This window comes from Blennius ocellaris, assembly GCF_963422515.1.
Source record: "Blennius ocellaris genome assembly, chromosome: 11".
Lineage (NCBI taxonomy): Eukaryota > Metazoa > Chordata > Actinopteri > Blenniiformes > Blenniidae > Blennius > Blennius ocellaris.
In genome coordinates this window covers 17,097,320-17,241,498 of record NC_137660.1, presented here as the reverse complement: position 1 = coordinate 17,241,498, position 144,179 = coordinate 17,097,320, and the positions used below count along the sequence as shown (strand labels likewise).

At 40.5% G+C, this 144,179-nt stretch overlaps 3 protein-coding genes across 3 annotated transcripts in view; all 3 read left to right on the top strand.

Annotated features, from left to right (window-relative positions):
- The window catches only part of pclob (piccolo presynaptic cytomatrix protein b), a gene marked incomplete at both ends in the record, with an annotated part of 50,905 nt that extends 1,299 nt beyond the window's left edge, over positions 1–49,606 (top strand). Inside the window, 30 exons of the mRNA XM_080504719.1 lie at positions 9,348–10,523; positions 11,392–12,450; positions 20,958–21,827; positions 22,584–25,010; positions 25,938–26,540; positions 27,639–29,295; positions 30,340–31,907; positions 32,110–32,375; positions 32,717–33,539; positions 33,908–34,946; positions 36,826–36,894; positions 37,264–37,290; positions 38,641–38,729; positions 38,846–38,921; positions 39,032–39,157; positions 40,053–40,161; positions 40,362–40,429; positions 40,528–40,769; positions 41,922–41,966; positions 42,081–42,211; positions 43,163–43,189; positions 43,631–43,724; positions 44,794–44,865; positions 45,103–45,403; positions 45,769–45,963; positions 47,697–47,838; positions 47,931–47,989; positions 48,922–49,059; positions 49,151–49,296; positions 49,463–49,606. Coding sequence (XP_080360845.1) covers positions 9,348–10,523; positions 11,392–12,450; positions 20,958–21,827; positions 22,584–25,010; positions 25,938–26,540; positions 27,639–29,295; positions 30,340–31,907; positions 32,110–32,375; positions 32,717–33,539; positions 33,908–34,946; positions 36,826–36,894; positions 37,264–37,290; positions 38,641–38,729; positions 38,846–38,921; positions 39,032–39,157; positions 40,053–40,161; positions 40,362–40,429; positions 40,528–40,769; positions 41,922–41,966; positions 42,081–42,211; positions 43,163–43,189; positions 43,631–43,724; positions 44,794–44,865; positions 45,103–45,403; positions 45,769–45,963; positions 47,697–47,838; positions 47,931–47,989; positions 48,922–49,059; positions 49,151–49,296; positions 49,463–49,606 — 13,788 coding nt within the window. The remainder of the gene's footprint in view (positions 1–9,347; positions 10,524–11,391; positions 12,451–20,957; positions 21,828–22,583; positions 25,011–25,937; positions 26,541–27,638; positions 29,296–30,339; positions 31,908–32,109; positions 32,376–32,716; positions 33,540–33,907; positions 34,947–36,825; positions 36,895–37,263; positions 37,291–38,640; positions 38,730–38,845; positions 38,922–39,031; positions 39,158–40,052; positions 40,162–40,361; positions 40,430–40,527; positions 40,770–41,921; positions 41,967–42,080; positions 42,212–43,162; positions 43,190–43,630; positions 43,725–44,793; positions 44,866–45,102; positions 45,404–45,768; positions 45,964–47,696; positions 47,839–47,930; positions 47,990–48,921; positions 49,060–49,150; positions 49,297–49,462) is intronic.
- A 7,162-nt stretch (positions 49,607–56,768) lies between these two features.
- LOC308136374 (voltage-dependent calcium channel subunit alpha-2/delta-1) lies at positions 56,769–128,349 on the top strand. Its single transcript, XM_080504711.1, has 39 exons — positions 56,769–56,874; positions 63,297–63,378; positions 63,568–63,684; positions 81,494–81,553; positions 82,297–82,332; positions 83,266–83,395; positions 89,472–89,603; positions 93,935–94,004; positions 94,845–94,895; positions 95,124–95,223; positions 99,711–99,869; positions 100,349–100,453; positions 101,648–101,726; positions 102,172–102,221; positions 102,323–102,412; positions 102,520–102,594; positions 102,681–102,761; positions 103,084–103,158; positions 108,669–108,740; positions 109,037–109,108; positions 109,444–109,505; positions 110,010–110,086; positions 112,578–112,638; positions 112,732–112,823; positions 113,787–113,868; positions 114,440–114,502; positions 115,088–115,191; positions 116,728–116,817; positions 116,905–116,972; positions 117,086–117,124; positions 117,236–117,307; positions 120,165–120,317; positions 120,587–120,639; positions 121,080–121,135; positions 121,269–121,398; positions 122,765–122,877; positions 123,961–124,043; positions 124,373–124,452; positions 126,273–128,349. Exons 1-39 carry the CDS (start codon positions 56,786–56,788, stop codon positions 126,307–126,309), a joined length of 3,240 nt encoding a protein of 1,079 aa, XP_080360837.1. The 5' UTR covers positions 56,769–56,785; the 3' UTR covers positions 126,310–128,349.
- A 10,491-nt stretch (positions 128,350–138,840) lies between these two features.
- hgfb (hepatocyte growth factor b) overlaps positions 138,841–144,179 on the top strand; it is a 17,512-nt gene continuing 12,173 nt past the window's right edge. Inside the window, exons 1-5 of the mRNA XM_080505452.1 lie at positions 138,841–138,979; positions 140,652–140,811; positions 141,121–141,233; positions 141,764–141,878; positions 143,766–143,914. Coding sequence (XP_080361578.1) covers positions 138,931–138,979; positions 140,652–140,811; positions 141,121–141,233; positions 141,764–141,878; positions 143,766–143,914 — 586 coding nt within the window. The 5' untranslated portion in view covers positions 138,841–138,930. The remainder of the gene's footprint in view (positions 138,980–140,651; positions 140,812–141,120; positions 141,234–141,763; positions 141,879–143,765; positions 143,915–144,179) is intronic.

Here is a 144,179-nt window from a genome sequence, read left to right as displayed (position 1 = left end):
AAAACCTCTGCTCCTCAAAACCAAACACCAACTCCTGTTGGACCCATCAAAAAGGAAATAGAAGCAAAATATTCTCCTCAGAACATGCAACCTACATCGGGGAAAGTTCCAGCCAAGGAGGATGTTGCTAAAGGACATGAAAGTAAAAAACAAGGCAGTCCAGCACCCGTTCAAAAAATGACCCCTGAGACACAGAGGACATCAGCATCTCAAAAACCAAACCAGGCTAGTCAAGCGGGACGGAAGCAAAGCAGCACCACCCCAGCTCCCCAGCAGGAGTCGGGAGGGTTTTTTGGCTTTGGCGGTACAAAAACTGAAGCTGCAAAGCCAGAGGATTCACCGGCTGGGAAGATGTTTGGTTTTGGGTCCTCCATTTTTAGCTCTGCTTCTACTTTGATTTCATCTGCTGTTCAGGATGAGCCTAAAACAACGCCACCAGTTTCTCCTAAAATACAGCCAACAAAAGACACCAAACCATCTCCAAAACTTTCCAAGCCAGAGCAAGAGAAGAAACAAGAGCGACCGCAGCAGACAAAAGTTCACCCAGCAAGCCCAGCAAAAATGGAGATGTCCCCCCCAACTGTAAAATCCTCCTGTCCCATCTGTAAGGTGGTTCTCAACACGGGCTCAAAGGACCCTCCCAACTACGACACCTGCACTGACTGCAAAAGCATCGTCTGTAATCAGTGTGGCTTCAACCCCATGCCAAATGTCAAAGAGGTAAGGAATATTTTTTTATTTATTAAACATAAGACTTTAATGCATGAAAATTGTAAAGGGGGGGGGGGGGACCACTTAAAAAAATATTGCTTAAGAAAACAAAATACATCGCTGTAGACCCCATAACTTATCTACACAAACTGCCTTTGCTTTCATCGTGATCCTACAGAAACCAATGAGTCTGACTTGTTACATTATTGCATTGGTCTGTCAAAGGTTTTGTCTTTAGACACAGCTATATAGCATGCTGAAGACACTTGTGAATGAGGTTTATTAAAGCTTAGGTTTATCTACTGCAGCTGTTTCAAATTCATTTAAGGTTTAATTTCAACGTTCATTCGTTATTTGGAGAATTAATTTAAGTCGACAATTCTGTTAAGAATTATGTCTGAGAATCCAGTCCAGCTCATGAAGGAGGTGTGTTTAATAAATATTTTCTTTTTCTATTAATGTGAGTGAATAGATAAGATAAACCAAACCGAGATGAGGTCCAAATCACTGCCGCAATTTTGTAATGATGTCAAATTCATTGGCTGTGAGTCATTGAGATGGCAGTACACTGAGGGAACAAACGCACGCACGCACGCACGCACGTACACACGTACACACGCACACACACAGAGAGAGAGTGAGTATGTACCTTACTGAAGGGCTACATGCATTTTGCATACACATGCTGACACTGGTATTCAAATTTAATTTAAACCCCTCATGTTTCACTCAGTATTTCAGGTAACTCAAGTGGAACTTTTTTCAATTATTCTTACTGTGAGACTTAAAAATGAAGACAAACCTCTACTATAATATTTGAATGTAGTAAAGAGTGATTGTTACCTATGCACAAACAATATTGAATGTGTTAATCACTGCATCCCTCTGTTTTTTTTCTATTGAGAAAAGAACATTAACAGCTAACTGGCAGCTTTCATGCGTGGAAATCTGTTTTAAAAAGTTAATTTGTATTTTCTTTGTTTTCCAGGGAAAGGAGTGGCTTTGTCTGAACTGCCAGGTAAAACGAGCTGCTGGAAGTGCTGAGCCACAAAGAGATACTTCTCTGGGTAATCCTTTAAAAAAGCCGATACCAACTCAACCTGCGCCACAAAAAACGTCTGCACCAGGTTCTCCACAGAAGAAAGAATCAACACCAGCAACACATCCCACTAAGGCTGAAACTACAGACCGCCAAAAAGCCGGCACCCCAGCTCCTGGTCACACAACACCTCAGGGGGGCCAGAAGACTGGTCCTCAGAAACAACCGGACCAAAGTGGACAAAAGCAAGACTCAGGAGGCTTCTTTGGCTTTGGTGGCCAGAAAAGTCAAACCGACGCTTCAAAACCTGCCGAGTCAGTGACGGGGAAAATGTTTGGTTTTGGTTCTTCTTTTTTAAGCTCTGCATCCACCTTAATTTCTTCAACTGGTGATGAGCTCAAAATTACTCCACCAGTTTCTCCTAAAATGTCTCCGGCTAAGGATTCCAAATCTCCCTCCATCAAAAAACCTGAGCAAGGCAAGAAACTGGAGCAACCACATCAGGCCCAGGATCCACAATCCGGACAGACGAAAGCAGACAAGCCTCCACCAGAGCCATCAAAGAAAGTTCCAGCCTCGCCAGTTGTTTCCAAGTCAGGCCCGTCTACCTGTCCTCTCTGTAAACTGAAACTCAATTTTGGCTCAAAGGATCCTCCCAACTACAACAAATGTACTGAGTGCAAGCATACTGTTTGCAACCAGTGTGGATTTAATCCCATGCCAAACGTTAAAGAGGTAAGTTAGGTTACTTCGCAATGCAAGTAATTTGTCATGTTAACAATAACAATTCATGACAGTATCAAATTAGGTTCATTGTATCGCAACCACGCAAATAGAAAATTCTTTTTTTTTTCTGTGTGCTTTGTTGCAGGTGCAAGAGTGGTTATGTCTGAACTGTCAGATGCAGAGAGCTCTTGGAGCAGCTGAGCCTCCAGGAACTCCCATGATGAAACTACAAGCGTCACCAAATAAAGCCAATGGACCTGCCAGCACTCTAACGAAAGAAACTTCCCCACGAGAAAAACCTCCAATGAAAAACACCATCCCAACACCTGCTGAATCAAAGACAAAGCAGACCTCTCCATCAGGCTCCCCTCAGAGAAAACCGCAAACATCTCTGCCACCAGAGACGGCAGCAAAGACTGAAGCCACAAAAGGACCTGAAAGTCAAAAACAGGCCAGCCCAGCGACTAGTCAGAAAGTTTCACAGCAAGATCTGAAGACAGCTCCTCAGAAACCACCCAACCAGACAAATCAACAGGGACCTAAAAGAAGCAGTGTTACTTCCACACAAGATGAAGCTGGCGGGTTCTTTGGATTTGGAGGTTCCAAACCTCAACCTGATGTTGCAAAGCCGGCTGAATCACTGGGTGGAAAAATGTTTGGCTTTGGTTCTTCATTATTCAGTTCTGCATCTACTGCAATAAACTCAGCAGTCCAAGGTGAAACAAAAACAACACCACCGGTTTCGCCCAAGATGCCTGCTGCGAACGCAACCAAATCCCAGACTGTTCCAAAAAGTGAGAAGGAGAATACAATGAAGCAAGTTCAAGAACCCAAACCCGCCCCGTTGTCACAAGCCAAAGTAGAAAAAGGGCCCCCTGAGCCTAAGAAAGATGCAGCAAGTGTCTCAACCATTCCCAAGGAAAGTCCGTCAGCCTGTCCACTTTGCAAGACAAAACTCAACTTTGGCTCCAAGGAATCTCCCAACTACAACAATTGCACTGAATGCAAAAACACTGTGTGTAACCAATGTGGATTTAACCCAATGCCAAATGTATCTGAGGTAAATATTGCAAAAACTATTAATTAATCTCTTTATTTAAAAAATATAATAAAATAGGGTAATTATACTTTATCATGAAGATGAATATACATGATCTCAACATCAATAATCTGATATTATTGTATATTACGGTGAATGTTTTGTACTTTCATTCAACATGTTTTCTTTTTACAGGTAAAAGAATGGCTTTGCCTCAACTGTCAAATGCAGAGGGCTCTTAATGCATCTGAACTCACGGCACCGCCAATGAAATCACAAACTGCAGCCAACAAAGTTCCTCCAACTGCTGCCCCTCAGAAATCAACAGCTACTAATCAAGGAGCAGTTTTAAAGACGGAAGTATTGAAAGCTGACGGCCCTCCAAAGACCGAGACTCCAGTGCCTGATACACTTCAAAAGAAGGGGGGCTCCACAACCGGTTCTCCGCTGAAAACACAGTCTACATCAGTAACACCTACAAATAAACCTGCTCGTGAGCCAGAAAATCAAGAAAAAGCTAGCCCAGCTCCTGGTCAGAAGACTCCAAATATCAGTGGGACATCAAGTCCTCAGAAACAAACTGCACAGTCAAGTCAACCTGGGCAGGGCAAGGTCACCTCAAAAACACCGGAGTCTGGAAAACAACCTGGCCCTAAAACAGGGCCTGAAGCATCAAAAACAACGGAGTCCATAGGTGGAAAAATGTTCGGCTTTGGGTCGTCTATTTTCAGCTCAGCATCCACTTTGATATCCGCTGTTCAAGATGATTCGCGCACTACACCACCAGGCTCTCGAAAGATGTCTGCACCACCACAAGTCTCACCCAAAATGACTGCTACATCTAAGATTTCCCCCAAAAGCACACCGACTGCTTCCCCTAAAATGTCGCCTGCAAGACAACTTAAAACACAAACGCCAGGGGAGAATATAAAGGATGAATCCAGTCAGGGCAAAGATAATAAAGCTCAGCCAGAGGTGCCAAAGATAACACCAGTCTCAAAGATGGCTCCAGATGCACGCCAGACCAGTTGTCCAATGTGTAAAGTTGAGCTAAATATCGGCTCCAAGCTGCCTCCTAACTACAACACCTGCACAGAGTGCAAAACCACCGTCTGCAACCAGTGTGGATTCAACCCCATGCCTATTGGAGAGGCGAGTATATGAATGCATCACAGTGGAAAAGTCAATTTTTTTACATGATTTACTTCAAACAGTTACACGTCTGTTACACATAAGAGAACAAATTCAAAGTTTTTCATTTTCATGATAATCAATAATACAGTATCTTAAAAATTCTAAAATAGTTTAAAATAAAATTTTATGTTTTTTCATATTTTTTAGGAGACCATAATGCACAATTTCTTTTTTTTAAATGTTTCAAACCTTTTAGTTTATAGGCTGTGAGTATAAAAAATAAGGCTGTACGGTGAACTGTGACCCTGATCTGGATAAAGCACTATAGAAGATGCATACAGTGTAGAAAAAAATGGTAAAACAATAATAATCCCCCCAAAATTTATAACTTTTGAGTGACAGTTTTTTTTTTTCAAATGCACCTGTTCATATGGCAAATTTGTATGCATTTAGTGCCAGTGCATTTAAGATTTTCATTATCTCACCTCCTGTTCAGCTTTCAGGAAATTTGTATCTGCTTCTTCTGAATGTCTTAATGTTGCATTGTAAATCCATATACTAACATGAGTCTTCTGTTTATTGCTTTTTGTAGGTAAAAGAGTGGCTTTGCCTTAATTGTCAGATGAAAAGAGCAGTGGGAGCCCCTGATCTTCCAGGCCCTCCGACACTGAAATCACAAATATCACCTAAAAAAGTACCCACACCTGCTGCAGTTCAATTGACAGACTCCTCCAAACCGCCTATTTCTCAAGTAAAGGAAAGTCCTGCGGGAGATAAGAAGACATCAGAACTTCCTCAGAGAAAGCAATCTACTGCGTCAGCGAAATCTAACAAATCTGAAACTTCCACTGCTCCACAGAATGAAGCCACCATGACGCCTGTCCAATCAACACCACCAGAAAAACAGAAAGTAGCTCCTGAGAAACTGCCAGTTACTGCAAATCAGCCTGGACGTAAACTGAGTAATGCCACTGCAGCAACACAGCCAGAGTCAGGAGGCTTTTTTGGCTTTGGTGGTAGTAAAACTCAGCCTGATGCTGAAAAAACAACAGAGAAGGTAACTGGAAAAATGTTTGGATTTGGATCTTCCATTTTCAGTTCTGCATCAACTTTGATTACCTCAGCTGTCCAGGACCAACCCAAGACAACTCCACCTGTCTCTCCCAAGCTGTCCCCTGCAAAGGACTCTAAAATACCTGTTAATAAAGCAGAACAAGAAAAGAAATCAGAACAACCACAACAAGCAAAAGATCCACCAATGGTGAAACAAAAAGCAATGGACATCAAGACCACAGCTTCTGGGAAACTGGAGCAGGAAAAGAAAATGGAGTCATCTCAGCTGCCCAAGACACCATCATCAGGACAGGCGAAAGTGGATAAAGCCCCATCGGAGCCTCTGAATGCTTCTCAAATAGCCAAGAAACCAGACCAGTCCACCTGCCCACTCTGTAAGGTCCAACTCAACATAGGGTCTAAAGATCAACCCAACTACAACACATGCACCGAATGCAAAAACACTGTGTGTAACCAGTGTGGATTTAATCCCATGCCAAATGAAACAAAGGTAAGACTAATTGAAATCAAACTTGAAGATGCTCACTTTTCTGAAAGTGTATCATACTGCCTTTGATTAAAATAGATGTAACCGATTCATGTATTCATGTATATTAGATAATAAGGATATTAACATTTTGAAGATGAAGGAAGTTCGTTATTAAGTATTGACTTTTTTTTTCTTTTTTTAGGTGAAGGAGTGGTTGTGTCTTACCTGCCAAATGCAACGTGCTCTAGGAGAAACACAACCTAAAGGAGTCACTTCTGTCACCTCTCAGCCCCCTCCAAAACCTCAAATGAGAGACCCCAGCCCAGCTGAAGCTGGAAAGAAACAACCATCCGCTCCACAGTCACCCCAAAGGAAATTATCTGTAACACCGCAACCAGCTACTTCTGACACTGCTGCTGATCCAGTAGTTAAGAAACAAGTCAGCCCAGTTCCTTCTAAGAAAATGCCACAGTCCCCCCAGAAATCAACACCTCCTGATAAATCACCAGGCCAGACGAGGCAAGCCGAACGTAGGCAAAGTAATGCCGCGACAGTGACACAGAAAGACTCGGAAGGCTTCTTTGGTTTTGTCAGTGGTAAAACTCAGCCTGAAGCGGAAAAACCTGCAGAGTCAGTGACTGGAAAAATGTTTGGCTTTGGTTCCTCCATCTTCAGTTCTGCGTCCACATTAATCACTTCCACTGTCCAGGACCAGCCAAAGACTACTCCACCAGTTTCTCCAAAGTTATCCCCTGCTAAAGAAGTCAAAAACCCTGCTGCACAAGTGAAGACCAAGGCAGAAAAACCACAAGAAATGAAGACACCTCCAATGGGGCAAAGCAACAAGGAAAAAGATCCATCAAAGCCTCATACGGCTGTAGAACCTTCCAATGCCTCCATACGACCTGGTAAATCAACCTGTCCACTCTGTAAGGTTGAAATCAACATGGGGTCCAAGGAGCTGCCGAATTACAACACCTGTACTGAGTGCAAAAACACCGTCTGTAACCAGTGTGGATTCACTCCCATGCCAAATGAGTCTGAGGTGAGTGAGAATCACTAAAATAACACACCACAAAATGCTTTTTTCTTTTTTCTTTATTTGCACAATTACTTATGTTTGAATTGAGAGTTTGGATTCCTTCCATGTTTCATTCAGCAACATGATTTTCTGAGAGGAATAACACTTGAATATTTTTTAAGTCTAAATACGATCATCAAATGTAAAATGCTGTTGACCACAAAGGAATTTTATTTTAAGGATTTTTCACTATGTGAGCTGTTTTAAGCTATTATGTCCACCAATTTGGCTTCAAACGCATAAGAAATTGAAACATCTCCAAATTGTTCAATTTAGAAAATATGTTTGGCGTGATCCCAGGCAACGCATATCACATTTTTTCCAGCAATTGCCTTTAAAAAAAAAAAAGAACGAAAAGAAAAAAAACACTTCCAATCTTATGAATGGGTTATTAGTTAAATATGTGGTTTTTGGTTATCACATACACCTCACCGCATATACATGCATGCATGCAGTACATGCATGCTAACCTATTTCGAGGTTTTTGAACTAATTTCTGCACCATTCTGTAATATTTCCTTTGCTTCTGTAAAGCTCGCTTTTATTAAAATTATTTTTCTCCCTGATGGTTTACAGATGCATGAGCCTAATACGCTATAATGTGGTTCCTTTGCAGATGAAAGAGTGGTTATGTCTGACTTGTCAGATGCAAAGAGCCCTCAAAGCAACTGAATCAATACAGCCTCCTCTGACGAAACCTCAGGCATCTCCCAGCAAAGTGTCCACAACTGTTTCTACTGAAAAAGATGCTACAGCCAACCAAAAGAAAGACACACAAAAAGTTGAAGCTTCACGCAAAACTGAGGATAGCCCTGCACTGGAAGCAATGCAAAAGAAACTGGATGTTAGAGAAGAGACGACTCCTACTCCAAAACTTTCAAAAGACATCCAAGCTACTAATTCAGCTCCAAAAGGAGAGGAGAAAGTTCCTCCCACAGCTCCAAAGGATGTCACAGCTGTCACTGCACCTCCAAGAAAAGAGATGGGCACTGCAGACATGAAAACAGCGCAATCTGCTCCTGCTGTCCCCGACACTACAAAACCTGAAAGTTCAGTCAAACTCGTTTCACAAATGAAAGAGCAGAAAGATGAAAAGGTTGAGAAACCACTTGATCGACTAAGAAAATCTTCTGATGAAGCAAAGCCCCAGCAAGTGCTTCAGAAGATCACAGAGCCAGGTGAAACATCAGTTCCCAAAACTGCTTCACCAGCACCGGAGCAGTCAAATCAAGAATCAGAGGGTTTCTTTGGCTTTGGTAGTCCAAAATCTCAGCGTGCTGCCTCAAAAGCAACTGAAGCTGTGACTGGGAAGGTGTTGGGATTTGGATCTTCTCTCTTCAGCTCAGCTTCCACTTTGATAACATCTGCAGTTCAGGAGCAGTCAACATCGAGCACCCGCAAAATGTCTGCCCCACAAGTCTCTGCAGGAATGTCAGAATTACAGATTTCACCCAAGTCCAGCCCTCCAGTTTCTCTAAAGAATCTCACATCAAGCACTCGTAAAATGTCGGCCCCACAAGTCTCTGGCAAAATGTCAGAATTACAGATTTCTCCAAAGTCCAGTCCTCCTGTTTCTCCAAAGAAGGAACAAGAAAAGGATATAAAACCAGATGCTGATCAAAAACCACAAGTGGAAAATATCACATCTCAGCCTGAGCAGGCCAAAGCTCCCGCACCAGAAGAGACCACAGGAGATAAGCGTCCATTACAACCTGAAAAAGTTGAAGCTTGCCAAGCTGCCCCAAAAGTGGGCGAATCTACTTGTCCACTCTGCAAAGCGGAACTTAACATGGACCCCAAAAGTCTTCCCAACTATAACACTTGCACTGGATGCAAATCAATTGTCTGTAGCAAGTGTGGATTCAGTCCTATGCTCAATTTAACAGAGGTAATTACATAAAAAACAAATCATGTTATATTTCTGTTACAAAGAATTGTAATCTATTTTTTTGGGAGTACCGTATTATCATTCTCAATGAATCTTCAACAAATGAGTATATAATAATTATGTGTTGACATTTGATGATTTACAACCTTTTACATATACATGTTTTGTGTTTTTGTGCCTTTTCAGGTGAAGGAATGGTTGTGTCTCAACTGCCAGATGCAGAGAGCCCTTGGTGCTTCTGAACCTCCAGGTCTTCCTATGATGAAACTACAACCTTCACCAAGCAAAGAGGTCCCTGCAGCCACACAGAAGATAGAAACACCAGTGTCTACTCCTCAACAAGAGACCTCCAAGCAAGACGTGCCCAAAAAGGAGCTTGCGACTGTTGCTACAATGAAGGAAGAAGATTCCCCAGCCCTCAGCACACCATCAAAGAAAATTGCTCCAAAAGATGCTCCTTTGCCTGACAAAACTGTTGCACCCACTGTCACAAAGACTGATGTTTTGCCAGCTTTATCAAAACCATCAACAGAGGCTAAAGCTCAGCCCAGTGTACCTCAGCAACAAGGTCCACAAGTTCGGACTTCTTCTAAGCCAGCTGCTTTGCCAGATAAACAGAAGGAAAAGCCACCTCCACAACAGCCTCTTAAAGCAGAGACCACACCAGTTAAATCTGTAACACCACCCGTTCAGCCTGCAAAACAGGGCTCGGGGGGTTTCTTTGGCTTTGGTGCCCCTAAAACGCCACCTACTGCTGCAAAATCTGCAGAATCTGTAACAGGAAAGATGTTTGGCTTTGGATCATCGTTCCTCAGCTCTGCATCCACTTTGATAACGTCAGCTGTCCAGGATGAAACTAAAACAACACCACCAACTCCACGAAAGCTGTCTGCAGCAGGCAGTGTCTCCCCTAAAACTACACCTCCTGTGTCTCCTAAGATCACCCCTGCAAAGGACACTAGACCACCTGCTGCACAGAAGTCAGAGCCACCTGAACAATCTAAGCCAGCTCTGCCACCAGACAAGGCTCCTCCAAAGCCTCTACAACAACCACCATCTCCAAAAACACAACCTTCGAAGGACACCAAGCCACCTGCCATCCAGAAAACCGAGGAAAATAAGGCAGTGAAGCCCCAACAAGATAAGACCCCATCAACAACTCAAGTGAACAAAGCTCCTGAGCTCAATAAGAAACAAGCAGACACCCAAGCTGCTGTGAAGGCACATCAGACCGTCTGTCCACTCTGTAAAGTCCAACTGAATATGGGCTCTGCAGATCCTGCCAACTACAACACCTGCACAGAATGCAAGGCAACTGTCTGTAACCAGTGTGGATTTAACCCAATGCCAAATGTGTCTGAGGTAAATCGCTATTATCACATGTAATATTTGCTTTCTTTGACTGTTTGCATTTATTTAGAGATTGGTTCATTTTATAGTTGTGAACAAAGATGAATTGTACTCAAGTTCAGTAGTGACCATTTATTAGCTATACATTCATCATCTACCATAGTTATGTGGCAGGAGTTTGACTCTAATGGTGTCAGTTGAAAGATGCCCAGTCAATAAAGCCCTAACACAGGGAGACAAAACAATTCCTACACACATATTCAGAGCAACAATCACTAAAGAGTTTGCTTGTAATTACAAACACATCTAATGTTATTACATTTCGCTCATGAACATTTTCTCAAATATTGTCAACCAATCTTCAAGTCTGAGATCTAAGTTTAGGTTGGCAGAAAAACACCTGGCATTAAATACTGAAGCAGAGATTTAGTTTGCGTGTCTCTAAGCAACTTCAACTCAGTTCACTCAGTTTGTGCCATGTTCTAAGTGTACCTTGTCTTTCACCAAGAGTCAGTCAAGATGCACTTTAGCACTTGTACACTTCCTTTCCCAGTTCAGTCACTAGTTTGGGTATACTGACGAGTGAAAAAAACTTATATAAATGGGACTTAATTGTGTGCAATAATTCTTAAATACAATACCTTTGTCCTTTTTTAGGCAACAAGTTTTCTTTTCCCAACAAATGACATGATCTGCTGGTTTGTTATAGTTTTATTAATGAATAATCTGTGAATAGTCAGAGTATAATCTTTGAAATGGTTCAGTGCACTTTGCACTATGCAAAGCCAGGAATTTAAATCGGCAATATTGCTGTATAAATCATATTTTTGTTTGTCTCTTAAAATAACACGTTGATTTTTTTTCTCTCTTCTTATTTCAGGTGAAAGAATGGCTTTGTCTGAACTGCCAGATGCAGAGAGCACTAGGGGCTGCTGCAGAGCCTGTTGGACCTGCCGTCATGAAACGACAGCCCTCACCAAGCAAGATTTCTACACCTCCAAGCTCTGTACAGGAGAAACCTAAAGAGAGTACAGATGTGCAAAAAGAGGTGACTAAAACAACCCCACCAAAAGAGCAGAGCATTGAAGCCAAGGGGCCAATGCCAACTGTAGTCCGAAAGGTGGAAGCACCAAAGGCAGAGATAGTTTCAGGTGCTGGACAAAGAAAACCGCAGGATGTGGATGGACCGCCACAGCCAGCAAGAAAACCTGCACAAGTACAGGATTCTCAAACTACCAAGAAAGAAGTAAAAGTAGAAGTTCAACAGACGACAAGACCTGTGACCCAGCCTCCCAAACCTGAACCAGCACCATCTCAGCCAGTTAAACAGAAGGAAACTCCACCTCCACAGCAGCCTCCAAAAGCAGGGACTTCTCCAGCTAAATCTGTAACGCCACCCATTCAACCTGCAAAACAGGAGTCAGGGGGTTTCTTTGGCTTTGGTGCCCCGAAAACTCCACCTACTGCTGCAAAGACTGCTGATTCTGTGAAAGGAAAGATGTTTGGCTTTGGATCATCTTTCCTGTCCTCGGCATCCACTTTGATAACTTCTGCTGTTCAGGATGAACCTAAAGCTACACCACCAACTCCACGGAAGTTGTCCACCACAGGCAGTGTCTCTCCTAAGATTACCCCTCCAGTGTCCCCGAAGATGGCACCTGCAAAGGACACCAAACCACCTGTGGCACAGAAATCAGAGCCACCTCAGGCTAAGCCTTCTTCCCTGGCAAAGACAAAAGTGGAGAAAGCTTCGGTACAGCCTCCAAAGTCCACAGAAGCAATTCAGAGTGCTTCTAAATCAGTTCTCTCCACCTGTCCGCTGTGCAAAGTTGAACTCAATGTGGGCTCTAAGGATCCCCCCAACTACAACACCTGTACTGAATGCAAAAACACCGTCTGCAATCTCTGTGGATTTAACCCGATGCCCCATACAGCAGCGGTGAGTATCATAAATATGGTTATTTATGTGTATATTCACCCTGAGTTCCCTGAGTCTCTGTACTTGTCAGTTAAGTTGTCATGAGTTCAGCTAAACGATAATCATTACATGGTGTCGTTGATATTACAAGGGCAAGAGCAACAGCTGTTAGTATTCAGTTCAGCTTCTGGGCAGTGAGATGCGAGTCGTGACTTGAGAATGACAAGCAGATAGAGCAGCAAGTGCACAGGTTACAAAGACACTAACAACCGGAGCATTCTAAAATGTGGCTCACCAGATGATCAATCCATTGTGACAGATTCAGCTCACAATGAAATACGTCAATGTTTAAAGCACCTGTGGTATATTCACAACCCTCATTATGATCGGTTGAGGTTAGTGCTGTACGTTATGTACAACGGGAGAGTTCACAATGAAGCACTGGTTAGCACTTTCACATCATTGTGAGAACACGCTGGAAATGGTGGTGGTCTATTTGTGTGGAGTTTCCATGTCGTCTCTCTGTGTGTTGGTGCCATCTCTGGTAATGCTGGTTTCCTTACTCAGTCCATAAACCTGTGTTTGGGTTGACTTGGTAATCCCATATTGCCTGTAGGTGTGAATGTGAGCGTCTCTCTCCGTTTGCCCTGTAATGAACTAGTGTAAAGGGTGGATGTGTGAAATTTGAAAACAGCTTGTTCGCTCCGCTTGTACATGCCCGGCTCTCATCTCAAAGTAATATTCCAAATTCTGCAGTGAGTTCTCTCACCTAATCCCCACTTCCATCCCCGGCTCTGTGTTTTCTCCAGGTACTCTGATTTCCTCCCACAGTCCATATACAGTAAATGTATATTAGGGGAATTGGTTTTTGTTACTTCAGGATTGCTGTGAATATGTACGATGGTCTGTCTTTGCTCCATGATGGAGTGGCGACTTGTCCAGGGTGTACCCTGCCTTCAATTATTGTCAGCTTGGATCAGCTCCAGGTCCCTCCGTCGATAAGCTGGACAAAGCTGCATACAAGATGAATTGATAATTGCACTTTGAGAGCTGATTCTGTTTGCACATATTATTGAAGCATGACAATGATATTGCGAGCCTCTCTATGAGTTTAGGTATTGTATATCCAAGTACAAAATATTTTATTTAAGCCAACATAATGCTGTGACCATTCTTTCTCTATTATATTTCTAGGTTTTATTTGATGCAAAAACTCTGAAGGTTTGAGACTCAATTCAATACTATTTCTTTTAACAACAAAGCACACCGAAGGCTGGTTATTTTCAATGTCGTTTATTTTTCTTGAAATGAAAGTCAATTGCAAATCTGGTGGACTATGAGATAAAAGTGCTCCGGCACATTGGATATCTGTTTTCAGACTTCAATTTTAAATCGTTAACTTTTAATAACCTACCAAAGGTAGTTTAAGTGTTGACAGACTATTGTTGCCATCTTTGCTCTGGAGAGGCCAGAAGTATTACATAACTACTCATGAGAAGAGTGCTCTCGCAGGCCGGCAGCCCCTGAAAACGTATTAAAGTGATTGAGGGTTGTGCAACAGCATTAGTGTGATGGGATCTGATGCCACGAGAGAGCAGGGAACCTCCAACCCCCGTGAGAGATTTGAGATGGTAAAGCCCTGTGATATGCCAATAAGCAGAGGTGAAACGGATTAAGACCAGGACAACACACTGCAGTACATTAGAACATTAGACATTACATCTGCTGGTTCAAAGAACAGTGGCTCCCTGTAATTCAACAATATCTGAACAATTTTATGTGAACTGCAATGAAGCACAAGTGTCATTTAATCCGACATAGTTTTTAACCTCCATGTGAGGTGCATTAAAATTATCCCTCCATGTCACTGTTTTTTTTTTTTTTTTTTGTGTGTGGTTGTCTGAGAAGCTCACACGCCCCTGTGGCACTTATTTACTGTTCATGCAGAAGATAATTTTTAGACCCCAAATATGATACACGTATTTTCCTCTCCTGCATACCTTAAAGGACAAATCATTTTGTGCTGACAGTTAATTTGTAAAAGAACAAGCCCAAATGCAGACTGCTCACAAACGACAAACCTTATCTCTGTACTGAATGTATGTATTCCATTTTCCTGCATTTAGCGGTTTCTCAGAGATTGATAAGCACACGTGCCGTCCAAATCTCACACCATTATGGAGAGATAAATGAAATAGTTTAGCCTCTTACATAATTGACAGTTTATTTTTGTTGACACCATTGAGGGGGAAGAGCCTGAGGGTAGAGGTTGGATGGGGGAAGGGATAAGCATAAATGATTGCAGATGTGTGTACGACATAAATTCATTCCCCTTAATAGCTCAGGGAACCAGAAATAGCTTGGCCTAAACACATCTGAACAGAATAAGCTGCCATACGTACTGCTGCCCAATGACCTGCTTTAACCAGCGTGGCTGTGATTTCTTGTTCTCTATCTTGAATATGTGCGGCTCTTTTAGGAGGAAGACAGAATTGACTCCTTTTAAAATATGAGAAGGTTTATAAAGGTTGACAAAAGGGAGACCACTTTGGTAAAAGTGAGTGCTCGCAGCAAATCTATCCATTTTCCTCTTGCCTGTTCTGCTTCAGCTGATGCCATCAAAAGCCACAGAGCGACTGTTGTCTGATAAGTAGGGCGCACGTGTGTCATCCATTGCCAGCTAAAGCTTTCTGTGTGACAGTGAGACACCATGAAGGACAATTCATCACATTATTTCTCTTTTTTCATATTTGTATCGAAGGCCATATCTTTTGTTTGAATTTTATTTACATTTTCTTTCTTGTGCAAAGTCCATGTTCTACTTTTCAGCTTGTATTTCTCTCATGTAGAATATTTTTTTAAAGAACAATTTCAACAAAATTGGACAGTTATCTACTACTTTATGAATTTAAAAAAAAAAAAAAAAATGGCCCACAAGAGCCGATCCCTAGAGTCACTAAATCGGCTTGAATGTGTATTTTTGGACTGTGGGAAGAAACTAGAGTACCCAGAGAAAACTCAATCACATACTGGGAGAACATGATAAAACCACACAATAAAGTGTGCACAAAAATCACTTATTGCTAATCAAAATCTTATTTTGTTAGTCAGTGTTTCTGTGCATTTTAACATCCGACTCAACCATAGTTATAAGCACAACCTTTATCTCAGGGGGACTGTGATTTATGGTGAATTCTGAGTGCTGATATGCTTTCACATAGTTTTCAGTATATGTCTTTGGTGTGGTGCCCACCATGTTTAGCGCTTGTGTGTGCGTATAGACTTTTTATATGTATCCCAGGTGAGGTTTTATGAATGATACAACATATGGCCAGATTTGTAAAATGCTCATGTGCAAGGAAATACTACAAAATAGCTAATGACTGCATACGTGAAAATAATTTTTATGCCGTTCTCCTTTTTTAAAATTACTGTCTGATGAAGAAATCACAGGTTAAATAAGATTCCACAAGCACAGTTTGTGCTTTTGTGGAAAACGTTTTTCCCATTGAGGGTTGATTGACAGACAGGCCAGGCTACTACTTTGACATTCAGTCTGGGAAAATGGTGACGTTGCACAGCAAATACTGAAAGGCACAGATGTTTGTTTTTGTTTTTTTAGTTTTTTTTTAAAGTTGCTAAATGAAGGATGCTGTGGATAAATGTAAACATGGGATAGCAAAGGAACTCCATCAAAGGTTTAAGTAGTTGCAATATATTTATCAGCTAACAAAAAACATCTAGATTACATTGTATAATTATACTTTTATATACATACTTAATGTTTATGCAGACATGAACATGAGGGAAGTTGGCAAACACTGACCATCAATACATAAAAACTTCAGAGTACTATAATCACAATCCTCAAGTATCCTAAGTAAAATATTATTTTTTTCCAAACATACTTAAAGTATACTTGCTTTAGTATGAACAGTGAAATTATTGTTTAATTTATCTGTTACCAATGATTTATATAAATAGCTTACAATTTCATTGTCGACAATAAACCTACGTTTTTGTGGCGTTCTGAGCCACTTTTTCCAGGAGCTGCAATGAATTCCCTGAGAAGGAATCGGGTTGTTATTTTAATATATGTCAGGCTTTCTGTCAGCAAGGAACAAACAGAGCCTCCCTTAAGACATTTGGCTCTGTTCCTCCTATTCACTCCCATTTTTATAGCGTATATGCCCTTCTGCTTGTGCCACACCTTCTCACCCTCGTTCTTCAACCGTTCTTGCAGCACTGCATCCTGCCATCAAATACATTTGTGCTCGGTGTCTAACTTAAGAAAAAAACGAAAAGATTAGATTGTATTTTCTTCTGTTTAGAATCAACCATTCTGCTCATTACAAATTAGTTGGTTGAGTTTCTGCATTATCAAAAGGCCGGATTTATGAGAAGTCCTGCACTGTGGGGGCTGTTGAAAGCCAAGTGTATTAGCAAGCGAAAGTGTGTGCCAAAGGAACCTGCCAGCAAATCAATAACAACCTCACCGGTTCCACGAGCAACAGCAGGAGAGCACTGAAGAGAGACCACGGAATATTAGAGTCCACAGCCCAAAAGTCAATTCCCTCAATCAGGCCATCATAAAATATGTATCCCAAAACCACTTGGATTATTGGTGACCTGTTTCTCTGCAGCTGGATATGTGTTTGGGGAAGCCTACACACCTGGTAGTTGAAAACATATAATCCTTTTTTTTTTCTTTTTCTTTTTTACGTTTCAGTAAAATTGTGAGGACGAGATGACGTGTGTATGAGTATCAACAAACTGATTTAAGTAATTCAACGTGTTTTACTCGAGCAGAATATCTTTTTCTGTGAATGAAGTGAACTGTGCATTTCTTCCTGAATCTGAGCAGATCCACTTAGTGTGGTACACCTGTGTCAAGAGCCTAATTTCCTGACTGCTGTCATCGTGAAGGTCTGGTAATCCAGCTCACAGGCTAATCGTGTGGAGCTGCCTCTCCCACTGCTCTCCGCTTGGAGCTCCTGGTCTTTACTCATAAAACAGATTTAATTAGACAAAAGGATGATGGCAGCTTTCCTAAACCCTGCGGCTCTGCATGGCTCTGAAACAGTGTGGCTGCAAGGCAGTGACTGACACTGGAGGAGGATGTGGAAGGATTAGGATTACTTTTTGTTGACTGATGCTGCTTTCCTTTTTTTAATTACTGTCTGATGAAGAAATCACAGGTTAAATGAGTTTTCACAAGCAAGGCTTGTGCTTTTGTGGTCTGAGCATGTTTTAGCTTTGCTGATATGTTTGGCATATGATGCACAGTGCAGAATCGGAGCATTTCATTGCAGTACCATGCATTTTTTATGCACATCTGTTTACACTTTAGTTGATAAGGGTCACTTACATTTCCATGTCTGTGTAATATGACCATTTTGAGAAGGTGGTGGCAATAATTAGATGCCATGAAGGGGAATACTGTCCCCAATCATGCAGCTGCCTGAGGTTTTGGGTTATTTTTTTCTAACAACTATACACGGTTATCTGTTTTTTTGGGGGGTTTTGTTTTGTTTTTGTTTTGTTTAATGGCTCTGTCTGTGGAGCAGGGGTGTCAAAAATCCAACCTGCACCTCCATCAAAAGTGGTGCACAAGTGGGTTCAATACTGTGCATTTTTCAAACAATGTAAATGCCTTTTTCTAAAAGGTTTCACTGTTGAATTAAGATCAGAAGACATAATTCTACCCGTGAGTCTCAGACATGAATAGCAGGTGGCAACACAGGTGGGGAGAACAGTGATGCAGCACTGAAAGCAAACTCCCTTAATGATATCAAAACAGCATGAGCATCAAAACTTTGCCAGGGAGTTTGTGAAAACAAGCACACTGAAGGCTGTAGAGGTCATGCTGCTGAGGATGCAACAGACGTTTACTAACATTTATAGAAGAGATACGGTATGAGATTTATTTCAAATTCAGATTACAACCTGGAAAATCGGTTCAAATTGAGAACATATCAGCTGTAAATGGCTCAGAGTGAAAGTAAGTTTGACACCCCTGCCAATGATATTAGTCTGAGCTTACTCATGTTTTGGTTATGAGAGCTTGGAATTAAACTACAATAAGAAAAAAAAGACTGAAAAATTATTCTTTTGAAACTGATACCCATATACGTGTACATCTTCATAGTTGTAAAGACAGCATTAGTGCATGTAAGCTGCTGCTGATAATCGCATTGTGCTGGGTTTATAAGATGATCAGATAAGCAGGAAGAGCTGGAGTTGGTTATTACTAATTTATCAACTGAATTGCTTAACAATGTGAAATTATTTTGCTGATTAGTATACACAGGAACAAGAGCATGTCCCTTGTTAGCAGTAATTACACCCTGAAAACATGATAAAGAGATTGAGAAAGAGCATTTATTTAGTTGGCTCGTTGATTTTTATGTCTCCTTGTGTTTGTTAGAGCTTCAAGGTTTGCCAGTATTGTCAGTAATATACACCTTTCTTATGGTGCAATAGAAGTCATTGCTTGTGTATTTTTGAGTTAATATTGTATGATATTAAACACTAACACAGTGATGCATTTTGCACTGTGCTGATTAGGTATTGTTGGCTCCTGGTGGGAACAAAAAGGATTATTAGGCTCATGACAGAACCTCTGGTGACTGAAAAAGGGATCAGGCTAACCAGGTGCATCATTATCAGTTTCTCCGTCAGTAGGGCTTGATAGTTTTTTTCATGTTGCAACTGCCCAGAGTTTGTCATTGGATACAAGTAGTCACACTTTCATTTATGCAAAAGAAGTAATCAAACATTATTTGATTCACAGTATTTGTTTAAAAATGGCCAATCAAATTAAAACTTCATGCCACTGGTGTGTGTAAAAACGTGCGTGCCTGAGCCAAACCTGCACACGGGATACTCTGAAGTGCATTAATTGATGTCATTGCATGCAGAATTATTGTTTATTTAGATACATCTCATTTAAAGTGCTTTATTGTCATATATTTTTATGATCATTGTACCAAAACAATTAGTGTTGTCAATTTGCATAGATTTCAAGATAGGGTTTAGGGTGTTTCTCAGTATATGTGTACATTGTCATCTCCCCCTCTGTCCTGTATTGGAGCGTCTCTCCCTGGCTCTGCAGAGGCAGTCGCATTGCTGTGATTTGGTTCGCTAGCCTGCTCGTACAGACACACTGCTTCATCCATAGAGAGTCAGTACTTTTCTTTCCTCTGGCCATTAATGGGGCTTTTATGTTATACAAAATTTCATCAGTGGATTCAATTTTATCTGAATAGTATTTTTCATAAAATGTGATTAGCCCTTTTGCAAGGTAAGCATTTTTATCGCTGTCTTACAAGTAATATAAGGTGTGTTGTAGGAGCAGAGAGCATGTTAAGAGCTGATACTATGAGCTTTCAGTGTATGGAATATAGGTTTAAATGCTTTGGTTTTGGTGTGAGATAGGCTGAGCTAACTGCTGCATTTGTATTACTTTGGTATGACATTAGTCAGCACTTATTGTTAGTCATATCGCTTGGAAGAAGAGAAAGATGTATTTTGCGGTTTACAATTTGACAGTGTTTCATCCACTGTAAAACATAGCATAACTTTGTTACCCTTCTCACAAATCCAGTATCATATTACGCATTTATAGTTCTCAAAACTGGCACTTCATGCCTCTGTTGTTTCAACCTTTCAAATGTGCTTCCATAACATACATAGTATCACTATTTTGTAATATTTAAATATATATGCATGTTTAAGATATGAGATAAAAAGGCGTGTTTATTAATTACGTGATCGATCCCAGATAATCCCACCATGCATTCCTGCATTCCTAGTCCAGCAAATAATGAAATGTTTTTGACAGTGTGGTGTACTGTTTTGGTACTTAGACACATCAATCACATGGAGCCAGTGATTCAGTGCACTATTTTTCCTGTGTCATTTTCATGTTTATTGGTTATAATTCGATGGATAAGAAGAGAGACTAACTGAGTTTCAGTTGGTTGCTAACTCCTGCTAATTTACCTGCATGAATGAAATTGCATAATAAATAAACAATATATCATTTTGATAACCTTGAATTGAACTCTGTGTCTGGTCAGGTCTCGATTTTGTGCTCTTCCTCTTTCCATATTGTGATGGATGTGGTGGTGTGTGGATCATAATATTCAGTGATGATGGGTTTAGAATTAGGTGTTGGGTGTCGTCATCTGTATATTTACAACGTCTTTCGGCCACTTAAGCAATTGTGACTTCAATGTTATGGTTTCAATCAAAAAAAATCAATTAACTTAATCACATTAAATAAATTACTTGGGTATAGATCATATTTGGTTTGATTGCATTTCAGTTGAGCTGGATTGTGAAATAGTCTTGGATGAGTTAGGTTATGTAAGTCAGGCAGCTCGTGGTAAGAATATTTCCCTTTTTTCACATGTGATTTTAAAAATGAAATCTGTAACATATTGATTATAATATCATTATCTCTTTTTTGCTGTAACATAGGTAGATTTTTGTTTTCTAATGTTTGTTTGTTTGTTTGTTTTCAGAAGGAATGGCTATGTTTGAATTGCCAGACTCAAAGAGCATTGTCGGGACAACTTGGAGACGCAGAGAAAATGCCTCAACCTGCATCCTCCGAACCAGAGACACAGGTCGCACCTGCACGCAAAAAGTCAGAGCCCAAAAGTGCTCCAGCAAAAGCCGAGCCCATGGCTGGAGCTTCAAAATCACAGCCTGTGGCTGCAACTGTGGAGGCTGTACCAACAGTTCCTACTTCAAAAGCAAAAGTTGAGTCAGCATCCATCAAGATGGAAGCAGTGGCGACAGCAGTACCGGTTCAAATTGAACCCAAAGTCACCACAGCAAGAGTTTTACCCATGGCAGCAGGAAATCCTTTGGCAGCATCTACAACAGAACCGCTTCCAACCCTGACGCCATCAATGGAACAGCAAGAAACACTGTCAAAGGCTGAAACACCAATAATGTCTGGTGAACCCAAAGAAAAGACAGAAGTAAAGAAAATAATTAGTGTAAAACAACTTCCCATAGCTCCAGACTCTAAACCAGATATTAAACAAGGTGAAGTGGTTGCAAGTGCAGCTTCCTCCTTGTCCACGATGGTGGCAAACGTTGTGCCCATGTCTTCTATTGCTGTAGAGCTTGAAAAGGCTGAAACTGAAATAAAACAAGAGCAGTCTGTTCCAGAGAAGATTACCAAGGATGACAAGTTGGCAAAGCCAACACAGGCTTTGCAGGAAAATCAGTTGCAACCAAAGTCTGACGAACAACAGCTTGTAAAAGAAAAAGAACCTGCCATGGCCATCGATCCCAGGGAACTGACCGCAAAGTCAGTCAAAGAAATGACCAGCATCACCTCAACTCCAGAACCACTGTCTACGACGTGTGTCACAATACAAGTAAGAACAGTTCCTCTATATTGAAATAATTATTGTAATAACATTTTAACATTAATAATTTAGCTATAAAGAAAATTGACATGAATGATAAAGATTACAGAGTTCTATTTGCCAATGTTTTTTGAATAATGTTTGGTTACAAAAGTGGCACATCTTTTTTTATCTAATTATAGGAGCCTATTGTGAAAACAAAAGTTCAACTAAGGGTTGGAACTCAAACTTTTACTTAGATTTAATAACTAACTATGATCTTTGTGTAGCTTAACCATTGCCTTTGTTACGCATAGATTGTATTTAGTGGCTGTTGCCATTTCAGTATTCCCATTTGTCAATGGGTATGGATTATATATCTGCCTTGCTTCAAAACAAAAAAAAGTAACAAGGTATGTGCGTAAATAGGTGCATTGGTAGAACAGGACTAAACACTATGTGAAGAACAAAATGATGTGCCATTCTGATGTCAAACCTCTGCTGCACTGAGTGGGTGGCTGTTATAAAAACAACAACAAATCATACATTAGTTCAGTATCTGTCACACCTAAAAATTAAGAGGGAAATTAACTGGCTCAGGTACTTTTTCAATGATGTTGCTAAATCTCTGTCATGTCACTTATGTCTTTTACAGTGGTGTAACCACTTCTGCTCAGCTTGTATTGACAAGAGATGGTTGAGGGAGGCTTTTCTCAATCATACAATGCAGTATAATGTTTGATTTGGACCTTTTTCATGTTTCTATTCACTTTTTTCTTTTTTTAGGATCAAGATGAAAACAGAGAAGACTTTGAGACAAAAAATAAGGTCTCACTACCTGCTGGGCAGGTTCAGCTCGAAAACAGAGCTGCTGATTCAACTCAGCGTCCCCTTAAACCAGAAGAACCTAATGAAGATCAACCCCAGATTTTGCCAATATTACAGGAACTAAATGATGAGAAATCAAGTGATGCACCCAAAGATGATATAAGTATTAACCCATCTATGCCAGTAAAGACAGACATTAAAATTGACAGGAGGCGCCTAAGTTTCCAAGCAATGGAAGAGAGTAGTGGAAGTGAGATCACACCTTCACCATCACCTAAGGTACAGAGAAGGAGGCTGCAAGTCACCAATGTTTCATCTAGCAGTGAGGACTTGAAAACTGAAAGTGCTGACTCTTCAATGGAAGATGAAGACTTCATTCGTAAACAGATAATGGGTATGGGAGATGAAGAAGAAATGTCTTTATCAGATGATGCAAAAGAGAAGAAGTTGGCAAATGTAGAATCTGTGAAGGAGGTTGAACTGGATAATGCAACAGTAACGGCCAAATCACTGTTGCAAAAAGGCATTGCAGATAATGAAGACAGTGCTGCCAGAAATGTAGCACTCGCAAAGACAGCTACTGTATTAACTCAAAATATTCCTGAAACAATGCCCAAGACTACTTTCAAGAAAGCTATTCCAGTCCTAAGACAACGACAGAGTACGGATGATGATGTGGAAAGCATCACAGAATCCCTGTCAAAGGGTTCATCTAGTGTTCAGGCATCTAGCTTTACTCCAGAGTCTTCTCATACATCAGCGTCGTCTCTTGAGGAGGACAGCGATAGTAGCCCCAGTCACAGGAAAGTTAGTCGGGACAAATTGCACCGTAAAGGTAAGCACAGACAGCCAACTCATTCTCTCCCTACCATCGAAGACTCCTCTGATGAAGAGAAGATGAGGGCTCATGGCCACCCACTGTCTCCTACTGATGGTGCTTCTTCTCCAGAGGGCCTTAGAGAGGTCACAGTAATAAATGAAACACATAGAACATCAGGCTCCGACTATTCTGCTAGTGTAGAATCTGAATCAGAAGCTAAACGAGCTGTACAGAGAGGACGTAAACCTTCACCAACTGTTATACCATACACCTCTCCTGATCCAGCAAAAGAGGATATTGTGATAAAATCCTTAAAGAGTGCAGAAGAAGCATATGAAGAGATTATTCAGAAAACAAAAGCCATTCCAGGAGAAAGTCCTCCTGATATTGAACCACTCTATGGAGGAATGGCAATAGAAGACTACCTTTATGAATCCTTAGTTGAAGAACCTGAAATCAAGCTGAGTGAAACTCAACTGGAGGATCCCAGAAATGATTCTGGCTTTGAATCTGTGAAAAAACTCAGATCTCCAGAAGAGGTTTATGAGGAGATGATGCAGAAAAAGAGAGAATTGATGATGATTGAGCATGAATTTCAGCAGGCCCAGACTGCAATGGATCCGTCATCTTCAGCAGTTTCAATTACTGGTCCTCCATCTGTTTCTGAAACCTGTGTGGTGACCATATCCTTGGAAGACACTGGCCTCACTGGACAAACAGATCTACCTATGATAAGCACTGAAGCTTCTGGTGATATTGCTGTGAAGAAAAAGAAACGGCCAGCCCCTCCACGTCCTTCTGAACCCCCCAAGCGCTCTGAGGGCATGGCTATTCCAAGTACTCCTAGTGGGTCAATAGGTTTTGTTAGGCCTATGATCCCTCAAGATCCTGCACTCAGAAAAGCATTATTTCCAATACCAGATCTTAAAATTACACAGTGTTCCTCTGGAGAAGAAGAAGATGACAGTCTTGCAGATGAGTATGGCATGGGTATGTCCTCAGACATTACCCCAAGTGACGACTCTGAGACTAAGGAAGACCCATCCGCAAGTCCGCCTTTGTCCGAAACCACCGATATGGAGCCCATATGTGTAGTGTGCGAGATTCCAGAGCCAAAACCTATTCCAACACCAATTTCAGCCCCAGAACTTACTACTACTCCTTCCCCTGTATCACCAGTGTCACCTCCAACTTCACCAGCTACACCAGACTCCAGTTTGGCTTCCAATGCAACATCGTCATCATCATTTCAGGCGCAAACACCTCCTTCCTCAGATTCAACTCCAATGTCGACACCAACACCTCCAACTTCATATAAAGGTCAATCAATCCCAGAAGTGTCATTGCCTGCCATACGTTCAGCAGCACCCGTGACTAGTACCATTCCAGTGGCAGTCATAGTTACAATACCAGATGTGGTGTCTGATCCATCCAAAGCTGAAAAGCCTTCAACAGTACCAGTCAAATGTTCTACTATTGAAGACAAAACTCAGCTTCAGAAGGAGCCATCTACTGCTGTACCCGTTTTGGTCCAAATGCCAGACTTAGTTTCATCTCCATCTCAAGTACCTAACATGCCTTCAGCAGTTGTACAGGTCTCATCACCAAGTCCTGTACCTAATGTTGTCTCAGCACAACCTGAAGCCCTTGTGGCAACTTCATCTGTTGTAGGGACCACTTCTGCTTCAGTCAATGTGACTTCTGCTCCTGTTGCTTTGCCATTATGCCCCGGGCCAGTCATTGTCCAGATGCCTGATCTCGTTTCAACTGCAACTCCAATCTCGACACAAACCCCTGTTCAAGGTTCAGCACTTGTAACTACTGCAAAAGTTGTATCCTCAGTTCCTGGACAATCAGCCATCCGGTCAGTGAGTCCTGTCCAAGCACCACTGCAACCTGCGCAAGTATTTACGCCAGCCCAATCATCAACTACTATAGTTAAAAAGAAGGTTCCACCTCCTCCTCCCCCTCGATCTACTTCAGTGTCATTACCTGAGTCAACCCCAGAACCACCACCTGAAAAGCTGAATCAACATACCACTCCAGTTAAAGCCACAGTGGCTGGTCAAACAATGCAGTCTGTAGTTGTGGACATACAACCAAGAATGGAAGACATGCAACCAGATGGTGCATCTGTTCCTCAGGTAGTGACCCAAACCAGACAGGGGCATGTAGTCATCATAGTACCAAGTGTAGAAAAATTATCTCAGTCTGGTCAAACCACTCAAGATAGAGTTAATACAAGATCAGTATCTTACGCTGCTTCACCTCTACAAGGCAGTCAAACAACCACATGCCCAATTGCAGATATACCGAGTGGAGATGTATCATTACCACTGGCAACAGTCTCTTCAGTCCAAGTAGCCTCAGCTCCACCACTTCCACTTAAACCTACAGCAGGAATACAGGCAGTACATGCAGTAGAAATACCTGTTACAGATCCAGCTCCATTCTCTCATTCTACATCACCCAAACCAAAAGTGTATCCAAAGCCGTCAATTCCCAATGCAGTAACAACTTCCACAGAGACAACACCAATTGCTGTTACTACAACTAGTCCATGTCAAATGACCAAGCCTCCCCCTCCGATACCACCTAAACCTATATCAATACCTGCTGGACTAGTGTTCAGCCACAGACCAGGTGAGAGTGTCAAGCCACCACCTCCTCCAGTTGCTCCTAAAGCAGCAACACTGCCCAGGACAAAAGAACCTCCAAAAGCTCTCTCACTTAGTCTGACAAGACCCGTGGAGTATAAGTTGGGCACCACTTCTCCAAAGTCTCCTTTGTCTCCAAGACATGCCAAATGTTTACAAACCTATGTAGTGATAACACTTCCATCAGAGCCTGGTTCACCCACAGAAGCCATAACAGTTCAGGCTCCTATAAGACGAGGTTCTATCCCATCTACAAAGGTGTCAGGAGTACGGACCACACCAATGGAGCAAAAAACACCCACAGAGGCATTTTCAGCACAGGTTACAGTTCGAAGAGCATCCGTTCCCACAGTAAGGCATCCACCTCCAACAGTGATAGCTCCAACTGTGGCAGTAGAGCAAGTGACAACATCTGAGTTTGTTGTGACTAAAGAGCAAGTCAGGAAAGAAAATGTTCAATCTATACTGCCTGTGGCTGATATCTCTCCATTATCATCAAATCAGAAGACTTCTATTCAATTACATACTGTACCTCCTCCAATTAAGAAACCATATGTAGAACAGCAACAATCTGTCACTGAGTCAATACTCCCTCCTCAAGCTGAGATCATTACAGTCACAGTAGACCCACAGGTTGTTATCCAACCACAAATCATCCAAACCCTAGCAAGAGCAGAACTTTTATCAACTGTTCATCCAGAGGGTCCAGCTGAAGCACAAGTTCCCCAGTCTCCAGTGCAAACTCCACCACTGGACTCTGGGGCTCTGACAGAAGTTGTTACTGTACCGCGACATCCCGAAGTAGCTTCAGATCTACAACTCCAAGAGAAAAAACCTGCAGTTCACTCAACTCTTACCTTTCTTCAACTAGAAACAGAAGAAGAAATAATCCAGAAAGACCATGAAATACTTACTGGTGAACCTGCCAAAGAGGCTGTTCCAGTAATACTACCTCTATCGCAAATGACTCCCCAAGTTGCTGTTCAACAGCCAATTCATGTGTTTGAAACAGCAACGCAGTACAAAGAGCAAGAACCATCTACTGATTTGAATAACACTCAAGCTATTTCCGAATTTTCATCACCTCCACAATTTATTCCACCCTCAGAAATCCTTCCTTCAGCAAGGGGGCATCTGTTTTCACATCAACCTCTTCTTTTAACTGAAGTAGTGACCTTTCCTATGACTGATTTAACCACAGATATTACAATTGACACAGATATCGTACCAGAAGTAACAGCAGTGTCTCAAGCCCTACCTGCAGCAGCGGTAGTTACCCCAATGCCTGAAATAGCTAAGATGATGACTCCCTCTGCAGCTGAAGCATCATTGGATGTTCAACAAATGGCAGCAGATGTTCCAGCTACTCCATATATTCAACAAGTCCAGAGAGCAATTCCATTCCCAGCAATGTCATATTCAGTGCCACCTCAGGAAGCCATTCCATTGCAAACTGAATATGAGACACCCTTGCAGATTGTAAAAAAAGATAATGATGGAGGATCATCAATGTCAACTTTTGAAATTCAACCTCAGTCACTGGCGGGAATGCCAGTCATTACAACTGAGGCTACTACCAGTAGAAGGAGAACATCCATATCGTCAATTGTTCAACCACCGTACACAAGTGAGATATCTGCCTACTCTGCTGAGTATGAAATTCCCACACAAGTAGTTACAACTGAAGAATTTTCTACTGCTAGGAGAGAATCTATAACCATGCCACAGTCATTACCGTCAGGGCAGGTACTAACTATGCCTGCTGAACGGGAATTTTCTATAGATGGTTATGGTGTTCAGGCCCCCTATCGAAGAGGATCCATTCCTGCCACTGAACAGCAACCGCCGGTATTGATTTATTCATCTGAATATGATCACCCACTAGAGATAATAACCACTGAGGCATACTCTAGGAGAACTTCAATACCTAGTGTTCAGGACATTCCACATAGTGTATCTGTGGCCCCAGTCACAATCACAAAAATTCAACAAGAGTCTATTGAGAGCCAAGAAATAAGAGGTCCAGAAAAGGTGGTCTCTAGTTTGAGCCACATGTATTCTTCATCAATTTCCACATCAGGCCAGCCTCCCGAAAGCCTGCCAAGTCGGGTCACTCAAGTGGTCACTACTGAGGTCCAGAGAACCACTGTTTCTGTTGTCCATGAAAGACTTCCACAGGTACCTCCTAGTGTAGGAGTCACGATACAACCAGATGTAGCTAAGGTCCAACCTGTGTCCAAACAGAATGGCAAGATTATTTATTCTGGCGATGTTATTGATTTGCGTACTATGAAAGTTGGAATAAAGATGACTGAGCAAGGCATGGACCTGACTCCTCCGGAATCATGTCGACTCTCATTTTCAAGTGACTCCAGTGGACGTCAAATTACAGCAGTGCAGCCTGAGATAGTAAATCTCAGTGCAGAAATCACCCCCGCAACTACATTATCTGTTGTTACGGACAGCATCACAATAGTAACTTGTACTGCCACAATTGCTTCATATAAGAATACTCCAGCAGAGAAGCCACTTGACTTACAAGGCCCTGTCACGTCATCGCCTCTACCTCTAACCACATATAAACCCTTTGAACCATTAGCACAGATTGTGTACAGACCAGTGAATACTCAACCTAAAGTCAATGCTGTGGCATCGATGGCTCAAGACATACCCATAAACCTCTCCTTTGAAGCACTGGTCTCTGCTGAAAGAAAACATCCTGCATCTTCAGTGCCAATCATCATGGGCAACGGAAGTCCTGTTGTTTCCCGAGAGGCCACAGGTGCCATGGATTTGTCCAATTACAGACCAGTCAGAGCTATGGTGGCTTTGTCTGATTCAAGCCCAGGAGTGGTAACTACTGTTGTTGAAGATGATGGGACTCCAGTGGATCTTACAGCTGGAAGGAGGAGTGTGTGCTGTGATGTGATTTACAAGCTACCATTTACAGGAAGCTGCAGAACACAACCTCCAGTTACAACACAGCCTGACAACAGTCTCAGCTACAGAGATGGCCACTATCAAAATGATGATTCTGGAATACATGGAACCAAAGGAATTGATGGTATGAAAGCATCGTTGTCTGACACCAACGTGACTGAAGCAGGCCTATTCTCTCCAAAGAATGACTATGACTACCTCAGCGGGTCTTCAGATGCTGCTATGGACCTCACAGCTGCCAGACTTTCTGCTGGTGAGTATGGCTCTTTATACATATGTATTGAATGTTTTTCTATGCTTTTTGCATGGATTTTGAGTTTGCATTTCAGTGACTTAATAAATCTTAAAATTGGATTTACATAGTTTCTGTGTAACTTCAAGCATATGTTTGAAAAATGACAAATGAAAACATATGTTATTCTTTTATTTTTAAAGTGTGTGTGAAACAATAAAACAATTCTGTGTCCTTACTCTGTCACACTAATAAAAATCTATGTCAAAACATGAATGAATGACAATTGAAAACAACATTCTCAAATGTCAACATTTGACTTACTCAGATGAATGATTAAACTTCTTAGATATAATAATAATAATAATAATAATAATAATAATAATAATAATGCATATACACAGTAAATAACCATATTTAGTGAACATGTATTGCTAATTATTATCACTCGTTGTTGCAATAGTAGATTGCAAGAGCTAGAATTATCCCATTCAGATAATTCTAGGTTTCCCATTATGGATGGCATTTCAGTAGAGTTAATTTAATTTGTATATTTACAGGAATTCAAACAAGCTGCTTTGCCATATCATGCAGCTCAAAACCACAGCCTTGTGAGCATTACAGTCATCCGTAGTTAAAAGAAGCCCCATTTTTAAATAGAAACGATAAAGAATTGGTAAACAGTGGAACGTCACAATTCAGTTCGAAATTGGTCATAGTTTGACATAACCAATTGTTTTATATCATGTATATTCATTTTGACACAGAGTTTTGAATGTACTCCACACAAATTTAGAGCTTATTTGTCATGTTGTTTGATTTCTTTAAATATTAACGTCAAGCTGTTGTTCTCTGTTTTTTCTTCATACAGATGCATGTGTGTGCCTGCGTGTGCTTCCCCAATATTTTGGTTTTGCATCTTGCTAGTCAGAATGACTACAAATATGCATGTGCAGTAGGATTTTTGTTTTTTTAGACTTAAAATGCATGGCCTTCAGCTTATATACAATGCATTCTGTAATATTTTTGAGAAAGTAAAATATATCTTTGGGCTTATTGTCACAGGTAAAGCACTAGACTACAGTAGCAAAGCTGCCGGCCTCTACCCAGTGATGACTTCTACTCCATTCTCCCAAGTTTCTGCAGTAGGGTTTGGTGTAAATAGTGCACTGAGAACCTCAGATGGAATAGTTTATTCCTCTGTGTCTGCCCCTGTTCCCTCCACATATGCAATTACAACTCAACCAGGCTCCATCTTTAGCACTACCATAACGCCAACATCAACCGTCCAGAACCAGTCACTGCCACATCCATATGGCTTCATTCCAACTACAGATCCAGGACAGATAATTCCTTTTGACACTGGACTACCAAAGGAGCTTCTACCAACAGCATTGGCTGATATCATCACTGGATATCCAGACATGTACTCAGATACCACCTTGGAAGCAATTGCAGCCTCACTTGATGCCTTAGCTTCTTCTCCCATTTTTCCTGGTTTAGACAATGCTAAAATGGCTCAGTATCAAATGGAGAGAGAGTTTCTTGAGCTAGAAAAGCTTAAGCAGCTATGTCTTGCTGAGGAGCTGGAGTGGGAAAGGCAGGAAATCCAGCGATATCGTGAACAGGAGCAGATTATGGTTCAAAGGGAGCTTGAAGAACTTCAGGCTCTGAAACAGCAACTTCTCCTTCAGCAAGAAGAAGAGCATCATGCACACATGGTGGCCCAGCAAGAGACCTATGCCCAGCAAAAAGAACAGCTTCAGCAAATCCAACAACTCCAACTGCAACTTCAGCGGCAGCTAGATGAGCATTATGGTAGTTCTGGTACCACAGGGAATCTATTAGAGGCGAAATATGCAGGAGTAGGGGACAGTGGCCAGTACTGGCCTGTTAAAGATGAGTCTGCAATTCCAAGTTTTGGAACACATGCAGAGGAAGGGCAGGGCCACCTTAATCTTGTAAACAAGCTTCAAGCAGATCAGGACTTTGGAAAGAAAATAATTGATAGTGGAGTGCAAACAGATGATGAAGACTCAGCAGAGAAGCAAAATGTGGGAAGGAGAAAGAAAAGTAGGAGAAATACTGATAGTTCAGCTCAGACTGATGATGAAGACCAAGATGAATGGGATGCACCCACAAAAGCTCGAAGGCGGTCTCGAAAGCATAGCAGTGAAGGAAAGCATGGCTCCAAAGTCTCCAGTATTGCTATTCAGACAGTGGCAGAGATATCTGTTCAAACTGATCACTCTGGGACAATCAAACGACCCAATGTACAGATGGACACTAAGGTAGAAATCGTCAAGCATATTTCAGCCCCAGAAAACTCTCAAAGAGGTGGCAGTCTCAGTTGTCAAACGGACTCAGACAGAAGACATACACCCATTGAAATCGGCTACAGTACACACCTCACAGCAGAACTTCCTTCTAAGTCGAAGGTTTTCTACACGGCTGTGTCACCTCTGTCACCTGAGAAGGCACATGGAGGCCAGAGAATGCTGACAGCTGACCCAACCAGGTTTTCCTCGGGCCCGCGGATGTTAAAGCCTGGCCAAAAGTCTCTATCTGATCCGAAATCCCTAAGTCCTTCAACAGAAGACAGGATGGGTGGATACTATGCAGACAGCTATTCTGTAAGTAAAAATAGATGAATATGTAAAAATCATTGACTATATTCGTGATACTGATAAATAATAAAAATGTGCGAGACACTTTGGAAATATGATTATGCTCACTTGACAAACATAATACTGAAGTATATACGGTAAATCTTATTGAGAGGTTTTATTTTTTATTGAGCTACTGTAAAATGTTTGATATTTTTGTATATTTTAGAGCCGAGGTTCTCCATCTGGGACAGGCAAGAAAGTAAAGCGGACGCTTCCAGACCCGCCTCCTGAGGATGACTCTCTGACGGGACGGACAGTCTACAGTACCGGCTCTGCTCGTCGCCGTCTTGCCCGCAGTACAACAATGGCTCGGGCAAAGATTCTGCAAGACATTGACAAGGAACTTGATCTTGTGGAGAGAGAATCTTCTAAACTTCGCAAGAAACAGGCTGAGCTTGATGAGGAAGAAAAGGAAATCGACGCCAAGCTACGGTAATATGCTATACAACCAGCATCCACACAATGCATGGAAAGGGAATTTTTGTTCCTCTGCGATTTTAAAGGATAATCATATAATGTTATTACTCGTTTTATGTCATTTCTTTATTAAATCCAATTCCATTGCATTCCTCCATCTTATGCAACCTGTTACCCTGATAGCTTATGGGCTAAAAGGCTGCCTTGACAACAATCAATGAGACCTCTCCACACACACATAGTAACAGGTACTGCTGTGTGAGAAACAAGATTTTTGTGTGGCTCTTTGGTTGTACTGTTAATAGGACAGTTAGTGCTTGAAATGTGAAGCACTGTATATTTTTGATTTATTCCAGGTATCTGGAAATGGGTATCAACCGTCGTAAGGATGCTTTGCTGAAGGAGAGAGAGAAAAGAGAGAGAGCCTATCTCCAGGGTGTCGCAGAGGAGAGAGACTACATGTCTGATAGTGAAGTTAGCAACATCAGAGAAGCCAGAGGTGACGGCCTTGAGAGACCACGGACGGCTCCCCAGTCAGAGTTTGACCAGTTCATCCCCCCACAAACAGAAGCTGATTCCCAGTATAACACTTTAACTAGTCCTTACTCCCATTATGCTCAGTATGTTCCTCAGACCCAGACAACCAGTCACTATACCCAACAGAACCTGTATCAACAGCAGTCCCTTTATCACCACCAGGCCTCTCCTTATCCAACACTGTCTCTCACTCATGGTCAGACTCAACCCAGTAGCTACCAACATGCTCTGCTCTTGCAGCAAGGAAAACAGCGACAAAACAATCTCTCTGATTTAGAGCCGAAAACCAACTATGAGGTTATACGCAACCAACCTCTGCTGATTGTACCAACCTCCACAGAAAGTGGCTATGGGGTAGCTCATCTGGGGGGCAAATATGGCAGCTTGGATTTGAGGTTAGGACTGGAGGAGAGAAGTATGGCATCAAGTCCAATGTCAAGTATTTCTGCCGACTCATTCTATGCTGACATTGATCACCATAATGCCAGGAACTATGTGCTGATCGAGGACATAGGAGAACTCACCAAGTCATCAACCGGGTTGAGCAACACTGGCTTGAGTTCGGGATTTAACCTGCCTGACAAGGAGTTGTCCAAGGCTGACAGACTACTAAGGGCAGCAGAAGTCAGACGTACAGCTGAGGTAATTACTGTACACTTACATCATCATACTTTGGATTTTTCTCAAGTCTGTACTCCAAACATATATTCATATTTTGAGTGTGATCAGAATGGAGAAAAGCTTTAGCTGTAGCACTGATGCGATAATTGATTTACCAAACATAGAATATTTCACTGATTGGAACAAAGACTCTCGAGACCTAAACTGGGAACACACACACTGATGGCCTTATAAGACAAAAATTACAGGAAAAACATTTCGGTCATTCATCAAATATTCATGAGGTGCAACAGACATGAGACATGTTTGTTTTTCTCTTAGTAAAGATCAATTGCTTAGACATAAACTAACCTAGAGTCTTGTTCTTCTTCTTTGTCTTCGTCTTTAAGGTGGCTGAGTTTTTAGGATCATCTCGGCTTCAGGGTTATAGCAAAGGAGAAGATGACACTATGGAAGAGCCTTACGAATTAAAGCTACTGAAGCAACAAATCAAGCAGGAGTTCAGAAGAGGAGCTGACGGACTAGAACAATTAACAGGACTTGGCTTGCCCCACTATATCCATGGTGATAGCAGTTTACGCCACTTTCCTAAAGGAGAGAAATATAGTATCGGCAGACTCACCCTTGAAAAGCAGGCTGCCAAGCAACTCCCAGCAGCTATGCTCTATCAGAAACAAATGAAGAACAAAAAAGCCCTAATAGATCCTAAAGCTATCACCAAATTTTCCCCAATTCAGGAGAGTAGGGACATTGAGCCCGAATTCGGCAGTTACATGGGATCTGGGGCATCCTCTGTATCAAGTCTGGCAGCAAGGGCAAGGTTGCTTCAGGATGAGATTACATTTGGACTAAGGAAAAACCTGTCTGAGCAGCAAAAATATCTGGGCTCCTCTCTGGGGGCCAACCTTTCTGGGTCCCTTAATCTTGGGCAATCTCTTGGACTGGGATCCACTATCAGGGCTTCAGCTCAGGATGATGGCACCTACCCAAGTGGCAGCCGATCCCGTCCCTCCTCGCGCCCCTCATCAGTCTATGGTTTGGATCTATCTATCAAGCGAGATCTATCCAGTTCCTCACTCAGACTCAAAACAGAGGGAGACGTCCTGGATGCAGCATTTGCCCCTGGAGTGGCGAGAGCAAAGCCCACCAGTTTACCGATTAGCCAAAGCCGGGGCCGTATCCCCATTGTCGCTCAGAACTCCGAGGAAGAAAGCCCCCTAAGTCCAGTGGGGCAGCCTATGGGTATGGCTAGAGCTTCAGCTGGTCCTCTTCCTCCCATTTCTGCTGACTCCAGGGATCAGTTTGGATCCAGCCATTCCTTGCCTGAGGTACAGCAACATATGAGGGAGGAATCTCGGACACGAGGCTATGATCGAGACATTGCATTCATCATGGATGACTTGCAAGGCGCCATGTCAGACAGTGAAGGTAAATGGATCCTGAGACTGCTGCAACAATTTGACTGTGTGGACTTGCTTGTCATGCATGCTAATACTGAGTGGTCTATCTGACTGTACAAGTTCTTCCTCAATTACCACTGTTCCAAATAATAACTGTTGGTTGTTCTATGCTATAGTTCCCTCTGATATGGTAAATGTCACATTAGATGTGTGCATGCTTTTCCTTTCTTTTTCTTTTTTTTACTTTTCCCACTGATACATAATACTCTTGATCTGTGTTTATGTATGTAACTTCTGATTTATGAAGTTTTGTTTCCGTTTGTTTTGTGGTTTCATTTGCATGCTGTTTTATTTTTTTACATTTTCTGTTTATGGTCTCATGCCTATCCTTTCTACTCTTAATCGTAGCGGTCACACATTTATTGAGCAAATATCTTTTGTTCACATCACAGCTGCCTTATTATGTTATTTTTTTCAGAAAGTCTAATCTTATCTGAAAGTGAGCTCACTGTATATCTCACATTTACCGCCAAGCATATTCTAGGTAGAACACAACAGTTGACATTTCACTACCGGAAAAATGTATGTGCAATATTTAGAAAAATAGAGCTATGTAAAAACATATTTTTCAACAATAATATCAAGCCGCACAAAATGTTAAGCTTTGTGTTTTAAATATAGGTGTGTAATATTTAGTATAGTCATTGGACAACAAGAAATATGTTAAAATAGAACAATGTATTGTTTATTCACTGTTTCATATGTTATGTGTCTCATGAACATAAATCATGAAAATCTATATATGATATACATATATAGAAAATACTTGTATGTTCTGGTTAATGGGTGAGTGACCTGTTGCTGTGAATGGGGGTCTATAAACACCTCATGTGAACACACAAATTAATTTCCTTCTATGGAAATGACTCAATGACCATTCCCTTCAGATTTGCACCAATATTAGTCATATGTACAACGTGCCTAATTCTTTGCCTTTGTCCAACATAACCACACAAAATTGCAAAGATGTATAGCACAAGTGCATATTTGCATACACACATGTATTTTCAACGGTTTTGGAGAACAGCTAGCACGAGTGAATTACAAAAACTGTGACCACTCTGCTGACTCTGCAGGTACAGTCAAGTCTTTTGAAATTTGTACTCCCTTTTAACATGTTAGTGAAATACTATAGTTATTAATACTTATCAAATACATGCACAATGATAGAGTTGTAAATATTATCTGGTTATGCAATGAAAACATTACTTTGTTAAAAAAAAGTACTTACACACTTTTAAGAAAAACATTTAACATTGTGATATTGTGTGTCATTTTTTTTTGTGTTGTTTGTGTTATTTAATTTTGTGTTTAAAACTCATTTTGATTTACTGCATGCTGTGTAATAAATTACTTTTCCATTACTGTCCTAATAAAATTAATGTCTTATGTTTATTAGTTCTTGCTGTGGATGTCTCATGTGAGATGTCTGTGTCTCTGATTGCAAATATTGACATGTACTATCTTCATCTCCATAAGTATGGGATTGGTATGTTCTATTAGATTAGCTTTATCTGCTTATGTGGATAATGTTTCTGAAAAGTTCCTTTATATTTAGTTATATTTTAATATTGGGTATCTTAGACAAATATATTGTGGTTTATGTGGAATCACACAAGATAAAACATGCCAGTTTTAACCCTTAACCTTTGTTTAAGAATTGGTGATGAATGGAGGGTTTTAATGCAAAAATATCATCCAGGTCTCCTAATGCATAATAGTGACATGTTGAGCAATCTGAGCTTCATATCTCTACAAATTCAAAGGATCAATAGATTTAGATTCTTGTTTAGAAGGTAATATTTGTCCTACCCCTCCGTAAAAGTGTCCATCTGCCTTGATTACAGCTTTAAGTGAATCCATGCTGGTTTTGAACAGAGATGATGCCAGAATCTTTCATGAAAGTATCAGACACGGTAGAGTATTTTACAGTACTAGTTAAGCCTACTGTCAAGTTTCCTCACATATAACTGTGGCTCAGTCATATAATATATGACAAGGCTTTTTTCTTTTCTTTTCTTTTTTTTTTTTACCCCTAAAGTGCATTTTATGTTGTTTATTTTTTTCTTTTACAATGCTTCTGCTTAAATTTGTAAATTGCTAAACTGGTAATGTCACACATAGAGTAGTTTCAAGCATGCATTTTATGTTGGCAATTGCATTCAGTGCATGTGCTTAAGTCTATAACACAAATATAGTTGTAGAATAGTTCCTGTAGTTTTTGTTAGAGCATTGACCATTTGTTGAACGCCTTTCTGAAAAAAACATATAACTTTGTACCCCAGCTGGAGGCCCAAACTGGAATATAGAAGGTGAGACAGCTTCTCGATTCCCATGTAGCTTTAGCGACTGTATGCCTCCATGCCGCACATCATGGTTCTGAACTTTCCACTTCGCTGATTGATTTTGTAAACATACCAGACTCTGGAATGACCCACCTCTCAGTAGTAAACAATACATGTCATTTAGCAAATCTCTAGTTGTTGACATATCAGTTCCATTCTGGAATGAACCTCATCTTATATGCACTTGATATCATTTATGTGTCATAACCTGTAGTGGCTTCAGTTACACATCATTCAGCAGTGTTTGCACCGTCGTTCTGTAAGCATATCAGACCCATTTCCAGTTTCCATGTTCATGCGTCCGAAAAAAAAAACCCAAAAACGTGTATATTGTCCACACATAGAAATTGTACTGCACACTTCTAAAAGCGATTTATTTTTCATCAGTTCTGTTGTTCAAATCTTGAAATGGAATGTTGGCACTGTTTATTGATAAGGAAAGTACATCAGGAAATGAATACTCGTCATAATAGCTGATTGTTGAGCCAGTCTGTGAAATGCCCATCTATAATGATTTTTAGAAGACAGGCTCCACTAACTGGACTCAATCTTCAATTTGTTCATACCAATTATAGAAAATGACACAAAACATCTGCTATATTTCAGTTGCTATACATAGTTAAAATAAATCCATGAAGATTGGATTCATGGATTACATTACCGTTGTTCTATACTAATACTCACATATTTATTGTTTCATCCTGTACACTAAACAAAATCAGAGTTGTGGATCAATGTTGTAGAAAAGCTCTTTTCGTTTCAACATTCCATTCCAGATATGATAAGTAGGCTCACTGCTTAGTAATGTATTGTGTAATATTGCAGTAAAACAGATAGTGTTTTGCATTAAGGTATTTATTACCACAGTACACAATTTCCCGAGGCTTCTTTCAACAAAAGTGTTTCACAATTCAGCGGCTACGAAAATGTGGATGACAAAAAGCTCTCTTATTCAGAACGGGAGCATTGCACGCTATCAAAAGTATGGCAACGTCTACATGTCAAAATTGTTTAAAAAATGCATTTATCTTTCATTTAAAGTTTGCTGTGATCATTTGATCTCACAGACGTTACGGATGGGATGGGACAGAGCTCATATGGCTGTGTTTCTCCGATCCAGTCAGGACAGATCTGACATCTTCCTGCCTTTTAGTAAATGGGGATGGATGTGCCATTAATTGTTTTGATGCACACTAAAAATATTTCCAAAACTAGGTTGTTGTATTGATCTCTGCCTAAGTGGTCATTATTCTGATTTCAAACTGAGCATTGTCTGTGTGTGTTTGTGGCTGTTAATGACTCTCTCTCCTTGCCCAGCCTACCACCTGAGGAGAGAAGACACAGATTGGTTTGATAAACCAAGAGAAGGACATCCACAGAGCGGAAACATTTTGGACAGAAGACAGGTGCGATCCGGGCTAGCAACAAATAATAACCTCATGGTTTAATTTATGTTTTCCAACTTCTTACAAATGCAATGAAACCATTTTTTAATGCTATTCATTCTTGGAATCATTCTCAGATGAAACTGGTCCCTTATGCCTTCCCTCACACTCACATCAAGCTTAAGCGAGACATAAAGGACAACAGTGTATCAGGTACAAGGCAAACAGAAAACACACTGAGATAACGCACTAAGATTAGGCATACGTCTGAGTCGGTGTCTTTATTCGTCTAATTAGGATATGTGTGTTTATTTTCACCACAGGGAATGGACTTGGGATCCGTGTGGTGGGTGGGAAAGAGATTCCGGGGAGCCGCGGAGAGATCGGAGCTTACATTGCCAAGGTTATCCCTGGTGGTGTTGCAGAACAGACAGGAAAAGTTGTAGAGGGTAAGAGAATAATTAAAAAAAATTCAAGGTTAATCGTATGAGAAATAAGACCTTCAAATTGTAATGCTTGGCAGTGAATGCCTTTGGTGAAACATTTCCCATCTGAATCACACAAATCCAGATGGAGATGTGAGAGGCGGCTGGAGCCTTCTGTGTACTCGTCTGTCATGTCTCATACCCTGACACATCACATACAGCACACAAAAAAACCCTTCCTCTTGACAGCAGTGGGCTGTGTTAGTCATTGGTCTATATTTAGCATTATAGACACAAATACAAGCATAGACAACATCAATTAGCCTCACGAACCTTAAAAACAACAACTACTTGGTTTGACCTTTCATGCTATGAGGCCAGGTTGTCAAACCACTACACCACTATGAAGCCCTCTTTTCACAATATTTTCACTTTAAATAATAGTTAAATGAAAGATTAGACTGGCTGGTTTAATTTAGAGCAAGCGTGTTGTTGTAACTTTGAAAATATGATTATGTTTTACTAAAGGAGAATGGCTGTGGAACATGCCTTCAGGTGCAATATAAAACAAAGTGTAGGAGGATATGGATCATATGGAGCAGAGGGAATATTCTCAATAAGCAACAGCTCATGCAGAAGGATATTGACTTATTAATTCAGGCCTTTGTTGTCACAGCAGCTGTACAGGTGCATTAATAATAAAACATATAACGTGTAGACCAGTTTCCCTTGAGTAAATTCTCATATAGTTTTGTCCACCGGTGGTAACTCCCGGATTGTTGTAGCGTGAGGCAATATTAAGATACAAAGGTATTTTGTGTTTGGAACTGTGTTTTTAATTCTAAAACGTCTTCTTTCAACCAAATCTAATCAACAGTTCCTCTTTTGTCTTTAACTCTGTAAATCTGTCAAACCATAGGAATGCAGGTGTTGGAGTGGAATGGAGTTCCTCTGATGGGGAAGACCTATGAAGAAGTGCAGTGCATCATGGGCCAACCATGTGCAGAGGCGGAGATCTGTGTGAGACTGTGAGTAACATCTGTCAGCATTTATCCCTCCGTCCCACTGAAACTCCTAAATGTTTAGTCGCAATATGGTGACTTTACACCCTGAACACGTCTTCTCCTCCTTCCCTTCCCTTGTATTCATTCCACACCCCTTCATCTGATTACTGCTAAAATACACTCCTTGTTATTCCATTATAAATTTCCTGTATGGATCCAAACAGCGACCTTAATATGCTGTCTGACCCTGAGCACCCACAAGCCCTGGAGCACCATATCCAGCTTAAGGCTGGTATGTACAATGATTTGTTGAGGTCTGCATGCATGCATGTATTTGTGTACGTGTTTCAGGAAAAACATAATGTTCCTTACTGTAATGGTTTGTCTCAGCAGGTGGGCAGCGATCCCCTGGTGTGGATCCTAAACAGCTTGCTGCAGAGCTGCAAAAGGTGTCGCAGCAGCAAGGTCCTGGTATGACGGGGGCAGGAGCTGGAGCTGGAGGTTTGGGGGTGCTTTCTGCATTGGACCGCTCTGCCCTTCTCCACTCAGGCACCGGATCAGCTGCTTCCAGTGGGGTGCCAAGTCCTGGCCAGCCTGCATCTCCTGCCATTAACAAGAAACAGCGGCACAAGGTAGTTATCATGCTCTACTGGCACACTCTACAAAAGCAATGATCCATATGGCTATAAGAAGAGATATAAAAAGGTCTTCGGCTGGCTCATATGTCAGAGGTTAATCTATTGCTAGAAACAATCCAGTGAATTTTGCATGGTTGCACCATATTATCCATCATTAAACAACTTCAGCCTGAAGAATTTAGTGTGATCCATCAGTTACAATGGCTGCTGTGCATTGATTCCTTTTTTCATCACACAATAGGTTGTCTGAATGTTAAATGGATGTCTAAGAAATAGTGATACCTTGCATGACCCAGGTAACTGATGAAAGGCAGTTTATATGTGAGTGTGTCATTATAACAGGCATTACGCGTAGAATTCATAATATAATAATAGTATATTGTATTTCTTTGAACTTCATGGAGCCACAAAACCACAAAAGACATTTTTAATTCACCTTTATGTATTTTGAATGACTGATTAGCCTTCTCAAATGGAATTATGTTTCTGGTGAATTTACTCACACAGTCAGATGGAATAACTGTACAAGGACAAGCAATGTGTTCATGGGTAATTGAGAAGTGGAAAACATGTGAATACTCGCATTTTCCCACTTTAGAAAACGATTTCAAAAGCAGGTCAGATGCCTTTCAACGTGGCAGCAGTTTCAATGAAGTTAACAAACTTGAGTCATTCACAAAAAAAGTTATTCTATATTTATTTAAAATGTATTTTCACTCTTGCCTGCTAGCATATATTACAATTCCCTGTCACCCCTTCTGAAACAGATTTGCTACTTGTACTGCAGAGGCTATAATGATTGCTTGATATGTTGATGGGAAAAAAAGGTCAGCTCTACAGCAGATGTGTGTAAATGCAGTGTGAATAGAAATTGTAGCTCTTGAGCCTAATTTCATATGTGATAACGAGTTTGTTCCTTTTCTGGACTGTGACAGTAGCTAGGAAAGTGACACTTGCTTGTTTGTTATTGTCATGCAATTGCTATAAACTCAAAGGGAAGTTTCCCAAATCCCTAGAAGTTTAAACGCACCACAATCCCAGGTGAAAGACTGAAGCTGGAAATGGGATCTCTGGTCAAAATAAATGTGTCAATTTGGCCTGTCATTTTAGAATCTTCATTAACCACTACCCACTTTCTTTCTTTAGCCGGAAATAATGAGGACACCTCATCTAATCACTGGGGAAATTCAGGTACAAACAATCAACTGAAAGACATTGCATCACGTTTTGAGCCACAGACATTTTAGCCCAGCCCAATAGGGTGTCTTTCACACAACCTACTCTGTACTCTTCATTTCCCCACAGCTCCAGATCAACTACGACAGAAACCTGGGCAACCTCATCGTCCACGTGCTGCAGGCGAGAAATCTTGCTCCAAGGGACAACGACGGCTACTCGGACCCCTTTGTGAAGGTCTACCTCTTACCTGGGAGAGGGTGAGTTCTGACTGTGGTTCGCCAGTCACTTCTGTCTGTCTGTCTGTCTGTCTGTCTGTCTGTCTGTCTGTCTGTCTGTCTGTCTGTCTGCCTGCTTTTGTGTCGGTCTCGTTTTCTCTCCCCCTGTTTGTTTCTGACTTTGTATTGACTGTGTTGTATTGAACTAACTAACAAGTCGAGTTTGTATGAGAGAATAACACAGGACTTGATGATATGAGGCAGTCATGATAACTCAATTCAATAGAGCGACTCCACGTATTGATGGATTTTGACCTTACAGAAAGGTACAAGAGGAGACTCTTTGCCGTACCATATTGTTATTACATTAGCCAATAGCAGACTATCCAAACACATGTACACACTGTCCTCCTATGTCCTCTTCAAAGAGAATATTTTACTATTATCCCAGACATTTCAGACCTATTCCTCTGAACACCGGCTGAGAGATGGCCTTTTCTAAGAGCCTGTGACTGGCAGGAGAAGGATTGATGTAACCTTTATCTGCTCTGTAACAATATCTGTTCTTAGGTAATGACTCCATCAGACCTGTAAATGAGATTACACACACTCTCTAACAGCCTCAATGTACATGGTGCATAGGCTACAAATTTAAGCGCAAGCACTTTTAACCTCCTGCCGTCTCATTCAAAGGATATTTTAAAATACATTTGTCTGACATCAGTAGCAGAGTGCACACCCACATTATCAGGTCAAAATAGTGAGATGTGCATTTATCTATGAGCCAGTAGTCTGTCAGACTTTTTTGGAGTTGCTTAATATCTATTGTTTCGGCAGGGAAACAGTAACACACCCTGCGGAAAATATTGATCAGCTCTCTATCCTTTACTGCCTTTTCTTTAAGCTCTCTGGGCTTCTCTGACTGTTTTTTTGTGTTTTTGCTTTTCTTGTTTGTGATTTCTGCCCTCCTCCTCCTCTTCTGGACTCCCTCAGCCAAGTCATGGTTGTCCAGAATGCAAGGTAGTGTGGTGCTGATCTTTGCTTTTAGTTGGTGTTATGTTTTTCTTTCTGTAAACTGTCCAAAGTGGTTTACCATCCTTTTGTTGTGGCCTTTGTTGTTTGTCCAATTACTTGCTCTATTTCACAGTGTTTAAGAGCACTTATGTCATCACATTTTATCTCTCCATGACTCTGACTTTTAACTCTCCTCAGCTTCTATGTCTAAAGATTTTTTATTTTGTTTTTGTGAAAGCATCTCGGGCAACACAGAAAATAAGAGACGTTTCAATTCTACTTCTGATGGCTTCACCATAGGAGATTGGACATTTTATGTGCACTCATTTAAGCCATTCAACATGGAATATCACAGTTTGATGAATGTTTACCATGGGAAGGAGAAAACAAATGGTTTTGTGGATTTGCTAATGACAAACAAACCTTCTGACTCTCCTCAATTATCAGCGCTGATAACAAGAGAAGAACCAAGTATGCACAGAGGACCTTGAACCCAGAGTGGAACCAGACTGTCATCTACAAGAACATTCATTTAGAACAGGTACAGTGTTCTCACACACACACACACACACACACACACACACACACACACACGCAGACACACACGCATGCACACACACTAACATGTAGGCATTTTGCATCTCTGCTTTTTGGAGATATTGCATTCACTTTTATTTTCTGCAGAGTTACTAGAAACTAATGATTCGCAAAGTGGAACAGACCAGGGGGTGTAGCATTAAGAACAAATTACTCATCAGGATGCGGTTTTCCCAGCATCATTTGCTATCCACAAAATTTCCAAGAAACTATGATAAGATATGTGGTGGGAATGGGAGGGGCAGCTCATCCTTTCACACTTCTAATTCTCATTCTCAAAATGAAAATGGAATAACTAGTTACAGACCTCGTTTCCTGACGCTGACCTTAATCAAACCGTTACCTCAGTCAAACCTACTTTTAACGGAAAAGCATAACACACACATGCTCACAACTGAGAAGTGTGGATGCCTCTCATGCTCTGACTTCACCCCACTAGAATATTTCCGTCCTCATAGCTTGTGCCTGGAGCTCTTTTCGAGTATCCCTGTGCAACCTCTTATGAGCTCTCTAAAGAGGGAAGTGAACTGTTTGATTTCATACAGTTTTCCAGAGAAAAGTGTCAAACTTTGACAGAGAAAGTGCATGTTATTTTCACACATAAAAGTGATAGGTAATCATGTCATGTGTGTGTATCTCTATTGCAATGAGCATGTGTTGGGTTTGTGTGAAATTACACCACCACCATCTAACTGCAGCCCTCAGAATGCTACAGTGGGTATATGTTTCATTCTTCTCCCGCGCAATTCTGCCTATTCCTTTACACGTGCAGGTCGAGTCACAATGCATTTGGTCAAAATTATTAAATATAACCCAGGTTTCTCCTGTCTGAGTTAATTATCCTCAGAGTTGTACTTGTTTTGCTGCAACACATTTCATCCGCTTGAGTTGGCTTCATTACTTTCTGATGTCACATACATGCATGTGCACAAAAACACTCACAAAAGTGGCAAACACAGAAATTCAGAAGACACCGTCATGACCTGTGAATCTTCTTCTCCTGTCCCTCCCAGTTAAAGAAGAAGACACTGGAGGTGACAGTGTGGGACTATGACAGATCCTCTTCCAATGACTTTCTCGGAGAGGTGAGTGACTTTTAACATTTAGCTCATGCACAGTAATTCTGATCTAAAACAGTGCAGGCTTTACATAATCTACAAAGTGTTGAATTATTTTTCAAAATACAGTGTTTACCCACACTGTAAATCAAAACCATATATTAACCTTCATACGATCTCCTGCGCTTCTTGCCTCTTCACCTTGTCGGCCCAGTCAGTTTTGGGTTCTATGTCTTGCAACATTTTATTTTTATTTAATTTCAGGTGCTGATTGACTTGTCAAACACAGCCCAACTGGACAACACTCCCCGCTGGCTGCCTTTAAAGGAGCAGAGTGAAAGCATTGAACATAACAGATCACACCATGGTACCCAAGGCCCACCCGGGTCAGGTCAGGGTCATGGTCAAACACATAGTCTAGGCCAGGACTATATGTCAGTACCGGGTCAGGGGCATGGTTACGGACAGGGTCAAGCATCAGGGCTGGGAGAAGGGAGTCATGGTTCTCCGAAAAACTCTGTAATCAAAAGCCGAAGCCATGGGATCTTCCCTGATCCTGCCAAAGGTAAAGAAAAAATTGCATCTCACACATCCACAGATTGAATAATACCTACAGTATGCATTTGTTTCTTTATATGACTTCTTACCTGAGGCATGACACTGATATGTTCTTGACAGGTTCCCCTAATCATAACTTACTATCATAAACACTCAATGCAAAAAACACTTGAATTATATCTGCAGAGACACCCAGTCATCCCCATAGAAAAGACAACTGTACTTGTTTCAAATTTCGAAGAAACAGGAATGCTTTTGACACAATGAGGACTGATCTTTCCATACACTTAACAAGGTTTTGCTTTTTTCATTTTCTTTCCACCCACAATTTTTTCAACTGCAATTTTAACCTTTAATTTCCTCATCCTCCAGACATGCAAATGTTACCTTTGGAAAAGTCACACAGCAGCCCAGGCAGCTCCAAGTCTTCCTCTGACGGCCAGCTGCGCTCGCATGGCCCCTCCCGAAGCCAAAGCAAGAGCAGCGTCACTCAGGCCCACCTTGAGGATGCTGGGATAGCCATTGCTGCTGCCGAGGCTGCCGTGCAACAGTCCCGCCTGCAACCAAGTAAATCCTGCCCCTACCCGTGATACACTACCTGTGAAATGCCTCCTTTTTTTCCCATGCATGCAGGCTTCATTGAAAATTGTTTGCTGAAAACCTGATTTGCTGTGCATTCACCTTCTTAACATCTGACCTTTGCCTACTGCTCGCCTACTCTTATTTTCCTCTGAGCACAGTGATTTGTATTGATCAATACCAATTCTCAGTATCCTCCACGTTTGATTAACCTAACTAATATAACCACATAACACAATGTGAGTAAAAAAAAAAAAAAGTTAAAACACATACATTTTAAAACTTAAACATGTTTTATGCTTTTAGTAGGGTGTAAGTATGAGATTTTGGTCAAACATTTGGCAAACATACCACAGTTTATTATTATGCACCCTGAAAATTTCCAACTAAACTAACGAATATGTGTTTTTAATTGGTTATAAAGTAAAGAGAGCCAAACCCCTCTGTTTCTACATGGACTGTGCATGTGCCAGTCCCAAGCATATGGTTTCTACAGCACCCAAGTGTGGACTACTTTGACCCCAGTTTAGAAACCAAGCTGGGATGGCAACCTCCTACATGTGTTACGTCTTACTACATCAACCTGGTTTAAACATTGTTCATTAACATTTATGTATAATCCCAGTGCCATGTCTTTCAAATGAAGGATGGTGATTTAGTTCCTTCCTGAGATACGTTAGTCCAATGTCAGTTATTCAAGCATGCAGCTCCCTGGCCAATGTTTCCCTGCCACATAGAACTTTGTGGTGCTGCAGTATTCCTGTGTATGTGCATGTGTGTGTGTCATACGAACGAACCCCGAGAAAATCACGAAACACAAGCACAGACACACACAGGTATGGCACACAGTCTTCCCACCCCACCCAGTCCTTTCCCATCCCTGCTGCCCATAACAAAGGGGATACAAATGTGAGAGTGACCCAGTCAAACCAGGAAACAGAAAGAAAAGTCAACAGGAGGTTCACTCTGCACTCACCGGCCAGTGAGAGTAAAGCGGTCACCTAACCGTGAGAGGAGCTGAAGTGTCAAGGGAAGGTGAGGCAACATAGGAAAAGCATACTCAATAAATATATTACTAAATCTGATCCATCCCACTCCTTCAATACATAAACAGTAAAACTGAAACCTTAATCCTAAAAAAAAAAAAAACACGGTACTATGTAACTAAATATATAGAGAATGAAGTAAAACTACAACATGTACAGTATATATCTGTAATGTATTTGTGGGTGTCTGAGAATGTGAATGTGGATTCATGGTATATCTGTGTTTGCTGGTTATGCCTTAATTTTCTGTGTTTTAAAGACATGACAGATAATCCCTCATACACTTGTATATTATAAGAGTAGAATACAATATGCTATAATGAAGCCCAGAACAACTTAACTAATTCCATAATGAACATCCACACAATCCTACTGGCTCGCATGTACAATATGAATTACATCTATGTGTGAATTAACTGTTGTTAAACACTCTAATGCTACAGTAAATATAAGGACACACAATCATCTGCAGTGCTGCTCTAAGCTGCTGAGTCCAAGTTATGAGTGACAGTCAGTGTGTGACGGCTCCAGCACATCTCTTGGACTTGCATGCACACGTGATAAAAGCTGTGTTGATGAAAATGCTCCATGTCTGTTGCTGTGTGCAAGTTGTTTCCTGTGAAGGCAGACAGACAAGAATTCCTCGGTATGACACCTAATTCTGCCACCCACCAGGACCAGGACACAGGCTGGGTGATGTCTCGGGGTCGGTGGTGTTGTCTGCCCCGAGTCTTGTTGGCGATGCCTACGGCGAACTGGAAGGGGATGAAGGGGCAGGCATGGGAGTGGACAGTGCCATTTTCCAAGTGCCACGCATGTAAGTCCATTTGTAGCCTGTTTTTAGCACAGTGTGAATATTAATGTTGATTATCTAATGATATTGGAATACTTCTTCTTAATCTCTTACAGTGGCAAAGCCATTCCTAACGGTACAGACAAAAACCAACTTGGAGGCTCAGACAATGAAGGCAAGAAACACGCCTCATGTTTTTGGGGGTTTATATCTTTGGCAGTTACAGGTTTCCCCCTAGTGGCTATTTTGTATAAAGCACCTTTTCTTTCCTTTTTCAGCATCTTCAAAATTATATTCCTGTTTGTTTTTAGTTATTAAAATTTGCATTTGTTTTGACATAATATCTTAGCAAACATTTTCATAATCACAAATGTAGTGTCTGCAGATTATTAGCCTATTTAAGAAAGTAAAAAGAAGAAACAAATAGATAGGACATGAAAAAAAGGACCAGTCATTTATTTTTTATTTCTATCAATGTTATATTATTCCTCAGTTTCAAACAAATGTAAACTTCACCTCAAGCTTCAAAATAATTAATTAGCAATCTAAAATTAACTCTTAAATATTGGTGGAGCTGCACGTGGCTCAAGTGTCTGGGTTGTAAACCACTGCACCAGTTGGACAATTGCAGTGGACATATTGAGTTAAGAATATTAATTCAGACTTATTTCATGGACTGGGGCAATGGATGATGATGTCACATTATCCCACACGCTGCCATAACTGTATCCTCACCGCATGCATCTCATGTGGCAGGATAGTTTCCCTTCATCTCGAGTTTCAGTTTGTAACAAAGAGCCGATGCTCCCTTTAGGGCGAAGCTCGCCAGCTGTTATGAAGACCAGGGTCAGGAGGTCATCTCCATGGTGTCTGACTCATTGATCACATTTAACTCCGCTTGCCTTGTTAAACTCTTAAACAATGTTTCCTGTCTTGGTTTATTGGGGGATCAGGTGATGCATAAATGGAAAATTATTAAAATAAACTTCAGTGGATGACTTGCGTTTCCATGCAATGAAAGTAACAGGTGCAATTTGAAAGCAATTGAGATCCAGATCAAAAAGTGAAACCATCAGAAAAAAGTCTAACTGTCTCGATTCATTTTAGGTGGTAAAACACAAGTAATGGGGGAGATCAAGGTGGCTCTCAAGAAGGAGGTGAAGACGGATGGAGACCAACTGGTTTTGGAAATCCTCCAATGCCGAAACATCACGTACAAGTTTAAAAGCCCCGACCACCTACCAGGTGTGAAAGTCATTTGTATGTTGCGTGTGCATGCATTTGTGCGAATCCTTTTCTCAGATTTACACACGTCATTCATCTAATCTGCCTCTAGACCTTTACGTGAAGTTGTATGTCGTGAACGTGGCCACTCAGAAGAGGATCATTAAGAAGAAGACCAGAGTTTGTCGACATGACAGGGAGCCGTCGTTCAACGAGACCTTCAGATTTCCCCTCAACCCAACTGGACACTCCATACAGGTAGCTTCATTATAAAATTCTATCTTCTCATCAATCTCAGAATTTATGTTGCAATCATTTGAAATGACGTCTCGTTTTTGATTCAATCAAATTCTATCACATGTAATGGAAACCATGAGCATTTCTCCTTTGAACAGCCTCAAAACTCTTTTTGCTGTTTTCACAGCTTTTCCTGGTATCGAATGGAGGGAAGTTTGTGAAGAAAACCTTGATAGGAGAAGCCTACATCTGGCTTGACAAGGTGGACATGAGGAAGAGAGTAGTCAGCTGGCACAAGCTGTTCGTCAGCTCCACTCAGACCAACCCCTGAGCATCACATCAGAGACACTCACCTGCAATAGATCACTGAACGGTAAATGCAGAGGGCTTGGTTCAGATCTGTGCAAGCGAGAGGAAACCTAATGAGTCACTATTTACGTCTTCGTTTTGCAAGTAATAAGGAGAAGAAAACCGTGTCCTAAATACTATTGCAATTGTATCAGTGCAACACTGCCAGCACACATGTCCACCTCTTCACAGGTCGAGTCTCCGCGGATTATGGGCATTGCTTTTGGGAAGCATGGCATTCCAAGGCAGGAACTGATACATACTCAACAGCAATATGGCTTTGAGGGCAATTATGTGTTTCTGTTTCTTTCCACAATCCGCATGAGACACTGTTGTTTTGATGCTGTGCAACTGAGCTAACATATCTAAAGGAGAGAGAAAGGGAGAAAAAAAAAAAAATCCAAAATGTGTTTTCTTGGGGAGAATTATGTTGTGATGCCCATGACGATTGTGATGTGTGTGGACATAAGTGGTTTTGAAATGTTAAAAGATCAAGGAATGCATAATGTTAATTGTATGATAGTTTTTTTTTTCTTTCTGTTAAAAAAAACAAAACAAAAAACAATAACAAAGCCTATGTAGAACTGAGACAGACAGTAGACCTCTGCAGTGGGATGACAATAAAATGTACAGCACTTCTGTCTCTACTTATCCCATATGCAGACTACAGAGCATATCACATTGTACAGTGAGATGTTTATATAATTATACAGAAATGTCAGATACAGAATATATCAAAATATATAGAGTATAAGAGTTGTTCTCTTGCCACTAGATTATATCGGAGGGAAATATAAACAGCTGCTCTTTGCTAGACTGAGGCTGTGGGTGGCGCACTGACAATCCAGTAATCTACGGTGTAGGCAGTCTTAATAACTCATATGTGAATGTGGACCTATGTGAGCTTCAAGGATGTGCATATTCATGCTCAATGGCTCCTTTGGTCCTCTGATCACACGGATGCTCCACCATAACTTAACAGAGCTGTGATAATAATTGGAACTCACGCAAAAGGTCAAGGTTAATATCCGGTGACAGATTACCATTTCATTAGCATGCAGTTGTTGTAGGACGGTTTCAAATGAAAATGAATGTTTCAAGAAAACTGTAGTGGACTACAAGAGAGTATCACATCTGTGTCATATATGTACAACATGTTAACTAAAAGTTTGTCGACGTGGCTCAGAGTTTGCTCATGTTTCTTTCTGTGTAGCCCCTCGTGTTAACACATTGTTACTATGGACGTGTAATTCACACAAGTCGTGTCAAAATCATCTGTAGCTCTGCAGCTGTTTCTACTTCAGTATGGCAGCGGCTATGGTTGGGTAAGTGAAGCCCTGCATGTCTGTGTTTTACCACAATTTCCTTGAAAATAAGGGGGGGGGGGTGTCTAATGAGTCAAATGTTCAAGGTTCCTCTGTGTGTCTGGCTGTGCTGTTAAAAACACTGTACTGTTTTTGTGTCAGTGACTCCAATCACACATCAGTGAACCAGCCTCTTTCACTGCCTTTCACTCAGGCCCACTGGGTTCACTCATGATTATAGAATATGTGGGGCCAAGTCTTGGTAACTAATGTGCGAGGAGATGAATCATGCATTCATCTGTTCTCACAATGTAATGTTTTTTTTCTTCTTCAATATCTACATAACCATGACTTTAAAAAAAAAACCCTCAGAACTAGAGTCGGTGTGTTTAAGCATATCACAGAGCTGATGCAACTTTTGAGTAACACTGGAGAGACAAGCATTTCGAACAAGATGTCAGGAATCACAAACCATGACAAAGAAAAACAAATGAGGCAGTATAATCAGAAAAGAAGGGTGATTGTTGTTTTTTTGTTTTTTTTTCCTCAATACAGATAATTATTTTACAGTGCCAACCTTGATTTATTTTAATTAACTTCGCTATTTATTAATTTTTTTAACTTACAAATCCTGTTCCATTTGTTCTTTTGAAGTAATTCTATGCAACATATGTGTTTGAATGCATTTGTGTTTTTTGAAATAAATGTTTTACCTGTGAACATATCATTTTAAAATATGTCTTATAGAATAAATATCTTTGATTTGTACATCCCTGAAAGAAAATATAAAAATATATATTAATTTTTTACCGATTTTAGTATATCTAGTGATGTTAACGTCTGTTGACATCTCCATTGAGCTTGTGCACTTTATTATTGTTTATTGTGTTGTCTCATTTTAGCATCCTGACATGCAAAGATTCTGTGTTTCTGCACTGAAATGAACTAAGTGATAGTGTGGTATGTGGTGAATACAGAAAATTTGCATTTTGTATTCATGTGGCAAACAAAAAACATGCAGACACATTGAGGTTTTTGACCGTAATGCACAATTTGAGGGGAAGTCATGCTTCATTCCATCATACTCATGGTGTCCTTAACAGTTAGTGTACACGGTGATGTAAACTAGACACATCCAACACTCAGACATGACTGTTTAATCCCTCGTGTTTCAGTAGACTTCCTTCCAGCGAAATACCATTTGTTTAGGTCAGCCGTTGCCTGTAATAGTGAAACCATTCAATTGTTGTTGTTCTGAGGGGTGTGAATGTGTACATGTACATAAAGTGTTTATTTTCTACAAAGATTGAATGTTTATATTGTCCGAAGTCTGAGCATGTGAGTGTTGGAAAAACAAAACAAAACAAAACAAAAAAGTCACAAAAGACTCATAGCTGTACAGCAATGCGTGTCTATAGTTGTATAATGGGCGTTGACTGTGTAATCAAAACATGTGCCGTCAACCAATGACTATCTGTGCAACTACGTCCAGTAAAACTGCAGAAACAACACAAAGGGGAAAAAAAATCTATTCAACTCCAATAGTTGTCTGGAACTTTATGTTTTGGATGTTGCATGTTTTGTTGATGGTCCGTCTGTATATTTTGCCTAAAGATTATGTTTAAAAAGAAAGAGAATATGTATAGATTTATCTGTATGCTGAGTGTAAAGAAATATGCTTGTAAAGTTGTCTTGTTTTTCACTCAGTGTAAAAACAAAGAGCATATAATGTTATGGTTTTGTGGTTGTACACAGGATGTGTTGAGATATGCAAATTGTGCTGTAAAAAAAACAAACAAAAAAAAAAGAACATCAGCGTTTCCCCAATTCTAAAGAATAAATATTAAGAAGAGCTATATTGCATATGCAGAGTCCAGCTTGGTTATGTTTCAATTCTTCACACAAAACATTCACACTGTCTTCTATTGTCATTCTCACATATGAACGAAAAGGAATTTCCCCAAGGGAAATAAAATTCTTCTGATTCTGAACAAAAAGAGTTCTGGGTCAGTTCATGAAAAAGAAGCAGGTAATCCTGAAACAGGGCTTTTTAATTTGTGGGGTGGGCCTCCCTTGGTGGGCCCCAGAGAGTCACTGAAAACAAAAAAATACCCCCCCCCCCTAGCTGTTAGTGATTAGGAAGTCCAGCATTCAAGCATGAATTATGACTTGTCCTTAGACAGTCAATCGTGAGATGGCACTACTTCTCCCACACTTTGTGAGCCCTCACTTTAAATACACTTTATTCTTTAGGACAATCTAACGGCAAAGTGCACTTCACCCTTGACCTCCGCCTCCCTTCGGACTTGCTCTGAAAATAGCAAATCACATTAAATATGTACAAATTGGCAATTTAGCAGGAATAGTTAGCTCCTGAAAACATGAACTAACAAAATCTAAATATAGCACGGTCGTTCTAGTGATTTTCTGATTCTGTGTTGTAAGGGATCCATTTTTCAAATCTACTCTTCATTATAAAACAAAGGATCTCAACTGTGGGTGCTTTATTTTTTTATAATTATTTTTGGGAGAAGTGTCAGTGTCTGCAGCTTTAATTAAAACAATAATACATGCAGAGTGTTCTCCTAAGTGCATTTCTTATGGGTCATTTAACACGGAACTAAAGAGATTTAATAAAAGTGACATTTCAAGATATGACCACTCGGTGGCACAGTTAGTACATATCTTTATATATGAGGACAGCCATACAGATATGAAAAGGCTTCCAGTTTCATTGAAGAGTATAATATCTGAATACATACAAAAATGTTTACTATTGATAACATGAACACTAGTGAATTAAGTTTACACAGAAAGCTCAACTTTTCATAATGAGTGTTACCCGCTCAATAAAATCACACATCTAAAATCAATAATGAAAGATATGACCATTTCCCATTCCAGGAGCCTTTAGGCCACGTTCAGTAAAAACTGTTCATTCACAATACTCCTTTTTACAACATAACTCATGAAAAGCAAGACTGACTGTATCTTTCACTTGGTGTTGTTGTATTTTGCTCACAGATAGTCCACTTATTTTTAAGTTTTAAGGTAAAGACTGAGTCTTTTTATAATAATAATAAAAATAATAATAATAATAATGTTATACTTAGTAGTAAAGATATGCAAAAAAGGTCTGATGAGTTCTTCATAAGTTTCTGATTTAATTTGATTCAATCTAATAAAACAGAATCAACCGTTACAGACAGGTTCAGTTTAAAACAATGGACAAATACTCTGTGACTTTTTTTTTAATTAATTTCAGGCATGTGACATTTAATATATTTTGTGCAATCATATACATATCCAATATTAATGTACACGTACATCCAAAAATATATACAACATTTGATGTTAATGAATTGTATCTTGTGGAAATATAGTAATACAAAAAAATATAAGTAACCTATGTTTAATTAGACCAATACATACTTATCAACATACACATATATTTTAATATGATTATAATACAGGAGATCAATAGTTGTGACAAATTTCTGCTCTATTTTGTAATAATCTAAAGTTTACTTTGAGACAGTATTTAATCCATACAGATTAATACTGCAATGAGAGCGGTTGATGTTTTCATGAGTAACCTCCAGGTGGCAGCACCCACTACCCAATAAAACTTGCATTCCCTGGTCAGCACATTTTCAATCAGGGAGTGTTTTATTTCATTAACGATTTGAAGAGGAAGCTGTGGAGGTCATTCTTTCTACTGAGGTATCCTTAATTAATTCAATACTTCAAAGCTAGACAAAATGAATTATGCTTGTAAACGTATATTTATTGAAAAAAGAAAACAAGAAAAAGAACAAAATTGGACAAAAGGGGAACAAACTACACTACATGTTTTTGTTATATCAGTTATTGTGTGATGGGTTCAATAATAGGTTAATTTATTTAATGCAACCATAGCCTGTAACATATATTGCAGTCAGTATTTTAATACAATAATCTCTGTTACTGATGCCATATTCCCTTTTTTTCTTAATTTTACTAATAACCATTACCTCTTACACTGGGAGAAGAGGTGTACCAGTAGTAGTGAGATGGTCCCAATGAAGAATGATAATCAGGGGGAAAACCTCCTACTGAATGAGGATGTCTAGCAGAGAGGCATCCACCTTTCCATCCTCCACACATTACTCTGCTATTATGCTCCTCCACTCCACACCACCTCCTCAGGTCTTAGCATCTTCCTATTTTCCCCATCTCATCAGGTGCATCTGTTCCACTACTTGAGAAAATGAGTGTGAGAGAGGTGTAGAGGGAGAAAACGTGAAGATGGAATGAATGGGATGTTGGGGGGAATAAAACAGTGGAGAAACTGATGTGGAAGAGCAACAGCGCAGTATACAGTAGGAAAAATGCATAGGTGGGGAAAGAGAGACAAAGGGAGAAAAGGGGGTGGGGGTGAGAGGACAAGAGAGGTGGTGTGTGGTTGCCCGGCAACGATTGATAACCAAATCCCCAAGCATCCTGCCTGCGAGCTGCCCTGCCCTCCCTCCAGACCTGAAACACACACACACACACACACACACACACACACACACACACACACACACACACACACACACACACACACACACACACACACACACACACACACACACACACACACACACACACACACACACACACACACACACACACACACACACACACACACACACACACACACACACACACACACACACACACTTACTTTTCTTTGACTTAACACATTCCCCTGCCACTCACCGGAACCTTAATCATTGCAGCTAAGTGCCTAATCCTGACCCGGACACAATAAATTTAAACCCTTGAAACCATGTTAATTAATGCTGGATCCAGCTTTGTGGGTCCCTGTTATAGTTGGACCTCATAATGGGCTCTTGGGTTTTGGACATCACAACACAGACTTTTAATTCACATGTTCACAATGTTTATTTTTTTTATGATGAACATAGTTTTGTATGCTGCCAGGTCTTTACATTGTATAGCCTATTGCATGTATGCACTTGTATTATCAATTGTATAGTATTACTACACATCCCTCAACCATATAAACCAAACATGATGGATGGCACTGCTATTCATTGGGCTTTTACTGTACTTTTCTGACAAGAATTCATATTGTAGACCTACATGTGAAATCAATACATCTGTCACTCTCTTGCACCCTTTCACTTTACACCAGGATAACTGATCAAGACTGGCAGAGATTGTGAGATCAAAGCCAGTAAATCCTCCCTCATCTCCAGTTTGTAGGAACTGGAAGACTGCAAGACAATTTAAAGAGGTAGTATTTATATTCGCCGCGTACTTGTGGGAAGTAACTGTAGTCCGACCCTCCTTTGACCAGGTGTTTCTTTATAGGGAGCATAAAGAAAGACGATTTGTTACTCTTAATGTGGAATAAATCCAACAAATGAGCCGAGCAAAAAAGAAGGAAAAGAAAAAAGAAAAAACAAAGGCGAAATCTCTTTCGATATCCCTCCATATTAAACTTTTGTTTTCTTCAAAAAAAAATAATTTAAGGTTTGTGGATTGCACAACACTGTTTCTTTCTTACTTCAGACTGGGAAAGAGCGGGCCGGGGAGAGAGAGGGAGGGAAAGCGGGAGCGAGGGAGTGTCTGAAGCATCCACATCCAGCAGCGTACCTGTTAGAGCGCTGGCTGATCAGATTAGATGTGTCAGGGCTGCTTAATCTGAGAGGGAGCGACAGTCCACGGCCACACACGCCGCTCGCGCACACCGGCGGCGGAGGGGAGAGGAGCAGATTGGATATTGACGCGCGTCGGGGAATTTCCCCCCCCTCTCTCCTCCTCCTCCTTTTTTTTAATTTTCTTTTCTTTTTTTCCCCATTCTTCCAATGGATACCTGCAGGGTGCGAGCCTGTGTGTTTCTTGTCCTGGTATGGCAGGGCGGCTGTTTGGCATCACAGTTCCCGACACAGCTCATGTAAGTACCGTAATCCTATTGTGGGCAATAGGCTTGACTGTTCTAATTTTGCAGACTCCTTTGTTTGAAGTGCTGCACCGTTTAGATACAAGTGCTTTTTTTCTTTAGTTTTTTTCTCATTTCTTGATTATTCTGAAGCAGTGTGCACACGCTGCACGGTACGTGGGTGTGAGAGTGGGTGGGCTGGACGTTTCATTCATGCACCGACGGTCATCCTGGGAAAGAGGAAAACGGTTCACGTTTCCCTGCTCGCCTCCAGGCGTTCACCAACGCTCCTTGCTGTGAATCAGCTGTAGTTTGGAGCCGGTGGCCAGAGAGTGCAGTGACCGGCTCCTCTGTGAAGAAGTTGTGGAGGAGTTCCAGCGATCCAATAGCCTTGTGCAAAAAACGTCAAAAGCTGGCCTTTGCCTGTGGTCCTTACGAGTTTGGCACCAGTGTGTCTAACCCTGCAGTTCGCCCATAACCCTGTAGTAAACAAAACAAGTATCCCACGATTGCAGGATTATGTCATTTTGCGTATTTTATTTATATGGACAATTTCAGCTCCAAATTAAATGCATTTGAAATCCATTGCATACGTCGTTTGTAGTTCAGAACCAAAAAGGATGTAAATCGAAACCTACTCTATTTGTTCAAGAGTCTGCTCACAGATGGAAAATCAGCATTTGTAAATACAATCAGGATTTAAAAAATTAATAAATAATACGATTTTTAAATCCCATTTGGGAAACAAGTTACAGCAAGTTGTGTAAAGAGACACAATAATGTAAGGTGGCAATAATTGATGCAACAAGCTTGCAGATTTAGGTAGTAGTCTGGTTTACCAGACGAGAGCAGCATTTTGGAGTCTGGCCAACAATTGAATTTCATTATGTCACTGAGGCTTGGGTACATGCTAGAAATACCATACAATGCTGTAGGATTAAATAGCGTGTTGGTTGTTGAAAACAGTTTTGTAGGTGTGTAGTTATCTACACAAGATGGGGCTGGGCCTCTCGAGCCCCACAAAATGCACACACACACGCACACGCACACGCACACACACACACGCACACACAATTTAGATGGGATTTCATCTTATGCGCAACAAAACCCTGTATTTGTGCAGCCTAATTGCGAAAGCAAAGAGCTACTCCACTGTGTTTTATGTGAAATCTGCCTATCTGAGAATATCCTCAGTGTGAATGAGGAAGCAAGCATTTCAAAATCAGTTTGGTGTACAATAGAGTCTGCTTTATTGAAGTTGAAACAATCATGATGGAGCAAACAAACATAATAAAAAAAAAAAAAACCCTGTCAGATTTCATGTTTCAGAATAATATTTCATATTCTTGCTTTGGGGACCATCAGCAGCATCCTCTGTATATGTATTATGTCCACAAGCTCTCCGCCCCAATTGGATGTTTGTGGAATTCCTTTTCTATTAGAAATGGAGGTTATGAGGGCTCTTTTTTTTTTTTTTTTTAAAGCGTTTCAGATAATCAAATGGAGCACTGCTCAAGTATCAAAAGGTTTTTTCTTCTTTATTAAGGTATATCATATTTCCTCAAAAAACAACATACTGCACAAATAAACAGCACATACTGTATACTGCATGGATTTATGTATTGCAGAAACATAATTAAAGTGGAGAAAATATTCACAGGCCACTGATACAATCTAATATGACATATTAAAAAATTCTCATATATCAAAAACATATATTCAGCCTTGACTAAAGTAGTGTTAAGTACCTAAGAAAATGGGTCAGGGTTCAATGTAATGGCAAACGGATTTCAATTAATTTCACTCACGCACTCAAACACATCCATATATATATATATATATATATATATCTACCTGAAAGGGCTCGAAATTCGAACTTCCCACCGGAGAGTAATCGGAGAGCTTGGAGAACTCCCAGAAGTAGGTCTGATATCACCCAGCAAAGCATTGGCTTTAGGGGAAGTCAAGTAATTAACTTGCAAAACTCTTTGCAAAAATAAATGATTTTCATCTTTTTCTTTGCTCATGACGACAAATGAATAAATTACATGACTCTCTTTGGCCACTACATTGAAATAGATTTGGTGTTTGTGATGATTGCTAAATTTGTGAGATGAAAACAAAGTAACAGCTGCCGAGCAACTGTGCATGAATCTAGAATGAACAAAAATTGTACCTTGGTTTGTTCAATCTCCCATGTGTCTGTTGCACATGATGACAAGTTTTTCTCTTTTCTATTCTCTGACAGCAGCAATGAAGCGCCACTGCAGGAGGCAGCCTTGTTGCTTGAGGTTATTGTCATCTGAATGCTGTAAACTGGGAAATGGGACATTCCTATCAACTGACTATCTCGATTCCCAACTGCATTAAGACAGTAACGGATAACAACATAAGAAAACTACTTAAACCGTACAATCCATTTACCAGGTGCAACCTCCAGAATTACACTAATCAAATGCAGAGAAAGTGTTCCTATTTGGACTGCACAGTATGGCAAACCATAACCACATGTTTTTCTATCTCTATAAATTTCAAATAGCATTAAACATTTTGGACGATACCTTGGATATCTTATGTGATTTTTCAAAAGGAGCAGAATTGTAAATCTAAGATTGTATTGGTTGGGAAATAAATCTAGATTAAGGATTTGGTAATGGTTTAAAGCAGAAAATGGCCAATTTCATATCAGGGCAATGTTTAGTTTCTGGGTCAGACTGAACAAGAAGTGAATTTGCCACATGGGTGTTTGAGTAGAAGCTGGAGAGAGTGAGCAGAGCACCGCGGGTTGTTTTGGTGCATTACCGTTGGTGTTGCGGTTCCTCATTCTGCATTTTGTCTGGACTGGACAGATTTTGTCTTTGCCTCTGTAATGATGTGTAATTAGACTGTAGTTGAACACAGACGCCCACTGAGAAACACACGATGAGCCAGCTCATTACTCGCTAGTTCCAAAGTGATTGTACCACAACATCTGTCTCTCCCTCTTTTTTTATTGTCTTGCTGACTCTCTTTCTGTTTTTTTTTCTTACCCCCATTTGCTCTTCTCTTTTCTGTCAAACAATGTAGGGTGATATCTGACCCACTTGCTATTTGTATGTTTGTGTGCATGCGTGTTTGTGTGTGCGTCTAATTATCCAGCATCTTACCACAGGCTGCGGCAATCAAAGCTCACCAACCAGAGCAGATAAGAAATAAATAAATAAAAATTACTACCTCAGCTCAACAACACTGGCTTTATTACTGTTCATCACAGACATCTCTGAATCATCATGTAATTTTAGCCATTATTAGCAGTCCAATGTACGACATGTGCCATCAGCATGAAAGATGATGAAAGTACCATTGTGATACTTTGCCTTGCCTGCTGTTTGCAGCGTAAAACATAGAATGAGATGCATTGCAAGTGAGCTGATTTCATTAGCCACTATGGACCATCAACATCTTAATGAAACAACACTAATAACGAAACTGCAAGTGAGGATTTCGATGTACAAGGTCTATGTGCATTGATGTCTTTTAACTCACTGTTAAACATCAATTTAGCGAGAAGGTGTAACTACAAAAATCCATATTGTAATATTGTACGAAGTGGCAATATTTTTTTTATTACCCCCTTTTGGTATTCCTGTAAAGATACACACAGCTCTTAAAAAAAAATTGTTGGAGAATAGAATTGTCATCATTTGAAAACTACATTGAGCTAAAATACAGAAGACACATTATATTTGAGCCTGGACACAATTTTTCAAATGGGTCTTAAAAAAAAGTAAAGAAGGTACAAAGCAAAAAGTGCATTTCTTCCAGCGTGAATGTGTAGTTGAACCCATACACATACGACTGCTCAAGCTGGGTTATCTCATCCATTTGTCAGCACCTGAGAGTTGTTGTTAGAGAGATTTACAGAGGTAGCAGCAGATTTCACTAAAGCTAAACTTGTGCCCTCCACTACTGTTGTTGGAAGCATGCATGCACACACAAAGTCTCTTTAAATCAGTGTTGACTTATCAGTGCTTTATGCTTCATGGGTTTAGGTGCCCAGTGTCCTCTAATACACCTGCATAGGAGATTTTGGCGCCAAGCCGTATATCCAGAGGAGGGGCGGAATCAAAGACAAGCAAGATACTCAATAATCGTACTGGGTGGCTAATTCATACTCCTCATTAAATTAACTATATAATAATAACATTCACATCTACGTTCAGATTCAGGGATTCTAAGTAGTTGTTATCTCATATGTGTTCTGAATACCAGTATACAGTCATACACTTACCAACATGGCAAAAGTGACATAACATCCCTGTACTGTTACAGATGGCAGGAAAGAACTTGAGTGTGTTTCATAACCATAACTCATAGATTGTTTATGAGATCTACTAATTTCATAGACCAGCAGAATGTAGTGAATTAGGTTTGCACCCACAAATTACATTACGTCATTACAGCGGACCTCAGGACTTACACACTTCCATCCAATCACACACAAGAATCCCCAGCATGTCACATATCCATAACACGAGCTTCGTAATACTCATAAAAATGACTCAGAAATAAAAACAAATATTATGGGGAAAAAAGATGTAGAAGCATGTCCTTTCTGATAATTATGCAGTTGTGTAATCAAAATAAATCTAGCCAGCCTGAGTATATGTATGAGGGTCAACTGAAAGAGGGGCTAAACACATGTTCTGCCAACTGCCAGTTACACAATACACTGAGTAATGAAAACACAAAATCAATCAATACATTTATTGGCAAAATTGCATTGTCGTCAAGGATTTTGTCCTATTTTACTGTTTAACAGATGTCAATCTTCTTTCTCTACCAGCCAGATGTAAATCCCCGATCAGGTCTTTAACATTTGAACTTGACAAAATGTAATTATAATCCACCATAGGCCTTTCTTCCTCTATGTTCACACTGAGGACTTTCTTTCAGAGTGAATAGTTTATCCAGTGGCTGTCATCCCAATGCTGGTTTGTATATTCAAACAGTATTGCAGTCTCTCTCAACAGTCCATAAGCAAGACTTTGTTACAAAACTAAGATGAATGATATCACTTGTAAAGTGAAAAAAAAAAAAATTCTACAAATGGTTCGATAGCTGCATATCCAAACTTTTTTGCTTGTTGTGCTCCCGCTGAACTACTTCATGCTGCACTTTGCCGCTCTCTCCTCCAGTGGCTTACCGTGCTCCACAAATGTACTTGCTCTGAATTGTATCCATCCACTGGATTTTGTGGCCCTGATGCCTCTTTTCTATTTCATTTTCTGCCTTTTTGATCCTCTGCTCTTTTCTCTCTTGCCACCTGCCATCGCTGCATCGACAGTCACAGTAGATGTGTTCCACACACTGTAATCTGCATCACTTTTATCACACCACTGCACTGTAAGTTTTTGAGAATATTCAGTGTGAATAAAATGTTGCTCTATGTTTTATCCATTGTGCCTATGTGCGGGTGTAGTAATTTCTTTACCATTGGGGGAGGGGGGGGGGGGGGTCAAAGCTTAGTCTGTGCTATATTGTGACTGCATTGCAATGAGAACATCTGTATTCTGCACCAACCTGTTGTCATTCTCATGCAATATTAATGCTGCCTTCTCCTTATGTGCATGCACTCACCTACGGAGTGCACCCACAGCAGCAAACCCCATACTATATTCCAAATTAATGCAGCCACATGCACCCAAGTATTTTGCTCCAGCAAGTGTATAACATGGCGCTTCCCTGTAAATATGACTCATTATCAAGACGGTTAATACATAATGCCTACAGTTTGCACACCTCTTTTTTTTCTAGCATCACAGTGAGTAATGTTCCTTGTCAGTGTGATGCGTGCCTGTAATTACTGTCTTTTGATAAGATAAAGATGCGGGATACTCAATTTAAACCTAGACTATAGTATAGGTGACGTTTGGAAGGATCAATCCTTGGAGCTTTCGTGAGTTTATATGCTGAGGTGCCATCTGCAGAGTCCGATCTTCATCCTATTGCGACATCTCTGGTACTAGCAGGCCAGAAGTGATGTTTAGCTCTTTCATGTACAGCAAAGCATGTTGGTCCTGGCGAGCCTTGTACCCGTCTACTCACATCAGTGTTACTGGTCTTAACACTGGCTGACACTTCTCTGATTGGTTGACTTTATGGTTGAACTCTCAGAAAGTAATCGTATTGGTTGACACTGTGTGTGTTTTATTAGAAGACATTTTGTTTGTTCCTGGTGATTCGAATTGGATTGGTTGACATTTTACCTGACCTATGAGTGGCTCTCTTCGGCCTTGTTTGTTTTGACGCTATGTGACTGGATAGTCTCGTTAGATGATAGATGTAAGATAGCCTGATTGACAGTTTAATTGCTCTGTGAAATGTCTGCGATGTCCCTTGTGAAGAGGCTACACCTCAGATACAAGATAGGTTATGCATGTTTCTTTGTCCCGCAGGATTAAAGAATGGGTCGATCAGATGCAGAAAGAGCTCGTCACCCTGGCAGACACAGCCACGGCTGGGAAGAGCCTCATGGAGGTAAAAAGAAGGAAATGTTATACACAGATATAGGCCTAAAGAAAAAAAACATAATCCAAATTTAACGCTCCTGTAGAAAGCTACGCTTTGTTCAAAATACCCACAGTCACGGACTCTATCTGCAAAGTAAAACTAAATTAAGCCATCATTTACATGTGTGTTTTTATCCTTTGTCTTTTATTTGTTGAGATTTTTATGAAGAACAGGCACCTCTACACTGTGGAACAGAATGACGCAGAAGAGCTGGTGGCCAGAGCAGCCAGGAACATAGAACAGCTGCTGCGGAAGAGGTCTGCTGCCTTGAAGGTAAGACTCACTCTGCTCGGAGGCACCAACTGTCAGTGTGCGATTTCATGCTGCTTTTGATGCTGTGCAGGACAACGTCTTTATTAACTCGGACTATAATGCAAAGATGCTTTCCATCTGTTTTCTCCCATGAACGCGGAAACTCTTATTCACTTAACAAATTGTAATGTTATAATACTGTCCTTTAGTTCTCTGGTATTTACACACACAGAATAGAACAGAATAGAATAGAATGTATTATAAATGTTAGAGAAATGGGAAAGCTTTTAGCAGTTCATGCTGAAAGTACAAAATTAATACAAACTGCAACACATTAGAATAAATAGAGGGAATCCAATTTAATGGATTGAGGGGTTATTGCATCAAGTCTTGCATGGAGAGGATGCTGCTGAGCGTGTGTGTATGTATGTGTGTGCGCGCCCGCTGAAATGATAATGAAAGGGTTTGCTTTAGTCCGTTCATTGGAGACAACTATAAAGCATTTAGTTTACATGGGAATTGGTAGCAGACAACCTAGATTTATGGGTTTACACACAACGGATTGCACTGTGGGTCTGACAGAGCTGCAGCTCTGCAACTAGCTTTAAATGCTCCACCGGAAAATATCACAGTTTTTCTTGAATTACTGAAGTGACCTCACAAGAACCTGCTGCACATTCCATAGTGTGGTAGCAGAATAAGAAAATTGCAATAATACTTAAATCCAATTTAATTAGTGAAACACAATTTTTCCATTCCAACAACTTATGCTGGTGGCACAATGCTGAAGTGGTTAGCACTTTCCACTAAATTCTGAATTGTGTATCGGGAGCGATTTTCTATTTCTGTGTCTGCCCTGGTGACCTCGTCTAGGTGAACCCTATTCTTTCCTTACTATGCATTCATAAGACAAATGCTCTCGCTCTCTCTCTCTCTCTCTCTCTCTCTCTCTCTCTCTCTCTCTCTCTCTCTCTCTCTCTCTCTCTCTCTCTCTCTCTCTCTCTCTCTCTCTCTCTCTCTCTCTCTCTCTCTCTCTCTCTCTCTCTCTCTCTCTCTCTCTCTCTCTCTCTCTCTCTCTCTCTCTCTCTCTCTCTCTCTCTCTCTCTCTCTCTCTCTCTCTCTCTCTCTCTCTCTCTCTCCTCTCATTTTTAATTTTTTTTAATTATGAATGGTTAAATTTGCTCATTCACAAGATTCTACAAAATACAATAAGCACAATGGTACAGTCACCCGGCCATCTGGTTTTATTTTTATTTATCTCTTTATTTGGTGGAGGTTTCCAAAGTGCGGTTTGCTGTGGGGGTGGCTGAAGTTTGAGTTTTTATTCAATACATTCACAAATCTGCATTGTTTCTACTAAAATGTTTCTTAAGATGGAAACAAATGTTTAAAGTTTGATTAAGTCAATTAAACAGAGCTTTTGGAGGCCTTTAGTGTACCATATGTACCCATTTCAACACTGTATAATATACAGTATTTTCATTGTGGTCATTTTATGCTGTCTTAATTGAGTGGTGATGGTATTAAATGTATTTAAATTTACACGTCATTTTGTTCAATTGTGATGGTGGATAATGGAGAGAAGGTGACGTATAGACACAAAAGAGTAAAAAGCATGGACTGAAATCTTCTGCAGGAATGAATGTGACAATGAAAGCCATGATCCTGTGGACCTACTTTCTTTCTCCCCCATTTTCTCCCCATTCTTCTTGTCTTATTTGGAAGTAGGACAGAGTTAAAACTGAATCTTATACATTTGCACAGTTAACAGCAGACCTTTCTTTGCCTTTATAAGGTCTCACCATTGTTGTCACATTAGTAATGGAAAAAGGAGTGTTTATGAATATCCATAAACACATATCCTGCCAAGTGTCTTGTGTATGACCCTGGTGCTCCAATCATTTTTCCGAGTGCTGGTGCTTTAAGATGCGTAAGCAGCAGAGTGAACATTGGCTGTTGTGAGGTTGGGTTGTATTCGTGTGTCAGTTTATGTGTGCAGGGTTTATAAGGGCAGGTGGTGGGCGGGGCAACAGCTGGCCTGATGTTGACAGTCGATCCAGTCTGGAGACATCAATCATTTCTTCAATCTTTATTGATTGTTTGTCACAACCCCTCTTATATGTAACCTCAAGGCACACTGATATTGGATTATGTGTCCCGAGATCTATGGAAGGGAAGACAAATGGATGAATGAGCACTGGGGAAAGAAAAAAAAAAAAAAATCACAAATGAGCATGAGCATGATGGATACGTTGATTGATGGCCAAATCTAAAGACGACAGCTGCACAGGATTAACAGGAAGAGCAATTGTGTGACAAAATAAGGAATTGAGCTCTTTCATTAGGTTTCTGGTTTGAGTGTAACCTTCCAGAGACTTGTAGACTTCACTCAGGAACAAATCTAAATCAGAATAGAAATAATTGTCTCAGTGTGTTTAGCAGTTGGGCTCACTTCAGTTAGATGCAGAAACTTTGGCTGTAAAGTTTATCAGATGAAATATCGTGAAGGGATTAATCACTCCATGTTCAACACATTTCATTTAAGACTTGGAGGTTTTGGCAATATCAATTAAATGGATTGCCCAATGCATTAAGGTCATTTTGACTTAGCTATCAACAGCATATAAACTTTAATCTTTCCGTTTGCCTTTCGTCTGCTACTCCCTCTTGTCCTCTTAGTCTCACTTTCTCTGATCTCTTACTCTGCATGATGGATGACCTTCCAAAGGCCACAGTTTACCAAGCCACAGGTGCTTGAAACCAGAGTATGTCTACGTGTGTGCACGTACATTCATGCTTCCATAAAGTGTGCGGCAGAATGTAACATGTATTATTAATGTGTACCCAGTTGCACACCGTTAAGAGGGATTGCTCTATCAAAGGTTTCACAATATATACTGTGGCTTTAGCTCAACGGGGAGCACTTGTTCAGAAAAAAAAACAAAAACACAAACATGCTCCCCTACTGAGGAAAACACCTGTAGTGACTGGTGGTTGCTTGAGCTGTTTTGATTTCCTTTTCTCACTTTGTTAGCGGCCTTCTTCACCAAATAAATATCTCCCAATGTTGTTTGCTGTAAGCTTGTGGGTTCAGATGGTGAATCTTATATCCAGGAATTTTCCAACAATCATCATTATCTGTTAATTTCTTATGAGTAGAATGGGTGTTTGTCCACAAATTTATATTTTTCTATTACCATCTTTTTATTACAACTTATACATTGATTCATATGGCATTACAAGGAACCTGTTTCTAACCATCCATCTTCTATACCACTTCATGCAACCTCAGGTAGTGGGGTGTAGTTCAGATGTGAACTGACTACTTTAAAAGGCGGGTCACCAGTTTTGCTGGCCTGAGTTGGACTTGGAATCCTTTCTGTGTGGAGTGTGTCTGATGAGTGTGCGAACGCCTAAACACCAGTCATGGGTTTCAGTCATGTGACCTTTTTTTGAGGCTTATTGCTGTATCACTGTCTTCCTGCCTGCTGCACCAAAGGATTTCTCATGTTAGTCACCCAAAAATGACCCACTTGACTGGCGACAATTAGCTCAATAAGTTAAAGTGAATAGATACATTTTTTAACCCTCATTTGCTCCCAGATGAGCTGTTAAATCCATTTAGTTTGACTGGAAAGTTGCCAGATTTGTCCTTTGTACGTATTTACATCAACCTCAACCACAGTGGATGCTCCTACACTGGAAAGTCTCTCTAGACATTCAAGAATACTGAAGCCTACTACTCCCAAACTTTATCATGTGAAAGTAAAATAATATAAAGCACCAAAGCATACAAAAGGGGAGGTGAGTGAACACTGTAACGATCTTAGTGTTTGCTTTGCATTATCTTGCTGAGGACTAAATGATCACTAGAATACTAATGATAGAATAATAATATTCAGCTTATACTAATGTAAAGTAAAGGCTTAGTGAGACAAAGCATTTACTTGCACAAAATAAAAAGCACTTTACACAGTCTCGGGTGTAGCACAGGAGTCAAGTTCTCCTCTTTATGACATCATCTGCTTCTGTTTGCGTGCCGTATTTTTGGGGATGTTCTAAAAAGTTACCCATGCCTTTTGCGGTTTACCATTTTTTTCTCATAACTGAAATAATGGATTTTTTTTTCTCCTTTGGGTCTTAAATATGTGTAAGATGTAACCCAGAAATCCTTGACCATGTTTTATCACAAGCATATAATATTCTTCTTACAGCTTATATAAAATGAATGGCTGACAATTGCATCTTCACAGACTAACACATATGTGTTTACTCATCCGTAAAGAATATGGACCTTCACCAGGGTCATTTACAGTCAACACTTCAAATGATGGTGAGAGCGAAAGAGCGATGACTCTTTATTATTTGTCAAATGTTGTTGACTACTTAGTCGACTTGTATGATGTGCTCGAGGCGCACCAATTACTTCAGCACATCCATCCCTCCCCCATCTTTATTCCGTTCTCTCGTTGTCTCTCTGTCTGCGTACGCTGTAATTAAAAAACTTAATTATTGATGCCGAGGAACTGTTTATACAAAATGTGAACTAATAAAATCCGTAAAAAAGACACAGCTCCCTCACATATGGAAATATGCCTTTCTCAATCTCATGCGCTGTGTTGTGAGGAGGGCAAAGAAATATGGCAAAAAAATACATATTTTACAGCAATCATGTATAACTCGGCATGCTGCCCGTTTCCCGAAACAAACAGATATATCAAGTGATGACGAGGAGAAGAATTAGCAACAAAAAACACTTGGATAAACACACAGACAGCACCAGACAGCACTTATAAAGGTATGCTAATGTTTATATCAGGGCTGTGATTGCATCTCTGGCACTACGGGGGTAGAATAACGTTGGCTAACAATAAAGCGAACGGCTGCCTCAGAGAGCAGGATAGAGAGACAGAAGTTCTCCAATCATTTCAAACGACAACAAAATTTACTGGAAATGATCGTATGTAAACTAATGCGATTGTATTCTCATTAACAATGTCATAACTGTTACTGCCAAAAGTAGTTGCATTCCAATAATGCATCACTTATTAACTGCTTTTTATTTATCATTCCACAAAAAGGTTTAAAATGCGATTACGTATTGAGTGAGGTGAAAGAATGTCGTAATGCAAGTGTGTCACTAATAAATGTTTTTTGAAAGCTTGTTGTTTTGAAGAATAAAATTTTTTTTCTTGAAATCGCTAAACAAGAACAAGCAAGGCTTTTTAACGCCTGGCTTTGATGTTTCAATAACGAAAGGATGCAACTGAAGAATTCCACATCGAAACCCAAATCGTTACGTCCAGAATGAAATTAACACAACAAAGAAACTGAGCCAAACATATTATATTTCTTACAGTGCTCAAGTGAAGAACATAAATCCTAATAAGCAGAGAACAGCTGATGCAGCTAAACGCCGCCAACTGCATAAATGGCATTTACTGTTGTTGACGCCAAATGCAGCGCTCACCTAAACAGTGACGTACGTCATGGAATCACTGGAGCAGATCCAGAAGGAAACTGCATCTTTGGTCTAGATCTTTGTCAAACCTATTCCTAAACACAAAAGCCATAAGGCTGTTGCAGTAATTTACTTTAGTTGGAATAGTCTGAGTGAGGTGAAGGTTTGTTTGCACACAAGGTGTGTGTGCGCGTGCGTGTGCCTGTGCGTGTGTGTGCATACATGCTCATACAATTCTTCTTTTCCACGGATGTGATGGACGCTATTTTGTGACCCATGAGCCAATCTGCAAGATTACTTAAAGTGATACCTTAACCATTTGTGTTCACTGGTCAACTTTTTTGGTCACTGAAAACTGTTTGAATGAATTGTCATCTGTATTTTAACAAACAAGAGTCACTTGAAAAAGTGGATGAGGTATTACAGTTCAACTGCTCCAGGATTTCAATGTGCTGCCATGCAAACTGAGAAAATTTGATGAACTCAGATGTAATGCTACTCATTTATTTTTATTTTTTTAATTTTGCTTTGCAACATACAGGACAAAAGACAGAAACAAACAATGCAATACCTCGACAGCATACACCCAGAATGATATTTACAAATCTTTACAGTCGTAGTGTGTAGTGTAAAGTGTAAAGCAGTGTGTGTGTGTGTGTGTGTGTGTGTGTGTGTGTGTGTGTGTGTGTGTGTGTGTGTGTGTGTGTGTGTGTGTGTGTGTGTGTGTAAAGCTGAGTAGAGGGGACCAAACAGAAAGAGGCTCCAGTGTTGAGTTTTGAGTTGACGAGTATGGTTTTCTTGGCAAAAGTTAGGGCTGTGAGGAGTAGTTTATTGTTTGGTTTATTCCAGTTTGTTATTGACGTGTCGCCAAGTAAACAGAGTGAAGGGAACATGAAGGGATGTGGCAGCCCATTAGGGCGCAGAGTGATTTGGTGACCTCATTCCAGAACTTTTGAACTGGTGTGCAGTGACAGAAGGCATGAATATAGGTGTCTGGTGTATTTAAGGTGCAGTTATTACACATTTCTGAGGTGAAACCCATTTTAAGCATTTTCTGCCCAGTGAGGTGTGTTCGGTAAATAATCTTGTACTGTATTAGTTGTATATTTGCTACTCATTTCCACAAAGGTTTTGCAATGGATTGCCATTGACTTCTGTAAATAATTTTGGAGGATAGGGCAATTAAATATGTATTTAAATGTTCATATCTAGCGTTCAGATATGCAGGATCTATGTTGTGCTTTGAGTGCGTTTACGACTTAAGATGAGTGTTTGGTTTTGTTGGCATTTATTGTATATATTATGTGTAACAACTGCACAAATCGAGAGACGGAAAAAAATGGATTACACGGCAATAGACTCTTGTTCATTTTTTTCTCATTCTTTCTGTATTAGACATCAAATATGAAATAGCTCCTAACACTTTTCATGAAGTCTTTCTCAACCTCCAGGGGAGAGGATGCAATACTTAAAAGACTGTTTCCGAGCATAGTATTGTTTTTGCAACAGTTTAACAGTCCCACAGTGTGTGTTATATATATATATATAAACACACACACACAAAGAACAAAAGCTGAACATCCAATTCACAAAAAAACAACAACGTTATTATCATCTCATTTCAAGCTGTAGACACTTTCATCCTTCATATTCTTTCATTGATTCAGGCACCATCACCGCCTCAGCATCTCGGACAGTGAAGTGTTTGAACACCAAAAAGAAAGTTTCAGTGCTTTCAGTAAACAAGCAGAAATACCCATGAGCTAACCTTGAAGTCTACATTAAAGGAGAATATAATGTTGGGAAATCAGCTGCTACAAATTTTGTCATCCTTCCCTGGAATCAGAGTGTATGACATGTGCAAATATACAACACTTTAATCTGTGTAGATTACGCACATTAGGGAACATTTATCTCGAAAATCGTATTCAGTGTTTACCTAAAACTACAAAGCAATGGCCTTGGAACAAAAGAGATGTCAGAGCTACTTCTTTGTTATAAAGCATTCAGACCTCAGACTAGTTCACTCTGTGTTTCTTGTACCAGAACCAAACAAGGCCGCATTCAGTTACTGTATTAAGCTCCCCACCTATGGAGCAAACTTAATGAATCTCTGAGCTCGGCTCATTTAAATCAGATCTGGAAACACTATTATTCACTTCATCTTTCTCATAAGCTAAATTCTTTTTAAACAGTTCTTTTTTTTTGGTCTTATTACATTGTACATTCTTACATTGTTTTGTATGTCATTTTGACTTAAGATTTTATTTTCATGGCCTTGTAAAGCTCTTTGTGTTGCCTTATAAGTAAATGGCGCTATACAAATAAATGGACCTTACCAAATGTACAGTATGTAAAATCTAGGTGGCAGGAGTGAGTCATTATATTACCCACACCATGTTGATGTGGGTTATGAAATTCTGCCATGTTCCTGATTTAACATGAGCTTGTAGTAAATTCCAAAACTACAGTTGACAATGGCCTAAGCATGACACTTGCACGTAACTGTATCATACCTCTGAGTCATAACACTAAGGCCTCGTCGACAACAACATTTCAAGTGAAAATGCAGAATTTTTGCATTTTCATTTTGTGTTTACAGTAATCAATGTTTCAAAAATAATGTTTGTTTTCACAGAAATGGCAGAAACACTGAAAATGATGTAGTTTTCATGTTGGGGCACGAGTTGGTGCTGTTGGTTGTTTTTGTTTTTGAAACACACATGCGCTCAGACAACATTACCCTTGGTACAATAACAATGGCGGATACACAGACATCCATATGGACAGATGACAAAGTTGAATTGCTATTCCGGGTGACTCAATTATAATACTACCAAGTCCCAGGAGAATATAGACTAGTTGTCATGCTACTCTGGAGACCGATAATTTACTCACCCATGTGCAGAAGAGTTATATACTACGGCCCTGGTCTGCACGCGCAGCATTTCAAGAGAGTTGTGTTTTCAAAATGTTCCACCTTGGGAGCCGCTTCTAAAAAAAGGCATTGTCAGTGGCTCCGAGCACCACTGTCGTGTAAACGGACACTGAAAAAGCCATGAAAGTTATTCACCTGAAATAATTTCTGTGTCAAAGGGGATCTAAGAGTCCATTTGCAAGTTAGTTGCCCAACAAAACAAAGCGAACTACAGAAAATATGCTTCTGAATAAATGGCAGAAGTGAAGAAACACGAGACTGCAAGTGTCAACAATTTCAGATTTCCATCCAAACAGGGAACATGCAACTTTTCTGCAAACATGTAGATTGATTAAACCTGTATTCGTCCCACAAAACTGCAAATTGCATAGTATTTGCACATGAGCTGTGATGCTCATTTGCAAATACTATGCATCAGTCAATAGCTTTTCTTTTCTTTTTATTTTGGACAATTTAAACACTTAAAAAATAATATTTTTGACACCTTTGTCATCCAAAAAAACCCTTTATTTTAAGGGTGCTTTAAGTGTTATCCCTGCATATGTTTAACACGGTCTTTGTGCTCCAGATGTCAGCCCATATTTGTATTAATCTGTTGCCTTCTGTCACAATGTTATAATAATAATGAGCACAAGATGTGACACCACAATGATTCTGTGTGTGTGTGTGTGTGTGTGTGTGTGTGTGTGTGTGTGTGTGTGTGTGTGTGTGTGTGTGTGTGTGTGTGTGTGTGTGTGTGTGTGTGTGTGTGTGTGTGTGCCGCAGTAATGAGCATGAGGCCATGATACGATCAGAGATATCCCAGTCTCCAGAGCAGATGTTACTCAACCTCCTATCTCCGCTCTGTGCTGATCATATTAAGAGGTGTCTGAGTGTGTCACAGTCTGTGTGCATGCATTTGTGTTTATGAGAGCTGGAGTGGGAGGCAGCAGTACAGATGGGGGATTCTAACTAGACTTATGGTAAGTCAGGGACAAGCAGCTAATACATTTATTGCAAAGTAATTTAAAGGGGGTTTGTTGGTGGATCTCAAAATTTGGCAGCTTGAACAATTTCATCACAATATATGTAGTTTCTTTATAGTTGACAGTGATGTAGAATTTGTATTGACAGTGTTGTTATACTTTAATAATCTCTGTTTCTGTGCCCCTTTTGCCAACATATCAACATCCACAACCATTAGTCTAGAATATTAGTTCTACCAGTGATGTTTATCAGCACCTTTTTGGAAGGAATGATTCAAAGTGGTTTCAATTTTGCTCAAAATTAGGGGTGGAATCTGTCTATGGATTTTGCCAGTTTCCTCCACAGTCCTAACATGTGCACATTAGGTGAATTTGTGTGCTTTATTGTGAACGTGTGATTCCCTATGTGTTTGCCTTGTGGAATCTACCTTCTCCCATAGTTCGCTGGGATTGGCTTCAGCGCCACACAACCGTGAGTTAGAGATATATATAGATGGATCGATGTATGAAGGAAAAGTTATATCAAATATGGATTCATAAAAGTGTTACTTGGTTTCAAATTGAACATGTTTCCATTAAACTAGAGCACAACTAAATGTGAATACTGAATACTCTGTGAACCTAGTATGTATGAGTCAGAAGGGGCCAAAGAGGGGGAACGAGAGCAGGAGCAGCTGTAGATTTAGCGTTCCCTTCAGAGAGTTTGGCATGAGAGCGAGAGAGAAGTCATGTGAAGCAGCAAGATTCTCCCATGGGTTCTCATAGCTGCATATACCTTGGCTCTATCTGTCTGCTCCATGCTCTGGCTCTCCTTTCATTCATTTCACCTCTTTTTCTTTGAATGCCTTCGTCTCACCATCTCTGTCACCCTTCTGCTCCAGTCCACTGGGTCTGTCGCGTGTTCAGCTCCTGGCCTTTTGTCACAGCTCTCTGTCAAACTGAAATTTGAAATCAACCTTTCTTTTATCTCTTCTGACCTCTCTGTCTTACCACGCTCCCTGCAGTTCCCCCACTCTCTTCATGCAACCCACATCTTTGCCCTTCTCTGCTCTTTTATCATCTATTACTATCCTCATTTTCTTCTCTTTGATTGTGTCTCCCGATTTCTCTTTGTCTCATTTTCTTGTCTTCCCCTTTCTGATAATCCTCTTGTTTCTCGTGTGTCATTGTTGTTCATAATCTCCCTTTCTTCTGTTTATTTGTGTGCTTAAAAAAGACGGGATATTTATTTATTATACACTAAAGAGAGCTGTTATTTTTGTTTCGTTTTTGTCCCGTGGCACAAGCTCATATGCTTGATAGAAAAAAAGATTCTACCCCCAAAACGGAATCCCCTCCTCTTCTCGCTGCTTTAAATCATTTTCAATCATTCCAATCTTCTCTCTTTTAAACTAGAATTTAATGAGCCAACTTTAAAGACCGTGATTGAGCTGAGTCAGAGTATTGTAATCCCTCTCTTCGGACGTTCCTTTCTATTAATACATCTGCTCATAATTTATTTAATTATTATTGCAACACTCCCATTTACAGACTCCTCCATGTTTTTGTCATATTGACCCCTCACAGCTCCCCTGATTTTTTTTTTTTTCTAATTTTCTTTCCCTGCCTTTGAACCGGGACTCATTATGTCAGATTCAAAGCTCGTATTCATGAATGTAGACATGTCAGACATGAGGAAGGGGAAAAAAATAAGACTGTATGTGGGCGTTAATGATCTTTTAGACTGCTACTACTCTTGTGAGTATTGCTTTGTTTATGTGGGAGTCGGGCAGTGTGCTCTGAATGGCCCATTGATTTTATGCGTATGGAGCATTTCAGACGCACATACACGGGCTCATGAGCGCACGCGTGCGCGCACGTATGCATACGTGCACACACACACGCACACACAAAGGGAGTCTGGGATTCTCTGAGGTTTAGCAGAGCCTGTCTCATCTTCCCTGTCTATCCTTTAAGCTGTGCTCTGCTTTCTCACTAAATGCATGGTGGGCTCCCTGTCTGCCCTGAATGACAACAAAGACTGGTGAGTGCGGGGCAGAAATACCTTTTCTGTGAGGCCGGCAGTACACCAATGCCATCCAGAGCTCAGGCCTGCTGCAGGCTGTGCACTCAATGGCAGTGTGGTAATGATCTCATACATCAGCGTGCAGGAACAGTGAAGGCTGCATTGGATGTTGCGCGTGCCCTATTTGGCTGACGGAATATTGATAGGCACAACAGTTGTTGAAGTCATCATCGGGTCGTTTGTGTGTTCAGCTGGGATTAAGATAGACCGAACCAATATGCTTCGGCAATATTGCCTGTGGATATTATTGGACATTTGAGCCTTCGATTCAATTATTCTTTCCTACTCCCATTTCTCACTGAACCACCTAATTCCATAAAACACTCCAATTCCTCAACATTATATGCACGATTCCCAGTTTCCTTGTATCCATGCTGGCCTTTTCCCTTGTAATTTGTTGAGGGAAGTGGTGGCTCTTCCTGCGTCTCCAGTGGTCATCCAGTGAAAGAGTGGACTCATTATTGTGTGGCGCTTTCACAATAGGTGAAAGGGAGACTAATGAGCAGTTAGATCAAGCGTGCTACAGACAGTGTGTTAGGCACTCCTATTAAGTAAACCACTGTAGTGCTAAATTTGTGTGTTCAAACAGAGCACTGCTGGCTTCTAATCAATTGGCCAAGACAACAACTTGCAGCCGCTCCGTAATGAACTCTTATGCCAGTTCAGGGAGGTTAGCTGTCACTCAAATGTGGACTCTGTATTGTGGAGGCAATTTCATTGTTCCATTGCTTTCATCCCGATAACCTCTCTGTGTGGATGTGTTTGACAAAAAAAGAGAGATACAGAAAGATATAGAGGAAAAAAGAAGGGTAATTAGGTATCTTTTCTCGCACACCCAGTACCCCCCCCCCCCTGCACATGTCTCCCAGAGGGGAAAGCAGCCTCGTCAAAGCCCTGTCATGAATTTTTAACAACCCTGTCGGTCTGCTCTCAGGAGATGTGTGTATGTGTGCAAATTTGCATCTTTATGACAGTAAGCGTGAGGTAAAAGACACACAAAGTGTTATAGTACTATATTATTAATCAATGTCACACAAGTAGCTTAAGTATAACATATGATGTGTCCAGCATTGAACAGCTTTGGCTTACACTCGTGCATCATATGACTTACAACAAAGTGCCAAGAGAGAATTCCTCGAGCTGTAATCAATATCCATGTGTTTGTGCAGTGCCTTCTTGGTGTGTTTCTCCATTACTCTGCTATGCATTCAGCAAACTAACTATAATTATTTAACTTATTTTGGATTTATACTCATTAAAATCATCAGTGCATCATCGACACGGTGTAAGTCTAATAAAAAAGACTTTGTACTGGGTTGAAGAGGGATTATTTGAGGTACTTATCAATAGTCAGTGAACACCCTGCAGAAGATGAGCAGCTTGGAGAAGCAGACAACTGTTCAGGCACTGAAGCAAAGCAACATTCTGCTGTGATGTGTTCGCAAAGAATTGTCTTTCAACTAGAATAGGGGGTATGGAACACATGATATTAGTACAAAATAAGTTTGTATTTACCCTGCTGTTGCAATCAATTCTCTAATTAATATATAACTATTAGTTATTTTACTACAAAGTTGTCAATCTCCATTCCAACAAAAACAATACTCATTTCATAATGCAAAGCACATGACTTCATGATGTGCTCTTGCTTAGTTAGGCTTGTGTTATAGTGTTGTTGTAAAAACAGGTAACTGAAATATGCCACGGTCATAGGCCAGCAAATTAACCCATTTAGTTTTTTTGTTTTTCCCATCAACGGATGATTGTTGTTTCAAAAAGTAGTATTGAACTGGTTCTTTCCGGGGCCCCACAGTGGTTCCCACTCTTCAGAATGACAATGTCCCCAGTTCAAGGCTCGTGGATCTCTCTTATTGGAGTGAGCATGTTCTTTCTCGGTACTCTGCTTCTCTTACACATTTTAGGCTAATTGGCTAATTAGTAAATGTAATTTAATGGAGATGTGATGGCATGCAACTTTCTCTGTGCAGTGGTGTGCCGTACATTTTAGGTTGGGTATACATTTTCAGCAATCTCAGACAGGAGATGATGATTTACAGCATGTGGCTTAATATCTGTGGCCCCCTGCAGAACAGTGAGGCAGGTTTGATGACACCATTGTGTGACCACAGACAGTCTGCGATATTTTTCTGGCTGTCAGAAATTCCAGAACTGCTGAGGCACTACACAGTATACGACTACCACCTGCAGCTGCTCACCAAAAAAATCGATATAATGAAAAAAATCCTTGCAACACTGGCACAATGACCAAATAAGTTAACAGATATAATGCAGGTGAAATGCAGTATACATTATGTCAAAGCCCCAGTTCTATGACTGACTCAATATGTTTTCAATGTGTTCAGAGCACAATTAATATTCCTAATAATCCTAAGGAAGATCATCACAACTGTATGTACAAAAATGAATAAAATAAATGGAACAGAAACAGATGGACACGCGCTTTACTCTTGTTTCAAAGTCTGAAAACAAACCAGAGCTACTTTCGAATCATCCTGTTTCTAAATGTCACTTCAGTTGGAATGGTTTCATGCTCAAGCACTTCACTACAGACCACACACTGGGGTTTCCTGTCCGATTTTATCCTCAGCGTAAGGAAATCCACATTTTAAATACTCTGGGTTATATTTGCAATTCGCCTTCTTGCATCTGTACATCAACACAAACTTATGAAAAATGATAGTTACCGTAAAAAAACTTTATACAGGCATATGATGGAGACATCCCTACTGCACGTCTTTGACGCTTGCTGGTCAAAACGAAGGCTTTTTCAAGAGATCGTGTTAGATCGTGCTTCCTAGATGGCAATAAGGTTCTCGACGGCATCGGCAATGTCTTGGCTCTTCGCTCTCTTACCTCTGGTGGTATAGTTTTAACCAGTGGGCCACATGTTTGACACCCCTGCTGTAAACTGTATGTGATCACTACAGTGTGCTATTGACCCCCATAACACACGGGCCTCATGCCGTCCCACTTCAAATAGCCCAAATGGTCCCTTTTTCCCTAATGATAGGACTTCCCATATATGGCTTTATCAGCACACAAATAAACCACTGACCCAGGTCTCTTCACAGAACACATTATCAAGTCTTGGATTTGATCCTTTTTCCATGACGTACTATGAGGGAAAACAAACATAATGAGGAGGGAGCAGTTTGCTTTTAAAGTTTAAGACTGGGTGTATTTGCTGCTGATATCTCACAAAACATAAACATTAATGTGAGTGTACTGTTCTTTGTTTTTGTTTTGTTGCAATGTTAAAACTTTGAATATGTAGTAAAACTGGAAAGAAAAAAAATGTTGGTTTTCTTTTTTGGTTCAATATTACCACACGCACTCATGAAGTAGAAAGATTTTTTACCAAATGTCACTGATTGATGCAAATAATCAGGCTTCTATTCAGATCATATTCAAAATTCCTCAACTTTAAGAGGAGCTCTGGATTCAGCTGCAAGTGTGCAGATGGAAAGCACTGAAATAGCGCCTGGTGACAGCAAGTGTCAGTGTTGACTGACGCAATTGAAAAGGTGAAAAAAAATGATTTTGTGTGTGATGCAGGGAGAGAAAATGCTATTTTTGTGCACCGTGTACATGATGTACATTGTGTGTGATCATTTCACGATCACTATTTTGTGTTAAACATGTTTGTTTATGGCTGGCTGTGTATTTAGCTGTTTACATGCATTGCAGAGGAGGTGGAGACTGGTCTGGAATAGAGCCCAGGACTGGAGGCCAAAGGGATTGGACTGTTGATCAAGAACAAAACTGTAGCTGACAGCACGCACACGCACACGCACACGCACACACACACACACACACACACACACACACACACACACACACACACACACACACACACACACACACACACACACACACACACACACACACACACACACACACACTTAAACCGTGTAAAATCAGACTGAAGCATTAATTCTTTCATAGTCCAGCAAATGGATATCTGAGTGCAAAGCAGCTATAAATACAGTTTATTGCAATGACTTTAAATTTGTACAATTTACTCAAAAGCTGAGATTCCCTGAGGCTATTGTCAACTTGCTTTCGTAAGAGACAGATGGGCACATAAAAGAGCAGTTTCTTCTTCAAATAGGTCCTCTTTATTAATCGGGACCTTGCAGGACAGGGTGGGTCCAAGTTTAAGAAGCTATGTTTTTGCTCGGGTAAATGCACCCACAGACCTGCGCATCAGTGCCTTTTTTTGGGGGGGGGGTTTATATGTTCAGTCTACTTTGTGATTGCATTGTCATCCTTGTTCCTGACAATTTCCATTCTGTATTTAAGATCTTTTAAAAAAATCTGATCCAGAGTCATTGTACTCTTGCTCTCATTTCTTTTTTTCTGCGTGATAACATGATAATATTAGAATGTAGGACAGCTGAAACATAGCAAATTATTGTACAGCTGGAAAGCGATGGCTTCAAATGTCTGAACGTACAGACTAAATTCAAAATTAATGATGCTTTAATCATAACTGCATACCTTTTTGCATCTGCATCTCAACCAAGAATTCAATGATTTATTCCTAGGATCTGAAGTAAGACATGGTTTTTTAGAGCGGAGCTGCAGCCATTTGTGTATGTCGAATGATATTTATTTGTGTATCATCAGACTTGTACTGGCACAAATTTTAACATGTCACATGTTAGCGTGTGCATACCAAAGTTTCTGTCCTCATATCCACCTCCAGAAGGCCTCTCAGTTGCTTGGATTTGACTTTTCACCATCAGATTTATACATAACTTCAGGCTTTACTTGCCTGCAGTCAGCATCACAGGGTCAATTTTGTCAATCTAGGTCCTATACACACTGTAATATTGTGTTTGAAGTCACAGAACACCACTGCCAGGCTGAGAAAAATGCTTGAAACCTGATGTGAGTGACCATCCCTGTCAATGTCGACAGGAAGCAAACCATAAGCCATATGGCCCATATTATCATTATGGGCCAAAATCTGTCATGGCAGAAGAGTAACAAAATCCATTTTAAAACTTCCAGCTGACTGAGAGCCGAATTTAGTAGTGATGTGTATCAACATTGGTGCAAACTTGATATTGCAAAAAACATGTCTTGAGACTCATCTACTTTTGAGGCTGTTGATACTGGTCATATTGAGGCTGAGGTCACACACTATTGATTTGGTGAGTCTGCCTTCATGAATAGGGAATATTGAATGTGTCTACCAAATTCAACAGAATACTGAGAGGGCCATATGCTAATACATTAATCTATAATATAACGTGCATTGTACTTTACAACATCTCAAATCGTTTGTCTTGTTAATGATCTGATCTGGTTCAGAGACAACTGCTGTTATTGTTGTGAGAGACAGTTTCTGAACAAGCACCCCACCAATTTGTAATTTTTGGACTTTGTTATGAGATGTTCATTATAAGATATTCTGTGTTATAAATCTTCTTAGGTCTGGCAATCTTTGATGAATATCTTCTGTTGCTCTGTTTTCCCAGTGCTTCGACTTTGTAATAGATCCCCCCCCATTTCTTATTCTTTTTATACCCAAATTGAGATTTATTTGCTGCAATGCTGATACGTTTGATAAATGACACATCCAATTTGATGGCATCGCGTTTCATTTTGTGATTGTGGGAGTTCAATTCAATCAACACCTCGGTGTAAGGAAATGAAAGGAAACATAACCGTTTCCGGCATATAGTCTCATGCACCGGTGTTATGCATACAAAAACCTGATCATTCTAATTTGCATGTGATGTCACTCATGTTGTCATCATTGGCATAATGCATGAATAAAATGTAATGCAAACAATGCAGTGTTGCAGCTTTATATGGGATCTCAGTAAATCCGTAAATCTAATTGCATACTGTCACATTTTTATTTGGACATGAATAGAGCATGCACACTAATCCTGCACACTATTTCTATTTAACCCTATCCTTAACTAGGGGTCTCTTTTTCTGGGGACTCTTTGCCAAAATAATCAGCAGCAATTACAGAAAGACATGACTGCAACACATTTAAAACACAAACAGGCAAAAATCAATGTATGCCAACAAATGTCATTATGGGCAAACCCATGCACAAAATGCAATATGCATATACGAATCGAGATACAGACATGCAACCCTCCTTCTCACTCTCATAGACAAACATGCACATGTCTGTATGTCAACCTTTATAGTCTGACATCTTGTTTAGTAAACAGCGATTGCTCCAACACCAAGATTTCCCTCCAGTTCGAGTCCTGCTCATGTTATCTCATGTTTTTTGTTTTTTTTACCATAACACTTTTTGGCTCAGTTATTCTTTAATTAAAATGATGCTGTGAAGCAAGTCTACCTAATGCAGATCCCTATCTAAATTCCTGTCATATTTCATTCCCCAGAAACTGGCCACAGCTGCTGAGCACTTCCAGATGGTCCATGCATGGCAGAATGAGTTTGAGGTAACAAAGGAGCAGAAAAAAAACCACACAGACACACACGCACAGGATAATTAAAAGCGTCAGACTCTTGTGCATGTGTTATATATGTTGTGGATGTTAGAATCACATATACACACACAGAGAAGCAAATAGTGCTGCACATGATGGGAATGTCCTGACCACACCTTACTTCCATGTCTGAATAGCTTCAGTCTGTTCGTGACTGCATGTCATTAGAAGTGATTACGTCTCCATTGGCAGTAGGGTTTATTGCATTTCAAACACTGCGTTTTGACACATTATGCTACTTATTTCAGTTGACAGATACTTTCTCCCACCCGAAAAACCATAGTGGTAGACAATTACATAGAGCGAGTAAAGCAATGGTCGGAAAAAATGTGTCATCGAGACTCATATGTTTGTCTGGGCAGTGAATTACCATGCTGCTCATTCAGTGGCAGAAAGATTGTTCCCGAGAGTGCTACGGCACATGCACATATGTTAAAAAAAAAATTAAATAAAGGAACACTACACATTCATCTTAATCCAAACAGTTTTCATTTAACTGGAAACACAGAACATTGTCTCCATTAGCATTAAATAATTGGTGTTGCCTGTTGACAGTAAAACACTAAATTATATAAATGTTTAGTTAACAAATCATTTCATGAGTGCATAAATATGTTGTTGTTTTTTTCTTTTGTAAGAAACACCCTAAATCACTCCAAAAGTGATATTTGTGCTTCCTTGTCTGTTGTTTACAGGGTGATGAAATTGCCTACTACAATGCAAAGGACAATGTGAGTGTGCATTCTTCCTTCTTTCTATTTGCTCTGCTTCTCTCTAAGCCCTTTCAAACACACAGGTCAGACTCTGACACGATCCAGTAATATAGTTTTTTCAACACAGCACCATGCTCTGTCCTCCTCCTTTTCACTGCCTCATATTTCCCTCCTCATTTTCAGTCTCCTATTCACCGCATTCATGTTTTTTTTACACTCACTCGCTATCTTCGCCTCAGCCTTTTACTGCAGTCCCCCCTTCCTTTGCCTCTTCTTCTGGTCTTTCTTCCCATGTAGCTTCCTCTCTGTCATCCCTCCTCCCACTCGCTCGCTCAGGTGAAGAGGTCTCTGCCATGTTTCTCCTCTAATTGACAGATGAGATGTATGAGCTGGCTACGCTGTTGCTTTATTAGGAAGCAAGTGTTCACACTATCCCTTCCTTGCTTTTCCCCTCGCTCTCTCCACCTCACTACCTTTCCACGCTGCATTCCTTCATCCATATCTCATCACGCTTTTCTTCATACATCTCTCCATATCTACTGCTCTCATTGATGTAAATTGGTGATTGCATGGCAGGAGATATAAATCTCACCCAGTGAAGTGAGACAATCTGGTTGTCCCCCCCACCCCTTCAGGTGAAAAGGATATGAAAGGGAAAAAAAAACAAAAAACAAGACATCATCAGGCAAACAGTCGATAATGCTATATTTTTTAACAAGCTGGGCGGGTGTGAAAAGTGGAGCAATGACATCACGTCAGATGGGATTTGTTGATGAGGGTGTGCAGTCAGACTGTCCTTGAGATCCTCTGCTTTTAAATAAACAGAAATAACGTCCCATATATGCTGTGAAGCTTCAGCAAATAACATGAAGCGGTTTTCTGTGATATTTTCAACATAAGGTCAAGATTACTGATAGCATCTTGATTTTTTATTTTTTTTTCCCCCCTCAGCTGGACGCAAATGAAACAGAAGGAAGAAAATACAGGATTCGACCAGACTTTAAAGAGGACCCATTATTTAAGCGCTTGACTGATCACAACCACACTGCCGTCCACATCCCCACTGACATCTATGATGGCTGTGAGTACATGCACATGCACACATATGGACGCATTCACCAACCCAAGTGGTAACCATGGATACAACTGACGCACTGGCCCATTATGACACATTGTTTACAGATTGTGCCTGTAGCAAACATGCCCATAGCTAAATGATGGCTTAAAAATAGTGACAGGACATAATAGGATCTACTGTAGTATATTGCTGCCTCTTACAAGCCATATGTCCGTGTGATGTAAGTGCATGCATTCTTACTGAAATTGACATTTTATTTGTCCATTTTAATGGGAACCATAAGAGCAATACTGGGTCTATATATTTGTGATGTTTTTGATTTTATATGCATTTTGGAATTTGATTTTCGCAGACAATGTGTAGTTATGTTGTTGCAGTTTCTGTATTTTCAAAGAGTGCAAACTTAAGAAATGCATCCTTTTTCAATAAATAGTAAATATACAAAGTATACCTAAAGGATCACTTGCATGCTTCATACCATGCGGCAGACATGGAGACTGTGTAGCATTTTCTCTGCACCTTATTCAAATAAGATCATTAAACAATAGTAACTCTGAAGTAAACCAATGTACGTGAACGCAATAACACAGAAACTGTGCCATTATCTTAGCATGTCAGGGTTCAAAGAAAGGACCCAGGCACAATTGCAGACTGACAGAAAAGCAAGCTCTAATGATGATAAATGCAGGAGTTAAACAAAACCTAAACAGGACTAGACAGAAGGTAATGAGACATGACTAAACGGCATCAGTTAAACTGACAATGATTTGCTCTCTAAAAAGATTTTTTTTTTTAAAAGCTTTCCAAACAAAAACATGTAAGGGTTTTATACACGCACACAAGGAGTGAGCACCTAATGCAATGCAACTGGAAAATGTCAAGGAAGACTATGAGGTAAAGACAGATTTAGACGAACCGCTTTGCGAATTTGTCCGGCTGATACTTGTGATCACAACTTATTATCTGTTGGTCTCATGTCAGAAAGTGAGACGGGTTCCTGGACAGGTATTGTCACAGTTGTTGCAACCAGTACCAGGAGAACATTTTCTGACAGTGTCACACATTTCAAGGCCGCCATCTCACTACTGTGCACAGTGCGACGGCTGCTTGTGAGCTACTCATGTTGTCGAGTGTTGTAATTGTGATGTAACTACATATGTGGTGTTGTTTTTTTGCTCGGGGATTGTTCCTTCCAAACAATAGTGGTCTATCTCTTTCTGGCTCCAATTTTGCAATTGTTTTTCTTCGTTATATTGATCTCATGCACAATTCCCACCAGAAGCATTTCAGAAGCAGATCAGTTAATTGAATTTGTTGTTTTTGGTCAATTTCTCAAGTTTTTGACCTTCTGACCTGTGGCCAGTTGTCAACAGGTGTAATTTAATTGCATGTTAATTACTTGACATGACATGCAGATAATGAATATACAGTGTATTGAAACATAGTTGATTGCAATGCAGTCAGTGTGTCATGGTGTGCATATTGGGAATGTTGATATTGTGATACTGTAAAACGTGAAATATATAATTCAGGCATGATTATCAAAGTGACAGCAGTTCCCACACCAAACAACAAATTCCCATTGAGGTAATATTTGGTCCATATTTTCTGTCACATGCCTAGCTTTATCCCGACACATACATTTCTACCAGAATAACTTTTCAATTCTTGTTTTGTTTTTATTTTTTTCTCATAGGCACCGTCAGAATATGCGTGCCACATTGTGGATGTTAATATACTTGGTAGTGGCTGTCACCTTCGTTGTATTGAGCGACATTCAAACTTACACTTTTACCCAAGTCGCATCCATGTGAAACAGTGTTGCAAGTAATAGACTCCTGAGGGCACAAGGAGGGAAAAACAAAACACCTGAGGCAGGAGGAGTGATAGTGAAGAGAGACAGACAAGCCAAAACATGAGAAATAAACCACTATGCGAACAGACAGCAAACCATGATGGAGTCGAGCATTAGATAAATACTGGAAACCCAGAAAACACAATACACAGCAATTAAGTAACAAAGCGTGCACTGGAGCTGTAACAACACTTGTATTCCAGGTACTATTCTTGAATTTCATTGGGACTCAAATTGACACCAGAGGAATTTAGATTTGAATGAACCAGACACCAATTGCGCAAAACATAATGACCTTTACGAGTTGAAGCAAGTAACGGTCAAGTGGAAGAATGTCTAATGTCAACTTCTGTGCCATATTAGGTTCTTTCTATTCATTTTTTTTGATGCAGAAAAGTAATAAGCTGTTGTAAAGACCAGAGCAACTCTTACAAGACCAATTTGTTACAGCCAGACAACATGGTCAGAAGTTCACTGAAAGAAATATCTTTCTGGGACCATGCAATGATCTTATCAAGCAAAAAGGTGTTCGGGGATGTGCTGCCACACAATGTTTTTGCCGTGTTTGTTATGAACCTACATGTCTTATCATTTCATCATCACGTGGTGACATTTACATTGAGTGATTTCGAATAATTTGAGTCCCTCTGACATTAGCACAGCTCATCTTGAATGTCAATGACTTAACGATGGTCTTTTGAATATCTTAACTGTGTTCTGAATTATGCATTATATTTGAGTAACTTTTCTTCTGTTTTTACATTTTAAACTCCTGGGTTATTTTAGCATGACGTAAGAGCAGTAAAGTGCTTTCGTGGATATACACACATTGTCCACACGCAGTTACATGGACCTCACCACATGATAATGTTTCCAGCTAACAACTGCAAAGATGCCAGCCGACCTGACAGCTTGTGTCGTTTTATTTGCGTTTCTGTTAGAGAGGGTATGTGTGTATATGTGTTGGGATACTCGGTAGTGTGTAGTAGGATGTGGTGCGTCAGCACTGACTTGAAGGGGCAGCAGGATGGAGTGACTTCCTCAGCATGGACTTCAACCTGCTGGGGAACCGTCTGGCCTGAAGGTTACTCGTTTCACCTTTCTGCTGACCCCAAACAGAGGGCCAGAAATGAGGAACACTGATGGGAATAGACTGTTTTCAGGGTTCGCTATTGTGTGCAAGTCTGGTTGATTTCCACCTGTTTGCACACATTGTGACTGCTTATTTTCTTTTTTGCCACAGTAGCCATAATCTGGGCTGTGCGCCATGGTTTTTTATGTGCCCTTTCGCTCAATGATGCTGTTTATAGGTGGTCTGTAATGAGTATGCATAGATACAGAGCTGAGACCTATCTTAGTCTGATGTCTGATCTGAATGAGATGAAACAAACTACAGGTGTGTGTGTGTGTGTGTGTGTGTGTGTGTGTGTGTGTGTGTGTGTGTGTGTGTGTGTGTGTGTGTGTGTGTGTGTGTGTGTGTGTGTGTGTGTGTGTGTGTGTGTGTGTGTGTGTGTGTGTGTGTGTGTGTGTGCGCGCGCGCGCGCGCACGAGAGAGAGCGTACCAAGTGCGACAAGTCCATTGTGATAAGCAATCTATGTTATGGGTATGGAGAGCTTTACTTCAAGATGAGAGGATTTAGACTACAATAAGGCAAAGTTGGAGTGGGTGTGGTGTTGATGAGAATGAACTAAAGCATGAATATATCATCGAAAGAGCAGCATGTTTGAGAGATACTATGCGGTTGCATACTGTGCCAGAGATGACCACGCATGCAGGGTTATTTTGTATGCCGTAGGGAGGGGGGGGAAAAAAAAAAAAAGAAGATTCATACGTTATTGAGGTTTCAACTCTCCAATTTGATCTCCACCCTATAAATGTTCCAGGAATAGCCCTTTGCTCAGCTGGAGAAAATTGGATTTTCTGGGTAAAGTGGGTGGTAACTTTATGAAATCAGCTTCATGTGCGTGGAATGAGTATTGAACAGAAAACAAACGACAGAAATCAACGACAAATACAATTATGGAAATAGAATAATTTGAGTATTATAGAAGGGAGCACACAGGAAAAAGAAAAGACATATAGAATGTTTGACAGACAAAAGAGAAAACAGTCACAATCGGTGAGAAAAGAAGCCGATTCGAAAAGCTGGAAATTTATGTATTCAATATATGTGATGCCTCGGGGCAAGCCACAGTTAAAAAAAAAGTACTCTGAGGAGAGTGATGTTTCTCATTTTGAGGATAGCAGCTAGCTAGCAGCTTTGTTGCTTCAAAAAAAGATAAATAAAAAACAGCTGAAGAGATGGATAGTAACTATGAATCAAGGGGTGATATTCCCCAAATAGACTAATTATAAAATAAGACATCAACCTCAACACATCTGATATGGCTATGGCTCAGTTTATTGATACATTTAGTTTATATGCAGGATCAACATTCATAGCATTTTTTACTGCTGTGGTAAATAAATAAATAAATAATGATTGATTGAGTCAGAGAAGGATTCATTTGCATATCATACAGTGAAGCCACAAGTACTTATTTGAAAAAAAAGTGCAGGTGAGTTAGAATAATTAGTGTGAGAAGGCTTTATGCTTTTTGTTGCCTGTGGATAATAAAAGCCACGAAAAACGACACCTTTTAATGTGGGAAAAAAAAACAAAACACCAGAAAGTTGCAGCATTGAAATAAAATGTACGTCAATGTCAAATTAATGTCAATATAAAATGAGAATTTACACATTTACCTCGACACGTAGAAAACATCACAGCAGGACTGAAAGATCAAATAACAGACAGTCCACCTTCAGGGTGATTATATCTCCTTTTAAACACGACTCAAATGTACAAATTACAAATAAAGAGAGAGGGAGAAATTCCTGAATGAATGAATAAATGAATAAATGGATGAATGGCCAAACTCATCAAAACCTATGAAAATATCAAGATAAAACAACATGAGTAGTTTGTTGAGATTTTTTAAGGGAACCTGTGCAGCAATGCTTTTTGCATGTTTTGTCAGGCCAGAGGACACATGTATGTACTTATTTTTTTTACATTCACGGGCTAAATATGTAAATGAACAATCATGAGTGATGACATTTAGTTATCCATCAATATGTGTTATTCAAAGACATTACATACACTTTGCACTTTTCTCATTATCTATTAAACAGTGTGATAATACTTTCAATCCATATTCCTTTAAAATTATGCCCTTAATGAGAGAAATACATTACTGTGCACACACACGCTGCATGCTGTCACTCTCTCTCTCTCTCCCCTTCTCCAATAAAAAACGAGCACTCCTGGCAACCGAGGCTTCATTAACTCTCCCCTCTAGAGGCATGCATGTAAATGAACAGTGTTTGCTTTGCACATCAATGAGTCACATCACACTCAATGCAGGATACCAACGTGTCCCACACACATGCCTCTGCTTACACATGCATATAGAGGTGCATTCATGAAAAAAAAAAAAAAAAAAAAAGTCTACAGTATGTGAAAATATATATGGTGCTGCCTTTTATATAAAGAAAGAGGGAAAAAGAAATCACGGATGACAAAATAAGAAGAGGAGTGGAGAGACAGACAGAGAAACGATAGAGTTGGAGCAGCATGTGCTGTGTCTCCATCCATCATAGTGAGTGTTATGTGGCTCTGAGCTGTCTGGGTGCTGTGTCATTACATCCATAATGCCTGTTGCCTCTCACAACACACTCTATCAATCAAATGCATGCACGCATACAAACGTGGGACACACACACACACACACACACACACACACACACACACACACACACACACACACACACACACACACACACACACACACACACACACACACACACACACACACACACACACACACACACACAGGGGTTATTGGGTTTTTGGCAACATTTAGCATAGTTTAATTCTGTGGATACAAATCCATCACTAGCGTGAATAATAATTCTAAAAATTACTTGAAGGAAACGGGCACTATCTGCTTGTGCTGACTTAATATTTCCTCATGTTGCCTGCTGTGAAAGTGGGCTGAGACCATGTGGGCCTGTGTGTGAATCTTAATGAATGTGTTCATTTGGATGCCCACAAGTCTGAGTACACACACACGCACACGCACACAGATGCAAAATATGCTGACAAAAATTGATTGTTTACTGTTTTGCAAATGTGTCCAGCTTTGTCTGACATATTTTTGCTTGTTTGTGTGGATTTTCAGCCAACATTGTGCTCAATGAATTGACCTGGACGGAGGATTTGGAGGAGGTGTTTAAGAAGAATCGAGATGACGACCCAACACTTCTCTGGCAGGTGTTTGGTAGTGCTACAGGCTTGGCTCGCTACTACCCAGGTAGAAAAAAAAAAACAATTAAAAGATAGATACTCAGACTGCACTCTCTTGGCCTCTGTGAGCTGTTAATCAATCTGATCCTTTTGCCCCTCAAGCTACATCGGTTTCCGTCCTTATCAACTCTGTTCATTGAACTCATCAGACAATTATTTAGTTGACCTGAGTTGGGTGTTTGGAAAAATTATAAATTAGTATGCAATTAAATAAGTGAACAAGTTAAATCTCAAATATCTTCAATGTGGCGGCAGAGTTTTTATCATGGCAGCAGTCAGGCGTTCCTCTATTAAAGTTTTTCTCTGCAAAGTCATTTCTATTCATGAGATTCCTTGTGATCATTGACTTTATGTAGTTTTATGGGAAAGTTTGTGTTGTGGAGGCGGAGAATGAGGAGACGGACGAAGGAGTCGAGTTGCTTTTTCCTTTATTTTCTCCAACCGTCTGACAGTTCACCTGTCAGATAACCAACCCCCAGTGTCACCGCACTTCCCCTTATAAACACCTCCCACTATCACCACACCACGTGACCGACACACCCACTCCATTCTGGTTGGGAGAACCTCCCCCTCAGGTGCACACCACACAGGCCCCCCCCGAACAATCAGAATGATACTACAAGTTTTACAAAAAAAATTTTTTTTTTTTTTTTTTTTTTTTTAGTCCCACTTGGGTGGTCTGCACAGCCGACCATATCGGCTGCGTTGCACCACCACAGGAGGAGGTGCAGGTACCGGCACCGGGGTCACTGCAGGTGCAGGCGCTGTGGCAGGTGCAGGCGCTGTGGCAGCTGACGACTTGGGGGGTCGTCCACGTCTTGGGGGTTGTGCCACCTCCACCGGCTGCTCCGGCATGGTGTGGGCCGGCTTCAGGCGGTCCAGTGAAACCCGGACCCGTTTACCCCCCATGTCCACCACAAAGTTCTTTGTCCCTGCCTCCAGGACATGAAAGGGGCCGTCGTATGGCGGCTGAAGTGGGGAACGGTGAGCGTCATGCCTGATAAAGACATATTTGGCTGTCATCAGGTTTTTTGGGATGTATGACCGGGGAAGGCAGTGATGAACTGGGACCGGGTCGAAGGTGTGGACTGCCCCGTTGAACCTTGGTCGTCCCGCTGTGACCCCCCAGGGTTCCGATGGCTGTGGCAGGAACTCCCCGGGGACCCGTAGTGGCTGCCCCAACACCAGCTCCGCAGATGATGACTGGAGATCTTCCTTCGGAGCCGAACGCAGGCCCAACATGACCCATGGCAGTCGGTCAGCCCAGTTGCTGTCTGTGAGAGTGGCTCGGAGCGCGGCCTTCATTGTGCGATGGAAACGCTCACACAGTCCATTGGCCTGTGGGTTGAATGCCGTTGTCCGATGCAGCTGCACTCCCAGGCCTTTAGCCACCTCTGTCCACAGCTCGGAGGTGAACTGGGAGCCTCTGTCCGAAGTGACGTCCAATGGCGTGCCGAACCGTGCCACCCAGGTGGCTATGAAAGCACGAGCCACCTCTGCCGACGTCGTTGAAGCCAGCGGGACCACCTCTGGCCACCTGGTGGTCCTGTCCACCATGGTGAGGAGGTGAGTAAAGCCTTGGGAGGGAGGCAGTGGACCCACCAAGTCCAGATGCACATGGTCAAACCTCCGTTCCGGGACCAGGAACGGCTCTAGGGGGGCTTTGGTGTGACGCTGTACCTTGGACCGCTGACACGCCACACAGGAGGCTGCCCAGCTCCTGACGTCCTTCTTGAGGCCCGGCCAGACAAACTTTGCCCCCACCAGCTTCACCGATGCTCTCACGCCTGGATGCGATAGGGCATGAACAGCATCAAAAACCTGCCGTCTCCAGCCAGCAGGTACCATGGGGCGGGGCCGACCTGTAGACACATCGCAGAGGAGTGTGGCACCATCGTCGTGGAACAGCAAATCCTGCAGCTGTAGACCTGTGGCGGCTGTCCTGAAGGCCTGGATGTCAGAGTCTGCCTGCTGGTCGCTGGCCATGGCAGTGTAGTCCACCCCAAGATGCACAGAGTCCACGTGTGCCCGAGAGAGGCAGTCGGCCACAGCATTGCTTTTTCCAGCCACGTGCTGAATGTCTGTGGTGAACTCTGAAATGGCAGAGAGGTGGCGCTGCTGCCGCCCAGACCATGGCTCCGAGGTCTTGGACATGGCGAAGGTGAGGGGCTTGTGGTCCACAAAGGCAGTAAACCGCCGACCTTCCAACAGGAACCTAAAATGGTGGACAGCGAGGAAAAGAGCCAAAAGTTCTCTGTCAAATGTGCTGTACTTCCTCTCGTTGTCGCGCAGTTGTTTGCTGAAAAACGCCAGAGGCTGCCAGGCTCCAGCCACACATTGTTCACATACTGCCCCCACTGCGTAGTCCGAGGCATCGGTGGTGAGCGCTACCGGTGCCGTGGGAGATGGGTGGGCCAGCATGGCGGTGTTGGAGAGCGCAGCCTTGGCCTTTTCGAAAGCCAGGATCCTCTGGTACACATCCCCCGAAGCCAAGATATTAGCAAGGGACACCACCTCTCCTTTCCCCAAAGTGCAGGAGAAGGAGGAGAATGAGACGGCGTCCACCAGGCGGCGATTCACCATGTCCACTAAGAGTCCATGCGCACACAAAAAATCTGCTCCCAGGATGGGCACGGACACAGCAGCCATCACAAAATCCCATCCGAACTGACGGCCATTAAAACACACATTCACGAACCTGGTGCCAAATGTGCGGATGGAAGTCCCGTTCGCAGCATCCAGAGGCGGCCCTTTACCACCGCTCTCGACGTCGGTGAAGGAGGCGGGAATGATGCTCCGCTGGGCGCCGGTATCCACGAGGAAGCGCCTCCCGGATACAGTGTCTTTAATGAAGAGCAGCGTTCCGATGTCCCCGGCGCTCATGGCTGCTAATGAGTGCCGGGTCTGGCGTTTCCCTGCACAGAGAAGGAGCAGGGCGGCGTGCAGCGCTTGGCTCTGCTCCCGAACCGCCGGTGAAAAAAACACAGCTGGTTGTCATGCTTGCGCCGATCCGTAATCGTCCCGACCGCAAACTGCGCTTCCTCCTCCGGCCGGTGTTCCAGTGGCTCCGGCAGGACTGCATGCACCCCGTACTGCCGTGATGCGAGCAGGAGCTTGTCTGCCTCTTCCGCCAGCCCCCGATAGTCCTTTGTGTGCACGAGTGGAGAACTCGCCAGTGCCGTGCGGACCGGAGCTGGGAGTTGACGCAGAAACAGGTGGATGAACAGGAACTCCGCGTCCCCCGATCCCCGCAGCGCCAACATGTTCTCCATCAGCTCCGTTGGTTTACTGTCTCCCAAGCCGTTGAGAGACAGGAGACGCTCGGCTCTCTCGGCGTCGGAAATCTGGAACAGCCGCAGGAGCAGAGTCTTGAGGGCGGCGTACTTTCCTTGCGCCGGCGGGTCCCGGAGCAGCCCCATCACTCGGCGGGTGGTGGAAGAGTCCAGAGCTGCGACGACGTGGTAATACTTGGTGTCGTCGGCCGTGACTCCCCGGAGGTGGAACTGTGCCTCGATGTGCTGGAACCATGGTTCCGGATGATGTGGCCAAAACTCCGGTAATTTTACCGCTGCGGCGTACACCACGGGCGCACCGGCCGCCGCGCCGCCGGGGATTGCACTGCTGCTGGCTTCGGTCGACATGTTCGTTTGTCAGGGTCACCAATGTGGAGGCGGAGAATGAGGAGACGGACGAAGGAGTCGAGTTGCTTTTTCCTTTATTTTCTCCAACCGTCTGACAGTTCACCTGTCAGATAACCAACCCCCAGTGTCACCGCACTTCCCCTTATAAACACCTCCCACTATCACCACACCACGTGACCGACACACCCACTCCATTCTGGTTGGGAGAACCTCCCCCTCAGGTGCACACCACAGTGTCTAATATTCATAGACTAACATCCCTAAATGTATTCCTCCTCATGTGCTGTGCAATCACACATTCTTGGAGCAGCTTGTTTTCCTGATCCTGTTCACTAATAGTGAAGCTATTATTATTGGCAAACCATTGTTACCGCCCTTTTGTTTAGCTGTTCAATTACAGTTTTACTAAGCACACATGTTATAATGTAAATGATATGATTTATTTATAATTCAATCGCTGGAGCCAACTGTCATTATGACATAAATTGTGTCTTTTGTCGTCTTCACAATGACTGACAGCGACTCCGCACTTGCTGAGTCGCATGTGACGCTGCATATCTCCAGATTCTCGCATGTCAACACCCCAGTCTGTCAGCCTGATGACTCAGAAATGACAACAAAATAGAAATGTGTTTATTCGCTTGGACTGTGATCAGAATTATTATCTATTCATACAGTTTGTAATCTCATCTTCCAGCCTCTCCCTGGATGGATGCTCGAAAAACTCCAAGTAAAATTGATCTGTATGACGTCCGCAGGAGACCATGGTAAGAAAAGTATGAAAACTGGCAGCAATAGAGATGTGATGAAAAAGTAAGATTAATAGAACTTCATATTGCATGTGCAAATCCATCGTTTGTTGTCGCTGCTGTTTGGTTTGTTGAGCAGGTAATTTATTTATGACAAACCCAAATTCCAAAAAAGATGGGACTCACTAAACCGTGTTGTGCATTAAATGAAAATTTCACATGGAATATACTGGACGCCAACACAGAGGCGTTTATTTAAAATTTAAATTTGTGTTTTGTTAGTCTTTTCAAAAATGTCTTCCTTTAAAAAATTGCCAAGAATGTACTATGTTGGGAAAGTGTTAATATAGTGTAGAAATATTAGATATAGTGCTTTACTTTGAAGATCTGATATATTCCCTTTGGTTCTATTACGAATAAAAATATATTCATGTCATTTGAAACTAATTCATGTTGTATTAATTACATTTTCCCAACTATTACAACCTTTTAGAATTAAGCATAATGACTTTCAAGCAAAATCTATATAGTGCTATTATTTCATTTTGAGTAATATTGCTAAGAAAAATCGCAAGGTCTGAAAAGTCTCCAAGTAGCCAATGCAGCTGCGTCCTCAATGAATGTAGTTTTTTTTTCCTGCTCTCAGTTGTGTGGAAAAGTATTTATTGACTTAGTAATAATTGTCCTTCAGGTTTCAAGTCCTATATGATTCAGTAAAAAAACAAAACTCAAATGCAAAAATATAAATGTGTTATGTCAGAGAAAATTATTATGCAAATCACTTGAATTCAACATGTTATTAACTGGAGACGCAGTCAGGAAATGTGTTTTCATTCATTAATTCGTTCATCCATCCAGGTACATTCAAGGAGCGGCCTCACCTAAAGATATGCTAATCCTTGTGGACGCGTGAGTTGTTTGATAATCTCACTGATCCTTTTGCTGAACCTTCTCACATCAGTCATGATTTCCCCCGATTATAATGCCTGCCTTTCCACATTTGCCACATAATGTTATGTATTTCCCTGTGGAGAAGCAGCTCTAATTACATTGAGTGAAGTCTCACAGGACAAGAAGTGAGCAGATGATTGCAGCGAGGAGCTGCGAGATGTTTATTTTTGTTTGTCTTTCTTTTAGGAGCGGAAGTGTCTCTGGTTTGACTCTCAAACTGATCCGGACCTCTGTCAGTGAGATGCTCGAAACTCTGTCAGACGATGATTACGTCAACGTTGTCTATGTGAGTGTTATTAATGATTTTATTTGACAAAATTATTCGGCCGATCTGTTTTTATAAGACAATATGCACTTGAATCATACAGAAATGCTTGCACATAGACAGCAAATGCCCATACACACATACACTGACAATAGAGGCTGGGAGATGGATGACAAGTAATGAAATATGGATTTCTCTCAGGTCTGGCCACCCTGAAACAGACCTTTAATGAAATAACTCTGCTCTATTTGGTACAGGGGATTAAAACACTGTGTTACAGCACCCCACCCACCCCAACTTCATACCCACAGATGTGGAGACGTGCCTGTATGAAACCATCTCCACTGCTCCCCACGAAATTAAATCTGCACCCCTGACTATAGTGAACCCAAGGAAACACCCATTCATCACCTCCTTGATCTTTCCATCACTTGTACCTTTCATCACTGAGCCATGTAGTTCTCAGCATTTCACCATGCACCTCCATTCATCTCATCGTGTCAATGAATGATCCCTCTGTAACACTGTACACTTTCACTTCAATACACAATACTATGGTATTTTTTTTCTTCATCGTTTCAACTTTCTTTCCCTTCAATTCAACTTTTCTTCCCCACCCATCACGTTGATCGCCCTCCCCCCCACACTGGTCCACCCTCTGTTCGTATATTCCGGGCCTTCCATGCTTTTGATTACACTCTGAAAGAGCCAATCGGGGGATTGTTTGATGCGTCGATGGGCGCCTGTGGAGGTGTTTATTGAGATAGCTCTTTATAGAGATTGGAACTGTCTTCGTTCTCTTTGCACAAAGATAGCCATTCAGGCTCTGTTTCCTCTCCCCTGGGACCCTTTGTCTTCAACACAATGTATTCTGTTTCATGGAGGACTTGTGATTCCTCAACGATGTGCAATTATCTGAGACCAGGTTGAAGATGTGTGTGTGTGTGTGTGTGAGTGCGTGCGTGCGTGCGTGCGTGCGTGCGAGGGATTTTCTTAATAGATGAACTTCAGTTGGGTTTTGACAACTTTTGAACTTTCTATATAGCCCTGTAAAACTACAGCGGTGTGGATGTAAAGCCTGATAGGGCACCCAATGGTTGAGTTAAAGTGTTTGAAAAGGCCTTTAAGTTAATCATGTCGCACAGGGGAGAGCCACGAGGACAGGAGTGTTTCCCAGCAACTAATAGGCTGTAAACGTATGTGTGGGGATCAACAAAGAATTTCAAGCCAAGCCAGGGACAATGAAGTCCCATTCAACTTATTCCCAATATCATCTAGTCGATAATGGGGATTTATTTGTATACCTGTATTCTTTAAATTTCTCTACGTTCAGAAAAGTATTTTAGTATTATATCATGCCTTATACATCAATAATTCATATTACAACCAATCATGATAATGGTTGATATTAGTCTAATCATGGAGGACCTACGCAAGATTTATGTAGCCGTTGATCCATGTAACCAAGCCATGTAACAGTTGATCATGAAAATGGTCCTGGACCCCGATCCCTCCCATTCCGCAGCCTCTCAGCAACCATGAGCCAGGAGGTATTTGTTTAGGCACACTTGTACAATCTGTCATGATCCATTACAACAGCTCTGCTCTAAATGCTACTTGTGCAGTAATGTTCAGTGTTATTGGACGCTGACAAGAAGTTTTAATTAAACACGACCTTCATTTTTCAGGGTTTTCAGTGGTATTGAGCTGGACTGCATTATGTTGAGAGTTTGTGTTATTCTGCCTCTTGTATGTTAATGGACGAGTTGTTGTACTGGGTCACATTGGATTGTACAAATGGTTCCAAAGAAGTGATTGTTGAAAGTACGCTGTGGCAGAAAGCTGGCTATCCAGAGGAAATTCGTGTGTCACAGTGAGAGTAAGCAAACCCCTGCAGCCTGGATGCAATTTTTGGAGGCTTCTTGCTGTGAGGTAATAGTGCAAACCACTGTTCCACTGCCAATCCTCATTACAATTTAGCCGTTATGATCGTAAAGATCAGAGATTGGGAAATGCTTTGGTGTTGCCGTGCTGAGGTTTAGAAAAATGAGCTGTCGGACTAACAGACAGGTTTATAAAAAGTCAACATTACAGCCAGATTATCTAAAGAACTCTATGTGGTGAAAAAGGAAAAAAAAACTTGAAAAGTATCATTGATGTTAGTTAAAACATCTCTCTTTACACGGGAAAACTATGTGACTTCATAACTACGGTTCAACCTGATCTAACATTGTTACACAAACTACAAAATTGGTACTTTTTCTGCAACGAATGTTTGGAAATACATAATCAAAAACAAAGTACAATAGTTATTTGTTTTTTCTGCAGGATAAAGAATAGTAAAAAGTCATATTGAAGTTGAGTGTGTCATGAAGCAAACAATAAAGCAGCGGTCAGTTTGTCCTGAGCTCATTCTTTGTGCCTGTCACCGTCTTTCCTCTCCATCCGTTTCTTTCTGTCACAGACTCAATCACTCATACACACACTCACACATACACACAGCGCCCCGTGTCTGGCCCAAAGGGTGTAGTTACCTGTCACTAAATCATTACTCTGTGATATTACCCATAAATCCCTCCTCATTAACAGCAGCCCAGGGACTGGCCTGGCATTTGGTCATGGAGGATGCTCACACTCTAATTTAACAGCTGCAGCAGGTCAGATGATTGCTGATGGCTGCCACAGTGCCTTTTTTTGTTTTGTTTTTTTTACTTCTTTCTTTCCTTGTCTGTCCCTCTCCCGACTATTTTCTTTTACACGTATGCTCTCACTTTCACCAACGCTCTCACCTCACTGAGCCTCTGTCACTTTTATCCAGCCTGTTCAGCCAATGTTAGCCGGTGTCAGCACTGTTAGCCAGTGTCAGTCCAGTGGGCAAGCCCGAGTGCCACACCAGAATAGCAGTCCAGTGGGATTAGAGCTAGAAGATTAGTCTCCTCTCTTGTGTCATCACTAATCCATTCCCAAGGCCTCGGCCATCACACACATACGCACACACACACACACACACACACACACACACACACACACACACACACACACACACACACACACACACACACACACACACACACACACACACACACACACACACACACACACACACACACACACACACACACACACACACACACACACACACACACACACACACACACACACACACACACACACACACAGAAGCGAGCAATGGGATCACAAGAGAACAGAGGAATTTGAAGTAGATTTTAAATTATATCTCTGTCCATGTCCACGAAACCTGTTTTACACCCTCCCTAGTAATTATACAGTATCATTTCATCTTTTTTTTAAATCTTTAAAAAATAAAAAAAACCCTTACAAGCAGTATATGACTGATATGTCTCGCACAATATGTGAGCTCATTATTTTTCAAAATGAGATACACCTTTTCACGATCCTTTTTTTTTTTTTTTAATCTTGTCTTCACACCCTCCCCCATACCTCGTTGAGTCTTCTCTCACTTTTTGCTCCTCACCCTCCCACACTCCGTTCTCACTGTCCTCACTTCTCCTTTTAATAGATTAGGTGATAAAAAAGATCCCTGTCTGTTCTTTGTGGGCAATTACGTTTGTGTTTGTGTGCACGTGTACCCTGCATATGTTGAAGTGCTCTTCTCTCATTTAGCTGTTTTTTTTTTTTCTTTCTCACTTCAAACCACATCCAATGCTGTATTGCCTTTCAGTTCAACATCTATGTGCATGCCTTGTTATTGTCATTCTAAGAGAAACTTCAAGGCTGCAAGCTCCTCGAATATACTTGCATACCCACGCACACATACGGCGAGGGCTCTTGTGGCTCTCTGCTTGTCTGTGTAGATCAGTGTTTTCAGCCTCACTATCGGCCATCTCAGAGACAAACGGATTAGTTGAGATCAATGAGATGCTGTATTGTTTCAGAACAGTTTGGCAATACAATAGTTGAGCTGGTCTGCAACTCTCCAACCCCATGCCCTCCACGCACTGTTACAATTCATTCTGTTCTATGGTATAATTAATCCTGTCATTCGTACCATCGCTCATTGGGGGCTTTTTTGAAAAGGTCCATTCTCCTCATTCTAGTTTCAACTCAAAGGTTCATTCAGGTTTCAGTAGTTAAAATATGAGCTACCAATTGAGTTTGAAATATGAATGTAGAAGGGAGGTTTTTATCCGGCGTTGGGTATGGGGTGTTTGTGCATATGTGTGCTGCGGGGTGGAAACGACGAGGTCTCACCTTTAAAAAAAGATGGTGTTGCTGCCTAACCTCCTTTTTATATAGCAGAATCTAGTTTCCATGGGTACCAAATCGTTGAGCTCCAAGGATGTGAAGCAATTAGTGGGGCTTGATGAATGTGTCTGTTTACCACTGCCTGATAACAGCCAAGGCCAGGTGGGAGTGTATGTGTGCATGCGTGCGCGTGCCGTGTTGGTATAATTTGTTACATATGCCCAGTTGTTGTAATTGTATGAATGATTTGCAGGTCATAATTCCCTGCCTCTGCTTCCCAGTTCAACACCAGGGTGAAGAAGACGGCGTGTTTCGACCATCTGGTTCAAGCCAACGTGAGGAACAAAAAGCTGCTGAAGGATGCGGTACAGAATATCACAGCCAAAGGAATTACAAATTACACAAAAGGCTTCGAGTTTGCTTTTGAGCAGCTTTCTGTGGTAAGGAAAAAAAAGATTTAAAAAAATTATACTTTGCCATACTTAAGCATGACTGAAAGCACAAGGCCAAAAAAACAAGTTTTTGAATGAAAGTGTCTCCATAGGTCAGCAGATTTAGAAAGTTGTCCTTCACTGCCATCTGGTGGTTGAATGAGCACAACAACGTACAATTTCAAAAGAAAAAGGGGTGACTTGATTGACTGATCGAATCTGGACTTATAAACAAGAATACACATTAGTATTGCAGTAGTTTCCAATTTGATGTATTTCTACATGAAGCTGCTCGCACCTACAGCTTGTTTGTGTTGGATAAAACAAGAAGAACAGCATAGGACAAGGGTGTGCACATATTTATATTTATATATTCAATCAACTGTTTCTGCTAAATAGTACTCTTTACTGTAAATAGTAATTGACTTAAGCAGGTGTCGTTGGATGCACAGTGACCATATTCTCCTTTTTAATATTTGTTTCACTAGACTAATGTGAGCAGAGCAAACTGTAACAAGATCATCATGTTGTTCACTGATGGAGGAGAGGAAAGAGCTAAGGCCATATTGGAGAAGTATAATGCTGACAAAAAGGTAAGAAACAACACACAGTAGTACACTGTTCCATAACTCTGCAGAAATGACACTTCTTTCACACTTTCGCTCACATATTCTGGAGACCTACTCCTGCACTATAGACCATCCTCATAATCCTATTGTCAGCGTCACAATTATCATCTAAGGCTCACTTCTGACTTAATGAGTTGTGTTACTAAGAATGGAAAGCCCTTCACAGTGTGGCGACGCAAATAGATTTCTGTCGCCAGAACATGAATAATACAGTTGCGTGTACACACACACACACACACACACACACACACACACACACACACACACACACACACACACACACACACACACACACACACACACACACACACACACACACACACACACACACACACACACACACACACACACAAAGGGGTGTATTATACTTCTTGGAACTCCCTTTGGGTTTACGTATCATTGAAGATATCCTCTTTGCTTAAAAGTTTCTGCAGAGGGCAGAAAAAGTTTTTGTCATAGAGAATTAAACAGCCACACACACACTTCATTACCAATGCTCTTTTTAAAAATATTGCAGACTCACTTGTATTTGTAGTCAAAGCAGGGTGTATGTACAGTGAGAAAAACATTGGTTGAGCTTTTAGTTTGTAAATATATCATATTTCATTAATCATTAACACAGAGTTTGAAGATATTCTTGATGGTTTTGTTTCCCTCTGGGTACTCTGGTTTCTTCCCACAGTCCTAAAACATGCATACAGGCTAATTGGTGTCTGTCGGTGTGAATGTGAGTGTGTGTCTGTCCTGTCATGGACTGGTGACCTGTCCAGGATATAACCAACCTTCACCCATAGTCAGATTGGATTGGCTCCAGAACCTATCAAACCTAATTTGGATGAAGCAGTGAAGATAATGGATGTGTTGATGGGGAGCCAGGTTCAAATCCTGGTTGTGCCAGGAAGGGTATCAAGTGTAAAAATGGTGAAAGTTGGACTGACTTGCTGTGATTACTGCTATGAAAAGGGAGCAGTTGAGCACATATCTCTCATCATTAAATCAACAGTCTATTTACGTAAAATTATATTGAACAGAATACTAGGTAAATGAAATAAACCCGTAAAGTACAGCACTAGTTAATCTAATAACTAGTAATCAATTGTTTTATGACTAGGGTAAGAGGTGGCATTCTGATAAATGTAATCATTTTATATTCTTCAGGTGAGGATTTTCACCTTCTCTGTAGGACAACACAATTATGACAAAGGACCTATTCAGTGGATGGCCTGCTCCAACAAAGGTACACCACACATTATATCACTCCTGAATTTACAGTTTGTTGCAGTGGTTGGACCAAATTAGGAGTCATGCTCCAGGCTCGTTAGGCTATTACTCATCTGCATTCTTACACCGACTTGACCAGATGCTGGAAAATTTTTGCAGCTCAAACTGGGACTTCTGCTCTCCGATTACGTTGTGGAGGTTATTGAGTGGAACATTTTCTGAGGCAAAACGAAATTCCTTCCATTCACGCTTTTTTGTGTCAATGCCACAGTTCACAAAAATTATATGATGCTATAGACTGTTCCAACATTATCTGCATTGCAGACACAGGTCCATATATACAAAAACAAAAATTAACACACAAGTACATAAGAAAACACTTCACTTTCTGCTTCATTATGCCTCATTTTTGAGTTGCAATTGTTCTCTAAATGTTGTTTCCCCCATGATCTTTTATCCAGGTTACTTCTATGAGATCCCGTCCATCGGAGCCATCAGAATAAATACACAGGTGATTTTAGCCAGGCTTTTATCTTTTTACACATGCAACATGGACTAGTTTTGCATGTGAAGCAATCTAAGCAATCGAACTGAAAAATCTCTCCTCAACAGGAATACCTGGATGTGTTGGGAAGGCCAATGGTTCTCGCAGATAAGCAGGCCAAACAAGTCCAATGGACGAATGTGTACCTTGATGCCCTGGTAGAGCTCACTCTCATTCATGTTACTCTGTTACCAAGTCACAACTAAAAACATAGAAATGTAAAATAAATGTTGGTAGAAGTTATTTTTGCTCACCTCTCCCTCAGGAACTGGGTCTGGTCATCACTGGAACATTACCGGTCTTCAACAGAACTAGAATGTACGATGAAAGGAAAGGAGAGGTATAGTAAGAAAATGCACCCGCAAACGGTGAACAGACTCAAACTGATTAATCCACTTTCGTTTATTTTATTCTTTCATATTTCAGTACCAGAATCAGCTGATTCTCGGCGTCATGGGGATTGACGTGTCTCTTGACGATATCAAAAAGCTCACGCCACGCTTCACTGTGAGTTTAATGCCTGAGTATATTCACATGCAGAACAATCCACCCAGGGCAGACTTGTGACCTTGTGAACTTGCCGTTAGAGTTTTGCCAAAGAAGGTCTCTTCCAGTATCAGCAACATTTCTTCACAAGCAAGAATTCTTAAAAAAAAAAAAAGTTTTGCATTTCTGCTTTCAGTTCCTTGTTATTCCGCTGTCTTGGATCAACAATGACCTTTATCCGGCATATGTTTTAGACCAATGAGCCATGCTGTGCACATATTGGTATTTGGGGGTTTTCTGGACACAGTAATTAATTCTCCTTTCTGTTTATCTCTGGCCTCAGATTGGTCCTAATGGATACTACTTTGCCATTGATCCCAATGGATACGTCCTGCTGCACCCCAACCTCCAGCCAAAGGTATAGCATCTGGCCCAATGCGTCACTTTGTGTATCTCAGCAGGCCCATGTCTACAAGTATTATAGTATATCCTGGCCATTCCACCTGGTTTTATAGTCACTATTTGCACTCCGTGAATAATATGCAGGTTAGCAGATGGTGCATGCTCTCTTCAAACTTTTCCACGTGTCGTCCCCTCATCAATCTTCATAAAGAGCGCCCATTCCCCTGTTAAGAGTATGGCTTGATAACATCAGCCCTCAGATATCGGCTAGAAGGTCACAGACACCTTATGGGATTAAACGGATATATGTTATATGGCATATATGTTTATGAATGAAGGAGAAAAAGTCACCTGATGGCATATTTGAACGTGAAAATAGGTTCAGTAATTTAATTTCCTTTACCCTTTATCATCAGATTTTTTTTATTTTATTTTCTCATCTACTTGAGGCAGTCCAAATTAAACGGATACATCTGATTATTTTTGCCAAACCTGCATATATCAAGCACCCCCCCCACCCCTATTTCAGTATTCTTGCAAGGCTTTAAGATAAACTATATGCGAAAATAACACTTCCAAAACACGCAAGTAAGATACCACTTCTACCAACTTTGGGACTGTCTGTTTTGACCTGCCAAATGCCCTGTGCAGTCTCACTATTCCTCAAATGAATGCAACAGGACTTCTCGCCACTGGCAGGTATTAAGAAATGCCCCCTTGTAAATTAGCTATGACCCCACAAGAGGCTGCAGGCCTTTTTTCAGCAAATCCCACAGCAGCTTACTGCCTCCAGCCTGAGGCAAACCCTCTCTGACAGGCTGCATGAGGGCCATGTGTGGCAGAAAAACTCCAGAACAGCTCAGTGAATCTGAACTGTGGATCCTCGGAGACATACACTTACTTTCTGTCTATTAATCCACTCCCAGCAATCAAATCCATTCAGACAAGCACTTACGGATCAAATTATCCTAATTCTTGGTTAAATGTTTTATTAGCGAGGTAATCCACCTCTCAGATGAGAGCATGTATTGGCATATAACTGTAATGCGAAAAAGCATAACTAAGATAATAGTGACAAATTAACGAGTGTATTTATGAATGCTCAAAATGTGCCATTGTTTTCTTGTTAGTGCAATGGAAATATTTGTTTTTAAGTTTGTGTGAATGCGAATTTCCCCCCCCCCGGCTTTAAATCTCTTTACGATCGTTCACCCCTCCTGGAAGATGTAATGCTGATCAATGGTTTGTGCAGGTGTGCATCTGTGGAAACACTTCTTCAGGAAGCGTTTCTGACTGCCAGCTCAGAGTAACACAATGTGTGCATTACTAATTAAAGCACAGTGATCTTTTTTTTCCCATACCTTTCCTAGAAAAGGATTCAAAACAGGAAACTCAGACTCACTAATAAGTATGCTGTCACTTTCCACGAGGTGAGATGAAGTAGACGTGCAATAGATAGCATTTATAGTTTCTGAGATAGTACAGCCATGTAGAATTTTGTGAATTTGCAATACCTTAGATAATACAAGATTCATAGATGAAGTAGCTGTCACCATATAACAATAATGTGTTTTTTTTTTCCCCCAGGGGATTTGATTGTCTTCATTTTTTGGGGAAACCATTGTCAGGATTTTCTGTGTCACAATGATATGTTGCATCTGATAATTGTGTTGCCTTGAATGAAGGTGGAAAAAAAATTAACAGCATCTTCCAACTTGAATAAATTAATTATTTTTATTTCAAACCTACTGTACCTAAAAAAACTGAATATGTTATATACATATATGAAATAGATAATAGATATCAGACAAAATCCAAAAAAGGAATAATACAAAAACTACACAAAAGGTGAAAATTAGAGATAAGGGGGAAAAAAAAACCCAGGTATGACAGTTGAAGCTTATATACAAATCTTACTTACACTTTCAGAATGTGAATTAATGAATTTAATTACCAGAGCCCTACAGCTATTCCCAACATCTTTCAATGTGAAATTACTTTTCTAAATCCAACGTCAACTCAAATTTGCTACTTAGCATGAGAATAAACATTCTCTTTCACTCTCAATGAAATTTGGAAGGTGTGCTTTACTTGGATTTGGATTTCAAAATACAATTATGAGCTGTGTATTGTCTGGTCTGCTGGTGAGGAGGCTATAATCGCTGTTAGAGGGAGAAAGATTTAATCTGCCTCTGAATAATAATTCAGCCGAAGGGTGTGGGGGTGGATCCTTCATCCCGCTATAAATTGCACCCTGGTCCTAGGCACTATAGGCATAGTCATAACTTCATCATTTTAAAGTAGCATTCAAGGAAGCCATTTTCCATCAGTCCTCTTCATAGAGCGGATCTTCAAGGTTCATTGAATCAGTGAATGAGACTGTGAATACTGATGGCAACCTTGGGTCCTCAGATCATTTTCCTTCACACACACACACACACACACACACACACACACACACACACACACACACACACACACACACACACACACACACACACACACACACACACACACACACACACACACACACACACACACACACACACACACACACACACACACACACACACACACACATCTTGCTTGTACATATTTCATAGTCAAAACACCAGCCTTCCCAGTTACAGTAGAATTGTATTTCCGAGATCATCCTAACAAATCTGTTGTTGACACAAAGTACTCTTTCATTGTCTCGCATTGCTTTTTTGTATTGTTGCTATTTTTTCTGATTCCTTGTTTTATTATTTTTTTGATTTGGTCTTTTAATTTTCTGTCTTTGCGGTTGAAGTCATGCAATGTTCAGACTTCCGTTCTCTTTATAAGCTCTCCTGTCTCCATGTATGTTTGATGTTTCATTCTGTATCACAGTCTTGTATGTCTTGATCTTTTATTCTTTCTTTTCTCATTTTCATGCTTCATCTTCATCATCTTCCTTTGCTGCCTCATTCCATTTCTCTAACCATCACATGTAAGGAGCTCAACTCTTTGACTTTTACTGGAAATGACTTTTCAATTTCTGTCTTCCATGGGTGCTTTCTTGTGTGTATCACACTTATATCTATTAACATTTTTCCTTTAGAAGAAAAAAAAAACTTGGGCTTTACTATGACAAGAGCAATGAAAGCTCTTTGTCTTACATATCCTTTAATGTCATAATACAATAATCTTCAAATTACTGCTTGAATATTGTATGCCAACATGCATGAAATCATTATGTCAGCACTCGTCTGCTTTTGACCATGTTGTGAGTGGGTAAAGGCTTGGGAGGACCGACTGGTATCATATTACATGTACTGCTGCTTTATAGAGAAGCACTGGATTACTGCTACTATTTTATACCACCATAAAGCCAGTCAGACGTATAGAGTTTTTAAGAGAGGACATTAATAGAGTTCAGTGTCACTTTCTATCAAACGTGATTCAGCTGCATCTGGTGTCCGATATGTTGTCAAAATGCTGCCACATGGCACCCTGTAAGACTTATATTTGATTAGATTCATGTGCTATGGAAAATAGATGCCATTGTACCTGAATTACTGAGAAACCAAAGCAACACGCTCCATGTTAACACTTACCTGCATAAACTGGTGTGGTTATGTACTCATGACTACAATAAAATGTGTGTTCTTGGGTGTTTTGATTTTTTCGACTTTGTCTGTATTCACGACTAAAAATGTTCGAAAAAGTTTTGTTCAAGTTTTTGATTTCAAAAAGGTGTGATGAGATGTGGGCTGCGTTACCAATGTTTTACTTGTTTTTTTGTTGTTGTTTTTTAAATGAAAGCTAATTTATGTATTAGTTTCACAATGCTGTTGTTTTTACGCAAGTGCATTTAAAACAAAAAAATGGAATGATTTACCTGAACCTTGATTCAGAAAAATAAGTTGATATGCCACTCATGAATCGGATTATTAGTAATTGAGACCAAAGCATGGAAATAGCCTTGCATTTTGCTGCCACAACAATCAAATAGCCCAACATAAAAGTTACTAATAAACTCAGCAGCCTTGACCATGCTACTACTCAAAGTATTTTCTTTTTTTTTCTGAGCCAGATTTACAATGCAAGAAGGCAAATGTTTCCAAAAACATAAAGAGTTGTATTTGTTTGCTTTGATCACTGCCAGGGTGAACCTTTTTCCAAAAGTTGAGGTACGATTTAAAAGTCTTCCGATTGTCCAGAATAAGTTTCCTTACTAAATGCACTAATAGGAAACCACAACTCAAAACCACCGCTGTGAAATCCAAACTTATTCAATAACAATATAACAAATAAACATACAATACTCATAAAATATTTAAGCAATTGTGAAGGAAATCCTGCCAAGTAGAACATTTTCCCCAAATCAAAGGTGTTTATAGTTAATAGAAGGGCTGCATGATATCGGGTGAACATGCAATATACTGTAATGTTGTCAAGTACAGCAATAAAGATGTAATTTGCAATAAATTCAATCATTTAAGGATGCTAATTTCCTTGTGCATTGAGATTTGTTCTTCTACTCAGCATGCTCGCTCCTAATTGATACCAGCTGTTATTGGATGCCCCCCCCCCCCCCCCCCCCCCACCAAATCACATGTATCTGCAGTTCACACCAACAGTTTCAGAACAGAAACAGTTTGTGGAGTTTATTTATTTATTGTCATTTGAACTTTAGAGCTGTCAATTGATCCAAATTCGTAACTTTTTACTTCAGTTTTTGTGAATTAGCCACGATTAAATGTGTTTCTCTTCCACATTTAAAATGCTGTCATTTTGAGTTTGCAGAGCATGAAGGCTTTGTGCACAGAAACATAATTTATCGCAGTCCAGTCTTTTTATGCTGTGATAACACTAAATGCTCAATATATTGTGCAGTCCTAGTTATTAATAGTGGTCTTCTTTATCCAATAAAATGCAGACTAAAGGAACAGAAGGAAAAGTGTAATTTTTTTTTTAAAACTCTGCAGCTGTCTGTGCTTGACAACTTGATGAAATCCCTATGTGGAGGCCACATTATAACTCATACTAGGACCCAATGGTTTTTGGCTGTGGGTTTGGGGTATAGGTGTCCTGTTTTGATGAATACACGTAAAGTAGAAGCCTTCCTGATTGCATAACAGGAGGACAAATAAATTTTTTACCCACACTTACCTCAAAGAAAAAAACATCTGTGTCTCGTTACACTTTTTAGTTTTAGTATGTCTTGTGTGCCTTTTATTAAAAAGAGGTTATGGGCAATCCAAAATAAATCTGTTTGTTTCAAAAATTGCTATTGCACTTTTTTATTAAATGCATTGGCAATACTTGTGTGCGGCGGATTACTGTTCTCTGTAGTGGACTGATGGCAGGAACCCGTCTCCGAGAAGCTATTGTTAAATGGGCCATTGCATTTTACAACATCTTTCTGTATCAACTCGGCGGGATTCCACATGAGAATAAAAACTTCTCACTGATCTTGTAATGTATCTTTAAATTGGTCTGTTTGCAGTTCACTTCACTCATAACAGACTGAATTGTTTTTTTGTTTTGTTTTTTCTATAGAATCCCAAATTCCAGGAACCGGTGACCCTCGACTTTCTGGATGCAGAGCTGGAGAATGATATCAAAGTGGAGGTAGAGTGTGCAGATACACGCAAATCCCACATTCAGCCTAACCTCCGAAGCAAACCCACGCATATATAGAAAGTGGAGTAAGAAGCCGAATTCACATACATTCAGATAGATATCCAGGTGCCAGACATCTCATGTCTCCTCATAAAACCACTTTCATCACTCCATCACAGTGATTTATCTGGTGGCCCCAACTTGTTAGCGTGAAGTTATAAGACAGACTGCTTTCAAATGAATCCAAACCCTGTGAATCACATTCAGTGACTGTGGAGCTGCACCGTCTTTTTCTCTCACATCAGATCAGGACAATGATGATTGATGGAGAGACAGGAGAGCGTACTATTGAAACGCTGGTGAAAACCCAAGATGAGGTGAGAAAAAAATACTGGGAACTGACCTCAGATGTTATCTGAAAGTGTATTTATGACATGTCTCACTTTCAACATCTGCTTTGCGGTCTGTGTCAGATTGTGAATGAAGTATTGGTTTATGAGATTTGAATTCCATTTTATTTACATGTTTGCCCACCTTGCTATCGCACTTTAGATATACTTAACTACAAATAAATGGTTTCTCATTTAAAGACATTCAAGGAAAGAAAATATATATATAATTTACTGTTATGTAATATTCAACTGATAGAAAAATATGAATACAATATGCAACAGTTTGGAATTGTAACAACATTCTGTATCATTATTGGCAGAGGTACATAGATAGAGGAGTCAGGACCTACACATGGGCACCAGTCAATGGGACAGACTACAGGTGAGACTTCATTTACAACGAAAAAGCCATGATTTGTAAAGTTTGAGTGTGTTACGTCAAGCCAGTGGCAGTGACTATTGAGAGCACTTCATCTGATGAAGGATGCTGCGTGAGCCAACAGGGGTCACTCTCCTGTTTGTAACTTCAGGTTCTGGTTGTGTATTTGACAATGTTTTAAAGATATCACTCCTGTTTTTCACTAAAACAAGGACAAAGCATATCTTTATGTATAAGAAAAAATTGTGACAAAGCACAACAATACTTTTTTTTTGCATTGATAAACCAAATTTCAGATTTGAGCATTTTTTTGTCAGTTTTGGTAATTGATAAAACAATTGCAATATTTACAGGTAATTATATAAGCAGCATTCTCTTTATTTTAGTTCACGTGCCTGAAACCTTTTCTCAGCACTTTGTGGTTTGATGTACATTTAAGCTAAAAACACAAATGACCTTCAACCACCAACCTCCACAATAAATCTAAGTATCATCTTTTCTCTGCAGCCTGGCCCTTGTTCTACCTAAATACAGTGAACATTTCATTCAAGCTAAACTGGGAGATGACATGACACAAGCCATGGGTGAGTACAACATAAACTGCCTGAATAAAAAGAAAGCAAATCCATCGATAAGTCCACCACATCCAGGCACACCCCCTTTCAGTTGTGCTCTTGACTACTTGTGTTGTAATACTAGCTCCTCGCTGGAACCATAGCCACTCCTTTGTACTTGCGACTCACATCAGTGAATCCCCATAGTGCTTTTCTTTTGTAGTCTAACCCACTGGTCACTCCCACACAAAGTCTTCCACCACATGCTTTCCCTCTCCCATACCCAGCCTGTCCACTGTGCCTTTTGATCTTGTGTGACTGTATCTCTTCTTATTTATTTATTTTTTGTTCTTTATCTGACTCTTCTTTTGGCTTACGAGAAGAGGAAACCTCTCTCATCTCCTCAAGATCACTGCTTCTACCAAACTGTCTCTCCTTATTGCACATTTAACCATTTAAATATATATCTGGAGCAAACTCAATCTCCTCTCTTTCCTGATCTTTTAGCTTGGGAATACATGTTCTCAAGTTGACAACATTCTAGCCTGAATTGTTTTCTCCTTCCATGGTTTTTTCCTCCATCTTTCTATTTAATCTTCCAACTGATACTTCATGCTCATTCATTGTGGACACATTTACTTATTTATTTTCACCTCTTTGGTTGATATTTCAAGACAGTCTTGCTGCGTGATACAATCTGTCTGCTTGGTCTCCCATCACAGAACATAGCAAGTGTAATAGTTGCTAATAAATCAGAAAATACAGATACATACATGTATGAATATGTGTTTTCTTTACAATTATTTGCATTTTAAGTTCTAATGCAATTTTTTTTCTCTTTAATCTTGCTGGAATGTACAGCTTCTTCTTGGGGCAAGTATTCAATATTCTTCTTGCCATATGATGTTCTGCTTCATAAGCATTGTGATCACATTGTTGTAAAGAATGCATGCATCACAGTATGAATGCTAATGATGACTTGATAAAAGCACGGGTAGATGGTCTCTTTGATCAGAGGATATAATTAGCAGCAAAACACTGGATTCAGCACATAACCATCTGGCTTTCGTGAATTTTTTATAACTTTGATGTGATGCCACGAAGCATAAACAACTAATGGTGCCGTTATTTCAACAGATGAGAGTTTGACTGAGCGTTTCGGCCTCTGTATCACTCCCTCTATGCCATAACGAGTCTGTCACTGTGCCATAAAGGCTGTCAGAACGTTTACAGGACTGTTAAAAAAAAGTAACACACCATGTCTTACTGCCACAGACTGGTCTGATAGGGAGTTTGGGACTCTTAAGTTCTCTGTACAGCCATATAGAGTTTCATCCTGGAGCCAGACCACCAGAACCCCAATCCATCTTATCACTTTGCAGCAGTAGGAGGTTTAAGCAGCCACTTGTCCTCCTAATACATTTGGGAGCATCCCAAGCCAAGGGTGTGATAGATGAACATGGATTTTTTTTTTTTTTTCATTCTTGTAGCAGGAATGCTGTGTTGAATAAATGAACTGAAGCTGCTGTTGAGGATACAGTGACACTTAAGTAAAGAGCTGAAAAAGAAAAAGGGATAGTGTGGAAAGCAATTGTGAAGAGAGAGTCACCATGCCCAGTCTATAGAGACAGAGCGACAATGAATATGCTTGTTATGTTTTATATGAAGGCCATTGTTTCATCCTGCACCAGATTTCTATGACCTCGAGGAAACTCAGCGCTCGGTAATTGTTTTTGCAGACTGCACCACACGAGTCAATATATTTTAAAGGCCGTTTCCAAAATGTCCTTATTTTAAGAGACCAGTAAATGATGGCCATTGATGTCTGTCATGGCATTTATGAGATAAGAATTACCATTCAGTGTTTCAAATAAAATCCGAAGTCAAAGCAAGTGATGTGATTGAAGGCCTTGAAGGAATTGTTCTATAATACAGCGTATGATTACGCGTTGTGTCTTGCATGTCTATGATCTTGTACCTTTTTACCATTTTAATGATCTACCTTCAATAAGGGCATTCAATCACTTTTTTTTTTAATATACGTTTAAGGCATGCTGTTGGAGCTCATATGATTTACTGCAGCACAGTATTTTATTACCTACTGTGGTGAATTATTCACAATTTTCAGCATATTTTCCACGGTATGACATCATGTTTTTCAGATGATGAATGCATTTTTATCTCCTTTTGTCTTCTCTACACTTGCCTCTCCCCTTACGGTTTCTCTCTTGGGTCATAACAGGCCAAGAAGGCAAGTACTTCTCAGTCAGTTACTCTCCCTTGTGTTTTTCCTAGAGCTCCATCCACACTCTGCCTTTATTACACCAACTCATATCTGTCCAGTGCATGTGTTGTGTCTTTGATTGTGTGGTGCACAATTGTGTCCATGTGTCGACTAACAGCTTCTATCTGTCTGACACATCAATGTCCTTGTCGTGTCGTCTAAGAGTTTATTGATACTTTGATGCTACATAACTTGTTAACTTATAAACCTGAACTTGGCATTTTGTGTTTTTGAAAGCACTGGACACCATACAGCAGGAGAGGTTTGATGAGTTCGGTTACACGTACATCGCTCCCAGGTGAGTAGTCTTCACATGACTGCACATCGCTTATATAAAACATGGGAGCAGGCAAGAGACAGGCACGCCTACTGACCGCAACTGTTTCTTCAGGGAGTACTGCAAAGAGCTGAAGTTGTCAGTCAACAACACCCAGTTTCTCCTCGACTTCAACCAGTACATTGATAGCAACACCCAAGATGCATGTGAGTCATGCATCTTCTTCACTGTTATTTCACTTGACACATCTGTGCGGGTTTCCTGCTGTCTCTGTTCATACGGGTTGTATAAAGCTAACAGTATTCAGTATTTGTATCACAATGAGTGAATGTTTTTCAATGCATATACTGCATGGTGTGTCTTACTGTCAAGTCATTGTGATGACCACCATATGAAGGTTACAGCATGACTTTGGTCATCAGCTTAGTTTGGGGATGACATCAGGAGGATCGACTGAGTTTCCTGGAACCCCTGATGCTGCCACACTATACAGTGACTCATTATGTGTGATGTGTCATCATCTAATGGATCTCACCTCTAACATGGCTTACCGCTATAATCCAGCTAATGGATCAAGATAGCCTTGATTCATTTAAACCCAAGGTCAAGTCATATGCCCTGCCATTAGTGCTGTTTACGCATTTTGTTGAGTCTTTATGACAAGACAGAATTTAACAACACTCACGAGACTATGTCTTCAAACTATGTGAATACTTTGAACGTACTTTTCTTGACAATCAGGTTTAAATTGCACCTATTACTACAGCACCCAATCCAAAATGCTTTGTCCTGCAGCAGAGATAATGGGCCCTCATGACTCCCAACTGAATGATTTTCTGACCAGTACTAATGAGAACTTTTTTTTGTGCTCATTTATGCAGAGAAACGAATTGGCCAACACACCTACTTCATTTCAGGCATTGACTTTTCTCCAACGGATCACTGCAGCTGCAGGAATAAGTCTTCATCTTATTCCTGCAGCTGGCCAACAAACAGATCTGTTTGCTGGGTTCTCTGCAGCATTAATTCTTATGCAAGCCAGGAGCATCTTTGTCCACATTTGTACACAAAAGTCATTGTTTTTATGAATCTAATTTCGCAAAAAAAGTATGTTTTTTGTTGTGATAAGATTTTCTATCAGTAAAATGTGCCTCATCTTTGATCCATAGGTAATGTGTCTCTTGTGAGCCGACTGATCTTGGATGCAGGTTTGACCGCTGACCTGGTTAAAGTCTGGAGCAAGCAGACTGTGTGAGTGCCAAAGCATTCAGTTTCTCTCAGTTTTCATCAAAATTTTGATCATGTTAGCCTTTATGTAGATATGCATAGTTCCATTAAAAACTGAACGACTTCCTCTTAAAGAGATCTGTGTTGCAGTTCTGCTCCAGTGCTCTGAAATGCCATGGCTGTGTCCACTACAACTTTATTCACTAACTGAGGCAAAGTTTTATTTCTTTCTATTATGGATGAATTGATCGCATCTTACTTATGCAACACGATGAAAGTGAAGTACAATATGCATATCACACCCAACCATTCCCAGTCCTTCCAAGACGTGATGTTTCGAGAGGAAAATCAAATAATTACATCAGTGTGTGTTCGTTTTATGGTATGCCCACTTGTCTGAAAAAATCTGAACTCACATTTGCACACATTGAAGGGTATCTGTTTAACATTAGGCCATTCGGAGACAAGTGACTGGGCACAAAGCAATTTGTGTCCCATCTGCAACTTGGTTTCACGATTCACAAACACTTTTTTTCACCGTCATAGGCATGATTGGCTTTCATGGTTGATTGGCCTTTGTTTTTCATCTTCTCAGGGATGGGATAGTGGCCAGGTTTGTAGCCACAGATGGAGGAATCACAAGAGTCTATCCAAGAAGGTACTCTTCCCTCTTTATTCTGTTTCACTGCTCGTGTTAACGCCGCTTTTGTGAAACAGTATGCCAAGCTTTTTTTTTTCCAAATATCTTCTAGTATAATCATGTGAGATGAAAATGGATACAGACTGTAATACTCTTAGGTTGAGCACTTTTGGCTGCCTTCCTCACCTGCTCCATTGGGTTATTTTCCAGAACATGTAGGATTAGACGCTATGAGCTGAACTCCCAGAGCGTGCCAGGCCAGAACAGGACACGGGTCAAATCCACAAATCCTGCAGCCAAGCTGAATTTCCTCAATTTCTTCTCTGCTACAGTTTCCTAAAATACATTCGGGGGTTTCTCTTTGAGAAAATAAAACTTTCTCACTTCAAACGAATGCCTTTTTTCCTACAGTGACACATTAAATGAAATATCTAACTCAATCTTTGTAGATCATCTCTATTGGTCACGACTTCTATTTTCTCAAATTAGATTTGAGTCAACATAGTATTATGAATCGCTCAGATATATCGAACACTTATATTTGCTTAGAAATGCCTGCAGTGGCTCATAGATCAGATTATCTGACTGTATTTATGTTTTCAGCGCTGGGGAAGAGTGGAATGAGAATTCTGAAACATACGAGTCCAGCTTCTACAAGAGGACCCTGGATAATGAAATGTACATTTTTACAGCTCCAACTTTCGGCAGTAAGTTTTTCTGAGATGTTTGAAAGTATCTACTCGTCCCTATGTGTGGCAATCTTCAGTGTGGTCTGGCACCATGCCTATTTTGTTCTCTGCTTTTGGAAGTCATCCCAACCCTGCTGGCAAAAATCTGAGGCTCGGGCCTCTGATATCACTCTCTTCATCCCTCTCTTTTTCCCACTGCGTCTTTCAAGGCTCATCCGCACTCTGTTTCCCTCCCTTCCTCCATCCATCCAGCCATCCTGCCCCGTACAACTTCCTATCATCTCCACAGATCTCTTTAACAGACGTCAGGGCAGGCAAGCGTCATTGTAATGTTGCCAAACATGAGACTTCAGCACACTTGAGTGGATTAACACAACCCCTACCTTCACAGACTCTACTCCTATCCTCACAGCAGCTAAAAATAACAAAAGTAACCAAAAAGAGGGGCAATCTTTCTTATTTGAACATATACCAACATGTCCATTAGAATTACACCATTTCATCTGAAAAGACAGATTATCTAACCCTAACCAGCATTTGCAAGTCAAACAACAGTATGGATACATCTATTGAAGCTGTTGTTGATATCAGCGCTTTCTGGGAATAAAGTTGCATGCTGTATTTTATTCACAAAAACATTAACTGCACCCACACAGATGCAAAAGAGCTGTAGCTCCAAGCCATTGAACCTGTGGAGCAACGGTGGCCATGAGGATTAAAAAGGGATCAGAGGTTTGCAGGTTCCAATGCCATAGCTGACAATGTTATCAGCTCCCCACACACTGTTGCAGCCCACTGCTCTTAGTATGTTTAGTCAAGGTCAACAATGAATCAGATGGATTCAATGCAGAGATATGATTTCCCCAAGAGGGGCAATTAAGAAAAAAAATTCACAAAAACTTCATAGTTCAAATACCAGCTGGGCCTTTCTTTGTGAGGCTTCCATGTTATAATCATGTGTTCATGGGTTTCTTACGGGTACTTCGGTGTCCTCTCACAGTCCACAGACAGGCATGTGAGGTTATTTGGTGGCCCTAAATGCCATTAATGCCATTGAATATTTCTGCGTCTTTGCCCTGTGATGAACTGACATCCTCTCCAAGTTGCATTCTGCCCTTGCCCATGGTAGGCTTGAACTGGTCTCCAGCATCCCGCGACTTTGCACACGATATAAGTGATATCGACGATAGAAGGATAGACGTGGTGTAGTCGCTAGCACGCTGACCTCATAGCATGACTCATGAGTTCAATTCCAGGCTGAGCCTTTCTGTGAAACATTTGCATGTTCTCTTTGTGCGTGTGTGGTAGGTTCATTGGTGATCTTAAATTCCCCCTAAGTATTAATGGTAGTGTGTTTAACTGTGGGCTTCTTTATGTTTTACCCTGTGATGGACTGGCAACCGGTCCAAGGTGTACTCTGCCTTGCCCATTGTGAGATAGAATTGGTCCAATAAAGCAGTATTGACGCTGGATTGATGACCCTTCTGTGAATTGAACCCTTGAGCTAACCAACTTCTTTTTAACTGTTTATTGTCTACCCATTCTTCATTGCAGCAGAGGGCAGGGAGCCTGTGTCTGAGTCAGGTATTCTGGTGAGCAAAGCGGTGGACCTCATCGTGGATGAAGTCACACTCAAACCAGCAGGTCCGCCTCACTAATACCACACTGATACCACTTTGTGACGTAACATCAATGAAAAGATCTCTGCCTGTTCTGTGGTTTGTTTTGTAGTGGTGGGAGTGAAACTCAATGTCTCATTCTGGATGAACAGTTTCATAAACGCAACACTAAAACTGAATGTAAGTTGTGTTATAGAAGTGTTTTAAAAGTTAATGTGTGCAGTTTCTGATGCGTCTTATCAATTTATGTACAGTAATCACTTGTTGTCCTTTTTTCTTTTGCCTTTTTTTAGTGCAAGGATGAAATTTGTGGCTGTTTAAAGAATGATAAGGTACCACAATATAAAATGATCATGGTTTATGTAATCTTGTTTTACTTGTTGCTTTTGGTTTTTTAAATGGTTGAAATTATTACAATTTTCTTGTCTGTTTTTATCCTGTAGCACGTAGACTGCATAATACTGGATGATGGAGGATTCCTTCTCATGTCCAATCAAGACGAGTATATTACCCTGGTAAGTTATCAGCAGTTTAGCAAATCATTACATTATTATGTTCTTGTGTCAGTCTCTATTCGCGCCGACTACTTCTTCTCTTCCTCCAAGTTTTTAGTAAAATGTAAATCATTACTCAATAAAACATCTGTAGCCGCATAACTAGAAAAGGTGAAATGAAAGACTCTGCCAACAGTCGTATTTTATATTTTCATTTCTTTCTACATCTCTGTCTTTCTCTCCCTCTCCTTTTAACTTTGTCACAGTAATTCATCAGTTTCACGCAGAGGTCAAATAAAGGACATACAACTCAGCTAAGTTATGAGGATGGTCTGTTTGCTCTGAGCTGTGCTCCTGTCGGACAGCAGCACACTCATGTATCTGCTCGAGTGAAGCACTAGCCACTGGAGGAGGATCAAAGAGAAAGGCTCTGATGGGCTTTAGTCCGTCATGGAAGTTGTACTGAAGTTTGTCCCCAGTGTATGTGAGACGTCTGTTTGGCTGAATTACTCCACTTATTTTAGGCTGCCTTCGGCCCCTGTCTGTCACCGGCAGGATATATACACTGGGTTTGGAAACATTTCATGTGAGACGAGACTAGACGTCTGCTGTCTTTGATCCATTCCACCGTCACAATGTCTGACATGCAGTTTATCTTCAGGCATTTGAATAAATCCTATCTCTTTTTTTGTACTGTGACACAGCCGGTGTCTGCGAAGATCATGCACAACTTCTCTATACTCCTCGCCCTGTTAAATGATATATTATTAGCCCAGATATCTGTTCATATTCAGAGCCCTTCATCAGGATCACGATGCTCCTCTTTACTTTGTAGCTTTGCGTTTCAAACACATCAAGTGAGACTTTTGAAGCGGCTGTGGCTCAGTTGGATGATAGGCAGTCCTTCGATCAGAAAGTCATAGATTCAATTCCCAATATCCACATATCGAAGGCTCCTTGGGCAAAACATTGAACCCTAAATAGTTCCCAGCAGATGGACAGTGCCTGAAATGCTGCAGCCACGTCCATTGGTTAGTGGAGGCTCAGTTAGGAGAATGGTCGACTTTCAGTCGGATTGTTGCAAGTTTGATTCCTCATCTCTCTCTCTGTCGACATGTTGAAGTGTCCTTGAGCAAGACTCTGAAACCAAAACAGCTCCATGATGATAGATAGAGTGCCTTGCATGCCCCTATAATAATACAGTTCCCCACTGGTGCCTTGGAAAATGCTGATAAAAATGCATTTTAATTGGTCCTTGGATTCAAGTTATTCAATACTTCGAGACAAAACTTGATGTGATAATAACCTCCATCTAAATGTATACGCACACACACACACCACTCCCTACTTCAGACCAGGGCACCGAGTGATTTGACAATCCTAATCCTGATTAGAGGCCACATTTATAGAGTGATAAACCTTTGTATGCGATATCTGTGGACCACTGACTCAAGAGAATTCAAATCTTTTTACTGCCATTTTTTGTAATTAAAAAAATAAATCAGGATGTAATGCCTTTTTGTGAAATAGCACGCTGAATGAAAATGTTCTGAAAGTTAAAATGTGATGTTCTAAAAGTCCATCTCTGTGAAGTCATAGATATGTAAACATGCAGATATGTACTGTGGATACGTAGATATGCAGATATGCAATAATTTCACAAAGTAATGACACTTTGGCCCCATTTACACAGCAAAGAATACGAGTCTATCCGCAAAACTTTCTTCCCTTTTCGGGGGGGGGGGTCTGTCTACACGGCACCAGTGTGTGGATCCACTGTATCAGCAAAGTTTTTATCCCAGCTCCCAAGGTGGAAAGATTCTTTCACGGCCACTATTCCCTCCTGCAGAGATTGCCGGAGGCTATGGAGCGCATGCACATCTCTCCCCCTCCCTACGGTATCATTTCAAATCTATAGGTGTTCTACACAGCGCCATCACGTAAACGTTTGATTGCTTCCACATTAATTTGCCTGCATAACAATCCTTAGCATACAGCCAAAGTCATAAAGAAATGGATTCAGCCACAAGAAAAGAAAAAAACAAAAAAAACAATACTACAACAGATGGCATGCCTCCTACAGAGATCTGATCTGAACATCACTGAGTCTATCTTTAATAACATGAAGAGACAGATGACATTGAGGCCCGCTAAATCCACAGCAAATATGTCCTGCGAAAAATTCTCCAAAGGTTTTTGAACAACCTACCCTCAGAGTACCTTGAAAAACTGTGAGCATGAGTGCTTTGGGAAGGAAACAACCTCTGACTGCACTTACTGCCTCAGTGATTGTATTTGTAAGTTAAAAGAAATCATTCATCTCGTTTTACTGGACTAAATTCAAAATTATGATTCATTTACTCCATGAGTTGGGGAGGAATCATTTGAGTAAAGATTGCAAAAATGATTTTAACTATTAAAGTGAGCAGCTTACAAGCTGTAAACAGTCTTTTAAAAGGTGTACACGCTTTGATTACCTGAAGTCTCCTGATACTTACAGTAATGTTTGTAAAAGGTTATCTATATTTAGGGTGTGATTTCTCATGAGAGCAGGTTGTTTTGGGGAAATCTGGCATTCAACCAAGCATTACTGTGACAAAAGTGGTGTGAGTTTAGAGTTAATAGTGTAATCTGCTCAAAGCATGTGACATGACAGCTCGGTTGGTGAAGTAGATGTCTCATGATGCAGATATATACATGTTATCCCTCAACACTGTAAAAATCATTAAGAAGACATCGACTAGTGTAAGGATAAATACTTTACTCCTCCCTTTATTTTTAGTTTTGGTTTGATGAATGCAGCCAAAATATGCTATAATTTATTGGTGCTCATTCATGTTTTTGTCATCATTTTGCATGCACCTTTGATCCTACCTAGATAGGTCAGTTCTTCGGTGAAGTGGACCCTGTGCTGATGATCAACCTGGTCAATACCTCCCTGTACTCCTTCAACAAGACCTATGACTACCAGTCGGTCTGTGACCCAGAGAAAGACAGCAAGGCCGCAGCCGGACCCCGCTCCGTCTTTGTGGTTAGGTTATTCTTTCATTCTGTTGTCACTATCTGAGCTTTTTTTTTTAAATTGGTTGCACATTTGTATTTTTTGATCTGGCAGTAATACCATGACTGTGTATTACAATTGATTTCTATTTTCAGAGTCATAATATGCAATAGAAAAATATCCTCACAAGAAAAGACAAAAAAGAAAATTATTTATACATAAATACATTTTCTGAGCATCACAGATTTCATTGTCAGATTGTTTTCTTACACGAATTTCTTCTCTGGATTTGACTTCAGCCTACCATTGCAGACGTCCTCAGTATTGGCTGGTGGGCCTCCAGTGCTGCCTGGTGAGTGTGTGTGTGTGTGTGTGTGTGTGTGTGTGTGTGTGTGTGTGTGTGTGTGTGTGTGTGTGTGTGTGTGTGTGTGTGTGTGTGTGTGTGTGTGTGTGTGTGTGTGTGTGTGTGTCAGAGTGGGAGTATGCTCGTACTTTAAGGTAGGAGTTTGTATTGCGGGTGGAGCTGACATATTGTTGAGTAATGATATTGATGTAGGACAAGGGCAGTTACACAACATCATACTGCAGTGCTTTATGACAATCCATCTGCAATACAATCATCTTTTTAAAAGATAAAATAGCTGATGCACCCGCCCCCCCACCCCCGATGTTTACAACATCGGTGCCTATAACCCCAGACATATGCATGTTGCTCTGACTAAAGTCACAAAATCTTCTGAAGGTTTGTTGACTCATACATTTGACTCATCTTGTTTTTTTCTCTTCGTCTAGGTCGATACTCCAGCAGCTATTCTTCAGTTTCATGTTCCCTGACCTTCTCGAGGCGGGTAAGGACAAAACGCTCTGAAATCATTTTGATTATGAAGTACTTTGTATTTGTCTTTAGTTTTAATCCCATCACTGCATAAGTCACATTTTTTTGGTAACTTTCCAGTGTGAATGTTGTTTCTTTTTTTCTAGCGGAGTCAGCCGATGAAGACATTCCAGATGCCATGTTTAAGGAGAGCTGTATCACAGAACAGACTCAGTATTTCTTTGACAACAATGAAAGATCCTACTCAGGTGTGCTGGACTGTGGAAACTGTTCCAGGTATGTCTTCATTGTCCACTCAAATAAGGAATATTAATTAATGAGACAACCACATGTGGCTCTATCCTTTACTAGTCCTTATTGAGTATTTCTAATACAATGATGAGTACATGTATCATCTTCAGCACCAGGATCAGTTGCACTCAACATATTTACACTTAAACTTTTAACATCTACGACATAACCTTACCAGCAGAGACATTGAGGCAAAAAGTTAAAAAAAATTAAAACAAGGGAATCTGAACTTACAAAGCAATATAGCAGACGCAGGAATGCTGAGTGCATGGGAACAACTGAGACACAAGGATCGCAGCAAAACAGATGAACCATAAACAATATACAGAACAGAGGCCCAATATATAATATACTGCTGTCACCAGGCGAACGCAAACTCACAGTTTGGCCCCGGTGAAACACATCAGGGCAGGAAACAGCAATCAGACACCAGGGTAAGACAAGGAGCCTGACAGAATTCAGTTTAGAAAAAAAATCTGTCAGTAATCTGATTCTTGTGTTCTGAAAAGATCCTAGCATGTTTTTAGATTCTTTTCTCATTTGTTGCATTATTTTATGCCCTTTCTTCACATTCAAAATGTTCCACATACTGACACCTTAACTGCTCCTCAGGAAATAAATGTTGTATATTTGCAAAAACATAAAAATAAAGACCTTATGATCTGTATTCTTATTAAAGTTTAGTCATCTTGTTATTGCACCATTTTACAGGACATCCTCCTGTGTTTATTATTCCAGAAAAACATTAGTTTTCTGGCCCATCTTCGTCATACAGCCTGATTTCAAGCAGCTGAGTTTAGATCTGACACAGATTACCTTGATCTGTCAATGCCCAGAATCATAGAAGGAAGCATAAAAGCTCTTTTATCCGTTTCTTTTTCTTCTTTCCCTCATTGGATGTACATCAAACTCAGTAATTCACGTTCACGGGCCATTGCATATTTACTTTGCTCAAACCTGTTTTTTTTTTGTATTTTAAATTTTGGGCCATCTGAGGAGGTTAAATATGGCTGTAATTACTGGTTGTTACGAGCCCCAAGTGGCTGAAGCTTTACTTCCCAAATTTAAGAACTGCTGATATACAAGCTTTTATGACTTCCACAGAAAAATCCAATCCCGAAAGGAGGGAACTGTTGTCAATGTTTATTTATGTGCACATTTCCACATATACCTGCAAGCCGATGCAAAATTTGCTGTATGATTTATATGTTAATGCAGATGGCTGGAGTGTTGGATTTATTACCGCATGTAAATTGGAGCTGCATGATAACCCAACACCACAGGTATCTCACAAGCTGTGCGAATCCAGTGTAGTTGGGATGAAGTGTGCGTGGCTCTGTGTGCTTTCCAGGATGTACCGTGCTGAGAAGCTGCCAAACACCAACCTCGTGTTTCTGATCACTGATGCCAAAGCGACCTGTTTGTCATGTGACCCCAGACCGCTACGACAGGCTGAACAACCCTGTATCCTTTCAATCAACTCCTGAAAAAACAAATCAACGAGTTACACTTCCTCCAACTCCTCCATCCATCACTTGAGTGACTGAGGATCTTTAAACTGTCAATACAAGGACACACACATAAGGACTCTGCAGTAGGTCCCCTCCTGAATGTTCATGGGTGAACAGTAAACCAGGTGCACAGCATATGAACCTGGTCTCATGTTACTTCTAGACTAGTTTTCTTTGTTTAAATTCATCTGGACTACAGGCTGCCATCAAGTCGAATTAAAGTTAAGAGCCGTGGCATGTTAGCACGTATGTGTATATATGTGTTTGACAGATGTGCCTTAAATCGAGGTTCTTGCAGATGTAACAGTAAAGGTGTCATCATCTGACGTCCCCATGGGTTCAGGTTCGGGGCCTCCAGTTGCTAATAATAACACCACCACCACCACCACCACTACAAAATGCATTCAGTCACAAGATGATACACTTAATATTTACAAAAAAGAATTTGCTTCACAATGAGAGATGAACTTTGGTGGATATTTTTCATTTGTAGCTCGTTTCAGTTTGTCAGCATGCTTAATGCAATTGATAGGATCAGTGTCATTATCCCATTCACACACCCAATCACATGGGAAGGCTTCATGCAAGGTGCTCACACCCCATTTGGAGAAACTTCTGCTTTGGTGTTTTCCCCAAAAAAGTCACAGACAAGGACCGACGAGCCTTCAAATAGAAAGACGAGCCACTCACAATGCATCAACAAAGGAGTCAATTTAAATGTATTGATAAGAATAGTGTTATGTTATTAGTACCACAATCACATAATCACGAGCTAAGAAATAGGACACCAGAACAACCTTCCTATGGGGACAATTTTGTCTGAATCTGTACTTTCTTTCAAAAAGCTTCTTTGCACTTTGCAAAACAGTTGTGAGAGGTTAGAAGTTAAAGAAAGGAATGACTATGTGGGTCAAATGATGTCAAGGGGTGAGACAAAAATGATGAGCTACAGAGAAAACAAATCTAATCATTTCATTGCTGTTAAAAATGGTTAAATGCACACCGCATCGTATTGTTTTTCTGAGCGTCTGTTCAGCTGAAGGTCCAAATCCATGCGAGTTGGCTCAGAACCCCAGATACCGCAAAGGGCCAGACGTGTGTTTTGACAACAATGAAAACGTAAGTCGCAACCACACATGTGCCTGAGCGCAAAGCATATTGTTGGAACCAGCTCTGTTAGTTGGACTACACAATTGGGTCACTGTCCGTTCTGTCTGGTTCTCATCAGCCTTTTGCTTTCTGCACTGACTCAAAGCACCATCAACCACCTGTTTCAACAGTCTTTTTCATTTTCATGTTCTTCACTTCTCAGTTTGTTGTTGTTCTTATTTTCATGAATTTGGAGTGCTCACTCATTTGCTTTTCTCCCTCTTGTTTTGTGTCACCACTTGTCTTTCTGTTCTGTTTCATTACTCGGCATCCTGTTGGCTGCTGCTCTTGTCTGGTAGGATGAGCCCTTGTGCCCAATCAGCAGGAGTTGTGGTCAGAGCTCCACACCTTTCTTGTTGTTTCTGGCTCTGACGTCAGGGTCAGTGTCATCACACAGAGTCATGAAAATTGATCACAGACATGCTATGCTGCTTTCCAGTTGCCTCAGAAATACAAACTGTATTAAAGAACCAACCTCCTCAGAGTGGCGCCCTGGGTCTAAACTCAAACTTGCATAATGGCAGCATGCAGTGTGACATGTTGCCATGGAAAATATGTTACTGGTCTTCTTACAGTACATACAGTAGAAGTTGTACATCCATTTCAATATCTTGAGCTCTGCGAGATGATTATTTATGGGATGTTACAATTCAACTTTTCCGAGGAAAGTCATGCTAATCTAAGGTCGGAACTTCAAGCACAGGGAGCAACTCGAAAGCAGCATTTATCCCAAGTTCTATTGTCATGTGTACATGAAAACATGTTTCCCCTCACAATGACATTCTTACTCTGATGTCCACAGAGAATGCCAACATCAAAAATAAAATAACATACACAAAGAGTAAACGTAAAAGGGTCAAAGAGGACCGAATTTTACAAAACTAACTGTATGTACAGTGTGAAAAGAGTAGTGCAAATTATGTACGGAGATTTTATGTACAATTGAAACGGGATTAATCAGAGTAGTATGGATATGTGCAATCAATATTATTGAATTTATTCATCACTTTATTCGCTGAACAGAACATTTCCTGTTTAAGATAATGTAAAGTAAAAGAAAAAAAAATAGTTTACAGCTTTTTGCACATCATAATTTTCTTTGAATATTTTCTGTGAAATTGTTGGTAAAATGCAATAAACGCCGCCTAAACTTGAGGATTTTATTGTAGTTTAACTGATTCACATAAAATTATCTTCAAGCACTTTTTGTGTACACATTGATTTGTGTTTTTATTTATATATGCTTTATACAAAATAGCATGTTTGAGTCAAAAATGGTATAGAAGAAAAAATGCATTATATGTAAATACTCGTCAAGGTTTTTTATTAATATAAATGTGTCACTAACAAAGTCCTGGAGTATTTAAATATTTGATTATGTCTATAATGGAAGTCTTTTTAGAGAATTTGGATAGAATAAGTGCATTGGGTGCATTACTAAAACAAAAAAAGAAAGTGACTAAATCTTATTTGAGAACAGTGCATCACCACCCAGCTTTGAACAATTAAAAAGCCATCTAAATATTTGGAAAGAAGAAATATTTCCCATATCTCAGTGAACTCGGCCTTTCATTGTGTTGTGAAGCTGTACATCATACACATAACAGGCCACCAATTCATGCGCCTGCATGTTTATATAATGAGGAGGCCAAGCTGGGAAGCCAAGGGGAGGGCAGGGGTATCTGAGGAAGTGAATGGACAGAGTAAAAATGGGCTGTATCCCTTTTCCTATGTCCAGCTGTCCCATTACATTTGGCTGAGCCCCTCCAAGCAGGACAGTGTATGTCCTGGCCAGTTCATTTTGTCACTAGAGTAAACAGAGGAAGCTTCACATGGCTTTCCTGTCCTTTGAATACAGAGGAGTCCCACCTCTCTCTTCAAGGCTTGTGACATGCACGGATATCCTGAATACTCCCATCAAATTAGAAAAAGAAAAAGAAAAGAAAAGAAAAGAGGCATACACACATATGCGGAAGAAGTAAAAGGACTTGTTTGTGGGTGAAATCCCACCTTAAATATGTGATTTATTTGGGAACATGTGTAGAAAATATATTACAGTAAAATAAAGTGTTATCATGAACTGGGCCGTGTTTGTCACACCATGTGTGCATTTGCTGAAAAGCAGTATTGCATGTTAAAGAAAACTTTATCGAATGTACCATCACCCGATTTGTATTTTTTTTTTTTTTTTTTTGACAGGAGGATGATTCTGATTGTGGAGCAGGGACTTTCCTGAGGCCGAGTCTTTGGCCAGTGTTCAGTCTCCAACTGCTGCTGATGTGGCTCATCACATCCCTACAACACTCATGACCCCTACAGATACAAACACACTTACACACAGACACAATCATGCTCATTCGATTTCACAGAAGACAATAAAGTGACACCATACAAGATGTGTGCAGACTATCTGCAAAAAAAAAAAAAAAGAAAAAAAAAAGGCGTTTCTTTTGTGACAACCAGTATCGACATCTTCATTCTCCAATGCCAAAGGGTGCTCATTCATTCCCTCCTCACCAATTTCCAAACATAGAGACACGATTCTTGTGCTCAGCTGCACTCACTCCTATAATGTACTCCTCAATACTCTCCTATGGTGCAAGAGTAAGAGCTAACCAAACCCTTTAATTCTGCCTCATTTGTTTTTTCTGATGTATTTGGTGGAGGTTGATGAGTTATCCCACTATGCCAACTAAACATCAATCAAAGGATGTATGTTCACTGACAGCACTGATTTGTGTCGTTGTCAATATTGTTTGTTGCTTATTTATATTGCGTATGAATCATTATGCGGTAATGATTGTTGATTTCGGAAAACCAGTGCAACTATTAGGAATACCCCCTTGGTTTTAGTGTTTTTAATGTACCTTACCTATCTATCTATTTCATTCTTTTGTACTCAAAATCAACTAGCATTTTGTGACTGACTAGGTGTTGTATTGTAGCAGCATGTGCTCAGTACAGAGTTGAAGACAACACCAATATTTTGACACCAAAGCTTCACAGAGTACCGAGGGCCAGAGTTACAAATAGACCTACTGCAGAGATTATTCAGGTCCAGTTTATTTTCAGAAATTTCTCAGACGTGGGTGGGTCTGTATTCAAGTGATGACGTTAGCTCGATAAATAGATAAGTATCTCACTGGTAGATGAGTGAGGTCAGGGTGCACCCAGTGTGACAAACCTATTTGAATACTACAATTATGTTTGTACTCGGACTGACAGCTGTGGTTGTCGTGAGTTTGATGCATCTAATTCCCAGTGCCTACATAGTAGCTCAAACAGTCTGGTATCTGAATGAGGCAAATGCATCAGAGTTGTGTTGTGCTTCTATGTTATCGCTTGCTGCAGTCTGTCAGAGAGGGTCGCCTGTGCAGTTTTATGTTAAGAAATGGGCCAAATTTGCTGCAGCTTTTTCCTGATCTGTGTGGCCCAGACAACAGTAGAAACAACCTGTAAGTTAATTATGGGAGAGGAATATTATTTTAGTTTCTGGTCCAAACAATCCCAAACCAGACTTGAGCTTGTGTTCCAACACCTCTCTCCGTTAATCTTGCTTCTGTTCCCCTTTTCTGGTTCACCAGACTCAGGAGCCAAAATGACTTGTGAATGAGATCAGCATATCAAAATGACTGTTTCTTTGTTTCCTTCTCCGTGCTGTTCTCCTTCCTTTATGCTTGTTTCCTCTTTGTGTTGCTCAATAAGTGCTGTGAAGCAGACGCTGAAGGCTCGGCGTCCAAATGCTGCAATGTCATGGGATGAGCTTGTTCTGTGTTTGAACACTGTCTATGCCAATGATCAGCATCAGGGCCTGCTGGAGAGAACTCTGACAACACTACTACCACCACCAATGGTAACTCTGCATTGCCTTATTTCATCATATCTCATAACGATCACACCTTTTAATATGTATTTTTCTTTTCTAGTTGTTTCAAATCTAAATGTTGAGTTCTCTCCATCTCGCCTTCATGGTGACATGCTGATGTTGAGTGATCAGGTTATGCTGTCTATCAAAGTTGTGTGTTGACTTGTGTTATCCTCCGAGGGTCCCGTGTCCATCTGCAGGCATGTGCGTGTCCCTCCAATATCTGATTGTGCTTTAATACCGTACATGGAATACTCTTTTGTGGAACTTCACTAGCCTGAATAAATTTTGTATACATTTGTACACTAATACTATTTACTGTAAAAAAGAGAAAACAAGAGAAAAGAAAAATGTTTATAATATGGTGTTGATTATTGTGCAAATATAGTATATTCACAATAAAAGTGTTGTATTGTTATGGCCTGAGGTTGTTTTATTCACTCGCATGTGGCCAGCTGCATGAGCTCCACTGGGAACCAGAAAATGTCATCCTTCCTGATGAAAGATACAGCTGCTGGAAAGAGGAAAAAGCATCTGTGCTCCACTGTGTCTCTTGGTGTTTGAAGGGAAAGGTGTGAGAAGAACGGTCGCTTTGTCAGATTGCGCTTTACATATTCATTTATTTTCTCTGCTGATCTGAAATTCTGGTTTTGCCACTTGGAACATTTCTTGCTCACTTGTATTTCTGACCATATGTGGCATCTGTGATGAGTGGGATTTGTGTGGAAACTGAACAGTGCGTACCTATTATTTCAGGAATGCAGAGGTGCTTACACTACATTTACAAGGGTTATAGATTTACTACCTGCAGTTCATAATGTGCTTGCTGCAAAATGTAAATGTCTAAATTGCTTAAAGAGTTGGGGGAGGGGGGGTTAAAAATGCTACAATTAAATTTGCACCTATTTATTGTAGATTTCCCACATCAAAGACATCAAACGTATAACTGGCCTGTGCAACGTGTAACAAATCCAAAGAAAACACTGGGGGTCACACTGCTTTCATAAACATATTGGACATAACGTAGCACAGAAGCTCAAGCAGATAGTTAATTCATGTTGCAATAAATGTATTTTGAGATATATATATATATATATATATATATAAACTTAAAAAACCTTAAAACATTTTTATAAAATGTTAAAAATGAAGGCATTTCAAAGTCGCATTAACCACCACAAAAACACTTAATGGCATATTTAAAGAAAACCGCAATAGTTATTTTCCTATTCTATGCTGAGTTATAAACAACCATAAACACATAAATGCATTTTCATATGACTCGCTGAGTGAGGACAACAGAAGCAATGACAAACAGTAGAGCATAAAGAGCCTCAGTAAGCCCCGTGTTTCTAACATTATTAACACGGACAGTTCTGGTACCTCCTACCTGTCGAGGGAGTGGAAAGCCAGATGCCAACCCCAGAGTTGAAGGTGCTGTAGTTCCTGATGTACACTTAACTCGCTGGTATTTGTGTTTATCTGATGGTAATCTAAGAATCAGTTTGGCCACAGCTTGAAGTGGCGAGTATAAAAATGTTTGTTTTTCTTGGAGATGTGTCAGGCTGGGAGGTCTTCGTATGTGCGCACCATAGCAGTAGTCTAGAAGGGCGGTTGTAATGAGATACTCTTGTAAAAAGGTAGGAGGTCATACCCTTTAACATGCCTGGCTTAAGAAGTTACAGACGCAGGAAAAAAAACAGGGACACGTTTTACATCTCTTTTCAATTTGTAATTTGAAGTTTCTCATGAGACGAAACCTTGAGTGGTTAAACTAAAGACCTAAGAAAAAAAAGCACATATTTTGAACATGTTCCCAAAAGCCTTTAGTTTGGAAAAAGAAAATCAAGTTTAAAAGTTTATTTATTGCCCATCTTGTGTGTTTAATATTCCTCAGTTATAAATGTTTTGGAATAACGTAACAGACCAGCACAGCAAAAATGTTCATATGACACACTTTACAACTCAAAGACAAGGAATCTTCACAACAAGATTAACTAAAATAAATATTCACAATAAGGTTAACTAAAACGTTAATCAAAGAAAAGGTTCAAAGTGAAAGTGGAAAGCGAATGGCCTAACATGAAAGTCTGCGTGACGTAAATGTGACTGAACTTTATTAACTGATAAAGGCATTTGTCAGTAAACATTGTTCGTTCGTTTTGTTTTTTCTATTTTCTTGCTGATTCAATACACCTATTTGTGCAGCACACCATTAGTGTTGGGTTTCCTAAGAGGGAGCATTTCACCCAGTCTAAAGCCGCTAAAGCTGGAACTGCGTGACTCATCTGTGGTCAAGTTAAAGTCTGAGAGTGGCTTTTTGGGTTTGTTCCACTAATTGCAGGAAGTGACACATGAGATTGATGCTGCATCAACACCATGACCCGTGACTGGATCTGCCTGGATCAGCATGTCATTAGTGAACTCCTCTAAAGTTCATTAACATTATTGTGACGGTAATATAGTGTCCATTTACGCAGACTTTTTACGGTAGGAGGCTATTTTTGGAAGAGTATTGCAACTCAGTGACACTCGCTGGCTTCGTCTCGGGCTTCAACACTCTGAGCAGCTGCTGGGTCATGATGCTCCCGGGGCAATCAACCCATGTCTGAATAAACTTTCCTGAATCTGGCCATTATAATGTGGTTTACATGAGTAGCACAATTTTTAATGGGCCCCGTTGTTTTTACTCTATGTAAAAATAACACTTCCTGCAAGCAGTGACAGAGGGGTCAGACACTTTTCATCATCATCAAACATAGCAAGGCAGCAGCATCAGGGTCACAAAGGTTTTGTAAAAGAACTCAAAGATCTCATAAAAAAAGACCCGGCCAGTGTTGTTCAAGACTGATGGTGCATTTTGCTTTGCGAGGCACACTCTTTCCCCCCCTGGTTTACATCACACACTGTCAGGCGAGTCTTTATGGAAGACAAAATGGGTTTCATATGCAGCAAATTGAGAATACAGATAGTGTCAAAAAAATTGTAATCACAGAAGAAAAAATATCCAGAATAAACTTTTAAGTGTTTTCCTCTCAATGTGCAAAGTTTTTGGCATCTGTTCTAACAAATCTACGCCCAACCTGGCAACAACATCCGCCAGAAAGAGCTTTAAAATGCACTAGCCAAATGTTGAGAGAGAGAGAGAGAAAAAGATGGTGTTCAACAAGCTGAAGTTCTGAACGAACACCAAACCCACACTTGGCACAGGTTATCAGGAAATGCCACAGTTTTTTTCAAACCCATAAACATGACCACACACTTGTCTGTTCGCACTACCTTTGTTTTTCTCCTTTTCTCTCAATTTTGCTCCGTGTGTGTGTGTGTGTGTGTGTGTGTGTGTGTGTGTGTGTGTGTGTGTGTGTGTGTGTGTGTGTGTGTGTGTGTGTGTGTGTGTGTGTGTGTGTGTGTGTGTGTGTGTGTGTGTGTGTGTGTGTGTGTGTGTGTGTGTGTGTGTGTGTGTGTGTGTGTGTGTTGGGTGATTGGCAAGCGTAACACTGGAAAAGTCTGTCCAGGTGAACACACTCAAAGTGACACATTCCAGTCGGGCCCAGATTGAGCCTTGATTTGTGGATTTTTTGTGTGTGCGTGTGTGTGTGTGTGTGTGTGTGTGTGTGTGTGTGGGGGGGGGGGGGGGGGGGGGGGGGGGTAACATATACTAACTGGTAACATGAGGTGTTAGGTTTGTAAGAGGCATGTGCAGAAAACATAACCAATATTCAGGAATGTGTTATTCCTAAATATTGGAGAGTTTTTATGAATGACTCCAAAATATTGTGTTCTATGTCTCGCCACTAATACTACGTACTTTTGCCTGCACGGTGGTAGTAACCAATTACGATCATGAAATTGATCACATTGTTGGAAGTTTCCGAGTTCTGCAGCAAACAGTGTGGAACTTATAGTTTAAAGTATCGAACATATACTGTACATGTTTGTCTTTGACCTCCAACTGACTGATGCAACCAGATGAGTGAATCAGATTGAGCCTCTCGCTGCTGAAACCTCAGGTATTGTGTCACAACAAAACAGTCGAGTGTGCAAAAAAAAAAATTAAAGATAAGAAATAAGTAAAGAAATCTTTCCACTTCTTACATACGTGTAAATTATTATTTACTAAAACATACAAGTATCTTGAACAGATGGAAAAACTGCACTTGTAAAATGACTTTAGAAATGAACAAATGGCTGTATTTGTAGAAACTGTGGCATATTTTATAGTGTGTTCTGTATTCCATCAAGGATTTCTCCATCTTTTGTGGAATCCATGATGCATTGAATCTGATTAGATCACAAGCATATTATTAGCCTATTAGATTCATCTATTTGGAACGAGAACAATAATTAAAAAAACATCATGCAGGAAAAGATTTCCAAATCTTTCACAAGAAGACATGTATAGTGCATAAAATGCTGATTGAGCCATTTTAAAGTAAAGATATTGGTTATGTTGAATGCCGTTCACATTGAAGCACATTCAACATGTAGCCTCCTCTCTTCATGTAAGAGCAGTCTGTAAACATCTGGGAAGAGAGAAGACTCCAGACTGGAAACTGGAAGAAGGACACTAACCAACGGAGATATTGGCTAGTTTATAATATTGGTGGTTTATGAATTATTAAACATGCATCTATATTAATGGAGTCATCTTTGCTTTTTATATTTTATGTTATGTCTCTTGCTATTGTTATCACAGTGGGATTCACTCTTTGAGAGGAAATCATTCGGTTTCTGGAATCGTTTATCAATCACCAGTGATAATGTTTGACAGCTGTCTTTGCAAAAAGCAAATGTTTTGTTCCTGTTGTCTGGTATGTTCTCACACGTTTAATGATGTGCAAAAATCTGCAGCTCCTCAGATATTCAGATTTTCATTCACAATGCAACACTAAGCATCTGGATTATCTTATTTTATGTCATGCCAGCAGGCTTAACCTTCAGCCAAAAGCAGAAAGTGAGATTTCCACACAAAGGAACAACAAAATCAAGACTAAAAGTCCAGATTTTATTTAAAAAAAAATGTAATTAAAGGAAAAGAGTTCCAACACCGACAGAGAAGGAAGGAGCTGTCGCACTCAGGCAGCTAAGGAAACCTTCCACTGTGTGTGTGTGTGTGTGTGTGTGTGTGTGTGTGTGTGTGTGTGTGTGTGTGTGTGTGTGTGTGTGTGTGTGTGTGTGTGTTTGTGTGTGTGTGTCCTGCTTGCTTCATGCCATGTTCACCATCAACATGTTAATTACACATATGGGGTCCGACATGGACACATGCGGGATGAAATGTACCTGCTGCAACAGAATGACTTTCTTTTCCCTTTAATTTTCCCGACCACCTCTCCTCCCATGAGTGTGTGTTTCCATTTCTTCTGGAGTCACACAGGGGTGGCTGGTGGGGGTTGAGGGTGTGGGGTGTTTGTGGGGTTTGGAGGGGGGAGGAGGAGGGGGGGGGGGCAAATTAGCAATAACAGCAGACAAGACAAGCTGACTGTTGGCAGATGTGAAAGAAATGAGGAAACACAGATTCAAGCACTATTTTAAGACAAGCTCTCCCATTTCCTCTTGTTGTCAAACAGTGATTGGTTTCCTATCTTAGCTGTACATATGAAGATGCTGTTCTTGTATTTTTTTGTTTTTTTTTTGGTTGTTTGTTTTGACAGACTTTTTAACTTTTCTGGTCTTTCTCCCAAAATTTGAGACTTCAGTTTCATTCTGACACGTTGCATTCCTGCATTAAGATTTAATAAGTTGAAGATTGTGTCTGGTTGTATGTCCAGTTGATAATATATTACAATGAAAATATTTGTATTTTTTTGAGTTCAGACTCTTAATTAACAAGTCTCAAAGAGGAATGTAGGTGCAGGAAGGTTATTCCGCATAAACATTTGTAAGGCAAGACAAAATAGTCATTCTTTTCAAGAAAGTTCGTGTATGTAAATATGACCTGTTTGTGTGCATTTCCCAGTTTGTTGCAATTTATAGTGGCTGACATATGCTGTCAAAGGGGTTGGCACAATAGGGTGTGTGTGGGATGTTGATGTGTTTGTATGACACTTTTTTTTTTCCACCATGCAAAAGGATGTGTCCTTTAAACATTATGGTTTGTGTGGATATACAAACTCGCCGGGCCATTTTCTTCATGAATTGTTCCGTGGGTCGGTCTGAAATATTCACATCAACACCCATAAACACAGGAGGAGGGACAGACAAAAGCCAGAACAAGGACTGTGCTCACCGATTATGTTCTGTGGATATAAAATGTTTAGTATATGCATGATATGTAGGAATTACCTATTTTTTTTAAGCTTAAAAAATTTCAACGAAATAGGAAACTGAAAGTTATACAGTTTAAGGATTATTTACTTAAAAACTGTGAAATGTTTTGATACTCCCTGCAAACAAAGCCTTTTGTGTGTTATTTTTCACATTTTCAAGTTATATAGCCACTCATCCATGTATTCCATACAGCTTTATTCAACTCAGAGTCACAATGGGCTGAGCCAATCAAAGCTGACCATAGGCAGTCCAGTCTATCTGAGGGAAAACGAAAACAAAACCGCCATTTACACACTGGCACCTATTTGAGGAGTATCGAGTTACCACATAAACCCCCCAACATGTGGAAGGAAACACACATACATGAAAAACATGCAAACTATTGCTGTAAAAAGTAGGGGCACTCAATTATGCCGCTGCAAAGCCCAAGCTTTTGAATGAGTGAAATCTTTGATTCTATAGCAGTTTTTTTTTTACGTCTAAACTCCAAACTTAGGTGACAAATAAAAAAAAAAGAAAGAAGAAAGTAAATAAACATAATTAAATAAATACGATGCTTTTTTTGCAATCGGATGCTATGACTATCAAAAACTATTAAAAAAAAAATAGATGCAAACAATCTGGGTTTATAAACACTGAGAACAGAAATAACTGACAAAAGAAAATGTACAATACATTTTATAAGATTTGCATGGATTAGTCATAAAACTGTATTTTGTTTTAATTGAAATAAACACTTTTTTCAGACAAAGAATAAAAGAAAAGATGATTGAGCACTGAAACCACTTCATTCCTGCGTTGAGTGATCAATAAACTCTCATTAATACAAAAGCAGTTCATCAAGAGCAATTTATCTGAGAGAAAAATCAATGCTATATGAAATGGTTTATATTTGTGAATCCCATCTGATCATCTTTCATTCTATTTTGAGCAGTGTGTGTGTGTGTGTGTGTGTGTGTGTGTGTGTGTGTGTGTGTGTGTGTGTGTGTGTGTGTGTGTGTGTGATGGTGACTCAGTCTGCTAATGTGCATAATAATGACCTAATGTGGACTTTCTGATTTCTATCTATAACTGAGCACTGAAGGGAAGTATATTTGTTCTGGAAACAGACAACAGGCCTGCAAAAGAAGAAAACTCTATGACACGGATTATTTCCAAGTAACCACAATTTTGGACTTGTTTGTATAGACAGATTGTGCTTGTGCGTCGTTTATTTATGCCGCTTGAGACTGTCAGCAGATCTCAATTACGAACACTGACTACAATCGCGTAAACTGACAACAGGAAGCGCGTGTTTGTTTAAAGGAGGATCTCTTGACACAGTATCTGTGTTTACAGTGCATCGGCCCACAACTGTCATCACTAATCCCAACACACACACACACGCGCGCGCACAGACAGGCACTCTTTAAGCGTCATTACTTTTAAATTAAAGAATGAGGCATTTCTCATCTATTTTCGGAAATTTACTCAATCGGTCTTTTTACAACTTATCTTCATCAATCTCTCAAAATATCAAACTGGCTTTTATCTGCCATCACATTATTTTTTTTAATTAAAATTTTCACTTTTCTGTTCCATCTTGTACAAAAGGTCATATGGTTAAAATCTTAAAATGAGGCTGCGACAACCAGAGGTCACAATGAGGTCTAATTAATGTTACGCAAATGAAAATGCGCACAGGCAGATGTGGCAAAGAAACCATAAGAATACAGCACATCACCCACAACAGAACTTTTGAACATAACTGCAGGAAATCTGTTAATATTCCATGAAATTCAAAAATGTGCAGACAGACGGAGCAGACATCAACAAATTGCTCTGTATTGCACCTCTCTTGCATAGAAATTGTTTCTTATACATCTTCATCTACACTTTATGTGCATCAACTTCTCTTTCTCCATATCGCCTCCATCTCCCATTTAACTTCCTCCCTTTATTACCAGCTGCAAGAAGATATGAAGTTTCTGGGAATAACCAGCCACAGATGTGAGGAGTCTTCGATGGTGACGGCACTCATACAAGCGAGGCAGTGGGCTACCGAGTCTCTAATTTCCATCTTTTAGCAGAAGGCTCTTGGATGAAGTGAAAAAACACCCACTGGATTCTTGCTAGGAGAGTCAGAAATGAAATTGTGGTGATGAGGGCTTTTTGTTGCCGAGCTCAAACTGGTGAAGGTTACCCAGTCATCTGCTGCTTGTTATGTGGGAGCGTGTGTGTGTGTGTGTGTGTGTGTGTGTGTGTGTGTGTGTGTGTGTGTGTGTGTGTGTGTGTGTGTGTGTGTGTGTGTGTGTGTGTGTGTATTTAGGTGAAAGTCAAAAGGAAAAGAGTCTCTCTGGATGTATATACAAATGAAAGGAGGAAGCGGCTTGCGATATGTGAATGTAGTCAGAAGTAAGGTAAGATGAAAAATGAAAAAAGTACTGAAAAGAAGAAAGAGGCAGTGTTTTGCTCCGGTGAAAGCATGTGACTCATAGCCGATTGTTTTTTTTTATGGCAAATGGCTCTATAGCCTTCCCAGGAAGCCACAGGAGCATTACTCACTGAATCAGAGACGAGATAAAGATGGAATATACTTTCCTACGTATTTATCCATCCTTTCCTTTGCTTTGTTTTGCACACACGGCATGATTTCAAAATGCCGGGAATTCCCAGGGCGGTGAATCTCAGTCTCCACTCTGACATCCAATATGATGCCTATTTACTGTCTAACTAACACTGGAGGACAGGAGCGAGACTCTGTGACTTCGCAATCAGAGATGCTTAAGAGGAAAAATACGAAGTCTGGCTAAGTGTTGTGGCAGCTATCTCATGCTGTCATCGCTGGAAATAGAGATGACACTCAAGAGATGGATTAGGCTGTCCTGTCCTCACCCCCCCCCCCCCCACCCCACCCCACCCCACCCCCCACTTACCAGTAACCTCTCTCCTTATCTGACAGAAGTAAAGTAACATAAACAACACCCACCCCCCCAACCCCCCATTTACGTCCCTACTCAGTTTACCCTTGCTGACAAGCGCCTGCCAATATCCGTTTCATTTTGCACAGTGTTGCTTGGCGAGCTTGAAAAAATAAAATGAAGCACAGCCGACTGATTGAGTAGAAAGCTGCGGTGTGACAGATAGACGGGCACACTCTGCTGAATATATTACGAGTGTCCACTTTTCACATTTTAACAGGGATTTAAAGTGAGCCTTTCCAAAATGTGTCCAAAATCACAAGAAGAAACGTTTATAGGATTTTTAATTTCAATCGTACGCTCTCCGTTGTAGCAACTCATTAATGCTTCGATAACTTGGAACAGCAATGTGGCAATAGGTCACACTGTTTGATACAGTGGTGTAGTGGTGAGCAGGACCGCCTCACAGTGAGAAGACCCTGATTTGATTCTAGACTTCAGGCTATTCTGGATAGGACATTCTGATTGACTTCTGTGGCTACATGTTCCAGAAAGCCGGTTTGATTGTTGGGGTTCTCTCTGTTAAAAGCTCTTAGAAGAAACTGTGTTGTATTTGGGGTGATATAAATAAAGTTGAAAGTTGAAACTGAAAGTTAAGAGGATGAAGAACCTATTGCAGAGGACTTCAACAAGCAGCTCTTCAATTCCCCATTACTTTTTTTTATTTTTGGCTGTTGTTGCATTGTGGAATTTGAAATGAACCAATTTCCTGCAGTTCACTGTGACTGATGCATTACTGAAATAAAATAATGTTAAAGTTTGTCAGCTAAAATATCTAGTACATCCCTTGATCTCAGTGCACTGCTGCCTTTCACTGCAGGTGATGAATACTGACTTCTGCCAGCACCTCTTCATTAGCTTGCCATGATAAATCCAAATGAAGAAAGGTTTTGGAGTAAAATAGAGTTTAATTCAACGTGAACAGATGTATTTACTTCCCATGCAATCATGCTGGGTTATCACTATGTTTGTAAGAAGGTAATGATGAACAAGTGAAACAGTAAGCTCTAAAACAAACTAAAGAGCCAAAATGGCTGCAACAGCTAAAAATGTTGTTTTCAATCATAATCGTACATACATACATTCACTGTAATTAAAACATGTGCTATTATGCCTAAAATAATCTATTTATAACAGCCAACGATACAAGCATAACTTCAGTAATGACCTCTGAATAGATGGGGTGTCAAACTCAGGCCCTGGAGGACCGCCACCCTGCATGTTTTCCATGTCTCCCTTCTTTAACACACCTGATTCTCATGATGGTGCCATCAATGAAACCCATTTACATGAGGTGGATGACTTAAATGGAACAAAATCAGATGGAGTCAATAAATATATCTGTAATCTCAATTTAAATTGGTTGTAGCAGCCTATTTGCCGAACTAATCCATTTGATTAGTGGTCTGTCCACACAGAAAACACTTAGGAAACACACAGTGAGATGGATATTAGTGTTATTTTGCCCTTCAGTGATTCTGTGATGTCATTCAACCATTGGCAAAACTGTTTGCGGAGCACTCTCAGGCCAATAAATCTAATACTTGTGCTGTGTCAGAGAGAGAGAGAGAGAGGGAGGGAGGGAGGGAGGGAGGGAGGGAGGGAGGGAGGGAAGCGAGGGAGTACTTAGAGAGGAGACTCATCATCCGTGCAGTGGTGAAAGAAGCAACATCTCCTGGTCGCAGTCTTGACAGCACCGCGAGCAGCGCTTCCAGTTTTGGTCCTGACGAACTGCCGGTGTGTGTGTGTGTGTGTGACCGGTGCAATGTGGATTTACAAGCTCATTTTCGGACTCCTGGTCGTTTCTTGCTCCGGTAAGTTTGGCGCAAACTATTTTCAACTGTTGTTGCCTGACATCTACTGCAACTATAATGTCCGCACGCGCACGGCGCTGCGCTCAGCGCGCAACAGCGTTACTTTATCCATCCTATACTTTATCGTCACGTACAGGATGTTCAGACGACCTTCCACTATTTCAACAGAAGAACTGGCAATCGCTCCACTGAGAAATTGCCATTTGAAATGTATCGCAAGGGATTTTTTTTTTTTTTAAATATCTCAACTCTTACTGGTGTGTCATCTCTCGCCGGAGCGCACTGCAACGCTTCAGTTCAGGGCGCATTACCTGCCTGGATAACGGGACAAATATATGGCATAACAAAGTATCCACTGTCCCATAATGCGACTTAGATTGAAACTAAATCAATTGTTTCGTTGTTCATGCACAGTGCCACTTTCTCGTGTCACTCATGTCGACTGGTCGTTAAGCCGGTGGACACAAGTTGGGGATCAGACAAACATGGACGTGTGTGATCCTCAGCTTGCTCGCCACATCGGAAGCCATCCAAACCCAGAATGAGAAAGCAGCTCCAGTGTGTGACGTCCTTCTGTCGTTTACGTGATAATTGGAGGAACAGTCCAGCTTCGCAGGCAGAGTTCCAACAGCAAACACCAAGCGCCTGTGTGTGCGTGCGTGTGTTCGAGCACTTAAATCATCTGAAGTGCCTATAGGCAGGCAGTTATCTGAAATATGTAGGTGGAGGAGAAACAAGGAGGTCGCATGAGTCTTCTCTCTAAATGTTAATGTATAAAAGGCTCTCTCATTTTACAGTTAAAGCACAAAACCTGTCAGCAACTAAAGTGTATAGTATACATCAGTGATTTCACTTACTGTGCGTAGATTTTTATCTGTAGCTACTGATAAATGACATGTGCATCCTATTACACCTAATTGAATGCACAATAAAAGAAGTGTTACACATTGTAATGCTGGTGTCCAGTGTTTTAACTTGGCTCAATAGGAAATCATGCACCTTGCAGACCATAGAGAAGTGTGGTAATGTCTATTTTGTGAAAATCTATTGCTGGTAAAAAAAAAAATCAACACTGTTTCCATTAATAGGCTGTACAATATCAATTAGAAATGCAATAAGGTATAATGTTGCTGAGCAATGTGATTATGATATGACTTGTGATAAATAAGCACTATAAATAAACTCCATGATGTTGTACTACAAATCAACAGTGGTCTTTCCAATTTGGACCCAAATGATTGATTTGTATAATTATTTTCTTTTTTATTGTTTTAGTGTATGCATGTCTACAGTTACCAGCAGCAACATTTCAGTAAACAGAGTAGCTTGTTGACTGGAGGTTTATTGGTTTTTGTGCTTTTGTGCATGTCTGGCTTCAGCCCCATGGCTATCAGGTATAATCCAACAAAGTAAAAAAAAAAAAAGAAAAGAAAAGAAAAGTGAAATACAGTAGAGCTCTATCTGATTGGCCAAATATTTTGATTGCATAATGCTTGAAACATGATTTACTACAGTTCAGACTTTTATGATACATAAATCGCAAATGCTGAAATCAAGATATTAAATTTGCAACATATTGTACAGGCCTATTTATAAAACTTGTGAAAAGCAGCAAAAAAAAGTCAAATGTACCACACTGAAAAACCATAACTCTGTTTTATATCTTCATCAGAGGGCAGAAGAAATCCGCTACAGGATTACCAGAAAACCGATTCTATCCAACTGGTGGTCACATCCCCGGATGCCTCCCACCTGACCAAAAGCAGGAAGTTGAGCATGGCCAAATGTGCCAAATCCTGCAGCCGCAACAAAAGACTCCCTTTCACCTGCAGGTTTGTCTCCATTGATTATTAACCATTAAGCTCCGGCATCTTTTTTTTTTTTTTTTTTCTTTTTGGAAAATGGTCCAGTAAATTCCCAGAATGACAGTAAATCCACTGAGTGTAAAGGTGCTCGTGGGTTTACAACATACGTCTTTGACAGGTAGAAATGATTGTTGCGCATCTGTTCCTCATTCTTCTCATGCTCAGCTGAGCTATTGGCTCCGGGTTGTATTAAGTTTTGAGAAGAATGAAAAGGACCATCATGATCTTAACCTCTGCTCTCTCCTCGTTTTCTTTTCATACATCCACATTCTCCAGAGCGTTCCTTTACGATCATAAAAACAGGAAATGCCAGTGGCTGTCATTTGACAAGAACTCCCCAGGGGTCCAGAGCCACCAGAACTACAACTATCAACTCTATCAAAAGAAAGGTACTATATCCTGCCCCATCTTTTCTCTCTTCCAGCTGTGCCCTTCCTTCAGAAAGAAAAATCCCAGCGTAACTTCAATAGAACTGCTCATACTGAGCATGCTGAACTGCAGCGGGACACGGTTGCCCATGTATATTGGCACGTTCAGATTTAACTTTGTAACACTGGCAATCCTCCGGGGAAAGACAAGGAAGGGCAAGGACCATTGTCGTGTTTATTGTGCCACAGCACATTATGTTTCATTTTCTGTCATTAAGCGGTGTTTGTGTAAACAATGGAAATCCCCGACCAATTTCAGTCTGAGAGACCGCAGCAGTGAGCAGGCAGGCCGTCTATCTCATTTTACTGAATCCAAATTTTAGGGAAGATTAGGAAAACAGATTTGACTTTTGGCATTGTTGTGTCCTTGTTACGCTGAGCATCATAAATGAACACTTTCTGTTTTCTTCATCATCTGCACTGGCCTTGTCCACAAAAACACTGCAGTCATTTTCACTATCGCCTTCTCTATTTTTGCTTCTCTCTTTCAGACTATGTTAGAGAATGCATTGTGGGCACAGGCCAGAGTTACAGGGGCCGGAGGTCGGTGACAGTGACCGGGATCCTGTGCCAGGCCTGGGCTTCTCCTATTCCACATGAGCACAAGTAAGAATGTGATGGAGTTTTTTTTTCATTAACTTGTCAAACAACAATGTTAGAAGCTGCTTTTTACTGCTAGTGTTTGACTGTTAAGTGATGCAATTAGTAAGTAGCTAGAGGCTAGTTTGTGCATATGTTTACCAGAGTATGATACATTGGGGCTTGATTAGGCTCCAGGGGAAAGTCATTCATCAGAAGTGACCTTATTGTAACACTTTACACAGTCACAGATCATTTCCTGCCGTGGCTCCACTGTTTATCTAGGTGTATGTGTGTGCGTGTGTGTGTTACTGGAATTAGGATGAGATCTAATTTAATGGTTTTGATTAAACTGTTGGTACATTTCCTTGATCATGTTCATGAAAAAGTTAGTTTTTGAATATATAGTTTTTTTATACAATACATCTCCAAATAAAAATAAAAGAAACCATCAAAGGCTTACGAGAGTAAATAGCGCCGATAAGGTCTATCAAAATATAACTAACAATACATTATCTAAATTACCTTATTGGTATTTTAACAAGGATACCGTGCAATCTAAACAAACAAATAGTCTTTTTTTTTTTTTCATGAAATAGTGCATACTATCCCCTTCCATTGTCTTTGGGCAGTTGTAACCAAGACATTAGAGGTGGACTTGGGATGGGAAGGTCCCAGGTTTGATCCCCACTGACAGAGGTTACAAGACCCTTGACCCCCATCAGCTTACTGGAGTGTCTTAATGTGGCCATACCATGGAAATAGAATTGTTGAATGCAGAAAAGGAATTTCCCAAAGGAGATTAATAAAGTATGATTAGTTTGGTTGTAAAAGCATACATGTTAGTGGCTGATGTCCACTATTGAACAAACTGCATCAAAGAACGTCACTGTGGTTAAAAACCAAAAAGAAGAGAAGAATGGTCACATATAAAATGACTATAGCTCAAATAGAAAATAGCTCACAGCACACAAGATGCGTCTCCTCTTTGAATCTTTCACTTTTATTTTTACATGCCCTTTATTTTCTTTGTAAATAATACTAATATGTACAAAAGTAAGAAATACTTAAATGAATCGGGTAAAAAAAAAGAAAAGACTTCTCTCCCCTCATCAAAAGTATTAAATGACTGAAAGGTTTGGAAGCAATAGACCAATCAAAGCCAGCCGTGTACGTTTGTACCTCAAGTGAACCTGCTTTATCAGGCTGCTAATAACGTCTCTGTAAATCAGGTAATTAAACCCAGGCACTTTGTATGTTTTATCAGTTGGCTTGAAGGCATGGGAAACTGCCAGAGACACACACAGAGACACAAGAACAAATCACATTTTTTTATCAGTGGAAGGTTTCCCTTCTTTTGATTGCCCAACGAAGGCCCTCTCATGTCCGTGTCTGTCATTAGCCACTCCACTGAAGGACCAGTCTTAATAACTTTATCATTTCATCATCATATGGAAAAACATAGTTTGAGCCGTGATGTCCATCATCATGACTGGTGACCACAGTCGTGCCTGATGAAGAAGATATGAGTCATGTGTCAATCTGTTTATGCCATAATCACAACTGACGTCATAGAAAACTCATGCCGCCTATACGTATTGATGCATACATCTCTAATTAACAGTGTCATGTCATTGTTGATTCAATCCTTCAGCACTGCCATTATTTAGTTTTACACTTTTTATTTTGACGATTCATGATTACAAGCAGATTTTCGTCAAGCAGCAGCTTTCTCATAAAACGAAAAGGAGTCGTCATTCTGTCCGAGATTTAAAAAAGAAAAAAAAAAAGGACAACACAGACCTTGGCCTTGGGTGTTTTTCAAAAGGTTGCTCTGCATGCGAGCTGAAATATCTGGCAGCTGGTCTGGTACATGTGTTTGTTCGTGTAACTAAAAGCTCTGCTTCCTGACAGATTCATGTCCAAGAGGTTCAGGAAGAAGGACCTCAGAGAAAACTACTGTCGCAATCCGGACAACTCCACTGTTGGCCCGTGGTGCTATACCACCGACCCCCGGCCACACCTCAGGCACCAGGAGTGTGGCATACCACAATGTTCACAGGGTAGGCCAGATACACAACTGCACAGACACACACATACAAAGAGCACGACTGCATGTACATTAGTCCACATGCATCTTGAAATAATACCCATTCCACATTATAAATAGTAAATTGTTTGACCAATTGAGGCTTGATAGTTTAAAATGAGTTGCAGCAAAATTGGCAATCAAATCCTTGGAAGAAGAAATTCTTGCTCTAACTGCGCTCCACTTTACATCTGTGTATGTAGCTTTTTTTTTTTTTTTTTAATTTGCTGAGGCCTGCT

Bases quoted from the DNA above. Each gene is read 5' to 3' on its own strand.
- LOC308136374 (XM_080504711.1), top strand. From the start codon at position 56,786: ATGGATACCTGCAGGGTGCGAGCCTGTGTGTTTCTTGTCCTGGTATGG. The intron at 102,595-102,680 runs GTATAGTAAGAA...TTCATATTTCAG, and splicing joins ACGATGAAAGGAAAGGAGAG to TACCAGAATCAGCTGATTCT. The intron at 109,109-109,443 runs GTGAGAAAAAAA...CATTATTGGCAG, and splicing joins TGGTGAAAACCCAAGATGAG to AGGTACATAGATAGAGGAGT.